General features: G+C 42.5%; 1 protein-coding gene and 1 long non-coding RNA gene across 3 annotated transcripts; one reads left to right on the plus strand and one right to left on the minus strand.

Annotated features, from left to right (window-relative positions):
• Positions 1–40057: 40057 nt before the first annotated feature.
• Positions 40058–102216, minus strand: LOC112267189 (CMP-N-acetylneuraminate-beta-galactosamide-alpha-2,3-sialyltransferase 4). Of its 2 annotated transcripts, XM_024445391.2 has the most exons (12): positions 101916–102216; positions 83133–83181; positions 64178–64249; positions 63196–63268; positions 62747–62839; positions 54239–54336; positions 50568–50631; positions 49974–50069; positions 47630–47819; positions 47115–47252; positions 40631–40783; positions 40058–40505 (listed from the first exon to the last, which is right to left on the minus strand). In XM_024445391.2, the coding sequence occupies exons 3-12, from the start codon at positions 64197–64199 to the stop codon at positions 40416–40418; spliced, it is 1017 nt and encodes a 338-aa protein (XP_024301159.1). In that variant the 5' UTR covers positions 64200–64249; positions 83133–83181; positions 101916–102216; the 3' UTR covers positions 40058–40415. The 2 variants fall into 2 exon arrangements, with proteins under 2 accessions (XP_024301159.1, XP_024301158.1); XM_024445390.2 differs by lacking the exons at positions 64178–64249; positions 83133–83181; positions 101916–102216 and having other exon boundaries at positions 63196–63605.
• A 4861-nt stretch (positions 102217–107077) lies between these two features.
• LOC112267607 lies at positions 107078–108605 on the plus strand. Its single transcript, XR_002956126.2, has 3 exons — positions 107078–108046; positions 108153–108429; positions 108567–108605. It is a non-coding gene; the product is annotated as an uncharacterized LOC112267607 (long non-coding RNA).
• Positions 108606–116088: the final 7483 nt, after the last annotated feature.

A 116088-nucleotide genomic window follows, 5' to 3' on the forward strand; every position in this document is an offset into this window, starting at 1 on the left:
TTCCGATTGAGTAAGAATCCCTGGTAACAGAAATAGCTATACTCACCACCCAGCAGTGTAACACCGTCTCTGAGTCAGCTTCTTCAGTGTATTGGGAGATTGTTTTCCCCTGCCAAGCGATTATGAAGATATCACAGCTATTAACAGTGAACAGACCATCACAAAAGTCACTGACATAATCAAATTTCTGCTTAATCAAATTCCTGCTTGGGTTAAAAGCAAACACTAGGCCAATCAGATCAAGCAACCAGGAATAGTAAACACCCGCATAGAGGATTTTTTGGCACGTTGGAGCTGTCAAATCGGTGAGCAGCTGCTGTTGCAATCATTGTCATGAAGCAACATCCGCCCCACTGGTGTTAGATGTTCAGAACAAGAAAGTGTAGGCTTTATAGAAATAATCACACAAACATAATCAGGATATCTCAAATCAAATCAAATCAAATCAAATTGTATTTGTCACATACACATGGTTAGCAGATGTTAATGCGAGTGTAGCGAAATGCTTGTGCTTCTAGTTCCGACAATGTAGTAATAACCAACAAGTAATCTAACTAACAATTCCAAAACTACTGTCTTATACACAGTGTAAGGGGATAAAGAATATGTACATAAGGATATATGAATGAGTGATGGTACAGAGCAGCATAGGCAAGATACAGTAGCTGATATCGAGTACAGTATATACATATGAGATGAGTATGTAAACAAAGTGGCATAGTTAAAGTGGCTAGTGATACATGTATTACATAAGGATGCAGTCGATGATATAGAGTACAGTATATACGCATGCATATGAGATGAATAATGTAGGGTAAGTAACATTATATAAGGTAGCATTGTTTATATATTTACATAATTTCCCATCAATTCCCATTATTAAAGTGGCTGGAGTTGAGTCAGTGTCATTGTCAGTGTGTTGGCAGCAGCCACTCAATGTTAGTGGTGGCTGTTTAACAGTCTGATGGCCTTGAGATAGAAGCTGTTTTTCAGTCTCTCGGTCCCAGCTTTGATGCACCTGTACTGACCTCGCCTTCTGGATGATAGCGGGGTGAACAGGCAGTGGCTCGGGTGGTTGATGTCCTTGATGATCTTTATGGCCTTCCTGTAACATCGGGTGGTGTAGGTGTCCTGGAGGGCAGGTAGTTTGCCCCCGGTGATGCGTTGTGCAGACCTCACTACCCTCTGGAGAGCCTTACGGTTGAGGGCGGAGCAGTTGCCGTACCAGGCGGTGATACAGCCCGCCAGGATGCTCTCGATTGTGCATCTGTAGAAGTTTGTGAGTGCTTTTGGTGACAAGCCGAATTTCTTTAGCCTCCTGAGGTTGAAGAGGCGCTGCTGCGCCTTCTTCACGATGCTGTCTGTGTGAGTGGACCAATTCAGTTTGTCTGTGATGTGTAAGCCGAGGAACTTAAAACTTGCTACCCTCTCCACTACTGTTCCATCGATGTGGATAGGGGGGGTGTTCCCTCTGCTGTTTCCTGAAGTCCACAATCATCTCCTTTGTTTTGTATCTATCATCCTAATCGAGGTGTAGATTGCATCTCATATTCCAGTGTTCCAGTGTTCGAACTTGTAAACAAGGTTGCATGGTTTAATCTTGGGTCCCATAGATATGCCTGACAGTTCATTGCCAAGGATATTCATGGATTGGGCTTTTTAATCATTCAGAACCTCGAATTTCAAATATCTGCTGGCCTCCAATATGACTTTGAATAACCTGAAATGATGACAAAACAAAGGTTTCATGAAATTATTCATGTGTCTGTGTGTGTTTGTGTGTGTATATTTTTTCCTACATTATCAGGAACAAAAAGTCCTGACCAGTCACCTAATGTCTGGACAAGATTAGAAAACAAGAACATTTTTGAAAAGTCAGGACTTTTTTAAGGATTAGGTTTTGGGTTTGGGGTTGAGGTTAGGGTTAGAAGTTATGTATAGGTTAAGGGGGTTGGGGTTAAGGTTAGAGTTATGGTTATGGTTAGGGTTAGGTTTGGGGTTGGGTTTAGGCAAAATAGGATTTTGTATGAGGAATACATTTTTACTCCCCGAAAAGTGATGAAAATTCATGAGTGACTGTGTGTGCATGTTCGCGTGCGGACGTGTCCCACAAGAATAGTAAACTAACACACATTTGACCAACAAGGTCAAATGGTATTTCTAGGAGGTATTGGGTTAAGATTAGAATTAGTGTTAGTGTTAGAATTAGGTTTAGAGTTAGGGTTAGTTTTACGGTTAGGGTTAAGAGTTAGGGTTAGTTTTACGGTTATGGTTAGGAGCTAAGTTTAGATTTAGGGTTATGGTTAAGGTTAGGTTTTTGGGTTAAGGTTAGTGTTAGGGTTAAGGGAAAATAGGATTTGGAATGGGACTGAATTGAGTGACCCCAAAGGTTATCTATACAAGACTGTGTGTGTGTGTGTGTGTGTGTGTGTGTGTGTGTGTGTGTGTGTGTGTGTGTGTGTGTGTGTGTGTGTGTGTTGTGGACACACACTGTAGAAATAAGGCAAAAGTCTCTTGGACAGTATACCTGGACTAAGGGGCAAGACCGGCTCATTAAGAACATAAGTGCAGCATCCATTAACAAATGGAACCAGAACAGAACATACTGTTTAAGCAAGAGAATTTAACTTAGGGAAAAGAAAGTAGGAGGAATTCACTTGGCATCTGTTCCAAAACAATGGAGTGGGCCGACGCTATCTCTGACCCCACTGAACAACACCCACGCACTACGGAACACACGCACATACTCCACTTTTAGAGATAGCCTGTATCTGCCAATGTATTCATTTCGAATTGGTAGACATATTGTCTTGTTATTTTTCTCTGATCTAAATATCTACAGTCATCTCCATAACCTCCTACAATGAGGCTTGTTATATTTAGACCATAACCAGAGAGAAGAGCATCACTAAGCTTGATATGCTTTAGGTAACTGTCTACTCATAGCAATCCGATCATTCCCTTCCTCCAACCTCCCTCCCAGACCTGGCTGGTGTAAAAGCTGTGTAGATGTCATGTGAATGTGTTTGATCCTCCCAGACCTGGCTAGTGTAAAGGCTGTGTAGATGTCATGTGAATGTGTTTGATCCAACCTCCCCCATAACTGGCTGGCGTAAAGGCTGTGTAGATGTCATGTGAATGTGTTTGATCCAACCTCCCCCATAACTGGCTGGCGTAAAGGCTCTGTAGATGTCATGTGAATGTGTTTGATCCAACCTCCCCCATACCTGGCTGGCGTGAAGGCTGTGTAGATGTCATGTGAATGTGTTTGATCCTCCCAGACCTGGCTGGCGTAAAGGCTGTGTAGATGTCATGTGAATGTTTTGATCCAACCTCCCCCATAACTGGCTGGCGTAAAGGCTGTGTAGATGTCATGTGAATGTGTTTGATCCAACCTCCCCCATAACTGGCTGGCGTAAAGGCTGTGTAGATGTCATGTGAATGTGTTTGATCCAACCTCCCCCATAATTGGCTGGCGTAAAGGCTGTGTAGATGTCATGTGAATGTGTTTGATCCAACCTCCCCATACCTGGCTAGTGTAAAGGCTGTGTAGATGTCATGTGAATGTGTTTGATCCAACCTCCCCCATAACTGGCTGGCGTAAAGGCTGTGTAGATGTCATGTGAATGTGTTTGATCCAACCTCCCCCATAACTGGCTGGCGTAAAGGCTGTGTAGATGTCATGTGAATGTGTTTGATCCAACCTCCCCCATACCTGGCTAGTGTAAAGGCTGTGTAGATGTAATGTGAATGTGTTTGATCCAACCTCCCCCATACCTGGCTGGCGTAAAGGCTGTGTAGATGTCATGTGAATGTGTTTGATCCAACCTCCCCCATAACTGGCTGGCGTAAAGGCTGTGTAGATGTCATGTGAATGTGTTTGATCCAACCTCCCCATAATTGGCTGGCGTAAAGGCTGTGTAGATGTAATGTGAATGTGTTTGATCCAACCTCCCCCATACCTGGCTGGCGTAAAGGCTGTGTAGATGTCATGTGAATGTGTTTGATCCAACCTCCCCCATAACTGGCTAGCGTAAAGGCTGTGTAGATGTCATGTGAATGTGTTTGATCCAACCTCCCCCATAACTGGCTGGCGTAAAGGCTGTGTAGATGTCATGTGAATGTGTTTGATCCAACCTCCCCCATAACTGGCTAGCGTAAAGGCTGTGTAGATGTCATGTGAATGTGTTTGATCCAACCTCCCCCATAACTGGCTGGCGTAAAGGCTGTGTAGATGTCATGTGAATGTGTTTGATCCAACCTCCCAAATACCTGGCTAGTGTAAAGGCTGTGTAGATGTAATGTGCATGTGTTTGATCCAACCTCCCCCATACCTGGCTGGCGTAAAGGCTGTGTAGATGTCATGTGAATGTGTTTGATCCAACCTCCCCCATAACTTGCTGGCGTAAAGGCTGTGTAGATGTCATGTGAATGTGTTTGATTTACCTCTTTGAGCCCCTGGTTTCAATGTTCTCTTCCAAGTGTTGCAGTGCACCACCGGTGGATGTGATTATCGCTCCATCATACAGGCCTGTGACTTCTCCCAGGGGCCACGGAGGCGAGAGAGAGCCTGGGTCTGGCTCTTTGATGTGTCAGGGCGATGGGCTTTGATGGGATGTCACAGCCCCCTTCTCCTAGCAGTGGGAGCCATCTCATACAGGGCTGCCGTGAGGCGCGGGTCACCTGCTGTGCTACATGACCGTACATCCCCAGGAACATGATCATGTATGGAACTACAAGCTCTACAGTGAACCCACAGGTAGGGATATCAGCCACTGGGGTAAAAGGCAATGTGAGATGATATTTTTCATGTGAGGGGGACTTCTTTATCTGTTTCCGTGGGGATTGAATCCTCATGGCAGGGTTGAAATCTTCTTGGGGCTGGTGGTATTTCATTTTCTGACTCAGACTTGAGAATTAGATACATTTTTGCAGAGGGAGGACATTGTATATAAACAGCAAACTTGTCTTGGGCTCTGTGGCTTTTTCAGTACTTCTCTGAGCATGAGCTCAAACTCTGAAAGACAGATCATGAGCTTATTTAGATTAACCTTGAGCCTGGAACATTATTGATGTGGTGGGGAGGTACAGTAGCTAGGCATTATTAACTACACTAGAAAAGATGTGAGGTGCTTATGGGTAGTGAAATGCAGGGGCGCAACTTTGGTTTTAGAAGTGGGGGATGGACATGTTTTTATTTTTTATTATCCAGTTGAGTAAGCACTCCAAACAGCCTACCCGACCGCTCGGGGGTGTCCGCATGGTCCTGAAGCACACCATTGCCCTGTTTTGTATCACATTCCAATGATAAAACTGGGGGGTGCAATTTCAGAATGTGGGGGGGGACATCCCCGTTTCCAGTAAAAATTGTGCCCCTGATGAAATGCGTCCTTTTCTGCTTGGAACACAAATAGTTACATTTTGAATCAAAATGTATGTAGTTTATGTCTGCAGAGTTTGAGTGATGCTTTCGCTGACAGACGGCAATTTTTGTTTGTTAGACAGGAAAGAATAAACGACCGTCTGCTAGTACCTTCTGTCTCTGAGCTTTTCAGTCTCATAACATGTAGTTAAGGAAAAGGGCATCCAGATGGTTATTGGAGAAAAGACTACATCTCCCTAATGATTTGGACATCTTTAGTGAAGGAGCATTCAAATGAGGATGAAGCAAAGCATGTTAAACATGTCCTTATGAACTTGAAGTCGAAGGATTATAACGATGGTAAATAAAACAGGAGCTGCTGCCTTCTTTCCAGTTTGATTTGTGTACATTTATAGAATTACGTTGAATATAATAATAAACTACATTCATCAATCTGACTCTATTATTTTGTGAATAAATGCAACAGGCCTTGTGCGTCTCTCGAGGATCTAGTCAAGGTAGCAATCCTCTCATCACCTCTCAGTATGACTATAATGAACATGTGTCACCGTTTTGCAATTATACAAATAGCTAATCCTGGCGACCAATGTTCTAACATTAATTTACTCAGTCAAGTAGACCAGGAATATCAAAGTGGAACCCAAGCCTACTGTTCTATGTGTAGTATAAACAATATTTACCAATAGACTTACTCAATTCTGAGCATATAGTCAATGCAATTATTATTCTGAACATGGAGGAATGCATTTACTCAATTCAACTAATGGAATTTATTAGTCATGAAATAATTAACACTCAAACAATTACAGTGCACATTAAATACATGATACATTACAGAATACACAGAGTAAATTACTATTAACTAAATAAGACTTGATGTGGTTACACGTGTTTTCAGTTTAATCTCTAAAACAGAAAACGGTGTGAGTCTGATACACACAGGAGCTTGGAAGCAAGTTCTCCAACTATGAGCGAATTCACTGCCCATATAACCAAATTCAAGTAGAAACTCACGCTAAACCAGAATTAACATTTCTTTGCACTTTGCTCATTTAAACAAAAGGCAGAAACAACACACTCAGATTCTAATCGAATCAACTCAATTAAAATGATAGGAGTCCACTCCTGTGTCGATACCTCTTTTGAACTGTCCACCGTCTGACGAACAGAATAACACAGTTTCCCTGTAAGATGCACATATACAGCCATCCATCCAAACAATTTATTGAGTCTTCATGCTATGCTTCCACACCAGCCAGTTGCTAGTCGCGAGTATCACCTTCTCTCATTTTGCCACTACACATTTGGAATGATGTATGTGTTAGGACCCTCTTCTTTTCGTCATAGGAGGCCTCTTGTGATTCAAGAGGGAGTGTTCTGTTCAAAGTGAGAAAAACCTACATCAATGGTGCTGGTAAATCAATAGGCCCAAGCAATGGCTCCAAGTAGAGGCCTCAGTTAGTTGTGTCTTGAAGCTCTATCATCAAAAGATACTTTGTGGTAACAAAGTTCTGAGCTTCTGCAGGGCTTGATTCTGCGCCGAGACAGTTTTCTATACCAATATTAAAACTCTACAATCAGTTGGGATGCAAATGTCTTGTTCAGCGGAATCTGATAAACAGACTTCGAAAGGTAAGCAAATGGTTCTGAGTTACTTAAGATCTGATACAGAAACATCAAAACACCCACCACAGTATACAGTAGGACTGAGTCAGTAGTTGTACCTGTAGTAAGGCCTCTACAGTAGGATAATGTCCACTGTGTCCAAAAATATTCTGATTAGCTATCTGCAAAGAACACTTGAATAACTATTTGACAAAATACCAACTTGGCACAGACGTCAATTCAACGTCTATTCCACATTGGTTCAACATAATTTCATTGAACGGATGTGGAAACGACATTGATTCAATCAGTGTATGCCCAGTGGGTATGCCCTGAGGTACCATTTTCATGGCCAGTTTTAATTGTAAAATAATATGTACTGCCTACTTTGCAATTTGCTACTTATTGGTATTAAATAACTGCAGGGATCAAATGACATGTGACCATACGAGCCACACTCTATTATTTGTTTACTAGTGTTCCCTTACTGTTCTTCTCCTTGACTATGTGTTCCCCATTTCCACCTACACACTAAAACACAGTGTAAAACACAAGAGGTATACTGTCCTCACTCTCACTACTGTCGTGACGCATCTCTGGATGACTAAACAGTTTTTCCTCCTACTGACTTACACTCCACACTACTGCAGGAGTTTAACAGTATTCCTTTTTCTGCTCACCCATACAAAATGACACCTACCGTCTCTCATAAATAGAATATATTTCATTTAAATTACAACATTAAGCTTGATATATTCTGCATAATGCAAAAACCACTCCATAAGTTATTTTATTAAGCGGAATATCTTGTCTACTGTGCTGCTCTATTGGGGCACGTATCCATACAGCTACATTGTCTCTTAACTTTTAGGGTTACGGATATTCTGGACCGGTTCCTGGACTCTGCCAATTACAGGAATAAAATTGGCCCTTTATGTTCAGTGGAGTTTCATACCATTATTACATAGTTACAGGATATCTTGAATTTGGGAAAATTTGATGGGTTAAGTCAGGCCAGGTTAAAGGCTGTTGAAGTTAAAGTTAGTGTGACCAGAGAGGAAAACCTCTAGTGAAAGTTCAGTGATTACTCATCCGATCCCAAATTAAATCCTCAGTGAGTGAACCCTGGCAGACTCATCTGGCTATAAACCTCTAGCTGTACGTTGCATTTGGATTATAAGGGAAGCGCCGGATGACAAGGAACACATTTACAACAACCGGAACCATCATTTTCCTTAGCCACTGAATTTACTGTATGCACGTACTGCATTGACTGCGTACGTATGTGTATTGCCTAGTCCCTTTACACAAATACTCTTGTATAGATAGAAGCATGCTGCAAGGTCCCACTGGATGTCATCCTTCAATCGTCAGCAATAGAATAGTGAATTGTACTTACACATACATAGCTAAGATGGAAGAGAAATTGCTCACACAATTGTCACTGCTCTATACAACTAAACAAAGGAGGTTGTAAGCCTCAGTCTCAACCACACTTTATTTTTCTCTAACGTGAGTTTCTTCTCCATTGCTGTTCATCTCAAAGAGAGAAAGTACAGGCTTGTGACCTTTCCACAGATTCCCCTGACATCCTCCAGCCTGCAGCCATGGTTCTCAGTCACAGCCTCACTGCAGCATACTTAATGCTTCTCACAGGGTCATATGTTAAGTGTCAGAAAACGCCTTGGATTTCATGTCCATAGTTAATGTTTTAGTAGTAATAATGAAACGTTGTACGTGTAAGTGCATTTGTAATTGCACTGTGCACTGTGATTTGTTTGTCTACCCTTCGGCATTGTATTAAGACGACAGTATATTTGGCCTTTTCGATCATGGTAATGAGCACCTTGCTACTGGAAGGCATTTATGTTAATGATAGCTTCCACTGTTCCTTGCCAAGTCCACAGTCTTATTCCCACATCCAATTCACTTTACCTTTAGCTTCCTGTTGTGTTGTGATCCTATTGTTTAGCCTACACGCTCTAGGATCAGACAGCACTGGATGCCTGATTAACATGAAATCGGGTTTGAAAAGTAAGCTCTGTTAACACGTAGTGTCATCTAATTGAAACCCAGGCCTCTCCGGAGACATAAAGCGAGGCACTTGCATTGTGCTCCATGAGGAAGACAGAGGCAGACCCTCTTGGGATGTTTTGGTACTGCACTGTTCTTGCTGTCCTGACTAAACCTAGTATGTATGGAGAGTGTGTGTTCAGTTATGCAACCATATGCAGAGGGACTTAGTTTGGCATTGTTACAGTTGATTCATGTTTTGACAGGATCATTTTCAATGGCTTTCTTTTAAATCTGGATTCATTTATGCAGATGGCTGTATTGACTGCTTGAATTTGTTCAATGCAGTATGCAGTATTTCCAAGTATTTCCTAAGTACTGTACCACACCACACTGGAGGTGAGAACTCATAATAAGTTTATCTGAAAAATGGTGCAACAATCATCTTTAATTAGGCAGTGAATTAATATTTATACCGTGAGGTGGTGGCGTGGGGGAAAGTTTTCTCCATAAAGTTGTTTGTTTTGTTTTGTTATTGGATGCCTATTACACAAGAAAATAACTTACACAAGAAGACTTTTAATGTCAATTCCTTCAAAAGCTGTTTTCAAAGTTTGCACAAAAGATTCAAAAGAACCTCCATTTGAAACCATAGAAGATCCAAGTTGAAACCCAAGTATTTCAACACTGAATGGACTTTGATGTCAATCGTTAGTGACACCTGACAATTCAAACTCCTGCTGTTGTCACTCATAGTGACTCACTTCCAACATTCAGCGCTAGGACATATCATTTTAACCCAAAATGCTATTTTATAATGTTGTGTTATTTACTTTACGCCCACCGTTTTATACTTTTCTTTGGGAAGTGTGTCTTTGAATGTGTAATAATTGTTATCCATTGGCTTTGCGATTTGACTTGGCCAGTGTGGTTCCTTCCTCTGGAGAGTGACTGAGAAGGAATGAGCTTTTAAGGCCTCTTTCCTTACAGTTGGACGGCTCCCTGTATGCTGGCTGGCTGTTCTCTGCTAGTACAGCCTCTCTCTCCTCAGAGACACAACCAAGGTAGAGGAAGGCTGTAGAGTGGAGATGGATGGACATTTGACTCCAAGGAAGATGGCCCAGCTCAAGTCATTTATTAAAGTGTGTATTTTATTTCTAGGGACATTGAAAAGAGCTTGTATTACTCCAAAAAAAGAACATTAAGAAATTATGATTTTTCTATTAGAAATGATTTGCTCCAAACTACTGCTTTTCGTTTGTGCAATTTATCAAGATTGTGAAGATATTACTATTTGACAACCAGGGATATTAACATCACACAATCATTGTATAGTGTGATACCCTACTAATGTGTAGTATATCAATGTATAGTGTGATACCCTACTAATGTGTAGTATATCAATGCTCCAATTCATGTCTGTGTCATTCTTAATCCAAGAATATTCCCAGTGGGGAGCTTCCTGTCATGTGTTATTATATGGGCCAAGGTACAGCGAGCCATCTGCAGCATAACAAAATCCTCATGTCAGGAGATGAGATCATGTGGAAGCCTGGTGACTAGGACACATTGTGCAGCATGTCAGCATGTCATACATCAACTGGCTATGACAGGCAACACCTGTGTTTTTGGATGAGTAGCGTTTAAACACACATTTAGTTACTCTGTGAGATTTCCAGTAGTATTTTTAAGATTCTTTCATTGGTTTCTTCATAAACTGGTGAAGGAGGAGTGGAGGGGACATAAAACACCAAGCTATGTGTATGAAACCACTGCTGACACAGCCATGGTAGGAGATTTACACTGGCTTCTGGCCAGGAGACACCAGCAACTCTCACAGTGGCAAAGTATTACTCCCTTTCCAAGAGTCCCGAGTCCTTGATACAGTCCACCTCACTCTGCTGTGTCAGGGATCCAGTCAATCCATTCCCTCTCACATCCTTCAAGTTATGTGACTGCTGCCTTCTGTTTCACAGACAATTGGTTGCTTGGCTCAGTTTCATCACAGTATCCCCTTGCAAACAGAAGTGCTGTCGACACATCCCCAATACCCACTGTGTCTTGTCCGTTTTCATCATGGCCCAGGAGTCAAATTAAATCAAGTCAAATGTTTTGTCACATTTGTCACATGCGGCGACTACCGTGGAATGCTTACTTTACAAGCCCTTAACCAACAATGCAGTTTAAGAAATAGAGTTAAGAAAATATTTATTAAATATACTACAGTAAAACAATTTAATAAAGAGCAACACAATAAAATAACAATAACGAGGCTATATACGGGGGGTAACAGTACCGAGTCAAAGTATGGGGGTACAGTTTAGTTGAGGTAATTTGTACATGTAGGTAGGGGTAAAGTGACTATGCATAGATAATAAACAGCAAGTAGCAGCAGAGTAAAAACAATGAGTCGGTGGCCATTTTGGACCTAGACTTGGCACTCCGGTACCGCTTGCCATGCTGTAGCAGCGAGAACAGCCTATGACTTGGGTGGCAGGAGTCTTTGACAATTTTTGGGTCATTCCTCTGACACCGCCTAGTATATAGTTCCTGCATGGCAGGAGGCTTGGCCCCAGTAATGTACTGGGCCGTACACACTACACTCTATAGTGCCTTACGGTCGGATGCCAAGCAATTGCCATTCCGGTTCGTGATGCAACCGGTCAAGATGCTCTCGATGGTGCAGCATTAGAACTGTTTGAGGATCTGAGGACCCATGCCAAATCTTTTCTTCTGAGGGGAAAAATTTGTTGTTGTGCCCTCTTCATTACTTTCTTGGTGTGTTTTGACCATGATAGTTTGTTAGTGATGTGGACACCAAGGAACTTGAAACTCTCGACCCGCTCCACTACAGACCCATCGGTGTTAATGGGGGCCTGTTCGGCCCTCCTTTTCCTGTAGTCCATGATCATCTCATTTGTCATGCTCACATTGAGGGAGAGGTTATTGTCCTGGCACCACACTGCCAGGTCTCTGACCTCCATTGTCGTCAGTGATCAGTTCTACTACTATTGTGTCTTCAGGATACTTAATGAGGGTGTTGGAGTTGTGCTTGGCCACTCAATCGTAGGTGAACAGGGAGTACAGGAGGGGACTAAGCACACACCCCTGAGGAGCCCCAATGTTGAGGATCAGCGTGGCATATGTGTTGTTGCCTACCCTTACCACCTGGGGGCGGCCCGTCAGGAAGTCCAGGATCCAGTTACAGGGGGAGGTGTTTAGTCCCAGGGTCCTTAGCTTAGTGATGAGCTTTGTGTGCACTATGGTGTTGAACGCTGAAATGTAGTCAATGAACAGCATTCTCACATAGGTGTTCCTTTTGTCGAGGTGGGAGTGGAGTGAAATTGATATTGCGTCATCTGTGGATCTGTTGGGGCGGTATGTGATTTGGAGTGGGTCTAGGGTTTACGGGATGATGGTGTTGATGTGAGTCATTACCAGCCTTTCAAAGCACTTCATGGCTACCGATGTGAGTGCTACGAGGTGGAAGTAATTTAGGTGTGTTACCTTCTCTTTCTTGGGCACAGGGACTATGGTGGTCTACTTGAAACATGTAGGTCAGGGAGAGGTTGAAAATGTCAGTGAAGACACTTGCCAGTTGGTTTGCACATACTCTGAGTAGACGTCCTAGTAATCCGTCGGCCCCGCGGCCCTGTGAATGTCGACCTGTTTAAAGGTCTTGCTCACATTGGCTACGGAGAGTGTGATCACACAGTCGTCCTGAACAGCTGCCACTCTCATGCATGCTTTATTGTTGCTTGGCTCGAAGCGAGCATAAAAGGCATTTAGCTTGTCTGATAGGCTTGCGTCACTGGGCATCTCGCGGCTGCGTTTCCCTTTTTAGTCTGTAATAGTTTGCAAGCCCTGCCACATCCGACAAGCATCAGAGCCGGTGTAGTAGGATTCTGAACCACTTCAGTGTCCGATTAGATCCACTCCTCCTCACACTTCGCTTCTACAGGCTAGTCAAGGGAGCTACAGTTGAAGTCTTAAGTTTACATACACCTTAGCCAAGTACATTTAAACTCTGTTTTTCACAATTGTTGACATTTAATCTGAGTAAAAATTCCCTGTTTTAGGTCAGTTAGGGTCAGTCGGGCGGCAGGGTAGCCTAGTGGTTAGAGCATTGGACTAGTAACCGAAAGGTTGCAAGTTTGAATCTCCGAGCTGACAAGGTACAAATCTGTCGTTCTGCCCCTGAACAGGCAGTTAACCCACTGTTCCTAGGCCGTCATTGAAAATAAGAATTTGTTCTTAACTGACTTGCCTAGTAAAATAAAAATAAATAAATAAAAGGATCACCACTTTCTTTTAAGAATGTGAAATGTAAGAATAATAGCAGAGAGATTGATTTATGTCAGCTTTTATTTCTTTCATCACATTCCCAGTGGGTCAGAAGTTTACATACACTTAATTAGTATTTGGTAGCATTGCCTTTAAATTGTTTAACTTGGGGCAAATGTTTCGGGTGGCCTTCCACAAGCTTCCCACAATAAGTTGGGTGAATTTTGGCCCATTCCTCTTGACAGAGCTGGTGTAACTGAGCCAGATTAGTAGGCCTCCTTGCTCGCACAACATTTTTCAGTTCTGACCACAAACTTTCTATGGGATTGAGGTCAGGGCTTTGTGATGACCACTCCAATACCTTGACTTTGTTGTCCTTGAGCCATTTTGCCACCAATTTGGAAGTATGCTTGGGGTCATTGTCCATTTGGAAGACCCATTTGTGACCAAGCTTTAACTTCCTGAATGATATCTTGAGATGTTGCTTCAATATATACACATAATTTTCCTGCCTCATGAGCCATCTATTTTGTGAAGTGCACCAGACCCTCCTGCAGCAAAGCACCCACACAACATGATGCTGCCACCCCCGTGCTTCACGGTTGGGATGGTGTTCTTCGGCTTGCAAGCCTCCCCCTTTTTCCTCCAAACATAACGATGGTCATTATGGCCAAACAGTTCTATTTTTGTTTCATCAGACCAGAGGACATTTCTCCAAAAAGTATGATTTTTTCCCCCATGTGCAGTTGCAAACCATAGTCTGGCTTTTTCATGACGGTTTTGGAGCAGTGGCTTCTTCCTGCCTGAGCGGCCTTCCGGTTTATGTCGATATAGGACTCGTTTTACTGTGGATGTAGATACTTTTGTACATGTTTCCTCCAGCATCTTCACAAGGTCCTTTGCTGTTGTTCTGGGATTGATTTGCACTTTTCGCACCAAGTACGGTCATCTCTAGGAGACACAACATGTCTCCTTCCTGAGCGGTATGACAGCTGAGTGGTCCCATGGTGTTTATACTTGCGTACTACGTATTATTGTTTGTACAGATGAATATGGTACCTTCCGGCGTTTGGAAATTGCTCCCAAGGATGAACCAGACTTGTGGAGGTCTACAATTCTTTCAAGAGGTCTTGGCTGATTCATTTTGATTTTTCCATGATGTCAAGCGAAGAGGTACTGAGTTTGAAGGTAGGCCTTGAAATACATCCACTGGTACACCTCCACTTGACTCGAATTATGTCAATTAGCCTATCAGAAGCTTCTAAAGCCATGACATAATTTTCTGGAATTTTACAAGCTGTTTAATGGCACAATCAACTTAGTGTATGTAAACTTCTGACCCACTGGAAATGTGATACAGTGAATTATAAGTGAAATAGTCTTGCACAAATTAAATGTCCTAATCAACTTGCCAAAATTATAGTTTGTTAACAAGAAATGTGTGGAGTGGTTGAAAAACGAGTTTTAATGACTCCAACCTTAGCGTATTTAAACTTCCAACTTCAACTGTAAGTCCCTATGACAATATCAATATCTGAACCTGAGCCCATTGGTTCTCTTTGTTTTACACTTGAAAATGAGTAGGTGGCTCTAAACACTATAGCTTAAATTTGCTTCCACAAAGAGAATCCATCAGAATCTTAACGTTTGTGTTATCTACGTCCGGATAGCCCACAATTTTGGGTCTTGTGCCGACACCTACCATCTCTGGACAATAAACAATGACTCTAGATTGGTAGGTAAATTAACTTTATTAGATTGAGCGTTTGTGATTGCTGGGTTCAACCATCTCATTTGCTGCTGTGGTTGGTATCATTGATTGGGTGTGATCGGGGTCTAATATACCTACTAAATGTGTTCCTGTGGTGGAGTTTTGATAGGTTATGATATATTCCATATGTTCAATATGAAAAATGAAGTAATGTAGTATTGTCGTAAACAATTATCAGATTTACTGCATTGTTGTACCTCAACATTACAGTTAATGTTCTAATTTGGCCTCATCTCGGGCTATATTCCTCCATGCTGCAGCAGAGAGGCTCATCTGTGGCCTCTTCCATCCACAGGGAGTCAGTCTAATAGCTCAGTCTCCACTTTCATTCCATCCCTAATCTTCAATGTTTAATCTTTTAATGGCTGCTCATGGCCTTCTTTCCTCCATTTCTTCCTTCCCTCCCTTTTCTTTGTCTCCCACGCTACAGAGCTTTCCCATCATCCCTTGTGGTGGCTCCAGAGAACAGCTGTCAGTCACCTGTGGAGACGGTATAATGAGCTCCTACAGAACAAGACTGGGCCTCAAAATGGTGCCGCTGTTAAATGTCCCTCCCAGTCGCAGTCAGCTTCCTTTGAAATCTGCATACTAGGAGAAGCTGAAATATTAAAGTGGGGGGTAAGACTGAATCAGTTGCAATGAACATAGTTGGAATCAATGTGGAATGAAGATTCAAATTAATTCCCAGTTTTTGCTTTACCATCCTTCACTGCCAAGATGAGCTTGGTCAGGTCCAAGTAGCAAAGAATTGGCTGCCGGATATCCTGCTGATCCATGGCTTCATACAGCATTTTTTTTTTTACAGAACAGAGACTGTTGCATTGCTGCCAGAGATGTAAAAAAATAAATTCTGGTAGGATGAGGACACCACTCGGACACATATTGTCAGTCTGTGAGAGGGAAGTGCCAAATGAAAGCTAGGAGCTGAGTCACCACAGAGGGTTGTTTGATGGTTCGTGCCAACATGTCCATTACCACAGGGATGTGTCCTGGTCTTAACTCCTGTACTTATGTCTTGCTATATCATGTTATGGTTTCTAAAGACCACCATGCTAATGGGGAAGACGATACAGAAATCAAATGTCACTACAGGATATAAATCAATTGGTGGAACATTTTAACATTTTGTTTGTGAGACAGATATTTACTAGAGCTGTCTAAATGTCAAAGTGGGGTTGTGTGCTTTTCTTTCCAGTAACTGGCATTCTGGCCCCACAGGCCTCAATGCGATCCAGAGGCTATTCAATCTTGTGTGTGTGTGTGTGTGTGTGTGTCCGTGCGCATGTGTGTGTGTCCCCACGTGCATGCGCGCATGTGTGTGTGAGAGACCATGCTAACTGGGACAGCAGCCAAGGGAGAGTTGCTCTCCAGCTGCTCCTCCCTGCCTGCCTCTGTACCCCAGGGTCATCTCTCTCCTCTGGGACGTCACCACACAGAACACTTCCAGCTCCCTTAGTGTCACAATGTGGCTGAAGGGAAGAGACAGAGTGGTGGGGGTTAGAAGAGGCTAAATGAGCTCCTGACAGACTAGCCTGGTGCTTGTCACAGTCTTATTGAGAATCCAGCCCTCAGGCTCCTTTTTCTCAGAATACAGTTATAACACTCTTGCTTGAATCATTCCTGTCAATATATTTAAACCTACAAGTGACACTTCAATTAGTTGTTTGTAGACACATACAACTCTGTAAGGCCAGCTAACCAGATGCAGGAATACAAGGGACATTTTTTTGTATGATTTCTTTGTCAAATCAAATCAAATTGTATTTGTCACATACAACCTTACAGTGAAACGATTACTTACTTTGACAATTTTTAGGGCCTTCCTCTGACACCGCCTGGTATAGAGGTCCTGGATGGCAGGAAGCTTGGGCCCAGGGATGTACTGGGCCGTACACACTACACTCTGTAGTGCCTTGAGGTCGGAGGCCGAGCAATTGCCATACAATCAAATGTAATCAATCAATCAACCAAATGTATTTATAAAGCCTTTTTTTACATCAGCCGATGTCACAAAGTGCTGTACAGAAACCCTGCCTAAAACCCCAAACAGCAAGCAATGCAGATGTACAGTGTCTAGGAAAAACTCCCTAGAAAGGCCAGAACCTAGGAGGAAATCTAGAGAGGAACCAGAATCTGAGGAGTGGCCAGTTCTCTTCTGGCTGTGCCAGGTGGAGATTATAACAGAACATGGCCAAGATGTTCAAACGTTCATAGATGACCAGCAGGGTCAGATAATAATAATCACAGTGGTTGTAGAGGGTGCAACAGGAGTAAGTGCAACCTCAGTGCAACCTCAGGAGTAAATGTCAGTTGGCTTTTCATAGCCGATCATTCAGAGACAGCAGGTGCGGTGGAGAGAGAGTCAAAATAGCATGTCCGGGACAAGGTAGCACGTCCAATGAACAGGTCTGGGTTCCATAGCCGCAGGCAGAAGAGTTGAAACTTGAGCAGCTGCATGACCAAGTGGACTGGGGACAGCAAGGAGTCATCAGGCCAGGTAGACCTGAGGCATGGTCCTAGGGCTCAGGTCCTCCGAGAGAAGAGAGAGAGAAAGAGAGAGAATTAGAGGGAGCACACTTAAATTCACACAGGACAAAGGATAAGACATGAGAAATACTCCAGATATAACAAACTGACCCTAGCCCCACGACACAAACTATTGCAGCATAAATGCAGGAGGCTGGGATAGGAGAGATCGGGGAGACACTGTGGCCGTGTCCGACGATACCCCCGGACAGGGCCCAACAGGCAGGATATAACCCCACCCACTTTGCCAAGGCACAGCCCTCACACCACTAGAGGGATATCTTCAACCACCAACCTACTACCCTGAGACAAGGCCGAGTACAGCCCACGAAGACCTCGCCCACAGCACGAACCAGAGGGGATGGCCAACCCGGACAGGAAGATCACATCAGTGACTCAACTCACTCAAGTGATGCACCCCTCCTAGGGACGGCATGGAAGAGCACCCGTAAGCCAGTGACTCAGCCCCCATTATAGGGTTAGACCAGGCAGTGATGCAATCAGTCAGGATGCTCTCGATGGTGCCCTCTTCATGACTGTCTTGGTGTGCTTGGACCATGTTAGTTTGTTGGTGATGTGGACGTATACAGCTCATTGAGTGCGGTCTTAGTGCCAGCATTGGATTGTGTTGGTAAAGAGACAGCTATGAAGAATATAGATGAGAACTCCTCTTGGTAGATAGTATGGTCTACAGCTTATCATGAGATACTCTACCTCAGGTGAGCAAAACCTCGAGACTTCCTTAGATATTGTGCACCAGCTGTTGTTTGAAAATATACATAGACCGCCACCCTTGTCTAACCAGAGGCTGCTGTTCTATCCTGCCAATACAGTGTACAACCTGCCAGCTGTATGTTATTCATGTCGTCGTTCAGCCACGACTTGGTGAAACATAAGATATTACAGTTTTTTTGTGAGATCACTTTAAAAGTGCAATGTTTGCCAAACCTGTCCAACAATGTTCAGTCAAGCACAACCGCTCAGAAATGATCAGAGTCAAAGGGAAAGCTTTTATTCGTGTCATAATTAGATCAAGGAATTCCCCCTGGAGTTCTGGGAACATTGTGTGACAGTTCCTTTGGGACAAACATTATTGGAACACTCAAAAGAAAATGGACTATTTGAGGTTACTTAATTACTTGCTGCTATTCGCTTCCTGTGAAGCATAAGGCTGCAACTAGCTCCATGACTGCAAGATGGCATGAGCTTAGCATTGTGTCTAACCATGTAATGGGAACCAAAACTAGTTTACTGGTAGACACCCAGAACATTATTTATTGTTTGCAGGCCTTTGACAATGGTTGCAGGGGACATAAACATTACACTGGGATCCTTTGAACTCTGGTGGCCAGGAGTGTTTATTTTTGTGGCCACTAAGATGTAGAGCTGTGCTGGCTCAAGGTAATATTCAATTTGGTGCTCAGAGATAAGGCTCAGATAAATAGATCCTGCTGGTCCGACTCTGCAGCACACAGTCCCCCATAAAAGTGCGAAGCAGACAGTCTTCACTGGAGCCCATTGCAGCCACAAAGCAGCTTTAGCATGAGGTCAGCTTATCAAGGTCCCCCTCATTTGCTGATCGAAGCACTTTTCCCCCAGAAATCTATTCAGGTCTGTCAGATATGGTCTTGTTTTGAAAGAATAAGTCAGAAGAAAATGTATTACTTGTTCAAACCCAGAGTCTGCTCTTTCGCTTTCTCTTTTGCATTTATTTCTTTTGCTGCCTACTGTTCCTCGACTCTCCCTCAATCATGATTGGCAAAAATCTGTTTTTCTTAAAGCCTCTTAATATAATAATATTTAGTTAATGGCTCTCACTGAGATTATAGCACTGACTGAGGTCTCTCATCCAATATCAGACACCCACTGCAGTTTTTTAAAAACCTTTATTTAACTAGGAAAGTCAGTTAAGAACAAATTCTTATTTACAATGATGGAATAGTGGGTTACAATGATGGCACAGTGGGTTAACTGCCCAGTAGTTCTCAAGTGCCCAGTGCCCGGTTAGGGAGGAGTTAAATACAAGGAAGACAGCCAGTCAGTGGGGCCATACATGGTTGAGCTCCACTGATTCTAATGACATCATCATATATCACTGTCATTTAAGGGCTCTTTGAAAAGAAGGCTTGGATCACCTACAATTCAGTTCCACACTGCAGATGTGAAGTCATTCTGTACATGTTTTCAATCAGTTCACTATCTTCAGTGGCATAGATAGACACATACATTTTAATGTTGTGAAATACTTCTCATACACATGAAATGAGTAAAAGTGCATGCAACGGTTGTGATAAATAATCATAGTACTATTTACAGTAAACAAGTACTGACAAACCTACTGTACATGTCCTCAACATTATTTCAGAACACCATGGGATCCATTTTCCTGTCCAAGAGCTGGAATTCATATTATCAGGGAAGAGAAAACACTGCTTTGAGGGTTATGAAACAGTCTACTTACCACTGTATTTTTACATTGTTTTGTATGATTATTATTCAAGCCTTTCTGTATCGGGCAGACGGAGAGAGACGAAGATGACCTCTTCATCGCGTGGGTGGGTGTTACCACATCAAGAGCCGGTCGACAAGAGCATGGAGTTTTACATTGCTCAAATCATTTCAATTGCATTATACATTTTTTTCAGATTTAGGAAAAAGTGACATTGCAATATTATGCAAGCATATTCATAACTGCATATTTCCTTTGGTAGCTAAATTATTTTTGATAGATATTTTTGAGCAACTAGCTTTGCAATGCAACATTTCTATTGTGGTTGTATTCTTGTCTTTCAGCAAATGTCAAAGGCTGGTGCTGTCAATGATTAAGTTCACTGTCATATGCTCTGGGTTTACAGTAAACACTACGTGTTGAGTGAAATGCTACCATTTATCACCAAACACACTTATTTCTAGGACAAAATGTGCACGCCACATGACGCCATAAATGGACAGCATACATAAGGGAGTGTGTGTATTTTCTGCTGGTCTCACCAATTTATATTTCCAATAACAAGGCGCACATTTCATGATGCTGCACAAAATGTCATTTGGAGATCAGAATTGACAGATCTTCAAATGCTAACAAATGAAATGTGGTTTCTTATCATTTTACTTTACACAAAAACCTATGCTAAATCTAAACAGCGATGCAAAAGATATTCACCAGACCTGAATAAGACAAAACAGTCAAAAAATACAAAGTAAAGAGTTTACACAGAAAGTGTGTCTGGGATGTTGTGGGGCAGGCAAGGCATGCAGAGCAGGCCTGCAGGTAGGCAGGTGGGCAGTGGGAGAGGCTTGGCGAAGCCCCCATGTGACAATCCATTTGTTCCCAAATTTTTCCCAGATATGCCACTATGCAAATCTTATGCTATTAGTAACCGTAACATCTAATCCATATTGCTTTATATATACTGTATATGTTAATGTTCTCTGACATGTGCTCTGGGTTTGCCTATAAGAAAATGAACAGACATTTAGCCCTATTCCTCAACCCCAATATCTATATACCTCAGCCCACTTATCAACACACCTAAACCCAATTACCCACACACCCCAGCACTGTTACCCCCTATTCCCTGACCCTAACACCCATGCCAATACCCTAATATTGATACAATCAAGTACCAATACACCTATATCCTAGTTCTAAATGCACTATTTGTTATTCATAGACCACAGTTCCTTTGCCAGTACACTTCATCCCTGTTACTTGCTCATGTCAGACCTGTTACCCACTTTCCTTAGTCCTGTATTCCCCAAGTCACCAACAGTAACCTATATCCAGCTATTCGCTGCACAATCTAACCCTGTTATTTGCATATCTTAGTCCTATGACCACTGACCTGTATACACTAATTATTTCACAGATACATTTATAGTACAGTGCCATAACAAATATGCCCCAGACCCATCAGCTTTTTTCCTACCACAAACTTGTTGCCAGAAAGAATATGAATGGGCAATAGATCCATCCAAACCCATTACCTGTATGAGTCTTGTGTATCCCTACACCACATTACTCATATAAACCAGGTACATCCATGGGCATACTCATATAAAACAGGTCTACCCCAGTGCCCAAGCCTCAACATGTATACAAACGAAGTCTATACTTCAGACCCAATATTCCTACAGAACAGGTCAACACCAGTACTTCAGCTCCAATGTACATACCTACAAAGTCTGCACCTGTGCTTGAACCCAATTAGTTAACTAAGCCAGGTCTAAATGTGCCGAGGCCTGAAAACGTATAAACTGTAAACCAGGTCTACCCCTGCACCTCAGCTCCAGTACTCCTAAAAACCAGGTCTACCCCTGCACCTCAGCTCCAGTACTCCTAAACAACTGTTCTACGCCTGCACCTCAGCTCAAGTACTCTTAAAAAACAGTTCTACACCTGCACCTCAGCTCCAGTACTCCTAAAAAATAGTTCTACACCTGCACCTCAGCTCCAGTACTCCTAAAAAATAGTTCTACACCTGCACCTCAGCTCCAGTACTCCTAAAAATAGTTCTACACCTGCACCTCAGCTCCAGTACTCCTAAAAATAGTTCTACACCTGCACCTCAGCTCCAGTACTCCTAAAAATAGTTATACGCCTGCACCTCAGCTCCAGTACTCTTAAAAAAACAGTTCTATGCCTGCACCTCAGCTCCAGTACTCCTAAAAAACAGTTCTACGCCTGCACCTCAGCTCCAGTACTCTAAAAAACAGTTCTACGCCTGCACCTCAGCTCCAGTACTCCTAAAAATAGTTCTACACCTGCACCTCAGCTCCAGTACTCCTAAAAATAGTTCTACACCTGCACCTCAGCTCCAGTACTCCTAAAAATAGTTCTACACCTGCACCTCAGCTCCAGTACTCCTAAAAATAGTTCTACACCTGCACCTCAGCTCCAGTACTCCTAAAAATAGTTCTACACCTGCACCTCAGCTCCAGTAAAAAAAGTTATACGCCTGCACCTCAGCTCCAGTACTCCTAAAAACAGTTATACGCCTGCACCTCAGCTCCAGTACTCCTAAAAATAGTTCTACACCTGCACCTCAGCTCCAGTACTCCTAAAAATAGTTCTACACCTGCACCTCAGCTCCAGTACTCCTAAAAAATAGTTCTACGCCTGCACCTCAGCTCCAGTACTCCTAAAAATAGTTCTACACCTGCACCTCAGCTCCAGTACTCCTAAAAATCGTTCTACACCTGCACCTCAGCTCCAGTACTCCTAAAAAATAGTTATACGCCTGCACCTCAGCTCCAGTACTCCTAAAAAACAGTTATACGCCTGCACCTCAGCTCCAGTACTCCTAAAAATAGTTATACGCCTGCACCTCAGCTCCAGTACTCTTAAAAAAACAGTTCTATGCCTGCACCTCAGCTCCAGTACTCCTAAAAAACAGTTCTACGCCTGCACCTCAGCTCCAGTACTCCTAAAAAACAGGTCTACACCTTTGACTGACTCCCAATACTAATATAAAGCAGATCTACACCTGCATATCTCAGCCCAAATATCCATACAAACCAGGTATCAGGCAATCCCCTCAACAATACTCTGATAAACCAGGTCTACTCTTTTGACTATTCAGCAAAACTCATTAAACCAGGCCTACCATTGTGCAAGAGACACTAAACAAACCTATTGACATTCAAAATATTTTAAGTAATTATATTAATTCAGTTTATGCGTCTACACATGCACAATTCCCCCTGAAATAACTAAATATGACATCACTTATTTAAACATATATAAAGGTTAATGCATAAATGGTAAAATAACAAGTATAGCCATAACCCAATTCAAATTCAATATACAGTAAAAATGTATAATCTGCTATGATTAAATAAATACAGTTGAAGTGGGAAGTTTACATGCACTTAGGTTGGAGTCATTAAAACTTGGTTTTCCACCACTCCACACATTTCTTGTTAACAAACTATCGTTTTGGCAAGTCGGTTAGGACATCTACTTTGTGCATGACACAAGTCATTTTTCTGACAATTGTTTACAGACAGTGGGTCAGAAGTTTACATACACTAAGGTGACTATGCCTTTAAACAGCTTGTATAATTCCAGAAAATGATGTCATGGCTTTAGAAGCTTCTGATAGGCTAATTGACATCATTTGAGTCAATTGGATTTGTACCTTGTGGATGTATTTCAAGGCCTACCTTCAAACTCACTGCCCCTTTGCTTGACATCATGGGAAAATCAAAGGAAATCAGCCAAGACCTGCACAAGTCTGGTTCATCCTTGGGATACATTTCCAAACGCCTGAAGATACCACGTTCATCTGTACAAACAATAGTACGCAACTATAAACACCATGCGACCACGCAGCCATCATACCGCTCAGGAAGGATACGCGTTCTGTCTCCTAGAGATTAACGTACTTTGGTGCGAAAAGTGCAAATCAATCCCAGAACAACAGCAAAGGACCTTGTGAAGATGCTGGAGGAAACAGGTACAAAAGTATCTATATCCACAGTAAAAACGAAGCCTATATCAACAAAAACCTGAAAGGCCGCTCAGCAAGGAAGAAGCCACTGCTCCAAAACCGCCATGAAAAAGCCAGACTACGGATTGCAACTGCACATGAGGACAAAGATCGTACTTTTTTGAGAAATATCCTCTGGTCTGATGAAACAAAAATAGAACTTATTTGGCCATAATGACCATTGTTATGTTTAGAGGAAAAAGGGGGAGGCTTGCAAGTCGAAGAACACCATCCCAACCATGAGGGATGGGTGTGGCAGCATCATGTTGTGTGGGTGCTTTGCTGCAGGAGGGACTGGTGCACTTCACAAAATAGATGGCATCATGAGGCAGGAAAATGGATGTGGATATATTGAAGCAACATCTCAAGACATCAGTCAGGAAGTTAAAGCTTGGTCGCAAATGGATCTTCCAAATGGACAATGACACCAAGCATACTTCCAAAGTTGTGGCAAAATGGCTTTAAGGACAACAAAGTCAAGGTATTGGAGGGGTCATCACAAAGCCCTGACCTCAATCCTATAGAAAATTTGTGGGCAGAACTGAAAAAGCATGTGCGGGCAAGGAGGCATACAAACATGACTCAGTTACACCAGCTCTGTCAGGAGGAATGGGCCAAAATTCACCCAACTTATTGGGGGAGCTTGTGGAAGGCTACCCGAAACGTTTAACACAAGTTAAACAATTTAAAGGCAATGCTACCAAATACTAATTGAGTGTATGTAAACTTCTGACCCACTGGGAATGTGATGAAAGAAATAAAAGCTGAAATAAATAATAAGTTAGAGCCACTGTATTTTCCCATTGGTCACAAATGTGAACGCTAAGATATTTTTGTATGCCACGAGCATAATGGATTCAATGTATTGAAATTGAAGGCACATATGTAAACTTAACACTTTAAACATATTTATAAATGAAATATATTCAAATGTCAACAATGTATTTGTTTTTTAAGCTGTAGAAGTACACCTTGGAAATGTATGTTTGAGAAATCCTATGACACTTCTTTGAATCATACTAGTCACCTTAATAATGCATAATATATTACTTCTTTGTTGATAAGTACAACTTGATGTTTTTTTGTGAGAGAGGGGATTAAATGGGTTAAGCCCTGTTCATACTGGCAGTTTGAAGTGACATAAATAAATACAAATTATTTGATTTGAATCTGTTATTTATCCTATTTCAAATCACATTTCAAATCACATACGTAGGTAGTTTGAAATCAGATACAAATATGATTCCTGGCAACGTGACTTGTGTCTGAACAGTTTAATCAGATTTTTTTGCCCTCGAGTGGGTTTTTGAATGTTATTTGACATATCATATTAGATAGATACTCTGTTGACAGTTTGACAAAAACATATGGTATAGCTAACTAGCTTGTTAATTGTTTACAAACAAATTAGTGAATGTTCTAGAAAAGTTGGATCATCTTATCCTTTGAGGCTGTCATAGCGATCTTACACTATGATTTCGAACACTCAAAGCAACTGGGAAACTTCCATGGCAGGCATTGTTGTCACATTAGCTTGCTACATAACTTCTGAGTGATAGGAAGCATGAGCACCACCACCAATCAGCCTCCACAACTGCACTCACACCCGACATTACCACGACAACTAGCTTAGCCATGTCAGCAACAGTCTGAACACACACAAAACTGATTTGAGCATATTAAGGCCTCCAGTGTGAATAAAACTTGAATGTCACACTTGTTTACCTGTCCCTAGTCAGTCAGATGGAACACTACAGTGGCGTTGTTTATAGAAGCATGGTGCCACGCAGACAGTCTTGTGACACTTTGTCCTAGCTTTAGCTGCTGGGGGACAGTAGGAGAGGATGACATACAGATACAACTGAAAAATCAAGTCAAATGTTATTGGTGACATACACATGGTTAGCAGATGTTAATGCGAGTGTAGCGAAATGCTTGTGCTTCTAGTTCCGACAGTAATATCTAGCAAGTTATCTCACAAATCCACAACGACTACCTCATGCACACAAATGTAAAGGTATGAATAAGAATATGTACATATGAATAAATATATAGATGAGCGATGGCCGTGCGGCATAGGCAAGAGCAGTAGATGGCATAGAATACAGTATATACAGACGAGATGAGTAAGGTAGGATATGTAAACATTATTAAGGTCGCATTATTTAAAGTGAGTGGTGATACCATTATTAAATCCATTTATTAAATGTATTAAAGTGGCCAGAGATTTGAGTCTGTATGTTGGCAGCAGCCACTCTATGTTAGTGATGGCTGTTTAACAGTCTGATGGCCTTGAGATAGAAGCTGTTTTTCAGTCTCTCAGACCCACATTTGATGCACCTGTACTGTACCTTGCCTTCTGGATGGTAGCGGGGTGAACAGGCAGTGGCTCGGGTGGTTGATGTCCTTGAAGATCTTTTTGGCCTTCTTGTGACATCGGATGGTGTAGGTGTTCTGGAGGGCAGATAGTTTGCCCCTGGTGATGCATTGTGCAGACCTCACTACCCTCAGGAGAGCCTTACGGTTGTAGGCGGACCATTTGCCATACCAGGCGGTGATACAGCCCAACAGGATGCTCTCGATTGTGCATCTGTAAAACTTTGTGAGTGTTTTAGGTGACAAGCCAAATTTCTTCATCCTCCTGAGGTTGAAGAGGCACTGTTGCGCCTTCTTCATCATGCTGTCTGTGTGGTTGGACCATTTCAGTTTGTCCGTGATGTGTACGCCGAGGAACTTAAAACTTTCCACCTTCTCCACTACTGTCCCGTCGATGTGGATGGGGGGATGCTCCCTCTGCTGTTTCCTGAAGTCCACGATCATCTCCTTTGTTTTATTGATGTTGAGTGAGAGGTTATTTTCCTGACACAACACTCAGAGGGCCTTCACCTCCTCCCTGTAAGCCGTCTCGTTGTTGTTGATAATCAAGCCTACCACTGTAGTGTCGTCTGCAAACTTGATGACTGAGTTGGAGGTGTGCATGGCCACAAAGTCATGGGTGAACAGGTATTACAGGAGAGTGCTGAGAACGCACCCTTGTGGGGCCCCAGTGCTGAGGATCAGCGGGGTGGAGATGTTGTTTCCTAACCTCAGACCCAGGGTCTCTTCGGAGGGTAATATGGTGTTAAATGTTTCTGTAGTCAATGAACAGCATTATTACATAGGTATTCCTCTTGTCCGGATGGGATAGGGCAGTGTGCAGTGCGATGGTGATTGTGTCGTCTGTGAACCTATTGGGGTGGTAAACAAATTGGAGTGGGTCTAGGGTATCAGGTAGGGTGGAGGTGATATGACCCTTGACTAGTCTCTCAAAGCACTTCATGATGACAGAAGTGAGTGCCACGGAGCGAAAGTACTTTAGTTCAGTTACCTTAGCTTTCTTGGGAACAGGAACAATGGTGGCCATCTTGAAGCATGTGAGCACAGCAGACTGGGATAGGGATTGATTGAATATGTCTGTAAACATACCAGCCAGCTGGTGTGTTTACCATGCTCTGAGGACGTGGCTAGGGATGTCGTCTGGGCTGGCAGCCTTACGAGCGTTAACACGTTAAAATGTTTCTCACCGTGAAGGAGAGCTCACAGGCTTTGTTAGCGGACCGTGTCAGTGGCACTCTATTGTCCTCAAAGCGAGCAAATAAGTTGTTTGTTTTGTCTAAGAGCAAGACATCGATGTCCGCGACGGGGCTGGTTTTCTTTTTGTAATCCGTGATTGACTGTAGACCCTGCCACATACGTTTTGTGTTTGAGCCGTTGAACTGCGCCTCCACTTTGTCTCTATACTGACGCTTTGCTTGTTTGATTGCCTTGCGCAGGGAATAGCTACACTGTTTGTATTCGGACAGTCACACTGACAGCAGGCACAAGGACTGACAGACAGAGCGGTGCCTGGCAGAAATCCCACCCACATGCCACACAAAATGGCCAGAGAGAGTCTCAGTGAATGAGGCGAGACCAACATCCTGAGGGTACTGCAGGGGTAAACAACCGAGAGCTGCAATCTGATCTGCAATCAGACCCTGGATCAATCAGTCATATCTCTCTCACACACACACACACACACACACACACACACACACACACACACACACACACACACACACACACACACACACACACACACACACACACACACACACACACACACACACACACACACACACACACACACACACACACACACACACACACACACACACACACACACACACACACACACACACACACACACACACACACAATTAGCAGTCAAGGTTTATTATTTACACAGTATACCTGTTACCCCCTGTGATCCTGTCCACCATAGCAGCCAGCCTCTAACTGTAGGGCTGCTCAATAATGCTAACCTTTTTTTTGCCACAACAACAGTTCATGAGAAATTGGCAGCCTATAAGGCTTTAAATTATCCAGGACAACTGATTTTTGTTGGTTGTCAGGGAAATGAATTGCTCCTCTTGGCATAAAACCATGGTAAATTAGGTTAATGTCTCTTGAAGCAATGGTGTTAAAATGTTGGACTATAAACTTTTATGAATAGGATTTCAGCAAATGTAGCTCAACTAATGTAGTTCAACAAGTACGCCAGGCTTTCCTTGAATCAGTGAAAATAACCATTCCACCTGTCCTTGACCGCTGACCTTTTTATCCAAGCTGAAATTGTTCATTACAATTGTGAGCTGTCTTCCTTTCTACCTGAAGCTCTGCAGTAATAGAGAAAATCAAACCTAAAACAGCCAGTCATCACTAAAGAGTGCCCATGCTGTGAACAAACACAGGGGCTCTGCACAGAAGACACAGCCACGCAGGCTCACGGCATGCACACCAAAATAGGCTTTTTCTTTTCACACTTTTTTTCTCCCCGATGTACCCAGTTCCCTACTTACCTTAGCATTGGTGTTTGGGTTTATGTGAGCTGAATCGCCACAGTTCCCCTCACTGTGGGCGAGTGAGTGGTGTGTAAAGCTACATCCTTCTCCAGGTATAATACAACTCTTCTTCCTTGCTTCCAACACAATCCGGAGAGAAGCCTTCCTCTGTGCTCCAGGCTCCAAAACTTCAGCATTGAGTCTCCTTCTCTCACCCGCTTCGGGAGGAGTGAGATATACAATACAAAATACCCAAATTGGCCTCAAGGGGGGGACTTCCGGAGTTATGCGGCAAGTAGCCTAGCAGTTAAGAGCATTGGCCCAGTAACGGAATGGTCGCTGGTTTGAATCCCTGAGCTGCCTAGATGAAAAATCTGTTAAAAATCTGTTAAAATCTGAAAAGGCACTTAACCCTAATTGCTCCTGTAAATTGCTCTGGATGAGTGTCTGCTAAATGACTAAACTGAATGGGAAAGAAACTTAAGAACAGGAGACAGATGAGCTAAAGCAATATACAGTATTATAATAGTGGATATTATGTATGTACAGTATGTACCAGATGGTGAAATTAGATATGAGGTAAGTCTCTAGCTGAAATGGCTCTTATTATTGTCAGGGAACACATATTAAAAGTTTTTTTTAAATCTCAATATCAAATCATTTCTGGGTAACAACGAAGTACCTTTTTTAAATTAAAATGGGAAAAAAATAAACCAAAATAGCTTTTTGAAAAAGAGCCATTTCTAAAGCAAGAATTTTGTTAGGACTGTCTGGGAGTGGTCGGAGTTGGGGGGGAAACAGAAAATTAGCTGTCAATGGCATAAAGGTTTGGAAATCTTGCTTACTGGTCTATTAACTATACTGAACAAAAATATAAATGCAACATGCAACAATTTCAACGATTGTACTGAGTTACAGTTCCTATAAGTAAATCAGTCAATTTAAATGAATTCATTAGGCCCTAATCTATGGGTTTCACGTGACTGGGCAGGGGTGCAGCCATGGATGGGCCTGGGAGAGCCTGGGAGCCAGGCCCACTCACTGAGGAGCCTGACCCAGCCAATCAGAGTGATTTCCCCCCACAAAACGGCTTTATTACAGACAGAAATACTCCTCAGTTTCATCAGCTGTCCGGGTGGCTGGTCTCAGACAATCCCGCAGGTGAAGAAGCCGGATGTGGAGTTCCTGGGCTGGCATGGTTTCACGTGGTCTGAGGTTGTGAGGCCGGTTGGACTTACTGCCAAATTGTCTAATACAGGTATTCCCAAACTGTGGTACGCGCAATGCTGTCGGGGGTACGCCAAATAAGAATGTGATTCACATAAAAAATAAATGTATATCTTTTTTTTTCTTTTTTTTCCTAACATATATTTTCCTTCACATTTTCAAACAGTCCATTTATATTTTCCAATGGGGCTATACATTTGAGTGTTTTTTTCCTTGCCTAGGAAGCCTCGTTTCACTGCCAAAAATAAAATTCAACCATCTAGTGTTCAGTGAAATAACAACACAATGTCAAATACAGGTAGCCTAGTCAAATAAATAACATCCAATCACAGTAACCGTTACTCCGTTGTAGGAATTTCACTAACGGTCCGTATGTAGCCAAACGTAGTTGCTGCTCATGTTGGTATCTGTACTGATGGCACAAAAGCCATAACAGGGAGACATAGTAGAGTGGTAACGCGTGTGAAAGCAGTTGCTCCCGACGCCACTTGGGTACACTGCAGCATCCACCGAGAGGCTCTTGCTGCCAAGGGAATGCCTGACGTTTTGGACACTACAGTGAAAATGGTTAACTTTGTTAATGCAAGAGCACTGAACTCTCATGTATTTTCTGCCCTATGCAATGATATGGGCAGTGACCATGTAACGCTTTTACAATATACAGAAGTGCGCTGGTTATCAAGGGGCAAAGTATTGACATGTTTTTTTGAATTGTAAGACAAGCTTAAAGTTTTCTTTACTGACCATAATATTGTCTGACCGCTTGCATGTTGACTAGTTTCTCACACGACTGGCCTATTTGGGTGATGTTTTTTCTCGCCTGAATGATCTGAATCTAGGATTACAGGGACTCTCAGCAACTGTATTTAATGTGCGGGAAAAAACTGAGGCAATGATTAAAAAGGTGGAGCTCTTCTCTGTCTGCATTAACAAGGACAACACACAGGTCTTTCCGTCATTGCATGAGTTCTTGTGTGCAAATGGAGTCAAGCTTACGGACAATGTCAAATGATACATAGTGAAGCACCTGAGTGAGTTGGGTACACAATTACGCAGGTACCTTCCCGAAACCGATGACACAAACAACTCGATCATTATCCCTTTCATGCCCTGCCTCCAGTCCGCTTACCGATATCTGCAACAAGCTGGTCTGTGAAAATGTAATTTAATCAGCGCTGTTAAGACACTGACGCCCTTTACAACCACGTACCTATGTGAGAGTGGATTCTCGGCCCTCACTAGTATGAAAACTAAATACAGGCACAGACTGTGTGTGGAAAATGATTTAAGACTGAGACTCTCTCCAATACAACCCAACATTGCAGAGTTATGTGCATCCTTTCAGGCACACCCTTCTCATTAACCTGTGGTGAGTTATTCATATTTTCGATTAACAAATCAGGTTTTATATGTAAGATGGTTAAATAAAGAGCAAAATTATTGATTATTATTATTATATGATTATTTGTGCCCTGGTCCTATAAGAGCTCTTTGTCACATCCCACGAACCGGGTTGTGACAAAAACTCACACTCATTCTTATGTTTAATAAATGTATCGTATAGTGTGTATGGCAAGCTTACAACGAGAAAATTATGGTGTTGCTGTGTAAATATCTGAGAAGGCAGGAAAATACATATCAGTTGGATCTATCTGTTTGCACCCATAAATCAATTAGCCAGAGATACACATCTGTGTACTGTTCCCAACACTAATGTCTAGAGCCAGCCAGGTTGGACGGTGTGCACGCATCCTCCTCCAACAGACTGACCTGGTTTCCAGTTGTCTTGTAAACAGCCCACAGTTTCACACTGTCCTGTTCAATTATATAACTCAGTCAGTTGCATAAGAGAACACAGAGAGAGCAGTCCATCCAGCATGACAGGGTGAGCTTCTCTCATCAACACATCAACACCGTGGCAGTTATGTGTATCAGCAATCATCTGTGTCTTTAGTTGTGGCCAGTAGTGTCTCGGACAGAATATAGAGGGGACAGGGTGAACCGCACTATAAGCGTTTAATCAGTCAATCCCCTCAACATATAATGATAGTGTTCTAGGCCCAGTTTTTCCAAAGTTATGTATGTGGATTTTGCCTTTCGGGTTGGATTAAATGCAAAGAAATATAATGAATAGAAAGGATGAATAATTGACTTGAATGGGGACTCTCATTCTAACCATTCTATTTCTTTGCATTTAATTCTATTTCATTCTATTCTATTTCACCTTTATTTAACCAGGTAGGCTAGTTGAGAACAAGTTCTCATTTACAACTGCGACCTGGCCAAGATAAAGCATAGCAGTGTGAACAGACAACACAGAGTTACACATGGAGTAAACAATTAACAAGTCAATAACACAGTAGAAAAAAAAGAGAGTCTATATACATTGTGTGCAAAAGGCATGAGGAGGTAGGCGAATAATTACAATTTTGCAGATTAACACTGGAGTGATAAATGATCAGATGGTCATGTACAGGTAGAGATACTGGTGTGCAAAAGAGCAGAAAAGTAAATAAATATAAATAGTATGGGGATGAGGTAGGTAAAATTGGGTGGGCTATTTACCGATAGACTATGTACAGCTGCAGCGATTGGTTAGCTGCTCAGATAGCAGATGTTTGAAGTTGGTGAGGGAGATAAAAGTCTCCAACTTCAGCGATTTTTGCAATTCGTTCCAGTCACAGGCAGCAGAGAACTGGAACTGGAGCGCGTGCTACGGGTGGGGATCTGGATACATACATAACTTTTGAAAAACTGGGCCCTGGAGACTGAAATTGCGGGGTAAAATGGATAAAGTGAATTTGTTTGAACATGCGGTGTTAAATTGGTTTTAAATTGGATGGAATGGCCATGCTACAGTATCATAATCATAATTGTTACTGTTGATAAGCTGGGTGGTGAGATTACCCTGGCCTCCTCAGCGCCGGAGGAACTCCTAACCAATTGTGTTATTGTGTGTGTTTTTTCACATTATTTGTAACTTGTTTGGTACATAATGTTTCTGCCACCATCTTTTATGACTGAAAAGAGCTTCTGAATATCAGAACAGCGATTATTCACCTCGTACTGGAAGAAGATTTTTTCTTTAACAAGTAAGAGACAAAGGATTTACTTCAGACACCAGACAAGGCCCAAATCCCCAATATTCTCATGAAGAAGAGATGGAGATATAGGGGTCGTAGGTCAGGGTGCCTTGTAAGAATCCGACAGCAAGTGGGTAACCCGTCTCTACCATCAGTCCTATTAGCCAACATGCAATCATTGGATAATAAACTGGATGAGCTCAGATCAACACTATCCTACCAACGGGACATTAAAAACGGTAATATCTTATGTTTCACCGAGTTGTGGCTGAATGACGACATGGATAACATACAGCTGGCTCATTTTCCGTGCATTGGCAAAATAGAACCGCTCTACCCGCAGGCCATGAGACTCCTGAACAGCTAACCAAATGGCTACCTAGACTATTTGCATTGACCCCCCATCTATTTTCTTATTTTTTAAATTTTTATTTAATTATTGTTTACTTCAGTTTATTTAGTGAATACTTTATTAACACTTATATCTTCTTAAAACTGCATTGTTGATTAAGGGCTTGTCAGTAAGATCTACACCGGACCATGTGACAAATAACATAACATTTGATTTGGTTTTTATTTGAATGGAAGGTCTCTTCTCTGGCTGCACCACATGGTTATTGACAGTGTAAACAGATGGGCCAAGGCACAGAGACGCAGAGGACATGCCTTGATCGAGCGGCAATGCATTTCAGGCTCCATTTCAACTGAAATAAAAACCAAATGTTTTAATTTAGCAGTTATGAGCAGCACAGATATGAACCGCAGGAGAACCATTTAAAGCTTGACCTTGTTGTAATTGAGAGCTGAGCTGAACCTCCCTCTATGCATATGACTTCAGAAAGACGTTGAAAGGGGTATTTTTGGTTGAAAAGACGTCTTTCAACCAATTTTGATCACTGGCTTGTCTAATGTACAGTACTGTAGTTGAAAGCACAGTAAATCACTCTGCCTTTGACAATAACCTATAACGTTAGATTGTGATGCACAAAGAGACATATCTGCAGTGTATCTGCAGTGACAGTCTGTGTGTCCCTGAGCAGCATTTGCGCATCATCAGTTCACTCATTACAGCAGAGAGAGAAGCACTTACATGTCTATGATCCAGAAGAAAATAAATGTCCCTGTAATTGTAATCTAATTGTGCATCTCCTGACTAAAGGACATGGGCATGTGTAAGCACTGGAGGACTTACCATTAGGCAAAAGAGGCAATTGCCTCAGGCCTTACATCATCAAGGGGACTCATGAGCCGGGCTCTGTCTTGATCCACTGCATCTGCCAATATCGGCCTTCCACATCTGCGATGAAAGGTGGCCGAGCTACAGCGGTTTTTGTCAGACCAGGAGACATCCCAAAAATTGGTCTACTCAGGAAAATGTCTGTAGTGTCCGAACAGGCTAATATGCCCCCACGATGGAAAGATAAGACTCTCAAGAACAAAATGATGTTCTCCATTTTTCTCTACCCCCACAAGAGTGACGGGATTCTTCTGAAGGTAACCGAGTACCGGCTGAAAAAATGAAGGGAAGGGAATAGGGCATTTCTACAGTATGTAAAATATATACAAGTAATTCCACGATCCCAATGTAAACATTCCCTGTCTTAGGTCAGTTAGGATCACCACTTTATTTTAAGAATGTGGAATGTCAGAATAAAAGTAGAGAATTATTTATTTCAGCTTTAATTTCTTTCATCACATTCCCAGTGAGTCAGAAGTTTACATACACTCAATTAGTATTTGGTAGCATTGCCTTTAAATTGTTTTACTTGGGTCAAACATTTAGGGTAGCCTTCCACAAGCTCCCACAATAAGTTGAGTGAAATTTGGCCCATTCCTCCTGACAGAGCTGGTGTAACTGAGTCAGGGTTGTAGGCCTCCTTGCTCGCATATGCTTTTATATTCTGGCCACAAATTTTCTATAGGATTGAGGTCAGGGCTTTGTGATGACCACTCCAATACCTTGACTTTGTTGTCCTTAAGACATTTTGCCACACCCTTGGAAGTATACTTGGGGTCATTGTCCACTTGGAAGACCCATTTGCGACCAAGCTTTAACTTCACTTCACTTAACTGATGTCTTGAGATGTTGCTTCAATATATCCACATCCATTTCCAAGCTGTTTAAAGGCACAGTCAACATAGTGTATGTAAACTTCTGACCCACTGGAATTGTGATACAGTGAATTATAAGTGAAATAGTCTGTTTAAACAATTGTTGGAAAAATTACTTGTGTCATGCACAAAGTAGATGTCCTAACAGACTTGTCAAAACTATAGTTTGTAAACAAGAAATTTGTGGAGTGTTTGAAAAACGAGTTTTATTGACTCCAACCTAAGTGTATGTAACTTCCGACTTCAACTGTATTCCAGTCAGTGCTAGCAAAACAGTCCTGTACTTTAGCATCTGCTTCATCTGACCACTTTTTTATTGATCTAGTCACTGGTGCTTCTTGCTTTAATGATTAATTATAAGCAGGAATCAGGAGGATAGAATTATGGTCAGATTTGCCAAATGGAGGGAGAGGGAGAGCTTTGTATGCGTCTCTGTGTGTGGCGTAAAGGTGGTCTAGAGTTTGTTACCCTCTGGTTGCACATTTAACATGCTGATAGAAATGTGTTAAAATGGATTTAAGTTTCCCTGCATTAAAGTCCCCGGCTTCTAGGAGCGCCGCCTCTGGGTGAGCGTTTTCTTGTTTGCTTATGGTGGAATACAGCCCATTCAAGGCTGTCTTATTGCCAGCCTCCGTCTGTGGTGGTATGTAAACAAATACAAAAAATACAGATGAAAACTCTAGGTAGATAGTGTGGTCTACAGCTTATCATGAGATACTCTACATCAAGCGAGCAATAGCTTGAGACTTCCTTAAATATCGTGCACCAGCTGTTATTTACAAAAATACATAGTCCGCCACCCCTTGTCTTACCAGACGCCGCTGTTCTATCCTGCCGGTACAGCATATATCCAGCCAGCTGTATGTTGATAATGTCGTCGTTCAGCCATAACTCCATGAAGCATGAGATATTACAGTTTTGAGTGTCCCGTTAGTAGTTTAATTTTCCTCGTAGGTCATAGATTTTATTCTCCATGTTGATATTGATTGTGGCGAGAGTGGCCTGTAGATTGTCGTGGAAATTCAGTACTGAGAGAGACTTTTCTTCAAACAATCATCTTTATTTAATTTCAATTAATTATTGCAATAATGAGGCTGGTCGAGCCCACACCCTTGAGTGTTGGACCAAGTAACCTAACCTTTACACAAATGCAGAGTACTATATATAGCTGACACTAACAATGCTCAGTCATGGTTGGTTCAACACCCCTCATGCAGACCAAGGAGCATCATAAGTCACTCTGGGATCATCCTGTCGTTATCTGCACGAGGTCTGTTCTCTTAACCCCACCCTGGCTTAGTTTCCCAGATGCAAGGATGAATTTGAGACAATGAGGGATTGTTCTACTCCTAAGCTATCTCCCCCAAAAATATATCATATTACTCCAGTGCTAGCCTCTCTACACTGGCTTCCTGTTAAGGAAAGGGCTGATTTCAAGGTTTTACTGCTAACCTACAAAGCATTACATGGGCTTGCTCCTACCTATCTCTCTGATTTGGTCCTGCTGTACATACCTACACGTACGCTACGGTCACAAGACGCAGGCCTCCTTATTGTCCCTAGAATTTCCAAACAAACAGCTCGAGGCAGGGCTTTCTCTTATAGAGCTCAATTTTTATGGAATGGTCTGCCTATCCATGTGAGAAACGCAGACTCGGTCTCAACCTTTAAGTCTTTTTGAAGACTCATCTCTTCAGTAGGTCCTATGATTGAGTGTAGTCTGGCCCAGGAGTGCGAAGGCGAACGGAAAGGCACTGGAGCAAAGAACTGCCCTTGCTGTCTCTGCCTGGCCGGTTCCCCTCTACTGGGATTCTCTGCCTCAAACCCTATTACAGGGGCTGAGTCACTGGTTTACTGCTGCTCTTCCATGTCATCCCTAGGAGGGGTGCGTCACTTGAGTGGGTTGAGTCACTGAAGTGATCTCCTGTCCGTGTTGGCGCCCCCCCTTGGGTTGTGCCGTGGGGGAGATCTTCGTGGGCTATACTCAGCCTCGTTTCAGGATGGTAAGTTGGTGGTGGGAGATATCCCTATAGTGGTGTGGGTCGGTGCTTTGGCAAAGTGGGTGGGGTTATATCCTGACTGTTTGGCCCTGTCCGGGGGTATCGTCGGACGGGGCCACAGTGTATCCCAACCCCTCCGGTCTCAGCCTCCAGTATTTATGCTGCAATAGTTGTGTGTCGGGGGGGGCTAGGTTCTGTTATATCTGGAGTATTTCTCTTGTCTTATCCGGTGTCCTGTGTGAATTCCGTATGTTCTCTCTAAATCTCTCTTTTACTTTTTCTTTCGGAGGACCTGAGCACTAGGACCATGCCTCAGGACTACCTGACCTGATGTCTCCTTGCTGTCCCTAGTCCACCTGGTCGTGCTGCTTCTCCAGTTTCAACTGTTCTGCCTGCGGCTATGGAACCCTGACCTAGCCGCAGGCAGAACAGTTGAAACTGCAGCAGCGCCTCTTCAACCTCAGGAGGATGAAGAAATTTGGCTTGTCACCAAAAGCACTCATAAACTTTTACAGATGCACAATCGAGAGCATCCTGTCGGGCTGTATCACCACCTGGTACGGCAACTGCTCCACCCACAACCGTAAGGCTCTCCAGAGGGTAGTGAGGTCTGCACAACGCATCACTGGGGGCAAACTACCTGCCCTCCAGGACACCTACACCACCCGATGTCACAGGAAGGCCATAAAGACCATCAAGGACAACAACCACCCGAGCCACTGCCTGTTCACCCCGCTATCATCCAGAAGGCGAGGTCAGTACAGGTGCATCAAAGCAGGGACAGAGAGACTGAAAAACAGCTTCTATCTCAAGGCCATCAGACTGTTAAACAGCCACCAGTAACATTGAGTGGCTGCTGCCAACATACTGACTCAACTCCAGCCACTTTAATAATGGAAACATTTATGTAAAAAATGTATCACTTGCCACTTTAAACAATGCCACTTAATATAATGTTTACATGCCCTACATTACTCATCTCATATGTATATACTGTGCTCGATACCATCTACTGCATCTTGCCCATGCCGTTCTGTACCATCACTCATTCATATATCTTTATGTACATATTCTTCATCCCTTGTGTGTACAAGGTAGTTGTTGTGAAATTGTTAGGTTAGATTACTTGTTGATTATTACTGCATTGTCGGAAGTAGAAGCACAAGTATTTCGCTACCCTCGCATTAACATCTGCTAACCATGTGTATGTGACAAATAAAATTTGATTTGACCTGTTCACTGGACGTACTACCTGTCCCAGACCTGCTGTTTGATCTGAATGATCGGCTATGAAAAGCCAAATGACATTTACGCTTGTGGTGTTGACCTGTTGCTCCTTCTACAACCACTGTGATTATTATTTGACCCTGCTGGTCATCTATGAACATTTGAACATCTTGGCCATGTTCTGTTATAATCTCCCCCTGGCATAGCCAGAAGAGGACTGGCCACCCCTCATAGCCTGGTTCCTCTCTAGATTTCTTCCTAGGTTCTGGCCTTTCTAGGGAGTTTTTCCTAGCCACCGTGCTTCTACACCTGCATTGCTTGCTGTTTGGGTTTTAGGCAGGCTTTCTGTACAGCACTTTGTGACATCGGCTGATGTAAGATGGGCTTTATAAATACATTTGATTGATTAATTTGTTGCTAGCAAAATTATTCAGTCATTCTGATTAAAGAGCATCTCACTGTCTCCTCGTGCTCCACGAGGAGACAGTGAGATGCTTTAGTACAAGTACTGCACGGTAAGACCGGCTGCTAGTGCTGTTGTTGGAACTGCCCCAAGCTTCAGCTTCTATCTCTGAAGTGGCTGTTTTTTGGGGGCCGTGAAATGAGAAGCTACCTACTGTATCCTTGACCACCTTTATGGAGTGCCTTTACGCTATCTAGTGGCCAAAAGCTGACACAGCACCTCAGCTGCAAATATACTTCATTTAGGTAAGACAGGTCAAATATCGCTTTTCCCATAAACCAAATAACAATAAGCTAAGCCACATATGCCGAGTGTGCAAAACATTTAGAACACCATCCTATAGTGAGTAGCAGCCCTTTTGCCCTCAGAACAGCCTTAATTCATCAGGGCATGGACTCTACAAGGTGTCGAAAGTGTTCCACAGGGATGCTGGCCTATGTGGACTCCAATGCTGGATGTCCACAAGTTGGCTGGATGTCCTTTGGGTGATGGACCATTCTTGATACACACGGGAAACTATGAAAATCCCAGCAGCGTTGCAGTTCTTGACACAAACCCTTGCGCCTGGCACCTACTACCATACCCTGTTCAAAGGCACGTAAATCTTTTGTCTTGCTGATTCATCTTCTGAATGGTACACGTACACAATCCATGACTCAATTATCTCAAGGCTTAAACATCCTTCTTTACCCTGTCTCCTCCCCTTCATCTACACTGAAGTGGATTTAACAATTATTGCTTTACGTGTGTATCAAGAATGGTGAAATAAATAAAGGTTAAATAAAAAATATATAACAAGTGAAATCAATAAGGGATCATAACGTGGATTCACCTGGTCAGTCTGTCATGGAAAGAGCAGGTGTCCATAATGTGTTATACACTCAGTGTATGTCTCATAACAGACTAAACTATTCCCAACTAAAAAAACAACATCAATAAATGAAAACATTTGGGGAAATGTTTGACCATGCCACAGTCTTCGCTAAGAAATAGTAAACTGAACAGAGTGATATTTTCATTTAGATTTAATAAAAATGTATTACATACAATAAAATATCCAGTGGTACCATTTCGAAGACAATATATATTTTTAAGTTAATTAAAATCAGAACTCAGGAAAAAAAGACATTATTTTGTTATTTTTAATGTTTGGACTGTATGGACAATATTGTCAGCAGAGTCCACAACTGCCATCTGTGAGTAGCCTAGTCCATAAAACACCCACTAGCCTCTACCATCTAGGCATGTGTAGATCTGAAGAAATATGTATATGTATTAGCAGTGCAGTGAAAATTCCTTGCAGATTTTGATGAAGTTCCTAGGTCAGGGACAGGGGGTGTTTCTGGACCGTGCCCGTGCGTGTGTGTGTCAGGAGTGAGGGTGTAAGTACAGGATAGCCCCCGAATCCTCTAGTTTTTTTAAGGCTTCTGCTTCGTGGGTAAGGTCATGGTAGGAATCCTGGAACAGAACGAAAGCAGAGCCTAAACATAACATCACAGTGCACTGAAAAATCTACTAGCATGGCATATAACACTGAGTGTTGATCTGTCACAGGAGTTGAGTAAAATCCCATGCACACTCACCTTCATGGATTTCATAGTGTCATATCCATAGTAGTGTATAGGGTGCTTCTGGTTTTTGGATGCTGGATATCCAAACCCAGCTATGTGGACCACATCACAGTAGTTGAGTGCCACGAACACGGCAAGGATCCCTGTAGTGGGGTGTACCGGTTTCTGTAGGAGTGAGAACCAAAACCAATGAGACCTACAGTATATTATAAACTGCGTGGTTCCAGCCCTGAATGCTGATTGGCTGACAGCCGTGGTATATCAGACCATATACCACATGTATGATAAAACATTTAATTTTACTCCTCTAATTAAGTAGGTAACTAGTTTATAATAGCAATAAGGCACCTTGGGAGTTTGTGGTATATGGCCAACTTCGCGATGCTGTCATGCCTAAGAACAGTCCTTAGCCATGGTATATTAGCCATATACCACACCCCCTCGTGCCTTTTTGCTTAAGTAATATACATGTAGTATTATGTTTGACACAGTAGGGGGCATCCGAGACCAGTAAAAACTCCCATAGTCCTGCATTTCTAGTACATTAGTTGGCAGGACAAGTAAATTACAGAGCAGTGTACCCTTTTCTTAATGTGTACTTAGACAAAGCGAGATGGTACTAGGATTTTTGACTTTTTGTCTCCAGTACAATGTGAGGGGTGTCCCTGGTTTGATTCCGTTCATGGACACACATCCCTAGGTAGCTCCTCTTTTCAGTTCGCTGCAGCTAGCGACTGGAACGAGCTGCAAAAAAACGCTCAAACTGGATGTTTTATCTCCATCTCTTCATGCAAAGACTCAGTCATGGAAACTCTTGCTGACAGTTGTGGCTGCTTCGCGTGATGTATTGTTGTCTCTACCCTCTTGCCCTTTGTGCTGTTGTCTTTGCCCAATAATGTTTGTACCATGTTCGTGCTGCTACCATGTTGTTCTTCTGCTATGTTGTGTTGCAACCATGTTGTTGTCAAGTGTTGCTATACCATACTGTGTTTTCATGTGTTGCTGCCTTGCTATGTTGTTGTCTTAGGTATCTCTTTATGTAGTGTTGTGGTGTCTCTCTTGTCGTGATGTGTGTTTTGTCCTATATTTTTTATTTTATTTTGTATTTTTAATCCCAGCCCCCGTCCCCACAGGAGGCCTTTGCCTTCTGGTAGGCTGTCATTGTAAATAAGAATTTGTTCTTAACTGACTTGCCTAGTTAAATGAAGGTTAAATAAAACTGCTGTGTGTAAATAATGATTACCAATGTTCACAGAGGCAGCAGAGGGAAATTGTTTCTACATGAGAGCTGTGAGGGGGATTAAAATCCCCTTTTCCAAAGAGTAGGTTAAATTGAGCCTTTTTTTACATTCAGCATCACTCCCATCAAGGGAAATATAGTATACTTTCTAACAAAGATATCTACATATATTTCAGAATGTTGTGTATCCCTGGAAATAATCATAATTCATGTAAACATTACAGACCCACTCCAATTTGCTTACCGCCCAAATAGGTCCACAGACGATGCAATCTCAACCACACTGCACACTGCCCTAACCCATCTGGACAAGAGGAATACCTATGTGAGAATGCTGTTCATCGACTGCAGCTCAACATTTAACACCATAGTACCCTCCAAGCTCATCATCAAGCACGAGACCCTGGGTCTCGACCCCGCCCTGTGCAACTGGGTACTGGACTTCCTGACGGGCCGCCCCCAGGTGGTGAGGGTAGGTAACAACATCTCCACCCCGCTGATCCTCAACACTGGGGCCCCACAAGGGTGCGTTCTGAGCCCTCTCCTGTACTCCCTGTTCACCCACGACTGCGTGGCCACGCACGCCTCCAACTCAATCATCAAGTTTGCGGACGACAACAGTGGTAGGCTTGATTACCAACAACGACGAGACGGCCTACAGGGAGGAGGTGAGGGCCCTCGGAGTGTGGTGTCAGGAAAATAAGCTCACACTCAACGTCAACAAAACTAAGGAGATGATTGTGGACTTCAGGAAACAGCAGAGGGAACACCCCCCTATCCACATCGATGGAACAGTAGTGGAGAGGGTAGTAAGTTTTAAGTTCCTCGGCGTACACATCACAGACAAACTGAATTGGTCCACCCACACAGACAGCATCGTGAAGAAGGCGCAGCAGCACCTCTTCAACCTCAGGAGGCTGAAGAAATTTGGCTTGTCACCAAAAGCACTCACAAACTTCTACAGATGCACAATAGAGAGCTTCCTGTCGGGCTGTATCACCGCCTGGTACGGCAACTGCTCCGCCCACAACCATAAGTCTCTCCAGAGGGTAGTGAGGTCTGCACAACGCATCACCGGGGGCAAACTACCTGCCCTCCAGGACACCTACACCACCCGATGTCACAGGAAGGCCATAAACATCATCAAGGACAACAACCACCCGAGCCACTGCCTGTTCGCCCCGCTATCATCCAGAAGGCGAGGTCAGTACAGGTGCATCAAAGCTGGGACCGAGAGACTGAAAAACAGCTTCTATCTCAAGGCCATCAGACTGTTAAACAGCCACCACTAACATTGAGTGGCTGCTGCCAACACACTGTCAATGACACTGACTCAACTCCAGCCACTTTAATAATGGGAATTGATGGGATTGATGTAAAATATATCACTAGCCACTTTAAACAATGCTACTTAATATAATGTTTACATACCCTACATTATTTATCTCATATGTATACGTATATACTGTACTCTATATCATCTACTGCATCTTTATGTAATACATGTATCACTAGCCACTTTAAACTATGCCACTTTGTTTACATACTCATCTCATATGTACATACTGTACTCGATACCATCTACTGCATCTTGCCTATGGCGCTCTGTACCATCACTCATTCATATATCTTTATGTACATATTCTTTATCCCTTTACACTTATGTGTATGAGGTAGTTGTTTTGGAATTGTTAGCTAGATTACTCGTTGGTTATTACTGCATTGTCGGAACTAGAAGCACAAGCATTACGCTACACTCGCATTAACATCTGCTAACCATGTGTATGTGACAAATAAAATTTGATTTGATTTGTTTTGAAAAGAAAAGTTATCTCTTGGCACAATTTATAACTGGTATGGGGTTAATCCACCTACAAATGTCTGTACCGAATTAAATAATTACCACTTCCTTTCTAAAACCATGTCTACCTTTATTTCCAAAACGCTTTTTGTCTTTTAATCATTATAAGCATCTTTTAACACAGGCTTAAGACCTAACAAACAGTTTCTATTTAAAAAGAAAAACACATAGGCCAGGCCCTGTTGTTACCTCATGACTACCGACCTGTAGCACACCTGGAGCCATGAAGGGCTTTGAAAGGCTGCTCATGGCTCACAACACCATTATCCCAGAAACCCTAGACCCACTCCAATTTGCATACTGCACCAACAGAGCCACAGATGGTACTATCTTTATTGCACTCCACACTGCCCTTTCACACCTCAACCAAAGCAACACCTATGTGAGAATGCTATTCATTGACTACAGCTCAGCGTTCAACACCATAGTGCCCTCAAAGCTAATCACTAAGCGAAGGAGGTCAGAGACCTGACCGTGTGGTGCAAAGACAACAACCTCTCCCTCAACGTGAACCAGACAAAGGAGATGAGTGTGGAATACAGGAAAAGGAGGACCGAGCACGCCCCCTTCTCATCGACAGGGCTGCAGGGGAGCAGGTTGAGAGCTTTGTTCCTTTGGCGTCCACATCACCAGCAAACTAACATGGTCCAAGCACACCAAGACAGTCATGAAGAGGGCACGACAAAACCTATTCCCCCTTAGGAGACAGAAAAGATTTGGCATGAGTCCTCAGATTCTCAAACGGTTCTACAGCTGCACCATCGAGAGCATCCTGACTGGTTGCATCACTGCTTGGTATGGCAACTGCTCGGCCTCTGACCGCAAGGCACTACAATGGGTAGTGCGTACGGCCCAGTACATCACTGGGGCCAAGCTTCCTGCCATCCAGGATCTCTATACCAGGCGGTGTCAGAGGAAGGCCCTAAAAATTGCCAAAGACTCTAGCCACCCTAGTCATAGACTGTTCTCTTTGCTACCACAAGGCAAGCCGTACCGGAGCGCCAAGTCTAGGCTCAAGAGGCTTCTAAACAGCTTCTACCCCCAAGCTATAAGACTTCTGAACATCTAATCAAATTACTATTTGCATTGCCCCCCCTCTTTTACGCAGTTGCTACTCTCTGTTATTATCTATACATAGTCACTTTAATAAACTCTACCTACATGTACATATTACCTCAATTACCTCAACTATCCTGTGCCCCCGCATATTGACTCTGTACCGGTACCCCCTGTATATAGCCTCGCTATTGTTATTTTACTGCTGCTCTCTAAATTATTTGTTATTTTATGTATACTTTTTTTAGGCATTTTTCTTCAAACTGCATTGTTGTTAAGGGCTTGTAAGTAAGCATTTCACTATAAGTAAGCATTTCACTATTTCACTATGTATGTTGTATTCGGCGCATTTGACAAATAGCATTTGATTTGATTCCAGAGATAATGCCTTTAAGAACAATCTTAAAAGTATCTACTTTGGTTTAGATACAAGCATCGTGAAACCTCTAACACAATAAATCCATTTAAAAATCTGTTTTTTGGACCTAAGTTGTTTACCACTTTTTCCATGTGGTTTCTTCCTTCACAGACTGAAATGATGGGGTGACTTAACTTGTCCCTTTGGCTCAACTTACCCGACTCTCCCTTATCTGTTCCATCTAATCATTAACCTTGGTTTACTCATCTACCCACCATTTCCAAGGAAGCTTCTTGTTCAGGCACATTATTCCTGCCTACTGCTTTCTCAATTCCTTCCAATAAAACCCTACTGAGGTGCTGTGGGTCTGCAGTATAAATCAGCCAAATAAAATACAAATAAAACAACAATACATAAAACCTTCAAAATGGCCAATACTGAGTGCAGGAGCCTTTCCAAGGTAAATGTGAGTGAGTGAGTGAGTGAGTGAGTGAGTGAGTGAGTGAGTCAGTGAGTGAGTCAGTCAGTGAATCCTGCAGGGCTTTACAAGCATGCTGTCTGACCTGGACAGCCATTACTCGTGCCCTAAGGAGAGAGAAACTGGAGAAACCAAGTTCTCAAACCTATGCTTCTCCTCTCTTCATCACACTGTACAGGACATTCCTCCAAACCTGGTTCCTAATGCACTTAGCATAAGTGCCTTTTCTTCCTGAGCCTGGCTCTGCTAAATCTGACATTCTGTGTGCATTAGTCTCATGTGGTCGGTCACCGAGCGCTCCAACTTCGGTAGTGCCTCGCATAGTTTGGACATTGGCCCATGGAGCCTTGGTGAGGTGAATATTGTCACTGCTGTTCGCCAAGCAGACCAGATTGGTGGGAGTCGGACCTTTGTTTTGGAAGGGGGTGGCGGTGGGGGCTGTCTGACCGACAGGGGCATTATTTAGCCCTCTAGCTCTCCTCAGCTCAGTCAGCCTCTGTATTGTAACCAGGGGGACTGCCTGCTGCTGCTGCCTTCTCACAGGGCATGTGGATGACTGCCAACACGGCAGCCACAGGGAGGGGGTGAGAGTTTGGCATTGGGGATGTGGGGCTGCGGTCGGGCCCGTGACCCAGGAAAGTGACAGGGGAGAGGGGAATGAGGGCAAAGGGGCCAGGATCGAGTGCTCGGCATGGTTGCTGTTCCTGTTCTCGCTCAAAGTAAACAGCCTACGCCCTCCAGCCAGACACCCAGCCAGCCAGGAGACAGCCAGCCAAGGTTGAGCTCATCTTGCCTGTAGGGCCACGCAGATGGAGGAGTGCTATGCTCGGGCTGCCCCGCTGATCGCCTGCAGGACCCCTTCTTTCCCACTGTTCCCTCGGCACAGACACCAGCCAGTTGTGTTTGCATTTCAGCAGTCCGAGTGCACAGCCTCAGTCTCTGCCACAGGGGCTCACTGGGGGAACAAATTAAACCAAACTTAACCTGGCTTTGTTCCATCTCAAAGACATCTCCACCATGCACTGAACAAGCCCTCTTGGCAGATGGACCTCTTGGCCAATGAAAACACAATTCCACATTAGTTATAGCTCAAATCAATGTATCATGTATTTCAAAACCCAGAATTCCTCAGCCAAACAGAGAATTGTACTCCCAATTTGTGAACAGAAAACAGCTCAATGGCTTACTATTCAAATGTCATCCATCACAATATTCTATTCCGCAATCATTTTTCTTCATTCCATTAGTTGTGTTGTTCCATTCTCCATATGTTCTACTGTTATTTTGTGGAATTCCCTGCAGTATCGTTTTCTTCTTGCTCATCCATTTCTGGGTAATCAGTAGAGCGTTTGGGACTGACCTCCTTTCCAAACTGCAGCTGGTAGAAATGTATACAGACAGCACAACAGACAGCACAGAACACTGGCCACTTCACATGGATTTATTTTCTGCCCATTACCTGGTTCCCAACGTGGCTAGGAGTAAACAGAGCTGATCCCTTACCTGTTTGCTCTTTGGTTGAAGTGGGATTTGTAGCAGACTGCTGGCCGTCCCATGAAGAAAGTGAGGGTCCAGCACCCGGATGCGACTGGTCCTGCCCAGCCAGATCTGTGGAGGGGGCTTCCAGAAACCTTTCCTCACCTGACACACACACACACACACACACACACACACACACACACGGAGGAAAAGGTGTGTTGATTAGTGAGTGCACACACACAGAGCCCGTGTCTACACAATTGAGGCCCTGTTTAAGTCTCATTCTTCTCAGTTTCTCAGGGCGACCTACTCCTAAATGAAGGAGTAATGACCCTGTCCCTAATCATGCTAATAGCGACCATAGCAGCCTGAGCTAAACCAGAGAGTGGAGGTGTTTGGGCTGCTGAGACTACAGTTGGATTTTCAAGTATGTTTGGCAAGGCTGCCATTGATAATGTACATTTTGTCACTGCGTGGATGGATTGCAAGTACCAGGGAAGCAGCTAAAATGGAGGTGTGTGTGCGCACACATCCAGTACCCTCTTCTCGTCGTACAGGATCTCTTTGAGCCAGCGGAGGTCCTGCTGTTTGAAAGGCACTAGGACCATAAGGGTGTCGGGGTCGTTGTGCATGCTGGGGTTGTAGGAGGCCGACTCAGGGTAGAAGAGACGCATAGTGGTCTTGTTCCCCACGTCATCCTCATAACCTCTGACAGGGGCATCATTCAGCCTGCACATGGAACACAGAGAAAGATAAACCTTAGCCATTCATTCTATAAAAATAAAACAGAGTAAAAACACCAGCACACCATTCCTGAAGTGTAAATAGCAACACTCCAACCACAAAGGGTTTTCTTAGTGAGACTTCCTATTTATCTTATTTTCCCATGATGTTACTTGTACCCTGCACCTATGTAAGTTTGTTGGATTGTGTTTATTGCATTTGAATAAAAAAGCAAACAAGTAACAGTGCTACACTGGACAAAAATAACATGGAGGAGTTCATTCTACGCTTGCCACCAGTCACAGTTCCAGTATCCTTGCGTGCCAGGAATGCCATCGCTGGTGAAATTGACTACAGTTCAAGTAACCTTCATATTCTGAGTGTTCGCATGATAAGTTGAAAGCTGTTCTACCCTGCCTCTTATGTAACAGAATGCACTCCACTATTTCACCACCATGTATCAAAACAGGTGAAAACCCCTGTCTAGTTTATAGTTTTTAGGATTGTACACTTTAATGCAAGATTGCTCTAATTGTGTCTGCCATTGTAAGATTTTTCCAGCCTAATGCAAGCGTCGGAAACATCAGGCTTGGTAGGAGGACAGAGCACCAAATGTCAATGAACTCTATTTCCTCAGCCTATGAGATTAGATTCAGAGAATCGGAGAAGTAAGAGCTGAGCAGAACAGAACAAAGCAGAACAGACCAGAGTGCATTGTGCCTGGATATGACCAGGCAAAATTGCCTGGGCTGTTGGTAAGAGGCTTATAAAAAAAAAACTAAAAATGTATGTGTTCCTTCCAAGGCTATAAATCTGATTTGAAGAGGGCGCTGGGGTGTTTTTCTGCATGGTCGACCAAATCCCCCTTTTAAGCGCCTGAGTTAACCCAACAGTTGACTGATTGCATAGAGAAAGGCATTAAAGCAAGGTCACCAATCTGAGCTGGCCATTATAGTACAGCATTATGCTTCCATGGGCAAAACAAATTAGAATACCCCTCTTTAGAGGACAACGCATCATAGAAAATCTGGATTGCGGGAATTGCTATGGAAAAGGCCATTGTGGGACTGGTTAAATGCTATTGTGGCTATAGACTGTACCCTGAGCCATATTTCGATATCAAATGCAGGCCTGCCAACCCTGTCCATCTTTTTAGAGTACTAGACGGGCGCGAAAAATTGGAGATTCAACTCGCAAATCTAGTGCAAAGGCATTTTAGAAGCAATGCCTCTATAGCTAATACCAGACACTCATTCATTATTCCTCGTGTAGTCTTCTAAACTCACGACTCCATGTAATGCCAAGATGTTTATATTTCTTTTGATTATACTTTTGTAATACTTTGTGACGTGGATCATAATTACAGTTACAGTCTATCAGATTGCGTGATCCTCGTAATGTTACGTGGAAAATAGAACTGTTGGGACGCAGAATTAAATGTATATCACACTCGCACAAATGCGACCAGTTATTTTTCGTATTTGCATTTAATTTCTTTCACTAGCAAATGCGAGTGAACTGCTGGCACTTTAGAGCCCACTGAATGTTCATCCTATGTTCGCTAACGTTAGCTTGAAACAATTAGTGTTGACCTTTCCACAACACACGGAGTCGAAAAGGGATTTGTCCATGTGTTCACGTACAGCTGACAGTCGGCAAACTCAGCATCACAACAAACAGGTGGTGCAGACACAGGGTAGCTACGTCCAATAATGATGTATTCATCTCCATGTCTGTTGACACAAACTCTGTACATGTTTGTGTGTTGCAGCTCGATAATTGGGATGTTAGATATACTCTGTGGATTCATTTTTTAAATAAAATGTAAAAATAATAATAATCAGGCCCTATTCATTTCTGCTTACTTTTAACTCGGATCTCGTACCTGCGTACATGGACAGAGAATTGTGTAGCTGGTACGTAAAATGCGTGCATGTTGGCAGGTCTGCAAATGATATGGCTCTTGACTGTACTGTCTGCAATATAATGCACTCTATGTACTGATATTGATTAGGAACACCATTAATTGTCCAGGAACATCATTGGATAAAACAGAAATGAGGAGTCCTGGGAATAGTTCAACAGAAGAGGAGGGAGGATGGACTTAATGAAGATTTTTGTGGTAGAAAACAGGATGGAACCATTAGGCTTAATACTTACCGGATCACCACATCATACTCGTTGATGACGCCCCCCAAGGAGCTGTTTTTAATGGCAAACCCATTTCCTATGACTGCACATGTTCTGCAGTCTAGACTGAGGAAATACATCAAAATAAATTAAGTTCAGTATAATTCACTGCTTCCTATTATTACAATCCATTTGCTTTAGTGTTGCCTGTATTATCATTTTAGAGTTCAAGACCACTTTCAGAGGGGTGACTGTAACTGCACACTACAGTAGAACCACTGGACATTTTCCAACACTGCCATTGTAATAGTGACTGGTCACACTGCTTGGTTTGACAATTGGCATTCTTTCTTGAAATTAAGTAAGGCAGCTTCCTTGTCCACCCATTATACACACACCACAGGGATGATTTGAGTCATTATGTTAGCACAGCATTTACACTACAATACATTGTGGAGAGTTATGGGAAAAAAAGACCCTTGTGTAAATTGCTCTCAGATGCATATCACCCATCGGTGGTTCTTTGTGATCTTAACAATTATTGTAAGAAATAAAGTGGTTAAAACGGCACACCAGAGGTTAAAAACCTTGCTAATATGGCTAAGAAACACTCATCACACTTACCGATCAATGCTGGCCGGCATTTTGTAATTGGCAATAATGGCTAACACTCTCAGCAGCAGTAACTCTGGAAAGGAGAGAGGGATTAATAAAGGTGTGATCACTCAGACTGATAAAAACATTTATTTAAAATGTTTAAGAACACATTCTTATTTACAATGACAGCCTACCCCAGCCAAACCTGGGCCAATTATGCACCGCCCTATTGGACTCCAAATCACGGCCGGATGTGATACAGCCTGGATTTGAACCAGGGACTGTAGTGACACCTCTTGCACTGAGATGCAGTGTCTTAGACCGCTGTGCCACTCAGGAGCCCAGATGCTGAGGACAGTTTGTTTTCACATAGAGAAGTTCATATTGAGAGGGCCAATGACTCAATACTGTTTCCAGCTAACTCGTCATAAACTCAATAAATGTCACACACGTTTTCTGGCAAGTGGACATTGACTCCATAATGCTTCTCAATAAAATCTTATGATTTGAGTCATTATGTTATCAGCTGTCACAAAGTGCTAAACAGATACCCAGCCTAAAACCCCAAAGAGTACGTCTTACTTTATAGCAGGGGAAAAGTGGTGACTTTTACAGCAGTATATGCAAACGGCTGCTCATTCAAAAAGTAACTAGACCAAACAAAACAGGAAGGGACTCAAGTCAACTCTTGGTGAACTGACAGCGTGTAGAGCTTGGCTGAGAATGAAATGTACTGTATATGTATTTAGATGTCATTTTTCTTTTTCAGAGGAGCGTTACATGTACAAAAACAATAAAATGCATACAAATATAACCCTGACCCATTCCCCCCCCCCTAAGGCCCTATCCACCCACCCGCATCCTCCCTCCCCACCTAGAAACTACACTTCCCACCCTGCCTAACGGAGATTGTTCATTACAGAGTCAAGTATATTTTTCCAGGCCTCAATTGTTCCTTCACTAGCACCATTCATTCTCGCTGTCGATAATCCTAATGCAATAACTTCCAATAGTAACTGTATCCATTGGTTAAATGGGAGAGAGTGAGGTGGTTGCCATCATAGAGACAAAACATTTTTTTTTGCAGCATTGCTTCCTGCCAGCAGAAATCTTCTCTGATTGAGAGATTCAAGGGGCTATCATTGTTAAGTAACAAAATAAATGGAAAGCATTGAAAAGTTACATTTCTGCACTTCAAAATGTATTTTGTAACTTTTCCCCAGAAACATTTAACTGCAGAGGGTCATGTAAAAATCTTCCAAGCGTGACATAGTTCCCAATCGTTCTTCATTGTGACGTCATGCTGTAAAATTGATCCCAGCTTGAAAATATTGCCAGTTGAATAATTACACGCGCATCTCTTTATGTGGATGGCTGAGCTAGTCTTTTTATGCGAATGGCTGAGCTTGTCTCTTTATGCGGCTGGCTGAGCTCGTCTCTTTATGCGGATGGCTGAGCTCTTCTCTTTATGCGGATGGCTGAGCTCGTCTCTTTATGCGGATGGCTGAGCTCATCTCTTTATGCGAATGGCTGAGCTCATCTCTTTATGCGGATGGCTGAGCTCATCTCTTTATGCGAATGGCTGAGCTCATCTCTTTATGCGGATGGCTGAGCTCATCTCTTTATGCGGATGGCTGAGCTCATCTCTTTATGCGGATGGCTGAGCTCATCTCTTTATGCGGATGGCTGAGCTCTTCTCTTTATGCGGATGGCTGAGCTCTTCTTTTTATGCGGATGGCTGAGCTCGTCTCTTTATGCGGATGGCTGAGCTCATCTCTTTATGCGAATGGCTGAGCTCATCTCTTTATGCGGATGGCTGAGCTCATCTCTTTATGCGGATGGCTGAGCTCATCTCTTTATGCGGATGGCTGAGCTCATCTCTTTATGCGGATGGCTGAGCTCATCTCTTTATGCGGATGGCTGAGCTCATCTCTTTATGCGGATGGCTGAGCTCATCTCTTTATGCGGATGGCTGAGCTCATCTCTTTATGCGGATGGCTGAGCTCATCTCTTTATGTAGATGGCGAAGCTCATGCAGATGTTTCTCTCACACCATCCCTTGACCTCAAAAAACTGTTCTGTGGTCACACACATTTGCTTCACACATCTGTCAATCAATGGTTACCAGGAGTATTGACTCGGACCAATCAGAAGTTTGTTGAGGCATGAGGTCAGCATATAAATACCTGGACTCGCACATCAAAGTGCTGATGGATGGTGTAAGGAGAGATTTTTTGTGATTGCAAAGACTTGGGTGCTACGTTTTCGATTGACAGTGCATACATTTGTTTTTTAGTTGAGTTTGAGTTTATTCATTCTTACTCACAGATCAAACTGAAGAAATGCAGAATTTACATTACTAATAATTGCAAAACACTCATTTTGATTCATAATTACATTGTTTTTCAATTTTGCACCAAATAGAAAGTGTGAGCAATAATAAGACCAAAGCATAGTTTACATTGTCTTAAGGGATAAATCAATGAAGACCACCTCTTCCAGGGCCATAGGAGACACCATATTTCTCTATACTCAGCCGGTGGGGCAGAAGAATCATGTCTAAACCAATTTAGGATGGGGTGAAACGCTAGCGCCTGGAAATACAATTTAAAGTTTGGTACAAATAGTCCTCATACGTCTTTCCTTGCAATATACATTTTACAACCGCACAATGAATTGTATCCTAATAGCGGGATACAAAGAATAATTCAACTACAGAAATTTAGCCGTGGCAATATATTCATTTTTACGGTTAAAGCAATTGGGATATAATTCCATCTATTGAGGTCAGATTTAATTGATTTGAGCGTTCTGTTGAAGTTTCTGGCAATGGTTTTATATAAAGAAGGAAATATACCTTCTCCCAAATATTTCAAATGGTAAACGACCTGGATTCCATAAATAGAGATAGAGTCCTCCATCGGGTCTTGAGAGGCAGCAGCGCTGATTTGGTTAGACTAGTTTTATAACTTGAGATGAAGCTGAATTTATCTTCAATGCGTTTGGGAGCGATTGAGATACATTGTCTACATATAGTAAAGTATTGTCTGCATCTAATGAGATTAAGTGAACTGTAGATTTGCGAGAAATTTGTGTTAATTCCTACGATTGACGAATTGCCTGGGCCAGACGTTCCACGGATAATAAGATTTGCAATGTCAAAATTGGATCGCCTCGTCTGCTACTTCTAGTGATTCTGAATGGAACAAATGAGATATTGCCTATTATTACTATGGCTGAGGGATTGACATGTAGTATTTTAATAATATTCATGTAATTGGAGACAATTCCTATATGTTCCAAGACAGAGCAGAGATATGACCATTCTAGACTATCAAAAGCTATTTCTGCATCAAGAGGTAATGCAGCCCAAGGAGCTGTTGTTTCTGATGAAGCATCGAAGATATGTAATAGTCAATGGAGGTTATCCAAGGATAAACACTTTTTAACAAACCCGATTTGGTCCATGTGGATCAATTTGGGTAAGTAAGACAACATTTTGGAAAAAAACATTTAATATCGGTGTTTATCAAAGATAGGGAGCGATAGTGAGAACCTGGGTGGTATCAATACCTTTTTTAAATAAAAGTGTAATTAGAATTAAATATATTTTCATAAACATGTTCCATTAAAGTCTTTGTGCTTTGTGGGAAAGAGAGGAAAACAAAGAAATGACACAATGAAATGAGAGAACATACCACTTCCTTTAATACCGTAGGGCAACGCTAATGTGGACTGATGTTGTCGCCAGAAGAAATCATCCAGTTTGAAGAAGAGCTCTGTTTGTCTGCTAATGCTGTATTAGGAACAGTGGAGAAAATAATTCACATTACAACCTGGAAATATGCAAGGATATAGTGTACAGTTCCTACTAAATATTCCATACTGCCAATGGTATGGGGATATAAAGTACACACTGCTGACCTGGCAGTTTTAGTTTCAGTCATTAAAATGGAAATTAATTTAGCCATAATTCCTTCTCATAGTTCAGTCTAATCAACCCCCATGTCTATCAGGCAGACAAATTGTACGTATTATAAGCAAAGCCGATTTCAATAAAAATGTTCCCAACTCAACAAGTAATATGTTAACATGATGTCATTCAGCAAGCATGCCCCTCTATAAAATCAACTGTTGGCATTTTTACTGCCAAGAAGAAGAAGAAAACAAACAATGATGTACATTGCATTCGGAAAGCATTCAGATCCCTTCACTATTTCCATTTTACTTTAGAGTCTTATTCTAAAAGAGATTAAATATTTTTTTAAATCCTTTTTATCAAAAATAAAAACTGAAATATGACATTTACGTAATTATTCAGATCATGTCCAATCAATTGAATTTAACACAGGTGAACTCCAATCAAGTTGTAGATACATCTCAAGGATGATCATTGGAACAGGATGCACCTGAACTCAATTTTGAGTCTCATAGCAAAGGGTCTGAATACTTACAGTGGGGCAAAAAAGTATTTAGTCAGCCACCAATTGTGCAAGTTCTCCCACTTAAAAAGATGAGAGGCCTGTAATTTTCATCATAGGTACACTTCAACTATGACAGACAAAATAAGAAAGAAAATCCAGAAAATCACATTGTAGGATTTATGAATTTATTTGCAAATTATGGTGGAAAATAAGCATTTGGTCACCTACAAACAAGCAAGATTTCTGGCTCTCACAGACCTGTAACTTCTTCTTTAAGAGGCTCCTCTGTCCTCCACTCGTTACCTGTATTAATGGCACCTATTTGAACTTATCAGTATAAAAGACACCTGTCCACAACCTTAAACAGTCGCACTCCAAACTCCACTATGGCCAAGACCAAAGAGCTGTCAAAGGACACCAGAAACAAAATTGTAGACCTGCACCAGGCTGGGAAGACTGAATCTGCAATAGGTAAGCCGCTTGGTTTGAAGAAATCAACTGTGGGAGCAATTATTATGAAATGGAAGACATACAAGACCACTGATAATCTCCCTCGATCTGGGGCTCCACGCAAGATCTCACCCCGTGGGGTCAAAATGATCACAACAACGGTGAGCAAAAATCCCAGAACCACACGGGGGGACCTAGTGAATGACCTGCAGAGAGCTGGGACCAAAGTAACAAAACCTACCATCAGTAACACACTACGCCGCCAGGGACTCAAATCCTGCAGTGCCAGATGTGTCCCTCTGCTTAAGCCAGTACATGTCCAGGCCCGTCTGAAGTTTGCTAGATAGCATTTGGATGATCCAGAAGAAGATTGGGAGAATGTCATATGGTCAGATGAAACCAAAATATAACTTTTTGGTAAAAACTCAACTCGCTGTGTTTGGAGGACAAAGAATACTGAGTTGCATCCAAAGAACACCATACTTACTGTGAAGCATGGGGGTGGAAACATCATGCTTTGGGGCTGTTTTTCTGCAAAGGGACCAGGACGACTGATCCGTGTAAAGGAAAGAATGAATGGGGCCATGTATCATGAGATTTTGAGTGAAAACCTCTTTCCATCAGCAAGGGCATTGAAGATGAAATGTGGCTGGGTCTTTCAGCATGACAATGATCCCAAACACACCGCCCGGGCAACGAAGTAGTGGCTTCGTAAAGAAGCATTTCAAGGTCCTGGAGTGGCCTAGCCAGTCTCCAGATCTCAACCCCATAGAAAATCTTTGGAGGGAGTTGAAAGTCCGTGTTGCCCAGCAACAGCCCCAAAACATCAATGCTCTAGAGGAGATCTGCATGGAGGAATGGGCCAAAATACCAGCAACAGTGTGTGAAAACCTTGTAAAGACTTACAGAAAACGTTTGACCTCTGTCATTGCCAACAAAGGGTATATAACAAAGTATTGAGATAAACGTTTGTTATTGACCAAATACTTATTTTCCACCATAATTTGCAAATAAATTCATAAAAAATCCTACAATGTGATTTTCTGGATTTTTTCCCCTTCATTTTGTCTGTCATAGTTGAAGTGTACCTATGATGAAAATTACAGGCCTCTCATCTTTTAAGTGGGAGAACCTGCACAATTGGTGGCTGACTAAATACTTTTTTGCCCCACTGTATGTAAATAAGGTATCTGTTTTCTATTTGTAATACATTTAAAATATATATTTAAAAAACTGGTTTTGCTTTGTTATTATTGGGTATTGTTTGTAGATTGATGAGGAAAATTTTGTATTTAATCTATTTTAGAATAAGGCTGTAACGTAACAAAATGTGGAAAAGGGAAAGGGGTCTGAATACTTTCCGAATGCACTGTACCAGGCAGGGTTTTTACAGTGCTGATAGTCACTGTTTATTATATTTGCATAGTCACTTTACCCCTACCTACATGTACAAATTACCATGATTTCGAAGGAATTGTCAGTAGATCTGGGCAAGGGTACCAAAACATTTCTGCAGCAGTGAAGGTTCCCATCATTCTTAAATGGAAGAAGTTTGGAACCACCAAGACTCTTCCTAGAGCTGGCCGCCAGGCCAAACTGAACAATCTTGGTGTGTTTGGACCATAAGAGTTTGTTGGTGATGTGGACACCAAGGAACTTGAAACTCTCGACCTGCTCCACTTCAGCCCCGTCAATGTGAATGGGGGCGTGTTCGGCCCTCATTTTCCTGTAGCTCCTTTGTCTTGCTGACGTTGAGGTTGAGGTTGTCGGTAATCAGACCTACCACCGTTGTTGTCGTCAGCAAACTTAATGATGGTGTTGGAATCTTGCTTGGCCGCACAGTCATGAGTGAACAGGGAGTACAGAAGGGGACTAAGCACGCACCCCTGAAGGCACCTGTGTTGAGGATCAGCGTGGCAGATGTGTTATTGCCTACCCTTACCACCTGGGGATGGCGCGACAGGAAGTCCAGGATCCAGTTGCAGAGAGAGGTGTTTGGTCCCAGGGTCCGTAACTTAGTGATGAGCTTTGTGTGCACTATGGTGTTGAACGCTGAGCTGTAGTCAATGAACAGCATTCTCACATAGGTGTTCCTTTTGTCCAGGTGGGAAAGGGCAGTGTGGAGGGCGATTGAGATTGCATCATCTGTGGATCTGTTGGGGATATATGCAAATTGGAGAGGGTCTAGGGTTTCCGGGATGATGATGTCGATGTGAGCCATGACCAGCCTTTCAAAGCACTTCATGAATACAGACGTGAGTGCTACAGGGAGGTAGTCATTTAGGCAGGTTACCGTTGCTTTCTTGGGCACAGGGACTATGGTGGTCTGCTTGAAACATGTTGGTACTACAGACTCGGTCAGGGAGAGGTTAAAAACACCTGCACACCCATCCAGCATCACTACTCTGGACGGTTCTGACTTACAATATGTGGACAACTACAAATACCTAGGTGTCTGGTTAGACTCTAAACTCTCCTTCCAAACTCACATTAAGCATCTCCAATCCAAAATGAAATCTAGAATCAGCTTCCTATTGCGCAACAAATCATCCTTCACTCATGCTGCCAAACATACCCTTGTAAAACTGACTATCCTACCGATCCCTGACTTCGGCGATGTCATTTACAAAATAGCCTCCAACACTCTACCTTGCAAATTGGATGCAGTCCGTTTTGTTACCAAAGCCCCATATACTACCCACCACTGCGACCTGTATGCTCTCGTTGGCTGGCTCTCGTTGGCTGGCCCTCGCTTCATATTTGTTGCCAAACACACTGGCTCCAGGTCATCTTTAAGTCTTTGCTAGGTAAAGCCCCGCCTTATCTAAGCTCACTGGTCACCATAGCAGCACCCACCCGTAGCACGCGCTCCAGCAGGTATATTTCACTGGTCACCCCCAAAGTCAATTCCTCCTTTGGCCGCCTTTCCTTCCAGTTCTCTGCTGCCAATGACTGGAATGAACTGCAAAAATCAATGAACCTGGAGACTCATATCTCCCTCACTAACTTTAAGCACCAGCTGTCAGAGCAGCTCACAGATCACTGCACCTGTACATAGCCCATCCAACTACCTCATCCCCATACTGTTATTTATTTTGCTCCTTTGCACCCCAGTATCTCTACTTGCACACTCATCTACTGCACATCTATCACTCCAGTGATAAATTGCTAAATTGTAATTATTATGGCCTATTTATTTCCTTTACCTCCCTTATCCTACCTCATTTGCACACACTGTATATAGACATTTTCTATTGTATTATTGACTGTATTTTTGTTTATTCGATGTGTAACTCTGTTGTTTGTGTCGCAGTGCTTTGCTTTATCTTGGCCAGGTCGCAGTTGTAAATGAGAACTTGTTTTCAACTAGCCTACCTGCTTAAATAAAGGTTAAATATATATATATATATATATATATATATATATATTTTTTTAAAGGTCAGTGAAGATACTTGACAGTTCGTTCGTGCATGCTCTGAGTACACTGCCTGGTAATCCATCTGGCCCAGCGGCCTTGTGAATGTTGACCTGTTTAAAGGTCATACTCACTGCGGCTATAGAGAGCATGATCACACAGTCATTCGAGAACAGCTGATGCTCTCATGCATGCTTCAGTGTTGCTTTCCTCGAAGCGAGCATAAAAAGGTATTTAGCCCGTTTTGTAGGCTCGCTTCACTAGGCAGCTCGCGACTGGGTTCCCCTTTGTAGTGTGTAATAGTTTGTAAGCCCTGCAACATCCACGAGCGTCAGAGCCGGTGTAGTAGGATTCATTCTTAGTCCTGTATTGACGCTTTGCCTGTTTGAAGCTTTGTCTGAGGGCATAGCGGGATATCTTAGAAGCGTCCGGATTAGTGTCCCGCTCCTTGAAATCGTCAGCTCTAGCCTTTAGCTCATTGTGGATGTTGCCTATAATCCATGTCTTCTGGTTGGGATATGTACGTCCGGTCACTGTGGGGACGACGTCGTGGATGCACTTATTGATGAAGCCGGTGACTGAGGTGGTATACTCCTCAATGCCATTGGATGAATCCCGGAACATATTCCAGTCTGTGCAAGCAAAACAGTCCTGTAGCGTAGCATCTGCGTCTTCTGACCACTTCCATATTGAGTGAGTCACTGGTACTTCCTGCTTTATTTTTTTTTAAACTTGTAAGCAGGAATCAGGAGGATAGAATTATGGTCAGATTTGCGAAATGGAGGGTGAGGGAGAGCTTTGTAGGCGTGTCTGCTTGTGGAGTAAAGGTGGTCTACAAAATGGTAGAAATGAGGTAAAAACAGATTTAAGTTTACCTGCATTAAAGTCCCCGGCCACTAGCAGCACCGCTTCTGGATGAGTATTTTCTTGTTTGCTTATGGCCGTATACAGCTCATTGAGTGTGGTCTTAGTGCCAGCATCGGTTTGTGGTGGTAAATAGACAACCATGAAAAATATAGATGAAAGCTCTTGGTAGATAGTGTGGTCTACAGCTTATCATGAGATACTCTACCTCGGGTGAGCAATACCTCGAGACTTCCTTAATATTAGACATCGCGCACCAGCTGTTATTGACAAATAGACACCACCCCTCGTCTTACTGGACGTAGCGGTTCTGTCCTGCCGATGCACGGAAAACCCAGTCAACTGTATATTATCCATGTCGCCGTTCAGCCACGACTCTGTGAAACATAAGATATTACAGTTTTTAATGTCCCGTTGGTAGGATAGTGTTGATCGGAGCTCATCCAGTTTATTATCCAGTCATTGCACGTTGGCCAATAGAACAGATGGGAGAGGCGGGTTACCCACTCGTCGAAATATTCTCCCAAGGCACCCGGATCTGCGCCCCCTGTATCTCCATCTTTTCTTCATGTGAATGATGGGGATTTGGGCTGGTCTGTGAGCAACAGTATATCCTTCGAGTCAGACTCATTAAAGAAAAAATATTAGTCCAGTTCGAGGTAATTAATCGCTGTTCTGATATCCAGAAGCTCTTTCCGGTCATAAAATATGGTAGCAGCAACATTATGTCTAAACTAAGTTACAAACTATGGAAAAACAAAACACACAAAATAGCACAATTGGTTAGGAGCCCGTAAAACAGCAGCCATCCCCTGCAGCGCCATTATCTAAGTCTCATAGCAAAGGGTCGGAATACTTTTGTAAAAATGGAATATCTGTTTGTTTATTTTTTTATACACTTTTCTAAAAAAAACTTTTTCACTTTGTCATTGCGGGGTATTGTTTGTAGATTGAAAAAAAACATTCATTTTAGAATAAAGCTGTAAAGTAACAAAAATGTGGAAAAGGTAATGGGGTCTGAATACTTACTGAATGTACTGTACAGTACTGAGACTCCAAGGAAAGGGGTGAGACAAACATCACAAGCACACTAGTAAAATGTATTACTCTATTACTGTCTCCTGGTGTTTGTTCTCTGGTTGGAATTTAACATGGAGGATTATGCTTTGGATATCCGCTGTTTACGAGTAAGTAACAGTTAGTCATTGAGATATATTACCATGGTGTGCCAGTTGTAGTTGTCAGTGAAAGACTAAGGGACAACTTGGGGGCTTCCAATTAAGAGTGACATTGTTATTGCCTAGGAGGTGTCATGACGTTGGCCTCTTTGGGTATAGCAAGCCCCATCCCCCTCTCCCTGCCTCCCCCTTTCCTCCTTCAACTATGTTGCTGTGGTCAGAGAGATGTCGTAAATTCCTGAGGATCTCCTCAAGGACACACAGTATAGAGAGAGTCAATTTTCATAGAGGACAAAGGAAATCCTTCCACCTCACAGAACCTGAGGTACAAACAAATTTCATGTTCCGGAGAAAGTATAAAAGATCAGTGAAGAATCCAGCTACGAACTGGTCCGTTTGTCACAATTTGGGGAAGCTCATGGGAGACGGTGTGGCCACATTACCATAACACTGTTAATATAATAGCCTCAGATATGAGATTTACATCTAATTGTTGTATAAGATGAATGAGTGAATATGATACTGTTTGTATAATTGTGTAATATGATTTTGGACTGTTTAATGAAGAAAAATACAATTCCCTTTTGATTTGAACTAAATCAGAGGTCCGCCCCTGAGCCCAGTTAGGGTCAGGCCTCCTGGGACAGCCCTTTTTCGGCCCTTCCGAATAAAACCCCCACTCGGGTGGGGAGACAAAGGTTAGGGGAGACAAAGGTTGTAGACCATTGCTGAATCTTTTAACCATACCACGTGGTTAAACTCTTAGACTATCGATACCGACAGAATAAGAACAAGTCTTTGATATTAATTACTAGTCTGCAGCTAGGAATTCGGTATCATTGAACGCAAAGAACGACAACCGCCGACACATCCATTCTATAACAAATGTCACTCTGAACTATCCCCCCTAACCAAACCGAGAGAGAGAGGGAGAGAGACAGACAATTCTACAAAAGAAACAAACTTTTCACCAGCGATCAAGACGACACACTGAGCGTAAATATATATATTGATTGCAATTGTTCCCGAATGAGTGAGCGTTCATGTGCAAAGGATTAGCATTTCAATTGTTATAATTATCACTCTGTAGTGACTTCTTAGTCTTCAGTTAATGATAGTAAAGACACGACAGAGGCCTCCCAGTGTCTGATACTGTAATTAAGCATCTGTTTTGCATGTGAAAAATGACCTGACCTTCTCAACACATGAATCAAAATCAGTTGGTAAACAGTATTGATCTTGAGAAAATGGAGCATTGCTAATCTCTATATTTTGCAGGTCATGTCTGAGGGGAGCTGAGAGGAGGCCAACTGAACTCTATGGTCTAGTGGTCAGAGAAAGAAATGGCTGACCCCAAGGTTGCCGGATGGAGCATATCACTGTTGAACGCTTGAGCAGTGCACAGAAATAGAACAGCTCCAGTACATACTGATAATAGCACAGAGTAAAAATAAATAGAGGACCATTCAAGTGTCCTGGACAAAGGTACTCAGCAAGCTAGAGAAATACATTTGTCCATTGTCCTCCTGAAAAAAAAACGTTTAATTGTGTGAATCGAAAGCTCCTTTAAAAAAACAGACTTGACCTTAGGGGTCTGTTTTCATTGACGATCCATCAGCAGTTTCAACTTAAACAATTGTTCCAGAAAATGTACTTTACTGAGTCAATTTGTAGAAAATTATTTCCTTTCATAATACAATTGTTCCTACTTACAAAAAATGATTACATTTACTGGTGACCGGGTGAAAACAGCCCCCAAATGTCAAAAGAAGCTGGCACCTTGCATTCCAGTAAAAGCATTGGCAGAAATTAGTTAAGACTTAAACCCATCACCCCCACCCTCCTCGTTTTAAAGACAGACACTCCATTACTCACTTAAAATTGAGGCTCTCCCACTTCTTCTGCTTTAGCCAGCCGCCACACAGTGACTTGCTAGGAGTCAAAAGAGACTTGCTGGTGCCTCCATAACTGAAAGAAAAGCACACAAATCACCACAGTTGGGACAAAAACTGCTGACTGTTTAAACACTCACCGTGCCCAGTGACTTTAGTTTAAAAAATGTAAAGGGTGGGTATCTATTGAAGGCCTAAATTGACTGCCGTTTACCCACTTAAAGCTGTGGGTAGACAAGATGTTGGCTAGGTGAATGGAGTGGGCTGTCAACATGTTGTGATTCAGCAGCGGGCCTTATTTCAAGGTTTCCTTTTCCTTCAGTAAAGCATAGATGAGCATCTACGTGATTGCTCTGCCTGCTGCTCCAGAGAGGGAGCTTCCAGGCAGTAGACCAGGGCTGAGGCCTGAGGGCCGAGCAGGAGAAGCCTTACCTCTGAAGGAAGACGTGGGAGCAGTAGTAGGAGACTAAGAACAGTACAACAGCGAACAGTCTAAAGCACCATCCTGGAGAGGGAGAGAACAACCACATGTAATAGATTAGAAACTAACATAATGCTTTTCTTGTATAGCCTGTGGTCAAATCCTAGTCTATGATATTTCAAATTGCTGCTAATTATGGCATGAGATTGCATGAGATCCAATCTGCAGGCAAGCAGGCAGGCACGACTGCAGGCAGATCTTCACATCCACTGGAGTGGAACGGAGGAGTGCTATTACTTGAGCAGTAAATAAATAAAAAACAAAGCAGCCCCTAGAACTTTCAGTTCCCACATCAAACAACTCTGCCGAACAAAAGTCTCCTCTACCTCCACACTAGCAACATGTCAATGACCACAAACATTCTCTCGTCTGGTAGATAAACACTCCCCCAGCCCAGACAGTGGTCTACATGTACAGGGGCTTAGGAGGGAGGGAGGGCAGTCCTCCAGCTCATAGACATACTCCCCACACATTTGTTCCAGGAATACAAATGGCTACTTATACGGTAAAGGCAAACATGTAGTGCCAAACTAAACATGGTCTCCATCGAGCTGAATCTGCTTTCTGGTACTGCCATTAACGGAGTCAGAGAAACCTTGGACTGGCTTTTCATTTTCAACACAGCAGCTAGGCAAACTGAAATGAGCTGGTATGTGAGAGCTAACATAAGGATGTCATTGTGTAACACTACATCTACCAAAAGCTTGAGTGAACTGAAAGAATGAAACTGTACTAGGCTAGATTTGTACAAATACTGTAAACCTTCTATAAAAAGAAAAGTAAAGAAAACAGTAGAAAACAAAACTATCCCATGTTTTTCATTTCAAGAACAACAACCACAAATGAAGACAGGAGTTAAATGTCTGATTAAAGTATTGTATGTGCAGGGGTGTATTGACAACAACTCCTGTAAGGAAGCAGCGGGGAGCTTACTTTTAGCAGTCTTTAGGGACATCTTCACATGCTCCTTCGCCCTCTCATCTCGGTACTGCGCATGATGTTACCCTGAGGGGGAAGGTGAAGGAAGAACTGCATATTAGCACCTCTAACATCAGGCTCAATCGGACAGGAGTGGCACCAGCAAATTAAATTAACCATATGCCTTAAACGGCACAATAAATGACATCTTTCTCCACCAGGATGATAAAATGAGAAACTGGGATTGAAATGAAACACCAAGACAATACGTAGATTACACAGTCACTTCAGGGGACTCTGGAGCACTGACTGATGGTAATAATTGCAGTGTTTCTCTGGCTTTGTGCTCATTGTGAAAAAAGTGGAATTGGCTGTCTCCAGTGACTATGCACCAGACAGTGTGGGAAAGAGCCATAGAGATTAGAGGTCGACCGATTAATCGGAATGGCTGATTAATTAGGGACGATTTCAAGTTTTCATAACAATCGGAAATCTGTATTTTTGGGCATCGATTTTGCAGATTTTTTTTTACACCTTTATTTAATCTTTATTTAACTAGGCAAGTCAGTTAAGAACACATTCTTAGTTTCAATGACGGCCTAGGAACGAGGCAGAACAACAGATTTTTACCTTGTCAGCTAGGGGGATCCAATCTTGCAACCTTACAGTTAACTAGTCCAACGCTCTAACCACCTGCCTCACGAGGAGCCTGCCTGTTACACAAATGCAGTAAGCCAAGGTAAGTTGCTAGCTAGCATTAAACTTATCTTATAAAAAACAATCAACGGATGTCGTTGTTCCAATGTGTGCTTAACCATAAACATCAATGTCTTTCTTAAAATCAATACACAAGTATATCATTTTTTTAAATCTCCGCTTATATTTAGCCAATATTGATCAGAGTTACCTTGTCCTATGGATATCTACACAGTTATACAATTGGCAAGGTGGTGTAAGCCTACACGAAACACAGACCTTATTTTAAGTGAATCTAAAAATATCCTATGGAATAAATGAATGAAGGAACCGCTTTTCAGATTTGGTAGGTGTCATGTGAATTATGACTTGCACTTTGGTGGTCAATTCTACCCATGTCCATTATTAAAATAGGATTTCCTGCATATAGAAATTACAGTTTTTGTTTTCAACATTCATCACAGGTAACTTAAACTCTATTTTTATTCAAACAGTTGAGAGTATTTGTCTCCTAAGCAGACTCTTCAGTATCATTGTCACTTCAGAGCTGTGTGTGTGTTTTACAGATGGCAGAGAAAAGCAGAGCACCAGTGTGGGACTATTACATGGAATTGGCACCAGGGAAAGCAAGGTGTCTAATTTGTGATAAAGATGTAAGCATGGGGTCAGCAACGGCTAAATCAAAAAATACCACCAACCTGTGGAATCACCTTAAGAACACCCATCCAAAAGCCCATATGTATTATATTAAGGTAAAATAAAAGTGTCCATTCAGTATTGTTGCAATTGTCATTATTACAAAAATGTGTGTATATATATATATATAAAACTTTCGGATTAAAAATCGGCCGATAAATCGGTATCGGCCTTTTTTGACCTCCAATAATCGGTATCGGCATTGAAAAATCATAATCGGTCGACCTCTAATAGAGATAGCAAGAGAGAGGCATAGAGAGCGAGAGAAGGAACATAAAATTTGACATACCAATGAAAAATACTTTAATCAGTTATAGAACCCATTGCCCTTTATGGCTGTGAGGTCTGGGGTCCGCTCACAATCCAAGAATTCACAAAATGGGACAAACAGCAAATTGAGACTCTGCATGCAGAATTCTGCTAAAATATCCTCGGTGTACAATACCAAATAATGCATCCAGAGCAGAATTGGACCGATACCCGCTAATTATCAAAATCCAGAAAAGAGACGTTCAATTCTACAACCACCTAAAAGGACGCGATTCCCAAACCTTCCGTAACAAAGCCATCACCTACAGAGCGATGAGAGTCCCCTAGTATTCACAAACAGAAAATAAAGTACATATTTACCTGATCTATTTGATATTAATGGTTAACAATTGATATTTAAATAATAGTCAGACATTTCTATCCTTCTAGTGTCTGTGTTTTTATAGTCTCCACTCATTCAGCTAATCTGGGCGTATGGTCACTAGAGATTGAGCTGAGAGATTGAGCTTGAGCTGACAAATTAGTTAAAGACTGCATTACATAGACAATAATGTGTTTTACTAGAGATAGCTTATGAGTAGAACCATCCCTCATTGTCTCAAAATCATCCTTGCAACTGGGAAACTAAGCCAGGGTTGGGTTAAGACAACAACCCCATGCAGATAACAACAGGATGAACCCAAAGTGGCTTATGATGCCCCAATCTGCATGGGAAGCCTGGAAACAACCATGACTAATTATTCTTAGTGTCAGCTATATAAAGAACTCTGCATTTGTGTAAAGGTTAAGCTGCTCGGCCCAACTTGACTAGTCTCATTATAGCAATAATCTATATTAAATAAAGATGATTGTTTGAAGATATTACTGTCTCTCTCAGTTATAATTTCCACGACAGACCCCACAGAGCCCCAGGACAGAAACACAATTAGACCCAACCAAATGATGAGAAAACAAAAAGATAATTACTTAACACATTGGAAAGAATTAACAAAAAAACTCAGCAAACTAGAATGTTATTTTACTCTAAACCAAGAGTTCACAGTGGCAGAATACCTGACCACTGTGACTGACCCAAAATTAAGGAAAGTTTTGACTATGTACAGACTCTGTGACCATAGCCTTGCTATTGAGAAAGGCCACCGTAGGCAGACCTGGCTCTTTAAGAGAAGACTGTGCATACTGCCCACAAAATGAGGTGGAAACGGAGCTGCACTTCCTAACATCCTGCCAAATGCATGACCCTATTAGAGACACATATTTCACGCAACACGCAAAATAAGTCCAGTCCAATTAATCCCCCAAATGTTTTAGAAACCTCCACTGGGAGTCCATTGAGCCCTGGTGCATGGCCGGGGGACATCTGGGTTACGGACAGAGGAATGTCCATTTCATCCCACTGTGCCAGAGAGAGCATAGGGAGTTCTGCAAACAAAATCTGAGCACACATAGGATCACACAGTTCTGCCCTATACAACTCAGTATAAATCTCCACAGCCCGCTCCCGCATCTCCCCACCACAGAGGTCACCTGCCCATCAGACAGCCGTAGATAATGCATACCCTTTGCTTCACCGCTCTGTCTTTCCAAACAAAAGAAGAAGAAGCTGGGAGTGTCCATCTCTTACAAGTGCTTCCTTTGCTTTAACCTGGAAAAAACTGCCCAGGTCCCTACGTAATTCAGCTAAATTAGCCTGGAGGACTCCATTGCCTTGCCCCACCATCTCTACCTCCATCTCACTAATACAACGCTCGAGTTCCCCCAATACTCTCCTAGCCTCTGGAGGATGAGAGAGCTGTTTACTGTTGACAGAAAAGCCGAATTTGGACTTTCCCCACATCCCACAATTGATTCAGAGACTTATACTCCTCTCTTTGCTGCCCCCACCTTTCCCAAAAATATCTGGAAACCTAAGCAAAAAATGTGAACCTTGTAAGAGCTTTACATTAAACTTCCAATAAAATGCATGCCGAGGCCCTGATGAAATAGACAGCTGAGCCATGGTTATGTTGTGAGCCGAAAAACCCACCGGGAGAATGGTAGCATCTAACAGCCTATTGCTCTGATTCCTGGACATGTAAAATCGATCATGTCAGGCTGCACTCACTCTAGCCCCAAAGACCTTCACCCATGTATACTGTCTTGTGTCAGGATATCTAGTTTTCCAAACATCCACAAGGTCGAACTGATTAATGATGTCCCTTAACACTCCCACTGAATGAGGCTCCCCATTTCTGTATTTCGTAAAAACCATTGTACAGTTCCAGTTCCCGCCGACCACCAGCGTCTCCTCAGGCGCTACCTGTGAGAGTTCCTGTCTAAGACACCCAAATAGAAGCCCCCCTGTGTTAGACGCATACACATTTATAAAGGCAAAATCCATGTTGTTAATTTCTGCTTTTACTACAAGCAACCTACCCCTACACAACTCATTTGAGGAGCAAATTTTTACAGATAGACCTGGTACAAAAAAGACTTCCAACCCTGCATTAAAATATGTCCCATGGCTCAACACACTTGCCCCTTTCCACCTGAGCCCCCAATCGACTTCATTCACCACATTACTATGCGTCTCATAAAGAAACAACACATGTACTTGTACTTTGTTTTACATATTCACCCAACACACTCCTCTTTCCTGCATCTCTGGCGCCATTTATATTAAGCGATCCAACCCAAAGAGCCTCCATTAGAAGTGGGAGAAAAGCCAGCAAAGAAAGAGTCCAATAAAATGCTCAAAAAGCCCAAGTGTCAGAAAAAAAACTATTCATTTAAACAGCGTCTGAAGGTAGACTTTTACGCACGGTTGTGACCCACTTACTCAACTTAAACCGTTTCCTGGGTGAGAGGACACCATGCCCCTCATTTTTCATAGCATGTTGTACTGATCTTACAAACTCTCATATCGAGAAAAAAAGCCTCAAGATGAACATTTTTCCCCTTAGTCTCATTCAGGAACCTTGTCAGTTCCCTCACTGAGCATTTTGACCCCTCTGCTTGACTGGCTGTCAGCTCCGGACCCATTGAAGAGGAGTCTGACAACAAAAACTTCTCATCATCCTCTTCCTCAGACTCACCTTCCTCATTGCCATCTCCCATCCTGACCACCTGCCCTTCCTCTCTGGTAGGGGGCCTCCCACCAAGCACCAGGCAAAGGTTCCATGGTGCCTTTGACCACCCCAGCCGTCTCCCCTCCCACCTCCTTTCATCTCCCCATTTTCCCTCTCCCGCTTGACACCCTCCTCCTCCCCCCTAGTCTCTTACACTGCCCCACTATGCTCTCCTCATCCACTAGCATAACCTGACTAGACCCGCCTCATCTACACCACCATCTATAACCTGACTAGACCCAGCCTAATCTACACCACCATCCCTGACCTAGACCCAGCCTCATCTACACTACCATCCATAACATGACTTGGCCCAGCCTCTGCTGCCTGCATCTCATTGCCCCACCTGCACGTTGACCTCGAAAAATCGGCACCAACACATTCCTTGCAAATATTTCGCTAGCATTGAGCCTACCCACCAAATCCACTATTTTCATGAACACAACCACAGTGTTGTTCCTTCATGTATAAGTTCAGCTCCTACCTGCTCACCGATGGCGAGCAGGACCTCTTCCGTCTTACTTCCGTTCTCTGGAACACACCTGACGTGCGTCTCCTCCACGCTAGGCAGTGAAGCCATCGCGGACACCACACCTTCCAAGCCCCAGGAAACTAAAAGTCTGTCCTCATCCTCCTTAACTTTGAAAAAAACAGTGGGTACCGATAAACGAACAGTGTGTTAACCCTCCACCATAGAAAATAAAAATGAAAAGAAAGCATCAATAAGAAAAACGCAGCTCAACTACACACGGCTTCTCAACTACCAAACACTACCAGCATACACTGCAAGAGAGAGAGAGAAGCATAGATATATATGTATATATTAGAGGTCAGAAATCAGTATTTTTAGACATCGATTTCGCAGTTTTTTTTTTACACCTTTATTTAATCTTTATTTAACTAGGCAAGTCAGTTAAGAACACATGCGGCGTATCGGCCGGGCTAGAGTGGGCATCGAGCCAAGTGCCATGAAGCCGGCTCTACGCAGCTGGTCTCCAGTGTGTCTCCTTGGGCCGGCTTACAAGGCACCAGCCTTGCGCACGGTGTCCCCGGTTCGCCTGCATAGCCCAGTGTGGGCTATTCCACCTCACCGCACTGGCAGGGCGACCGGGACCATTCAACCGGGTAAGGTTGGGCAGGCTCGGTGCTCAAGAGCTCCAGTGCGCCTGCACGGTCCGGTCTATCCGTCACCACCTCCATGCACCAGCCCTCCGGTGGCAGCCCCCCGCACCAGGCTGTCTCTCCGGCTCATCCTTACAGGTGCTCCCGCCTGTCCAGCGCTGCCGGAGCCTTCCTCCTCTCCAGCGCTGCCGGAGTCTCCCGCCTGTCCGGCGCCCCTCTGCCCAGAGCTGCCGGAGCCCCTCTGCCCAGAGCTGCCGGAGCCCCTCTGCCCAGAGCGGCCGGAGCCCCTCTGCCCAGAGCTGCCGGAGCCCCTCTGCCCAGAGCTGCCGGAGCCCCTCTGCCCAGAGCTGCCGGAGCCCCTCTGCCCAGAGCTGCCGGAGCCCCTCTGCCCAGAGCAGGCGGAGCCCCTCTGCCCAGAGCAGGCGGAGCCCCTCTGCCCAGAGCAGCCGGAGCCCCTCTGCCCCGAGCAGCCGCCCCTCTGTCCCGAGCAGCCGCCCCTCTGTCCCGAGCTGCCGCCCCTCTGTCCCGAGCTGCCGCCCCTCTGTCCCGAGCTGCCCCGCAGTCCAGTGGGGTCATTAAGTAGGGTCGCCGTGGCTAGGAGGCCACGGAAGGGGACAAGGTGGGGGACTAAGACTACGGTGAAGTGGGGGCCACGTCCAGCACCAGAGCCGCCACCGCGGACAGATGCCCACCCAGACCCTCCCCAATAGGTTCAGGTTTTGCGGCCGGAGTCCGCACCTTGGGGGTACTGTCACACCCTGACCATAGTTTGCTTTGTATGTTTCTATGTTTTGGTTGGTCAGGGTGTAATCTGAGTGGGCATTCTATGTTGGATGTCTTGTTTGTCTATTTCTATGTCTGGCCTGATATGGTTCTCAATCAGAGGCAGGTGTTAGTCATTGTCCCTGATTGGGAACCATATTTAGGTAGCCTGGGTTTCACTGTGTGTTTGTGGGTGATTGTTCCTGTCTCTGTTTTGCACCAGATAGGACTGTTTTAGGTTTTCTCACGTTTGTTGTTTTTGTTAGTTTATTCATGTATAGTGTCTTTATAAATTAAACATGAATAACCACCACGCTGCATTTTGGTCCGCCTCTACTTCACCCCAAGAGAACCGTTACACAGTTATAGAACCCATTGCCCTTTATGGTTGTGAGGTCTGGGGTCCACTCACCAACCAAGAATTCAAAACATGGGACAAACACCAAATTGAGAATCTGCATGCAGAATTCTGCAAAACATCCTCTGTGTACAACTTAAAACACCAAATAATGCAGGCAGAGCAGAATTAGGCCGATACCCTCTAATTATCAAAATCCAGAAAAGAGCAGTTAAATTCTACAACCACCTAAAAGGCAGCGATTCCCAAACCTTCCACAACAAAGCCATCACCTACAGAGAGATGAACCTGGAGAAGAGTCCCCTAAGCAAGCTGGTCCTGGGGCTCTGTTCAAACACAAACACACCCCACAGAGCCCCAGGACAGAAACATAATTAGACCCAACCAAATTATGAGAAAACAAAAAGATAATTACTTGACACATTGGAAAGAATTAACAAAAAAAACAGCTTTGACTCTGTATAGACTTAGTGAGCATAGCCTTGCTATTGAGAAAGGCCGCCGTAGGCAGACCTGGCTCTCAAGAGAAGACAGGCTATGTGCACACTGCCCACAAAATGATGTGGAAACTGAGCTTCACTTCCTAACCTCCTGCCCAATGTATGACTATATTAGAGACACATATTTCCCTCAGATCCAAAGAATTCGAAAACAAACCCGATTTTCATAAACTCCCATATCTACTGGGTGAAATACCACAGTGTTCCATCACAGCAGCAAGATTTGTGACCTGTTGCCACAAGAAAAGGTTAACCAGTGAAGAACAAACACCAATGTAAATACAACCCATATTTATGCTTATTTATTTTCCCTTTTGTACTTTAACCATTTGTACATCACTACAACACTGTATATATACATAAAATGACATTTCTAATGTCTTCATTCTTTTGGAACTTCTGTGAGTGGAATATTTACTGTTCAATTTTATTGTTTATTTCACTTTTGTATATTATCTACCTCACTTGCTTTGGCAATGTTAACATATGTTTCCCATGCCAATAAAGCCCCTTGAATTGAATTGTGCGAGAGAGGGGCATAGAGAGAGAGAGAGAGAGAGAGAGAGAGAGGCATAGAGAGAGGCATATAGAGAGAGAGATAGAGAGTGAGAAAGAGGGAGAAAGAGGGGGGCATATAGAGAGAGGCTAAGAGAGAGAGAGAGAGAGGGGGGGCATAAAGAGGGAGGCTGAGAGAGAGAGGCTGAGAGAGAGAGAGAAAGAGAGAGGGGGGGACAGAGAGAGAGAGAGAGATAGAGAGAGATTCATAAAGAGAGAGGCATAGATAGGGAGAGGTAAGGTACTAATCACATTTGGCTAAAACTTAACAAAAGATACAATCTACTGTGACAATGTATTCATATGTGCATCTTATGCTCCTCCTTCAGATTCATCATATTATGATGATCAGTTTTTTGACAATCTCCATACAAAAATCATTCTATTTTCAGGCAGAGGGTAAAGTGCTTATTTATGGAGATTTCAATGCAAGAACAGGTTCTGAGCCTGAATACACTGATGCAGGAGGTAACCACCATATATTTGGACACTCCTTCTTGTACAATAGCCATATTATAAATAATAGAAACAGTCCTGACCAAATACTGAACAAAAACAGTTCTTATTTACAACTGCGACCTGGCCAAGACAAAGAAAAGCAATGCAAGACAAACAACAGCACAGAGTTAAACATGGAATAAACAAACATACAGTCAATAACACATTAGAAAAAAAGTCTATATACAGTCTGTGCCAATGAGGTAAGACAATGGGGGTAAAGGCAATAAATAGGCCACAGTGGCGAAATAATTACAATTTAGCAATTAAACACTGGAGTGATAGATGTGCAAGTTGAGATACTGGGGTGTAAAGGAGCAAAATAAATAACAGTATGGGGATGAGATAGTTGGATGGGCTATTTACAGATTAGCTATGTACAGGTGCAGTGATCTGTGAGCTGCTCTGACAGCTGATGCTTAAAGCTAGTGAGGGAGATATGAGTCTCCAGCTTCAGTGATTTTTGCAATTCATTCCAGTCATTGGCAGCAGAGAACTGGAAGGAAAGGCGGCCAAACGGAGGAATTGGCTTTTAAAGAATAACCAGGCATCTTCTACTGACGGAATGAGGTCAATATCCTTCCAAGATACCCAAGCCAGGATGATTAGAAAGGCCTGCTCGCTGAAGTGTTTTAGGGAGCGTTTGACAGTGATGAGGGGTGGTCGATTGACCTCAGACCCATTACGGACGCAAGCAATGAGGCAATGATCGCTGAGACCCTGGTTGAAGACAGCAGAGGTATATTAGGAGGGCAAGGTTGGTTAGTATGACATCTATGAGGGTGCCTGTGTTTACGGATTTGGAGTTTTACCTGGTAGGTTCATTGATAATTTGTGTGAGATTGAGGGCATCAAGCTGAGATTGTAGGATGCTCGGGGTATTAAGCATGTCCCAGTTTAGGTCACCTAACAGCACGAGCTCTGAAGACAGATGGGGGTCAATTAATTCACATATGGTGTCCAGGGCACAGCTGGGGGCAGAAGGTGGTCTATAGCAAGCGGCAACGGTGAGAGACTTGTTTCTGGAAAGGTGGATTTTTAAAAGTAGAAGCTCAAATTGTTTGGGCACAGACCTGGATTGTAAGACAAAACTCTGCAGAGTATCTCTGCAGTAGATTGCAACTCTTTGCTTGCCTTATTGACTTTTAAAAAGCATTTGATTCTATTTGGCAAGAAGGGTTATTCTACAAATTTCTCCAAAGTGGGCTTTGGTGGTAAGGTGTATGACTTAATAAAATGTATATAGACAGAAAACAAGTGTGCAATAAAAATCAAAAACCAAAGAACAGAATTATTTTCGCAAAATCGAAGTGTGAGACCTTGGCTGCAGTTTGAGTCCAAATCTTTTCAACATTTATATCAATGAATTAGCAGACATGTCGGACCATTCTCCAGCCCCAGGACTCACACTATTTGACACAGAGGTAAAATACCTCCTATATGCTGATGATTTGGTACTTCTTTCACCAACCAAAGAAGGTCTTCAACTGAACCTTAACATTCTACAGCAGTATTGCCATAACTGGGCCCTGGCAGTAAATTTCAAAAAAACTAAAATCATGATTTCACCCCCCCAAAAAACAGATGTCAGAAACACAAATATAAATTCACCCTGAACAACACCATAATTGAACACACTAAAAATGACACATACCTTGGTCTGACCATATCGGCATCGGGAAACTTTAATATGGCAGTGAAGGCACTCAAAGAAAAAGCCAGCAGAGCATTGTATGCAATAAAAATGAAATTATTCAATATCAACATCCCAATTAGAATTTGGACCAAAATATTTGACAGTGTAATGCTACACTGGGGCATAGCTTTTTACGGAAGTGAAGTTTGGGGGCCACTCAATAAACTGGACTTATATGTGGGAAAAACATCCAATTGAAGCCCTATATGCAGAATTCTGTCGGAGAAATCTACAAGTCCAGAGAAATACACTAACTAATGCATGACGGGCAGAATTGGGCCGCTTCCCAGTGGTAATGAAAATACAGAAAAGTTCATTAAAATCAACTGGTGTTGGACATAACAAACCAAGCTGACACCAGCACTGCTTCAAAAGAAAGAATTCCAATAAACAAAAACATGAACCAATCAAAGGATTCATATTTACAACATTGGAAAAACGAAACAAAATCCCAAAGCCGACTAAATTGCTATCTGGCCCTAAACAGAGAATATGAATTGGCTGATTATCTCTACTCTGTTAGAGATATAAAGCCGAGACAGATCCTTACCAAGTAAGTGAGTGACCACCGATTGATTGGCAATAGAAACCGGCAGACATAAAAAAGACATGGTTACCCAAAGAGGAGTGTGTATGTGGTCACTGCACGACAGGGGAGGTAGTAACAGAGAGGCAGTTTCTCCTTTACTAAATATTCCTCACCAAGTGATTCATTATTCACAGAAATTACTACATTTATTCCAAATTTTAACTTATTAAACCCAGAGGAAAAACTAAAAATACTCATAGGGAAGGAGCAATGGCTCCTCTTGCAGCCAAATATGTATTTGTCTGCCATAGCCTGAGGGATACTGGATAATAACATCTGCATAGTTTTCACAGATCCCTCTGGAACTTTCATTGCGCACACCTGGCCCTTATTCCCACTAATTGTATTTGTATATATATGCCCTTTCACCATGGTCTGGTCAATTATTGTTACAATGTCCGTTGGTGCGTGTGAGTACGTGTGCTGTGTGTTTTGGGCTTTCGTGCCATTGTGGATTGCGTAGATGATTACGGATATCGTCCCGTGTGTTAATCATTGTGCGCGTGTGTTATTTATTCGAAGTACTCCTCACTCTTTTGTTTGGGTATCACCATGTGTTTTTGTATAGTGTTTGTTTGGTCTTTGTCCCCGTGCCTTTACACGGTACGCCGTAATTTGGGTACAATAAAAAAACTATTATGCATTCCTGTGCCTGTCTCCCGAATCTCTTCATACCAGCATGACAATAGTATACAGTAACTTCCTTATTATTACTATTATTGCTATTACTATTATTGATGTTGTTGTGATTATCATTCCAAATAGTAGGGGTGATGGTAGTGATAGCAGTTTAGTGATGGTGGTGGTAGTAGTAGTAGTAGTAGTAGTAATAACGATGATGTTGGTGGTAGTAATGATGAAGATGATAATGGTGGTGGTAGTAATGATGATGATGGTGAAGATGACAGTTAGTTAGAGTTTAATTTTCCATGTTTAGCTTTTCATATTTATTACATTTCTACTACTTACTGTTACCATTTAATTGTTGTGTTTTTTTGTATTATTATTTACTACCATTGTATATTATTATTTGTTATGCTTTATAATTGTTTTACAATGTATTTTGTATACATTGTTGCTTTGGCAATATTGACACAATATTTTTTATGCCAATAAAGCAGCTTGAATTTGAGAGAGAGAGAGAGGCATAGATAGAGGCATAGAGACAGAGAGACAGAGGCGTGTAGAGAGAGAGGCGCATAGAGAGAGAGGCGCATAGAGAGAGAGGCGCATACAGTGGCTTGCGAAAGTATTCACCCCCCTATTTTGTGGCCTTACAACCTGGAATTAAAATACATTTTTGGGGGTTTGTATCATTTGATTTATACAAAGTGCCTGCCACTTTGAAGATGCAAAATATGTTTTTATTGTGAAACAAACAAGAAATAAGACACTTTTTTTTAAAACTTGAGCGTGCATAACTATTCACCCCCCCCAAAGCCAATACTTTGAAGAGCCACCTTTTGCAGAAATTACAGCTGCAAGACTATTTGGGTATGTCTCTATAAGCTTGGCACATCTAGCCACTTGGATTTTGCCCATTCTTCAAGGCAAAACTGCTCCAGCTCCTTCAAGTTGGATTGGTTCTGCTGGTGTACAGCAATCTTTAAGTCATACCACAGATTCTCAATTGGATTGAGGTCTGTGCTTTGACTAGGCCATTCCAAGACATTTGAATGTTTCCCCTTAAACCATTGGAGTATTGCTTTAGCAGTATGCTTAGGGTCATTGTCCTGCTGGAAGGTGAACCTCAAACAGGTTTCCCTCAAGAATTTCCCTGTATTTAGCGCCATCCAAAATTCCTTCAATTCTGACCAGTTTCCCAGTCCCTGCCGATGAAAAACATACCCACAACATGATGCTGCCACTACCATGCTTCACTGTGGGGATGTGTTCTCGGGGTGATGAGAGGTGTTGGGTTTGCGCCATGCATAGTGTTTTTCTTGATGGCCAAAAAGCTCCATTTTAGTCTCATCTAACCAGAGTACCTTCTTCCATATGTTTGGGGAGTCTCCCACATGCCCTTTGGCAAACACCAAATGTGTTTGCTTATTGTTTTATTTAAGCACTGGCTTTTTTCTGGCCATTTTTCCATAAAGCCCAGCTCCGTGGAGTGTAAGGCTTAAAGTGGTCCTATGGAAAGATACTACAATCTTCGCTGTGGAGCTTTGCAGCTCATTCAGAGTTATCTTTGGTCTCTTTGTTGCCTCTCTAATTCCCTCAATTGCCTGTTCTGTGAGTTTTGGTGGGCGACCAACTCTTGACAGGTTTGTTGTGGTGCCACATTCGTTCCATATTTTTATAATGGATTTAATGGTGCTCCGTGGGATGTTCAAAGTTTAGAATATTTTTATGACCCAACCCTGATCTGTACATCTTCACAACTTTTTCCCTGACCTGTTGGAGAGCTCCTTGGTCTTCATGGTGCCGCTTGCTTGGTGGTGCCCCTTGCTTAGTGGTGCTGCAGACTCTGGGGCCTTTCAGAACAGGTGTATATATACACTGAGATCATGTGACAAATCATGTGACACTTAAATAAAGTTCACCTGTGTGCAATCTAACTAATTATGTGACTGCTGAAGGTAATTGGTTGCACCAGATCTTTTTTAGGGGCTTCATAGCAAAGGGGGTGAATGCATATGCACCTACCACTTTTCCGTTTTTTATTTTTTAGAATTTTTTGAAATAAGTATTATTTTTTTCATTTCACTTCACCTATTTTGACTATTTTGTGTATGTCCATTACATGGAATTCAAATAAAATACAGCTTTTAATTATAGGTTGTAATGCAACAACATAGGAAAAATGCCAAGGGGGGTGAATACTTTTGCAAGGCACTGTAGAGAGAGGCACATAGAGAGAGGCGCATAGATAGAGAGATGAATAGAGAGAGTGAGGCATAGAGAGAGAGAGATGGGTCAGATCAGTAAGAGGATGAACGGGAGAGATGACACTTCATCACCATCTAGGGACATTTTCAATCCCACACCGTCACATACAGCTCACCACAATCTGCTACTTTAAATTTTGCTTTGGAGTGGCCGAGTATAAATTACGGATTAGATGAGATTATAGGTCACTGATGTCAATCTCAGACAGACAGACAGACAGACATCTTCCACGGACTCCCCGTCTCTGGACAAAATCTGACCACAACCCCCCAATGTCATTGTCCAGAATCATGACGGTTTGCCCAGCCTGACAGGCCGTTCATTTTGACTACAAAATAAACACTTCACTCAACTACAGATGTTTTTACATTTGGAACAAAACATTGAAAACTAAATATATCCATGTAAACTGCTAGTTTCTATTTAGCAACAACAGTTAAATTGACACCAGGTCTATCATGCATGCCCAGCCTGGCAGAGTGTGGTGGATCAAAGACCACATTATCTTTTAAAACCACCACAGGTTCTGGTTGTGGATTCAACCCACCAGCAAAACAATCTGTGCTGTCACAGCATTAGCACTGATAAGCTATTCCTTTGGGGAGACGGTCTCTCCTTCAGTTCACCTTAATAGACTGGAGCTGTTTTGAAAATAGGATGGGTGGGGTAGGATTAGTATGTGTGGTCACTGTGTGATTGATTGCGCTAGCGAAACCCCAGTCCTAGACAGGTTTAACTAGGTAGGCCAGTTGAGAACAAGTTCTCATTTACAACTGCGACCTGGCCAAGATAAAGCAAAGCAGTGCATAAAAAATAACACAGAGTGACACATAAACAAACATACAGTCAATAACATGAACAAAAAAAAAGATTTTTCTATGTACAGTGTGTGCAAATGTAGAAGAGTAGGGAAGTAGGTAATAAATAGGCCCTAGAGGCAAAAACAATTACAATTTAGCATTAATACTGGAGTGATAGATGTGCCTAAGGTTAAGGTCCACCCATGCTGCCCTGTTCTGAGCCAATTGTAATCCCTCTTTGTGGCACCTGACCACACGACTGAACAGCAGTTCAGGTGCGACAGAACTAGGGCCTGTAGGACCTGCCTTCTCAATAGTGTTGTTAAGGCATAGTAGCGCTTTATTAAAGACAGACTTCTTCCCATCTTAGCTACTGTTGTATCAGTATGTTCCGACCATGACAGTTTACAATAGGGTTACTACAAGCAGTTTAGTCACCTCAACTTGCTCAATTTCCACATTATTCATTTCAAGATTTAGTTGAGGTTTAGGGTTTAGTGAATGATTTGTCCAAAATAGAATACTTTTAGTTTTTAAAATATTTAGGACTAACTTATTCCTTTCCACCCATTCTGAAACTAACTGTAGCTCTTTCTTAAGTGTTGCAGTCATTTCAGTTGCTGTAGTAGCTGACGTGTACAGTGTCAAGTCATCCGCATACATGGACACACTGGTTTACTGTCTCTGCTACCGCACGGCAAGCGGTACCGGAGCGCCAACTCTTGGACCAAAAGCCTCCTTAACAGCTTCTACCCTCAAGCCATAAGACTGCCCACCTGGACTATTTACATTGACACCCCCCCCTTTGATTTTACACTGCTGCTACTCGCTGTTTATTATCTATGCATAGTCACTTAACAAATTCTCTCGACTAACCTGTACCCCCACTCATTGACTCTGTACCGGTACCCCCTGTAAATAGCCTCGTTATTGTTATGTACATTTCCTGTAAATATTTTAGTAATGTTATTTATTGAACTGCATTGTTGGTTAAGGTCTTGTAAGTAAGCATTTCAAGGTAAGGTCTACCTGCTCTATTCGGCGCTTGTGACAAATAAAATGTGATTGGACTAGTAAAGATTGAAAAAAGTAAGGGGCCTAGACAGCTGCCCAGGGGAATTCCTGATTCTACCTGGATTATGTTACAGAGGCTCCCATTAATGAACCCCCTTTGTTTTCTGTTAGACAGGTAACTCTTTATCCACAATATAGCAGGGGGTGTAAATCCCTTACACAAGTTTTTCCAGCAACAGACTGATCGATAATGTAAAAAGCTGCTCCGAAGTCTAACAAAACATATTATCATCAATTTCTCTCAGCCAATCAGTCATTTGTGTAGGTGCTGAGCTTGTTGAATTCCCTTACCTATAAGGGTGCTGAAAGTCTGTTGTCAATTTGTTTACCGGAAAATAGCATTGTATCTGGTCAAACATATTTTTTGCCAAAAGTTTAGTAAGGGTTGGTAACAGGCGGATTGGTCGGCTTTTTGAGCCAGCAAAAGGGGCTATACTATTCTTGGGCAGCAGAATGACTTTTGCTTCCCTCCAGGCCTGAGGGCACACACTTTCTAGTAGGCTTAAATTGTCCTTTGTACAACCTGTTACATAACGGGGGGACACAAGCTTGTAATGGCAGGGTAGTGGGTTCGATTGTAGTGGGTTCGATTCCTGGCACCACCAATACGCAAAATGTATGCACGAATGACTAAGTCGATTTGTATAAAACATATGTATATATAAAGTGCTTTCTTAATAAAGTACTCAGACCTGTCAGGATTTGGCCAGGATTGTTCCGGTTTTGGCCACTAGATGCCCCCATTGTGCTTTTTTGACCCTTTTGTTTTCCCTTGTTTCCAGTTATTTGCACCTGTGCCTCGTTTCCCTTGAATGTATTTAAACCCTTAGTTTTCCTCAGTTCTTTGCTCTGTGTTTGAATGTTAGCACCCAGCCCCAGCGAAGCTGTGAACATTTGTTACTCCAGTTGGACTCGTAGTACTCTGTTTTTGTTCTCGTTTATTTATTATCTTTTGAGGCTTTTTCCCTGCTGTACCTACCACCTTGTGGTAGGTACAGCTTTTGACTTAGAGGATTACCTTTTTCTCTTGGAATTACTTTTGACGTTGTGGATATATATATTTTTGCCTGAAGAACCTTGCTTTTTACTTTATTAAAACACTGTCTCAAGAACTGCTGTGTCTGCCTCATCTTCTGGGTTCTGCCGACTATTAGTGGCTTAGTTTGCTAAGTGACTGTTTCTCACACCTGAGACCAGAGTTCGTAACCGGGTCCTGACAAGACCTCTTCACTTTTTCCATATTTTGTTCCATTACAGCCTTATTCTAAAAAGGATTAAATAGTTTTTTCCCCCTCATCAATCTACACACAATACCCCATAATGACAAAGCAATAACAGGTTTTTAGAAATAGAAACTGAAATATTTGTATTATTTATTTAACCAGGAAGGGCTCATTGATTTAAAAATCTCTTTTTCAAGAGCGTCCTGGCCAAGATAGGCAGCATCAAGTCATTACAAAAATTACAGACAAACAACATGAAAAACTACAAGTAATCACCATAGAATTCACGAGTATAACCAAATCAAAAACAGCAAATTAAAAACATTGACAGGTCAGGGAATCAGTCGCAAGATCATTCATCAGAGATTTAAAAATACCAATCGGGACAAGTTCCAAGACGATGGCACAGAGTACATAAAAGCCCTTTTACCAAATTCAGTTCGGACATTTGGAACAGTTGGCAGGATAAAGTCAATTTCTGAACAATAAAAATGCCAAAATAAAAATCTAGTAAACCCAAAATGGCTTTGTAAATAAAAGTATACCAGTGACTGAGCCTACGAGTGACTAGAGAAGGCCAGGTTTTGCAGTTTAAAATACATCTCAAAGTGCCATGGTAAAGGGTGTCAATTGATCTCAAACAATGAGCGGAAGCATTCATATATAAAATATCCCTATAGTCTAGTAAAGGCATAAATGTAGCCGATACTAGCCTCCTTCAGGCTTCAAAAGAAAAACAGGCCTTATTCCTAAAATAAAATCACAATTTCAGCTTCAATTTTTTTGTAAGTTGTTGAATATGCAATTTAAAAAAGAGAGGCCATCATCAATTAAAATTCCAAGATATTTATATGAGGTTACAAACTCAATCTCCTTGCCCTGACAGGTAGTAATAGGTGAAAAGTTCAGAGGTCTATTTCTTGCTTTAGAAAACACCATTAGTTTAGTCAGTATTGAGGATAAGCTTCAATTGACACAAGGTATGTTGAACAGTATAAAAAGCAGTTAGCAAGTTCTGGAAAGCTTTTGTAAGAGACAAGGCACAACAGTAAATAACAGTATCTTCAGCATAAAAATGAAATTGTGCATTTTGGACATTTTTGTCTAAATAATTTATATAAATAGTGAATAAGAGGCAAAGAGAGGCATATTACATTCAAATAAGTATTCAGACCCTTTACTCAGTACTGTGTTGAAACACCTTTGGCAGTGATTACAGTATCGAGTCTTCTTTGGTTTGTCGATACAAGCATGGCACACCTGTATTTGGGGAGTTTCTCCCATTCTTCTCTGCAGATCCTGTCAAGCTGTCAGGTCGGATGGGGAGCGTTGCTGCAGAACTATTTTCAGGTCTCCCCAGAGATGTTCGATCGGGTTCATGTCTGGGCTCTGGCTGGGCCACTCCAGGACATTCAGAGACTTGTCCTGAAGCCAATCCTGTGATGTCTTGGCTGTGTGCTTAGGGTCATTGTTCTCTTGGAAGGTGAACCTTTGCCCCAGTCTGAGATCCTGAGCACTCTGGAGCAGGTTTTCATAAAAGATATCTGTAATTTTCTCTGTTCATCTTTGCCTCGATTCTGACGAGCCAAAGAGTTCAATCTGGGTTTCATCAGACCAGAAAATCATGTTTCTCATGGTCTGAGAGTCTTTAGGTGCCTTTTGGCAAACTCCAAGCGGCCTGTCATATGCCTCTACTAGCCGCCAGTGTTTATGCGCCCTGTATTTGGCGTGACCGTTTTGTGCCAGAGAAATAAATCTGCAAATCACTGAACCCTCTGCTCCCGACTCCTACGCACCACTCCTAGTAACCCGTGACAGGTGTACTCTAATCAAGTTGTAGAAATATCAAGGATGATCAATGGAAACAGGTTGCACCTTTACTTATGTAAATAAGGTATGTTTTTTATTTGTCATACATTTGCAAACATTTCTAAAAACGTGTTTTCGCTCATTATTAGGTATTGTGTGTAGATTGCTAAAGATTTATTTATTTTTAATCCATTTTAGAATAAGTCTGTAACGTAATAAGATGTGGGAAAAGTCAGGGGTCTGAATACTTTCTCGAAGGCACTGTATATTACTAAGCAGTCTTATAAGCAATCAAAGCTCTGTCGATAACCTAAATCCCATACCTTTCTCCATGTCCTTTAAAGGGTGGATATGTTGACTCTGGGTTCCTCCCTGTAAAACAAAGGAGATGATTAAGACAATGGAGAACAATATAAAGTGGTAACTGATGTGGTGATCAAATGTATGACTATAAGAAGATAATATCCTTAATAGTGGTTTATACAATGAAGACAACCAGTATTAGAAACTGTCAAACTGAGTGCACGACTGGTGGAAACCAGTAAGAAAGGACGCTTGCTTTATCTCCATGCTAAGAACATTATCATTCCTCAACTTTAAGTGCAGAATGCCGTGATCTCATCATTTAACCTACTATCATTAATTTGTATTTCTAAACAGGATTCTGACTCACAAATCATGAATAGGCAAACTGAACATCAAACCATAGCCAAATTGAATAATTTCCCAAGTGGTTTAAAATGAACCCCAATTGACTTTTAATTCCAATGCTAACTCTTCCACCCTTTAGTCAAGCATTGTGTGAAGAACTTTTAGCACTGTCTTTCAGTTGTAACCAAAATGCCAACATCAGGAGGGTATAAACGCTCCATCCCTAACCAACGGTGCCATATGCTACCTGACAACTCTTGCCTCTATGAGCCCCAATGCTCTTTTCCATGACGCAGTGTGTGAGAGGACTTCTTTGAGGGAGCTCTAACCAGCTCCACATGCCTGCTCTGAGCAGGAGGCATAGGTCCTCGGAGGCAGCACAATGACTGTCTGTGTGGCATGTGGGGAGCAGCCTGGGAGAAGAGGGCCAAGTGCTGGGTAGGATACAGTGGGGCTGGCAGAGGCCCAAGTCCTCAGGCCCCTTAGCGTACGTGGAGGGGATCCGATCTAGGTCTGTCTGAGGCACCACACAGCTACAGCTGATTTTTTTACGACTTCACTGTAAATGCTCCTCTACCTGTGGATGGGAGCTAGGCTGTTTGGCCAGGCTGTTTGGCCAGGCTGAGGCGCAAACAGCAGAGATAAAGATGTCAATAGTCTCCCTATAAGGAGTCATACAACCTGAAATGATAGATCAATACTATTGGATTTGAGATTACGTCTTTAACTGAGAAAAATTCCTTTCATGGGAAAAATAACTGCAACATTTTGAGATGAGCATTATACTGTAAGTCTACTTAAGTTTCAATGTCACATGCACAAGTACAGTGAAAACAATGCAGTAATCAATAACAATGTAATACTAAAAATAACAAGGTAGAACAAAAACACAAGACATAAAAATAAGAAAAACACAATAAAGTAAGTAAGCAAGCAAGCATACTATACACAGGGTCAGTCAATTCCAGGTCCATATTAACAATGTGCAGGGATACTGGGTCGATAGAGGTAGATATGTATAGAGGTAAAGTGACAGGGATAGTGGAGTAAGAGAGGTAGATATGTATGGGGATAAGGTGACAGGGATACTGGGTCGATAGAGGTAGATATGTAGAGGTAAAGTGACTAGGCATCAGGATATATGATAAACAGAATAGCAGCAAACTATATGAGAGTGTTAGTGTGTGTGTGTGTAGAGTAGAGTAGAGTAGTATAAATGTACAGTTTCTGCATATGTGTGTGTGAGCAAATTATGGCATGAGTGTTTGTATGTGTGTTGGAATATCAGTGTGAGTTAGGGCTGGGCGATATATATCGTGTGACGATAGAGTATAATATGAAACAATATATGTTTTTCTATAGTTTATTTCTTTGTGTCGCAAATCACACTCTTTACGGCAATATTTTTCGTCAATTGGACGACGATTTGCGTTCTTCCACACAGCTATTTGCAACACAAACAAACATGAAAGAGAATGAACGTGACACAGAACACGGAGCTCGTACCTAAAAGAGCGGCAACTTCGGTCGCATGGACGTGGTTCGAGTATGAAAAGTCTGACACGGACCAGAAAACCATCCACTGCAAAATATGCCGCAGGCCGGTCCTGACAAGCTCAAACACCACTAACCTCTTAACACCTACGCAAGAATCATGTGAAACAGTAAGGAGAGAGTCTACGGATGAGACTCAAGAAAGTACAGTTGAGTGCTCAAAACAAACCTGACTCAGACGTTGCAAGAGGCTTTTGCCCGCGGCACAGCATATGGCAAAGAATCACGAAGATGGAAGGAGATAACAGCTACCGTTACAACTTACATCTGCAAAGACAAGGCCCCAATTTACACAGTCGAGAAACGGGGGTTTCATGAGTTGGTGCTAACACTCGACCCAAGGTACCAAATGCAAATTGATATGTGACACCTATTAACGGCAAAATAACATGCAAAACAGACAAGCACCCATATATATATATATATATATATATATATATATATATATAAAATTTAGTCAGCCACCAATTGTGCAAGTTCTCTCACTTAAAAAGATGAGAGGCCTGTAATTTTCATCATAGGTAGTACACTTCAACTATGACAGACAACATGAGAAAAGTAAATCCAGAAAATCACATTGTAGGATTTTTAATGAATTTATTTGCAAATTATGGTGGAAAAATCAGTATTTGGTCAATAACAAAAGTTTATCTAAATACTTTGTTATATACCCTTTGTTGGCAATGACAGATGTCAAACGTTTTCTGTAAGTCTTCACAAGGTTTTCACCCACTGTTGCTGGTATTTTGGCCCATTCCTCCATGCAGATCTGCTCTAGAGCAGTGATGTTTTGGGGCTGTTGCTGGGCAACACGGACTTTCAACTCCCTCCAAAGATTTTCTATGGGGTTGAGATCTGGAGACTGGCTAGGCCACTCCAGGACCTTGAAATGCTTCTTACGAAGCCACTCCTTCGTTGCCCGGGCGGTGTGTTTGGGATCATTGTCATGCTGAAAAGACCCAGCCACATTTCATCTTCAATGCCCTTGCTGATGGAAGGAGGTTTTCACTCAAAATCTCACGATACATGGCCCCATTCATTCTTTCCTTTACACGGATCAGTCGTCCTGGTCCCTTTGCAGAAAAACAGCCCCAAAGAAATGATGTTTCCACCCCCATGCTTCACAGTAGGTATGGTGTTCTTTGGATGCAACTCAGCATTCTATTTCCTCCAAACACGACGAGTTGAGTTTTTTCCAAAAAGTTCTATTTTGGTTTCATCTGACCATATGACATTCTCCCAATCTTCTTCTGGATCATCCAAATGCTCTCTAGCAAACTTCAGACGGGCCTGGACATGTACTGGCTTAAGCAGGGGACACATCTGGCACTGCAGGATTTGAGTCCCTGGTGGCGTAGTGTGTTGCTGATGGTAGGCTTTGTTACTTTGGTTTCCAGCTCTCTGCAGGTCATTCACTAGGTCCCCCCGTGTGGTTCTGGGATTTTTGCTCACCGTTCTTGTGATCATTTTGACCCCACGGGGTGAGATCTTGCGTGGAGCCCCAGATCGAGGGAGATTATCAGTGGTCTTGTATGTCTTCCATTTCCTAATAATTGCTCCCACAGTTGATTTCTTCAAACCAAGCTGCTTACCTATTGCAGATTCAGTCTTCCCAGCCTGGTGCAGGTCTACAATTTTGTTTCTGGTGTCCTTTGACAGCTCTTTGGTCTTGGCCATAGTGGAGTTTGGAGTGTGACTGTTTGAGGTTGTGGACAGGTGTCTTTTATACTGATAACAAGTTCAAACAGGTGCCATTAATACAGGTAACGAGTGGAGGACAGAGGAGCCTCTTAAAGAAGAAGTTACAGGTATGTGGGAGCCAGAAATCTTGCTTGTTTGTAGGTAACCAAATACTTATTTTCCACCATAATTTGCAAATAAATTCATTAAAAATGCTACAATGTTATTTTCTGGATTTTTTCCCCTAATTTTGTCTATCATAGTTGAAGTGTACCTATTATGCAAATTACAGGCCGCTCTCATCTTTTTAAGTGGGAGAACTTGCACAATTGGTGGCTGACTAAATACTTTTTTGCCCCACTGTATATATAGATATATTTTCGGCGTATATTTATTTTGATTGCCACTATAGCTGAAGTGTTTTCTATTTACCTTTTTAGATTTTATACATTCATATTTTATATTTTGTTACATGCTTAATTGAACATTTGTACAGGTTCTATATAAAATAAATAATCAAATACGAGTAAGTACCTTTTTATTTGAGTATAATTAAAAATGTTATAAGAAATAGCCTTTACATGGTCATTTTATTCATTGAATTTACAGAAATTGTGCAATATCGTGATATGCATCGTTATCGGGATATGAAATCACCTATATCGGGATATGATATTTTGGCCATATCGCCCAGCCCTTGTGTGAGAAGGGGGTAGGGCCTGTGAGTGTGCATAGGGAAAGTGCAAAAATAAATATAAAATACCAAGGTCAACTCCAATAGTCTGTGTGGCCTTTTTGTTAGCTATTTAGCAGTCTTATGGCTTGGGGATAGAAGCTGGTTACAACGCTTTACATTAAGGTATAGCCTACTTTATGAATGATTTAAAAATGGTTTATAAGTAGTTGGGCTGTTTATTATTAGTTGATATATTGTTTATCAATAATAATAATCTTTAATAAACCGTTATAACACCTTAGTTGAAATTGTGTGATTGTCATTTTTCTGCTTGCTAATAGTCTAAGCATTACCATTAGGCCTCCTTATTGTAGTATCTTGCTAATACTAGCAAGAAGCCTACAGACCTTGATCCTTCAGCCAATATGAAAATATACTGAAGGAACATTACCATCTAATCCAAAAATTACTGGCCATCTGATTTCTCTCAATCCGGAATAAAACAAAGCCATGTGTGCATGTATTCAGCTCACACAACTCAATCCATAAAACAAAACAATGTAACATATGCAGCCATGCCAGGCAACTTTAGAAAATAGCCTAACAATAATGTTGTGACTGAGCTTTTATGGGGTGAAAAAAAAAACGTTCAAGTATGCATTAGGTTAGGTAAGGTCTGAACAGGGTGCTTAGTGTCTGAAAAACACTAACTGAACAGCTCTTATAAGGAACAAGAAGGAACACTACTTGGCAAGAGACACCAGACTTAGCCTAATCACCGCGTGCCACATGACCACCCTGTATGCTACATTGAGATGACAATAAACGATGGGTCACGAACACAACCAGAGGGCCTCAGAGGAGAGTGAAAAAGGAGGGAATGCAGGAACACAAAGAACAGCCTTTCCTTTAAACATTATGCCTAACATAATGGAGGACGCTTGGAGAGTGATGCCATCATGTTCCTGAGTTAGGCTAACAACAGATGACTCCCTGACTCAGAAGATAAAGTTTCAGCAGGATTGAATATTTTCTGTCCAGTTCCCTGGGCTCAGTGGTGTGGCATTTTGTCACTGTTTAAACTTCGCATCACATTAAAAAAGACAAACCCATGTAGTCTACTGTACAGAGCAAGCCTGCATCCCTAGGATAAGTATCAGTCTAGTCTGACTGTCAGCGATTGGGTGCAGAGATATAGCGGAGTCAGGTGCAGGACAGGTTTTGAGCAACAACTGAGTTTACTCAAAAAAAGTCAAGCAATATACCAAATAGAAAAATACATACACACTAGCACAATCAACAACCACTAAAGACACCAACAATCACGGACAGAACATAAATGTATGCCAGTGGGTTAAATAAGGAACATGATATGGGAATTGAAACCAAGTGTGTGTAATACAGACAAAACAAAAATGAAACATGGATCGGTGGTGACTAGAAAGCCGGTGACGTCGACCGCCAAACACCACCCGAACAAGGAGAGGGGCCGACTTCGGCGGAAGTCGTGACACTGACACTGGTGATGAACAGTACAGTGCTTACTTTTCATGTGTTATTACAATATTATAACAAACCTTCCATTTGTAAAGTAAATATAGTCTGCACAAACATGATGCACCGATGTTGTGACAAACCACATGGGTTAACCATTTCCCATATCTGTTTGTTGTAGTGATGCACCGATATGATATTTTTGGCGGACACCGAAATCCAATTGTAATTGTAGATAAGAATTTGTTCTTAATTGACTTCCCTAGTTAAATAAAGGTTACACACACGCACAACAAAAAGTTATTTTGTTAGCATTTACATATGTCCCCATAACCAGTAAAACATCATCAAAACCTATTTCTTTCACTTACTTGCTGTGCTGTTTCACTGTTCATTTGTTCAGCCGTTTCAAACCTAACCAGGATTTCTATGGAACGCCGTTTGGGTCTTTGCGTGTCAAAAAAACACTATTTGTAGTTTCAAATAAGCTTGTCTCATCTGTATTATTCGTAGCCGTCTATTTACCGCCACAAAACGAAGCTGGCACTAAGACCAGTCTCAACCAACTCTATAAGGCCATAAGCAAAAAAGAAAATGCTCACCCAGAAGCGACGCTCCTAGTGTCCGGGGTTTTTAATGCAGGCAAACTTAAATCAGTTTTACCACATTTTTACCAGCATGTCACATGTGCAACCAGGGGGGGATCCTAGACCACCTTTACTCCACACACAGAGTTGCATACAAAGCTCTCCCCATCCCTCCATTTGGCAAATCTGACCACAATTCTATCCTCCTGATTCCTGCTTACAAGAAAAAAACTAAAGCAGGAAGTACCAGTGACTCGCTCAATACGGAAGTGGTCACATGAAGCGGATGTTACACTTCATCCCCACAGCGACTGTACGTACATATCCCAACCAGAGGCCATGGATTACAGGCAACATCCGCATCGAGCTAAAGGCTAGAGCTGCTGCTTCAAGGAGAGGGAGACTAATCTGGCCGCTTATAAGAAATCCCGCTATGCCCTCAGACGAACCATCAAACAAGTAAAGTATCAATACAGGATTAAGATTGAATCCTACTCCCCCGGCTCTGACGCTTGTCGGATGTGGCAGGGCTTGAAAACTATTACGGACTACAAAGAGATACCGAGACGCGAGCCTACCAGAAAAGCTAAATGCCTTTTATGCTCGCTCGGAGGCAAGCAACACTAAAGCATGCTGTTCTGGATGACTGTGTGAAGACGCTCTCTGTAGCCGATATTAACAAAACCTTTAAACAGATCAACATTCATAAAGCCGCTAGGCCAGACGGACTACCAGGACATGTACTCAAAGCATGCGCGGACCAACTGTCAAGTGTCTTCACTGACATTTTCAACCTCTCCTTGACTGAGTCTGTAATACCTACATGTTACAAGCAAACCACCATAGTCCTTGTGCCCAAGGAAGCAAAGGTAACCTGCCTAAATTATTACCGCCCTGTGGCATGTACGTCGGTAGCCATGAAGTGCTTTGAAAGGCTGGTCATTACTCACATCAACAGCATCCTCCCGGACACCCTAGACCCACTCCAATTCAAATACCGCCCCAACAGATCCACCGATGACGCAATCTCAATCGCACTCCACACCGCCCTTTCTCACTTGGACAAAAGGAACACCTATGTGAGAATGCTGTTCATCAACTACAGCTCAGCGTTCAACACCATAATGCCCACAAAGCTCATCACGAAGCTAAGGACTCTGGGACTAAACACCTCCCCCTGCAAATGGATCCTGGTCTTCCTGACGGGCTGCTCCCAGGTGGTAAGAGTAGGCAACAACACATCTGCCACGCTGATCCTTAACTTCTTATGGGCAGGTGGGACGGTAGCATCCCACCTGGCCAACATCTGGTGAAATTGCAGAGTGCGAAATTCAAATTACAGAAATATAAATATTTAACATTCATGAAAATACAAGTATTATACATCAAAATAAAGCTTAACTTCTTGTTAATCCAGTCACTGTCAGATTTCAAAAAGGCTTTAAAGTGAAAGCACACCATGCGATTATCTGTGGACAGCGCCCCGCATACAAAACCATGAAAAACATATTTCAACCAGGCAGGTGCGACACAAAAGTCAGAAATAGCGATATAATAAATGCCTTACCTTTGAAGAACTTCTTCTGTTGGCACTCCAAAGGGTCCCAGTTACATCACAAATGGCCCTTTTGTTCGATAAAGTCCTGCTTTATATCCATAAACTCAGTTCAGCTTGCGCGCTTCATTCAATAATCCACCAGTTTCCCTCCATCAAAATGCATACAAAATTAATCCCAAACATTACCAATAAACTTATCCAAACAAGACAAACAACGTTTATAATCAAACCTCAGGTACCCTAATACGTAAATAAATGATACAATTTAAGACGGTATGTTTAAGACGGTATGTTCATTACCAGAGATAAAAAACAAATGTGCTTTCATCCACGCGCATGGAAACACTATAGCCAAAATGGGAGCCACTAAGAAAAACTACAACTTCTAACAAATTTTTCCAAAAACAAGCCTGAAACTCTTTCTAAAGACTGTAGTTCCTAGGGCTTCCACTAGATGTCAACAATCTGGGAGGACTTCGCCACATAATAAACATGAAAGCCATTGGAAACAGTTGTAGGCGGAATCTTTTTTTTTTGGGGGGGTGGGGGGTGGTTTGTCCTCTGGGGTTTCGTCTGCCATTAAATTTCTGTAATACTCAAAAGGCATTATTTTAACAGTTTTGAAACGGTAGAGTGTATTCTATCCAAATCTACCAATTATACGCATATCCTAGTTTCTGGGCCTGAGTAACAGGCAGTTTACTTTGGGCACGCTTTTCATCCAGACACGAAAATACTGCCCCTACCCAAGAGAGGTTAACACTGGGGCCCCTCATGGGTGTGTACTTACTCCCTCCTGTATTCCCTGTTCACCCACGACTGCGTGGCCAAACACGACTCCAACACCATCATTAAGTTTGCTGATGACACAACAGTGGTAGGCCTGATCACCGACAACAATGAGACAGCCTATAGGGTGGAGGTCAGAGAACTGGCAGTGCGGTGCCAGGACAACAACCTCTCCCTCAATGTGAGCAAGACAAAGGAGCTGATTATGGACTACAGGAAAAGGCGGGCCAAACAGGCCCCCATTCTCATCGATGGGGCTGCAGTGGAGCAGGTTGAGAGCTTCAAGTTCCTTGGTGTCCACATCACCAACGAACTGTCATGGTCCAAACACACCAAGACAGTCGTGAAGAGGGCACAACAACACCTTTTCCCCCTCAGGAGACTGAAAGGTTTTGGCATGGGCCCCTAGATTCTCAAAAGGGTCTACAGCTGCACCATCGATAGCATCCTGACCGGTTGCATCGCTGCCTGGTATGGCAACTGCTCGGCATCTGACCATAAGGCGCTACAGAAGGTAGTGCGAACGGCCCAGTACATCCCTGGGGCCAAGATTCCTGCCATTCAGGACCTATATAATAGGCGGTGTCAGAGGTACCCTCCAAGCTCGTCATCAAGCTCGAGACCCTGGGTCTCGACCCCGCCCTGTGGAACTGGGTACTGGACTTCCTGACGGGCCACCCCCAGGTGGTGAGGGTAGGCAACAACATCTCCTCCCCGCTGATCCTCAACACTGGGGCCCCACAAGGGTGCGTTCTGAGCCCTCTCCTGTACTCCCTGTTCACCCACGACTGCGTGGCCACGCACGCCTCCAACTCAATCATCAAGTTTGCGGACGACACAACAGTGGTAGGCTTGATTACCAACAACGACGAGACGGCCTACAGGGAGGAGGTGAGGGCCCTCGGAGTGTGGTGTCAGGAAAATAACCTCACACTCAACGTCAACAAAACTAAGGAGATGATTGTGGACTTCAGGAAACAGCAGAGGGAACACCCCACTATCCACATCGATGGAACAGTAGTGGAGAGGGTAGCAAGTTTTAAGTTCCTCGGCATACACATCACAGACAAACTGAATTGGTCCACTCACACAGACAGCATCGTGAAGAAGGCGCAGCAGCGCCTCTTCAACCTCAGGAGGCTGAAGAAATTCGGCTTGTCACCAAAAGCACTCAAACTTCTACAGATGCACAATCGAGAGCATCCTGGCGGGCTGTATCACCGCCTGGTACAGCAACTGCTCCGCCCTCAACCGTAAGGCTCTCCAGAGGGTAGTGAGGTCTGCACAACGCATCACCGGGGGCAAACTACCTGCCCTCCAGGACACCTACACCACGCGATGTTACAGGAAGGCCATAAAGATCATCAAGGACATCAACCACCCGAGCCACTGCCTGTTCACCCCGCTATCATCCAGAAGGCGAGGTCAGTACAGGTGCATCAAAGCTGGGACCGAGAGACAGAAGCTGTTTTTCAATCTCAAGGCCATCAGACTGTTAAACAGCCACCACTAACATTGAGTGGCTGCTGCCAACACACTGACACTGACTCAACTCCAGCCACTTTAATAATGGGAAATGATGTAAATATATCACTAGCCACTTTAAACAATGCTACCTTATATAATGTTACCCTACATTATTCATCTCATATGCATACGTATATACTGTACTCTATATCGTCGACTGTATCCTTATGTAATACATGTATCACTAGCCACTTTAACTATGCCACTTTGTTTACATACTCATCTCGTATGTATATACTGTACTCGATACCATCTACTGTATCTTGCCTATGCTGCTCTGTACCATCACTCATTCATATATCCTTATGTACATATTCTTTATCCCCTTACACTGTGTATAAGACAGTAGTTTTGGAATTGTTAGTTAGATTACTTGTTGGTTATTACTGCATTGTCGGAACTAGAAGCACAAGCATTTCGCTACACTCGCATTAACATCTGCTAACCATGTGTATGTGACAAATAAAATTTGATTTGATTTGATTCGATTCGATTTGAAAGCCCATAAAATTGTCAGACTCCAGTCATCCAAGTTATAGAATGCTTTCTCTGCTACCGCACTGCAAGCGGTACCGGAGCGCCAAGTCTAGGACCAAAAGGCTCCTCAACAGCTTCTACCCCCAGGCCATTAGACTGCTGAACAATTCATAAAAATTGCCACCGAACAATTTACATTGACACCCTCCCCTCTTGTACACTCCTGCTACTCGCTGTTTGTTTGTTACCTATGCATAGTCACTTTGCGTCCATCTACAAGTACGGATTACCTCAACTAGCCTTTACCCCTGCACACTGACTCAGGAACCGGTGCCCCCTGTAAATAGCCTCGTTATTGTTATTGTGTTACGTTTTATTTTAGCCTACTTGGTAAATATTTTCTTCTTCTTGAACTGCACTGTTGGTTAAGGGCTTGTAAGGGCATTTCACGGTAAAGTCTACACTTGTTGTATTCGGCACGTGACAAATAAAGTTTGATTGACCAATCAGGACCCGAATATGACTGCACGTCACATAACAATTTAATGTGTTCATACATTTTTTACGTAGTTATTACACTATCACTTGTATTTCATATGTCACAACGATGGTTGCTGGTCAGAAACAGAAAAAAGCTAGCTATCTCATGTATGCAAACAATGTTTTTCCCCAAAAATATAGCAAAAACAACATAATCTGTTTCAGTAGCTATAGTTATATAGCTAAATGTCATCTAAAATAACCCTAATTTATAAGACATTCTTATTTGATTAATGCTAGTCGGACCCATCAAGGGGAGCTAGCCTCAATGAGGATTAGCCACAATAGTGAACTTTGCGGTTAGCCTTCAAAATAAAAGTATGGCATAATTCTACTATTTGTATTAATTTGCATCACTGTTAATGACATTTTTATTTTGAAGGAAAACCGCAAATTCCACTATTGTGCCTAATCCTTATTGTGGCTAGCTTCACAACACAAAACCCGGTCCGGTCAAGCCTTACAAGCCAGGTGAGGCTAGCTGGCTGCTTATAACTTTCACTTTGGACAACAGGGTGAAGTAGCTGGCAGGCTATTTATTTTCATGAACTAAAGTTCAATTTCAATAGGCGAACAACAAAGTGGCAACCTAGCTAATATTTAAAGATCCTAAATCATTGCTAAGAATAATGAAAATGACTGCAGTTTCTACTGGACATTGTTTTCAGGCTGGATGTATTGGTGCTAGCTAGGTACCAAGCTAAAGCTAGTTTCCCAAGAAGTTGCAGTCGAACAAATGATGCTTTATTACCAACGTGGTAATGTAAACACATAGTTCGTGGCCGGTGTTTGCAAACTTTGTTGTACAGCTTTGACAGTGCTACTGTATATTTTTTGACACACAAAGACCCAAACGGCATTCCATAGTATGTATGTCGTTAAGCTAATAGCACTGACGCTATTACTGTGTACCTCCGGTAGGGCAACATCTGGAATATAGCGCACTTGGTAGTGTGTACGACCTGTTGGCGAAAGCCAACATCACCCACGACTGAGAATGGTTGATTATCAAGGGCAATGAATTCCATTATTTTGGCTTTAATGGATTTCGCCTTTGAGTTGTCTCGCTGAAATTTTCTTACTCTTTCAAATGACTACTCCACTTGTTGACTGCTCGATCCACACAGCAGACATTGTGGGCTAGGTTAGGAATGCTGCGTTGCACGTGTAGCACAACATTTTACGTGGAGTCATTACATCATTTTCCATACGTTATACATGTATGCACGGTAGCTTGACATTGGTTTTTAACCTCTAGGGGGCTGTATTTTCACATCCGGATGAAAAGTGTGCCCAAAGTAAACTGCCTGCTACTCAGGTCCAGAAGCTAGGATATGCATATTATTAGTATATCTGGATAGAAAACACTCTAACGTTTCTAACACTGTTTGAATAATGTCTGTGAGTATAACAAAACTTATTTGGCAGACGAAACTCCGAGGACAAACCATTCAGGAAATTATTTTGTTTGAGGTGACAGTGTTTTCAATAGGTTTTCTATGTGGATCTAGATTTCTAAGGCACTTGCTTGCAGTTCCTATCACTTCCACTGGATGTCAACAGTCTTTAGAAATTGGTTGATGTTTTTCCTTTGTGTAATGAAGAAGTAGCCATTTCCTATCTGGGTGGATAGCCATGTGTTCTGTTGTGGTTGGGGTGCGCGACCTGAAAGCTAACTCCACTTTGTTTTTATCCGCTATTGAACGCAGTTTATCCTGTCTAAAATCCCGTCTAAAATTGTATCGATTGCTTACGTTAAAAAAATACTTAAAATTAGATTAGGAAAGTTGTTTGAAATGTTTGGACCAAGATTACAGGTCATTTATTAGATAATGTGTAGTCATGTCAGGCGAGTTGGAACCGGTGTTTTTGTGAATCAAACACACCAAATAAATGGACATTTGAGATATAACGACGGAATTTATCGAACAAAAGGACCATTTGTGATGTTTATGGGACATATTGGAGTGCCAACAGAAGAAGCTCTTCAAAGGTAAGGCATGAATTATATTGTTATTTCTGGCGAGATGAAATATGATTGTCTGTGTTTGTTTGATGGGGTTCTGTCCTCAGATAATAGCATGATTTGCTTTCGCCGTAAAGCCTTTTTGAAATCTGACATGGTGGCTGGATCAACAAGAAGTAAAGCTTTAAATTTGTGTATTGCACTTGTGATTGTATGAAAGTTAAATATTTCTAATAATTTAATTTGAATTTGGCGCTCTGCCATTTCACCGGATGTTATCAAATCGATCCCGTTAACGGGATTTGATCCCTAAGAAGTTTTAACATTGGCGTTAAACTAGACATCGGGCCGATACCGATGTTGGCATTTTTAGCTAATATTGACCGATTCCGATATGTTCACCGATATATCGTGCATCCCTAGTTTGTTGGTTCTAAAATGTTATTGATATCTATAAATAGTTCAAAACTTGGCTATCTTATCATGGCTGTAGATTGAGGAAACTATAGATAATGAGAAAGGCCTATGCCTATTGTCATGTTCTGACCTTTAGGAAATCCCTTCCAGAAACACCCACCAACCAAGGACCAAGCGGCGTGGTAAAAGACAGCGACGACAGCAGCAACAACAGCGGCCAGCGTCACAGGACTCCTGGACATGGGAGGAGATATTGAACGGAGAGGGACCCTGGGCAAAGGCTGGGGAATATCGCCGCCCCAAAGCAGAGCTGGAGGCAGCAAAAGCTGAGCGGCGGCGATATGAGGAGGCAGCATGGCAGAGCGACAGGTACGAGAGGCAGCCCCCCCGCAAAAAAAAAAAAATTGGGCCAGGGTATCCTGCGCCGGCTCTGCGTGCTGTGTCTCCGGGGCGCTGGGAAGGTGCAGTGCGTCCTATGCCTGCGCTCATCTCGTGCCGGGCACATGTGGGAGTGGAGCCTAAGGGAGAGGTGCGCGTAGTAGGCACTAGATCTCCCGTGCTTACCCACAGCCCGGTTCAACCTGTGCCTGCACTCGAGGGTCCGGGCTAGAGTAGTGATCCAGCCTGGGGGAGTGGTGCCAAGGCTGCGCACCAGAGCTCCAGTGCTCCCCCACAGCCCGATCCTTCAGGTGCCTCCTCCTAACACCAAGCCTCCTGGAGGTCTACCCAGCCTGGTAGGTCCTGTGGCAGCCCCACGCACCAGGGTGTCTCTCTGTCTCCTCCCTACAGGTGGTCCCGCCTGTCCGGCGCTGCCGGAGCCCCTCAGCCCAGAGGTGCCGGAGCCCCTCAGCCCAGAGGCGCCGGAGCCCCTCTGTCCCGAGCTGCCCCTCTGTCCCGAGCTGCCCCTCTGTCCAGAGCTGCCCCTCTGTCCAGAGCTGCCCCTCTGTCCAGAGCTGCCCCTCTGTCCAGAGCTGCCCCTCTGTCCAGAGCTGCCCCTCTGTCCAGAGCTGCCCCTCTGTCCAGAGCTGCCCCTCTGTCCAGTAGGGTCATTTAGAAGGGTTGCCATGGTTAGGAAGCCACGGAGGCGGACAATGAGGCGGACTAAGACGATGGTGAAGTGGGGTCCGCGTCCCGCGCCAGAACCGCCACCGCCCACCCAGACCCTCCCCTATAGGTTAAGGTTTTGCGGCCGGAGTCCGCACCTTTGGCGGGGGGGGGGTACTGTCACGTTCTGACATTTATTTCCTTTGTTTTGTATTTATTTAGTATGGTCAGGGCGTGAGTTGGGTGGGCAGTCTGTTTGTTTTTCTATGATTTGGGGATTTGTATGTTTCGGCCTAGTATGGTTCTCAATCAGAGACAGGTGTCATTAGTTGTCTCTGATTGAGAATCATACTTAGGTAGCCTGGGTTGCACTGTTTGTTTGTGGGTGATTGTCTATGCTAGTTGCTTGTGTCAGCACAGGTCTCATTTATAGCTTCACGGTCGTTATTGGTTTATTGTTTTTGTATTCAGTGTTCAGTACTTTCTTTAATTAAATATTCACCATGAACACATACCACGCCGCATTTTGGTCCTCTGATCCTTCTCACCTCTCCTCTTCAGATGAAGAGGAGGAAGACCGTGACACCTATGAGATAACACATTAATCAATGTTTCCACTGTTGCCAAGAAACCATTGTGATTGCCAGTCTATTAAGACAATTGGCATCGGTACGGTATTGTATTCCGTTCTTTGATAACACCGCACCTTTACCAGGCTACCAGCCATCCTACACCAGATTAGTAGTATGGTGAATGAAGTGGGCATGGATCAGTGGTGTGGCCAAAAATTAATTGGTGGGTGGGCTTGTATAAATTTGGGTAGCCCCCCCCCCCAAAAAATACATGTATTTTTTGTTTGTGAACGCAACTAACTTTGTGGCTGAGAGAAAAATTGTTAATTAAAGCTAAAATACAGATGTGTTGACTGTGATAAAGACAGTGGATTATGAGCTGTCTTGTTTGCTAAATGAACAAATGAAATAGGCAGTGGTATGGTGCATATAGCCACAGAAGCACAGTGACATACTGTATGCCTCAATGCGGTCATATTCGTGGCTTATTGGGGATGTGACTTTTAGTTTGTTATTTTTGGCCACCCATCCTGTGAGAGTGAATGTCATTCCAGTTAATCTGTTACATTTAATCAAATCTGACTAACCCAGTTCACTGCTTGCTATGAATTATATCTGATTGTATTTTTACCTAAACATGCAAACACTAATAATGTCCTGTTTGGAATACTGACAAGTAAAGGCCATACAATTTTTTGTTGTTGATCAATTGGGCCTGGCTCCCCAGTGGGTGGGCCTGGCATGGATTATATTATCAGTCAACTCTCCAATGCAACCTTTGTTCATTGATTTAGGCCATGTTTACACAGTTAGCCACTAACTGAGCAAAATATCAGAATTTGGTTGCCTGTGTAATAAATGCAGCCGTAGTGTACTGTCCAGAGGACTGATGTGATGTGAGTTGTTTAATCCAGCTGTGAGGATCAGAATGGCAGATAGCCAGGTGGGCAAAGGGCAACTCATCCAATAAAGACATCCCACCGACGCTTAAGAAAACAACACAAGACCCTCGGGTTGCTGGGTGTCTCTCAATGTTAATCTGAGAAAACAAAATCTATTAAAGTTAACATTGGTCATCTCATCATACACAAACTATGCTACTCTTTTTTTTTTTTTTAAATGAGTCATACCTTTTAGAGTTTGACCGATTAATCGGAATGGCCGATTAATTAGGGACGATTTCAAGTTTTCATAACAATCGGAAATCGGTATTTTTGGACACCGATTTGGCCGTTTTTTGTGTGTTTTTTTTTACACCTTTATTTAACTAGGCAAGTGAGTTAAGAACACATTCTTATTTTCAATGACGGCCTAGGAACGGTGGGTTAACTGCCTCGTTCAGGGGCAGAATGACAGATTTTCACCTTGTCAGCTCGGGGGATCCAATCTTGCAACCTTAAAGTGAACTAGTCCAATGCTATAACCACCTGCCTCTCGTTGCACTCCACAAGGAGACTGCCTGTTACGCGAATGCAGTAAGCCAAGGTAAGTTGCTGGCTAGCATTAAACTTATCTTATAAAAAACAATCAATCAATCATAATCACTAGTTAACTACACATGGTTGATGATATTACTAGTTTATCTAGCATGTCCTGCGTTGCATATAATCTGACTGAGCATAAAAGCATACAAGTATCTGACTTAGCGGTGGTAGGCAGTAGCAGGCTCGTAAGCATTAATTCAAACAGCACTTTCGTGCGTTTTGCCAGCAGCTCTTCGTTGTGCGTCAAGCATTGCGCTGTTTATGACTTCAAACCTATCAACTCCCGAGATGAGGCTGGTGTAACCGATGTGAAATGGCTAGCTGGTTAGTGGGGTGTGCGCTAATAGCGTTTCAAACGTCACTCGCTCTGAGACTTGGACTGGTTGTTCCCCTTGCTCTGCATGGGTAACGCTGCTTCGAGGGTGGCTGTTGTTGATGTGTTCCTGGTTCGAGCCCAGGGAGGAGCGAGGAGAGGGACGGAAGCTATACTGTTACACTGGCAATACTAAAGTGCCTATAAGAACATCCAATAGTCAAAGGTTAATGAAATACAAATGGTATAGAGAGAAATAGTACTATAATTCCTATAATAACTACAACCTAAAACTTCTTACCCGGGAATATTGAAGACTCGTGTTAAAAGGAACCACCAGCTTTCATATGTTCTCATGTTGTGAGCAAGGAACTTAGACGTTAGCTTTCTTACATGGCACATATTACACTTTTACTTTATTCTCCAACACTTTGTTTTTGCATTATTTAAACCAAATTGAACATGTTTCATTATTTATTTGAGGCTAAATTGATTTTATTGATGTATTATATTAAGTTAAAATAAGTGTTTATTCAGTATTGTTGTAATTGTCATTATTACAAATAAATAAAATACAACTGTAAAAGAAAATTGTCCGATTGATCGGTATCGGCTTTTTTGGGCCCTCCATAATCGGTATCGGTGTTGAAAAATCATAATCGGTCGACCTCTAATACCTTTCAATACTAGGACCAGTGGGCTGACCTACAAGAAACTGAACATTCCCTGTGTGTGTTGCTGTATAAGACTATAGGCCTATAAATTGATCTGTTTTTTATAATGCTTAGGCCTAATCCGAGAATGCTGGGAACATTAATAGAAAAGAGTAGAAGACTGTCAGCACCCTTTAAAGAATTAAAGTTACATAATTACTATATATATATATATATATATATATATATTTTTTTTTTTTTTTTTATATATATATATATATATATTTTTTTTTTTTTCCCCTGTTATGTGGAGCTTCACCTGTTTGCTATCTTGTTTCAAACCGAATATAACACAATGGACATTGCATGTTGTCAACGTGCATGACAGTTTGCGGACAGTCATAACGGCCACGGCCAACATCATTGCTCTCCATTTCAGGGGCCAGAATTCATTTCAGCAGGGGGAAACTCCGGACATGTACCTGCTGACAGACAGACAGCATGTGGGGAATCAACACAGAATAGACACTCTCAAGAATCTGTTAACACACTGCTTAGGGAGATTATAGGAAGGTGAAGATGAAAGGATAACATCTCCCACCTCACCGCATTTTCAATGTTCCAGAACCATTCAACTTCCACAACCATTCTGCAAACTTTCCTAGAACAATTGTGAACCCATCAAACAGCCTTGTTGCACTTGTTTTTCACTTTTAATTTTTGGAGAAAAAAAATCCAAAAAATTATTTGTTTTCATAATTTATTAAAAAAGATGACCAAATTGTGCGTGCCTGTTTCTGCCTCAATTGATGTGATGTAACTTGCCAACCAACAAGCAGCATCAAATTGACAAATGTATTATTAGCTAAAGTATCAATCCTATGCTAAACAAATCCATTCGCAAACAGATGTCAAAGTATTTGAATGTTTTCATAAAAGTATACAATGAGAACTTTTAAAGAAATAATACATTTTAAAATAAACAGATTTTAGTTGCCTCTATGCGATTGCTGGGCATGGAGCCGCTATTTTCTGAATGATTCAAATTAGCCAGCTAGCCCAGTATTTGGCAGCTGTGGTTGCGAGAAAGAAAAGCTTGAAAAAGCTCATGTAAATTCACTTACCAGCAATGTAGTTAACACATTTGGCAATCCGAAGCACAAAAAGAATATCATAGGCAAGTAAACTAACGTTAGTATCGTTAAACGCTGTCTTTGAGATGCAAGAAATAGGCGTTTTTATGCACCGAGTGGGAGGCGCCGTGGTATCCCTTTCATTGATTAGTCCTACACGACTTGAAAACATATGGCCACATACCACATTTGAGAAGTAAATACACTTTCCATAGCAAAATAATAATTGGTTGGCAATAATCTACCTGGCTGCCATCTCCGCAGGCAGTTTGCACGGTCCATTGGAACGTAAAATCAGTACAACGCGTACCCTTTTTCAAAATATGTATTTTGGACGCATGCGCAGCTTATGCAGTTCTTGAGCTATTGACCATCAGAAAAGAATCCATCAATTGATTGATTGAATGCTGATATGCATGCTATTTGTATTTAAATAAGTTCTGAAGTTAAGTAAAACTAAATGTGCTTTTTCTGTGAACTACAAACAGTTTCACACATTCTCAAGTCATCATATTTTATAATAGCCTATTTATTCATATTTATTCAACAACAACAAAATATATTTTAGTGTGAAGAGAAAATCGCTGTTGCCAATACTATTACTGGTAACACCCACAGTTGACAGCATAAGATTAGTTTTGACTGGACAATGAACTTTGTATTGCTGACAGACTATAAATGTTGAAAGCCAATAATAAAATGGTGAGCAAATGTTTTCTTATTCTTTTCCAAGGGTAGTTCCAGGGCACAGTAAAAAACAGACAGGACTTCCGGTCTCTGTTTGGTTGTAACTGCGTGGGAGAAGTCCATTTGAAGTGCCAGTAATCTACATCTTGCAGTCTCTTCTGTATGTGTCTTTGGGTGCTTGGCTGTGAATCATCCATTGAAAAGGGAAGAACGTCATTCTGGACAGTTCTTTACTTGGGTAGACCAGATTCCTGGGGCTGAAAGTATTACGTGTCTCAGAGTAAGAATGCTGATTTAGGAACAGTTTAGCCTTTTAGACCACAATGAACAAGATTGAATGGACAGGGGCGACCTAATCCTAGAACAGCACTCCTAGTCTGAGACGCTTGATACAAACAGCCCCATGCCCCAGGTTTCAAAGTATCAGAAAGTAGTGGATCATCCTATAACTCATCCATCACCCACACAACTAAAGTCTCCTCCATCAGAGTTCAACTGTTTGCTTTGGCTGTGTGGAGGGAGAGAGCCTGAGTCTAGCACAGTCATTGCAGTTTGAAAAGTTGCTGCTCCACCCCGTATGACCACCATTTAAACCACAGCTCTGAGTGCTTTTCCATGCTGTTGGTGGTCCCGAACAAACCAGCTAGCCATCGTCTGGCCCTAGCTGCTGTGGTTTCTCTGCTTGGTGTGGCATGCTTTAAGTTGTCGACACACATTTTGCATCTTATTTGAGGGGTTTTCCTGCACTTTTTCATGTCCAACTCTTCTCCCATCCTTGATCAGGTTTTACTGCTGCACCCTAAATCAAACCAAACACCTCTCTTGGAAGAAACGCATATCCCAAACCATCCAAATGTAATTTCATTGTATTGCATCTCAGAATATTATTTTCCATTTTAAATTTAAAAAAAATTCAAACTACAGCCTATAAGCATTCCTGACTAAGGTAATAGTAATTAGGTCATATGTACTGTGTGCAACCCCTCACTGTGGTTTACAAAGTTATTGCTATTGCACATTGCCCTAGTATTGACTTAGACCTTATCATATAGATAAAATTAAATTAGCAGGGAAATGGTGGCTTCTGTAGAAGGTGGATATTCATATCTCCCTCTCATTGGCAATACTTGATCCTGGAAATGTTATGAAGCAACAAAAGCTTCTTAGAGCAGCCGTGCCTTTCAGAGATTAATCTCGATTTTCATTCATGACACAAAGTTGTCTTGGCCCCCCAAAAAACACAAAAGGGACCTTTGGAGGAGGGCCTTTTACAGAGAGCTTAATTTCAAATGCCTGTTAATCTGCTTTAATCCATAGCAGAGATCACATCATTAAAATACATTTTGTAGGGGAAACATATTTGTATAACTTTGTATCCTGTCCACATTGATTAATGGTTTAACAAGATGTGTCCCCCCTGCATTTCACACATACAGTATCACAGGTTCAATGGAAGTAATGAATAGATAATACAGATTTTATGAAGATCACAGATGAAAACTGTCCTGTTTGTCAATGTGGTTATTACCAGAACACTACCATTTTTTTCATCCTTCCTAACAGCCTATTCGCTGAATACAACAGGTGTAGACCTTACAGTGAAATGCTTACTTATGAGCCCCTAACCAACAATGCAGTTTAAAAAATGAAAAACAAAAAATTAAGGATAAGAATAAGAAATAAAAGTAACAAGTACTTAAAGAGCAGCAGTAAAATAACAATAGTGAGACTATATACAGGGGGTTACCGGTACAGAGTCAATGTGCTAACCACTGGTTAGTTGAGGTAATATGTACATGTGGGTAGAGTTATTAAAGTGACTATGCATAGATGATAACAACAGAGAGTAACAGCGGTGTAAAAGAGGAAAGAGGGGGAGGGAGGTGGAGGTGGGGCAATGCAAATAGTCTGGGTAGCCATTTGATTAGGTGTTCAGGAGTCTTATGGCTTGGGGGAAGACGATTTTTGGAAGCCTCTTAGACTTAGACTTGGCGCTCCGGTATCGCTTGTGGTGCGGTAGCAGAGAGAACAGTCAATGACTAGGGTGGCTGGAGTCTTTGACAATTCTTAGGGCCTTACTCTGACACCACCTGGTATAGAGGTCCTGGATGGCAGGGAGCTTGGCCCCAGTGATGTACTGGGCCATTCGCACTACCCTCTGTAGTGCCTTGCGGTCAGAGTCCGAGCAGTTTCCATACCAGGCAGTGATGCAACCAGTCAGGATGCTCTCGATGGTGCAGCTGTAGAACCTTTTGAGGATCTGAGGACCCTTGCCAAATCTTTTCAGTCTCCTGAGGGGGAATAGGTTTTGTCACGCCCTCTTCACGACTGTCTTGGTGTGCTTGGACCATGTTAGTTTGTTGGTGATGTGGACACCAAGGAACTTGAAGCTCTCAAACTGCTCCACTGCAGCCTCGTCGATGAGAATGGGGGCGTGCTTGGTCCTCTTTTTCCTGTAGTCCACAATCATCTCCTTTTTCTCCTTTGTCTTATTCAAAAGTAATTTGAAATATCCACCTCCAAAATAAGCTTAGCTAAACTCACTTAAATTCTAAATCAATCTGCCTCCGAACCCTAATTACAACACTGCAGGGAAGTCAGCAGAAACCCTGGCAAATAATTTTCTCTGGCCAAGGAAAATGATGATGGTACTTGGGAATAGAAATGAATATGTAATGCTATAATACAAATTGATCAAGTATGATGCTTCATGTTGTGTGTTGTGTCTGCTGATGTGTTGTGTAGTTGGTATTGTGACATTTCAGTCTGCTGATTCTTCTTCTCCAAAAACTAAGACTATCTCTTATAAACATTCCTTAATTGTAAAACATTCTCCAGTGATGAAATGTGGCAGACGTATACCACCTAGTGGTAGATACTAAGAACAAGTGTTGTTATTTCCTTTCCAGTTCAGGTTGAAATTTAAATGTTTGATTTAACCTTTATTTAACTAGGCAAGTCAGTTAAGAACAAATTCTTATTTACAATGATGCCATTAAAGGGTAACTGCAACCATTTTAACATGTACCCTTATTTTCACTCTTTCTGTCATTGTAGTTGATCCCCCCCCCAAACTGTTTTTTTATATATATTTTGTTTTGTTAGAGAGAAAATGTGTTATCACATTTCCTGAGTCATCACTTGCCATGGACTACAAAGCATTATGACAAAAAAGCCTCTCTATGGCCAGGGCGTGACAGTCTTTGACAATTTTGGGGGCATTCCTCTGACACCAATTATGCCAACTGAGTACTGGTCCTTTCACATAATAACTGTTTATCAAAACAGACAAGTTTGATCTTGTATAAATATCAAGTTTGTGAATAGATTTTATTGTTGTCAAGTTGATCAACTATACAGTATATGTGGTTTAGGAAAAAAGTATTTCAATTTACCATACATGCTTTTGACATCATTCTCCAGACTATTGCAATTTTGTACCTGTTTTGTCCTTCACATTTGATTAATTAATTAATTTTAATAGATGTGCTGTTCTAAGCACTTAACAGAAAGTTGATCACATAAAACATGAACACTAAAAATTAAATTAAAAAAATTTAAACAACCTTTGTAACTACAAAAAATGTCATAACTTGCAAATATAAGAGCAAAAGTTTCCCTGATACTCTCAGCAGAAAAAGAGGAGGCTGAATCTAGCAGCTGCAGCTCAGTTTGTCTAAATGTCTTGGTTCCCACAATGCACAATTTCTCTCATTAAATTGTAATGTAGATCTGTTTAATTAATTAATTAATACCTATTGTAGGTAAGTTGAACAAGAAGACATGTCAGTATATACGAGACAAACAAACCACATTCAGAAGAATCTCACTAGAACAGAAGAATAGGCACTCAATGAATTAATGAAAGATTCATCTTTGGTTATAAAACCTGAAGACAAGGGCGGTGCTGTGGTTGTTTTAGACTATGAAAAATATAAAGAAGAAATTCAGAGACAACTCAGTAATGAACGTTTCTATAGAAAACGGAGTGTTGATCCCACACAGGTGTTCAAAAGGGACATATGCTCTAATCTGGAGCCCTATTAAACAACCTGATCTCAAAACCTGAATATGAATATCTTTGCTGCAAATGTGACATAAGGTCCATGCTTGTACATTTTACCGAATATTACACAAACCTAAAACACAACAAGGCAACTATCCAGGCAGACCAGTGGTTGCAGGTCACATTAGATGTCGAGAGTCTATATACCAGCATTCCCCATGTGGGGGGCTGGCAGCACTAGTACACTATTTGGGAGACAGAGATACTAATGAATATCCACCAACATACTTCTTTCTAGAGCTGGCTGAATATGTTTTGACGTATAACTATTTTAGGTGTGATGATGAATACTTCCTCCAAACGAATGGAACATCGATGGGCTCCACATTCGCTCCAACACCCTTCGATGTGTGGAACGGATGTGGGTGGGGCTAGGTCTACATAACGGTGCAATTTTTCTTTTTTTAAATCAAGAAATTCACAAAAGCTCTGACGAAGGCAGTGAGACTGATATGTAAACTTATTAAACATCAGTGATACTATCAAGAGCTGTGAGGGAACTATGTACGCAACCGGATAGAAGTCACGCAGTAATCCTTTATATGATTTTGTGGCTGTGGGAATTATTATTGTCTGAGCTAGAATCAAATCATGTTGCGAACTATGTAAGCAACCGGAAAGAGTAATCCTTTGTATGACTTTGTGGCTGTGACGACTACCATATTTGGCTCGCTGACAAACAAACGCCAGTACTTGAACTGCGTAGCAGCATATCAGAGTAATCCACGCAGAAATGGAACCGAAATCACAGAAAATATAGTAGACGTTGTGGTGGCAGCTGTAGAGAGGTATTTGGGTATACGCGATTTGTGTTCAGAGGAGTTACAGGGTGTGTTGAGTGGTGGTGACCCATGTTAAAATTATTCCAATTGTAGCCTGTTTCCTTGCGTAGGCTAACGTTGCTTGGTTGTACATCCTCAATTCTGGAACTGCAAATGTAACGTTATTATTCTTATATGGGTTAGAATGAAATGTCCGCAACAGGAAGAGAGTCATGCAGTAACCCTTTTAGCCACAACTTCCTAAGAAAAGCTGTGGCCTACATGTGATGTACAGCTGTTTACAGTTTTTTTTTTACAATTGCTTACACACTAAAGTGGTACTTGAGGCACACTCAGTGAAACCAAGTCATGTGCCTAATCTTCAGACCAAGTCTGCAAAACTGCAAGCACTTTATCTGCTTTACATTCAGTTTGCAATTGTAAAGCACTTTTTGCAAAACATTCAAATCAGAGCTTGGGGGGGCAAGGACGAGGAGAACAATCACAAATGAGATATGGGCTGTTTTGGTTGAGTTTCAGGGAGGCTAGGCAGAGGGTCCAGCCTAACTTGAGCCGCTACACTGCAGCAAGTGTCGTTCGGAGAACAGGTAAGTAAACCTACCCTCTATACCATGCTACTGTACTTACAGCACTACAGTTACCATTTCATACTGAAATAAACCTTGCACCCTTTCCATTCACATGTTATTGCAGAATTGCTAGACAACCCTTCAATGGTGGAAGAAACTGGCTGTTCACTGCAGAGCAGGACCAACACAGTGAATATGGTCATTTTAAACAACCGCATACGTTAATGACAACTGCAACCCCACATCATCACTGACAACACAACATTCAGTAACATAGTGTGAGTTTATCCGCACTTGGCCGTCTCCTGAAACGCCATCAGATTTGTATGAAGCAGCTCTACAGAGTACCATTTGAGCGAAATTCTGACAGTGTGAAACAACTGCGCTATGAGTACGTACAAGTAAGCTATATTATCCTGTCATTGGTACTATATTCCAGTGTATTGTGCTACATATTGACTGCTCTATGTCTATTCATACTGTCATGCAATAATGTCTTGTCTGTTTCTGTCACGGTGATCCTCCTCTTCATCTGAAGAGGAGAGGCGAGAAGGATCGGAGGACCAAAATGCGGCGTGGTAGGTGTTCATCATTAATTTTAATAAAGAAAACACTAAAAGACTATACAAAAACAATAAACGAAATAACAACCGTGACGCTATAAATGAGACCTGTGCTGAAACAAGCAACTAGCATAGACAAACAAACAGTGCACCCAGGCTACCTAAGTATGATTCTCAATCAGAGACAACTAATGACACCTGCCTCTGATTGAGAACCATACTAGGCCGAAACATAGAAATCCCCAAATCATAGAAAATCAAACATAGACTGCCCACCCCAACTCACGCCCTGACCATACTAAATAATGAATACAAAACAAAGGAAATAAAGGTCAGAACGTGACAGTTTCAGAGTTATGGAACTAGATGCTGTTGCAGAGCATCATGATTTCGTCTACGTTGATGAGGTCGGCTTTAACATAGCCAAAACAAGATGCAGGGGAAGAAACCTCATAGGACACCGCGCCATCGTCAATGTCCCTGGACAGTGTGGTGGCAACATCAGAATGGGTGCAGCCATTAGTCAGAACGGTGTCCTTCATCATCATGCCACTCTTGGTCCTTAAAATACTGCCCACATTATCACCTTCCTTGACACCCTGCATAATATCCTCATTCCCAATGACCAGAGGAATGGGCCAGAGCAGTCCAGGTTTGTTGCCATCTGGGCAACGTAAGATTCCACCGTGCTGCTCTAGTCTGCAATTGGTTCATTGACCATCCGCAAGTTTTGATGCTCAACCTGCCACCATATTCTTCATTTCTAAACCCAATTGAAGACTTATTTTCGGCATGGTGTTGGAAGGTATATAATCGCATATCCCTTCTCCAGGGTGATGGAGGAGGCCTGTGGTGACATGAGGGAGCATGCCAGGGCTGGATACACCACTTCAGATGCTACTTTCCCCACTGTTTAGCCAGAGAGAACAGCTCTTGTGATGTTGAGGAGGTGCTGTGGCCAGACTCAAATAGGAGACAAGATGCACCCAAACTGTTTTTTCTTTAAAAACTCAACAAAAAAGAAACGTCCTCTCACTGTCAACTGCGTTTAATTTCAACAAACTTAACATGTGTAAATATTTGTATGAACATAAGATTCAACAACTGAGACATAAACTGAACAAGTTCCACAGACATGTGACTAACAGCAATTGAATAATGTGTCCCTGAACAAAGGGGGGTTCAAAATCAAAAGTAAGAGTTAGTATCTGGTGTGGCCACCAGCTGCATTAAGTACTGCAGTGCATCTCCTCCTCATGGACTGCACCATATTTGCCAGTTCTTGCTGTGATATGTTACCCCACTCTTCCACCAAGGCACCTGCAAGTTCCCGGACATTTCTGGGGGGAATGGCCCTAGTCCTCATCCTCCGATCCAACTGGTCCCAGACCTGCTCAATGGGATTGAGATCCAGGCTCTTCGCTGACCATGGCAGAACACTGACATTCCTGTCTTGCAGGAAATCACGCACAGAACGAGAAGTATGGCTGGTGGCATTGTCATGCTGGAGAGCCATGTCAGGATGAGCCTACGGGAAGGGTACCACATGAGGAAGGAGGATTTCTGCCTTGTAACGCACAGTGTTGAGATTGCCTGCAATGAAAACAATGTCATTCCGATGATCCTGTGACACACCGTCCCAGACCATGACGGACCCTCCACCTCCAAATCGATCCCGCTCCAGAGTACAGGCCTCTGTGTAACGCTCATTCCTTCGACGATAAACGCGAATCCGACCATCACCCCTGTTGAGACAAATCTATGTCTTATCAGTGAAGAGTACTTTTTGCCAGTCCTGTCTGGTCCAGCAACGGTGGGTTTGTGCCCATAGGCGACGTTGTTGCCGGTGATGTCTGGTGCGGACCTGCCTTACAACAGGCCTACAAGCCCTCAGTCCAGCCTCTCTCAGCCTATTGTGGACAGTCTAAGCACTGATGGAGAGATTGTGCGTTCCTAGTGTAACTCGGGCAGTTGTTGTTGCCATTCTGTACCTGTCCCGCAGGTGTGATGTTCAGATGTACCAATCCTGTGCAGGTGTTGTTACAAGTGGTCTGCCACTGCGAGGACGATCAGCTGTCTGTCCTGTCTTACTGTAGCGCTGCCTTAGGCGTCTCGCAGTACTGACATTGCAATTTATTGCCCTGGCCACATCTGCCGTCCTCATGCCTCCTTGCAGCATGCCTAAGGCACGTTCACGCAGATGAGCAGGGACCCTGGGCATCTTTCTTTTGGTGTTTTTCAGAGTCAGTAGAAAGTCCTCTTTAGTGTCCAAAGTTTTCATAACTGTGACCTTAATTGCCTACCGTCTGGAAGCTGTTAGTGTCTTAATGACCGTTCCACAGGTGCATGTTCATTAATTGTTTATGGTTCATTGAACAAGCATGGGAAACAGTGTTTAAACCCTTTACAATGAAGATCAGTGAAGTTATTTGGCTTTTTACCAATTCTCTTTGAAAGACAGGGTCCTGAAGAGTTTAGTAACAAGCCTACTTGTTTATATTCTACTGTATTTGTTTTGTCTTACTGTTCATCCTGAAATCTGGATGAAAATACAATGTTATGAGAAAGAAATGCATTTAATATCCCCCCCCCTTGTATTTCTGTTTATTGTGTAAATATATACTAAATATGCATATATACTGTATATATTTGTGCACATACATGTACGTGTGAGTGCTATGACAAACTGCCCTGGACTCCACTGAAAATGCAAAAGACAAGATAGTAGTGTTTTACATTGCTCACGCCTGTGTGTAGTTGGTGTGTGTAAGAGCTAATCATTTGATGGTTTGTTTGTAGAGTTTGATGCTAAGAACATAATTTGAGGAGTTCAAATAGTTTTGAATTAAGTGTGGTTTTGCAAGAGATGTGTGTTGTTTTGCCATTTTGTGTAGTCTAGAGAAAAGGAGCCATAGTTTCAGAAATCATGCGCAAGCAATTGTCAAACTGTAATGCTGTGTCATGTGTATAGGCTACTGTATTTACAAAACAGTGTACGTTTCCGTGTGTGATTGGTAAAATAACTCTAAAATGGCCTAAGCATTTAACAAATGACTGACATTTGTCATCAGAAAGATGGATTTAGCACTTTGTCCAAGAGGAGGACAAACATAAGCTTTTCTTTTGGGGCAAAGAAAAAGAGAGTGGATGAGCGCTCTTTGATTAGGGCTAAGCCTACATATCAGTATTGGAGTTGAGTTGATGCCATTACAGCAATTCTAGTACCAGAAGACCACCTGATCTGCAACAAGTTGTTTTGCAATGTACAGAGTTCGCTCAGAGACGTAAAAGGAAGCAAGGCACCCCACTGTTTTTTTTGTTTTTGTTTGTTTTTTGCCTTAGGGAGTGTATTTTCTGGCTTTCCATGTCACCATGAATCTCAGTTTTTTTATGTCACCGGGTAGAACTTTTTAACTTTATTTTTTTCTACAAAACATACAGATGTTTTCACATTATGTTGACAGTGATATTGTGCAGGAGATAATGAAAATAAGATTGAAAAGTGATGAAGTAGCCCTTTAAGAAGATAAATTGTAGGAATAGGCAGGGTTTATGACTTTGGCTGTGGGAACTAGTGACGACTACCATCTTTGGCTCACTGACAAACGAGCCAATAGTTGAACTGCGCAGCTGCAGATCAGAGAAGGGGGAGGGAGGTTGTACAGAACTAGGTAGATATAGCACCTTAAATGTTTGTTTGTGAACCGCCAAGATATCATAGAAGAAGAAGTAGAACTCCACTGCCAAAATGGAACTTAAATCACAGAAAATAGATGTGGTGCTGGCCACTACAGAGAAGTATTTGAATGTACGAGATTTGATTTCAGAAGAGTTACAGGGTGTGTTGAGTGGTGGTGTCCTGTTCTTCCAGACCATTGGCATGGTGCAGGAGCAGATAAGGTCAAGGTAGTGGGTTTTTAATGAGCTGGAGGTGGATATTGCAATTTTAGGTGTTCCAGTGGAGGACACAAAACCACTGCTGGTGGTGGTTGAGGTTGTGTAGTAGGGGCTGAGGGAAGGGCCGGTTCCTCAGGACACTTAGAGAGTTTACCACCCATGATTTCTAATTGGTTTCTTAGTCCTGTATTGTTACACCAAATTACTTACGTTTTTCTTGTTATCTCTGTTTTTTGTATTGTTACTTGATAAAATAACCATAGCAGCACGCGCTCCAGCAGGTATATCTCACTGGTCACCCCCAAAGCCAATTCCTCCTTTGGTCGTCTTTCCTTCCAGTTCTCTGCTGCCCATGACTGGAACGAATTGCAAAAATCTCTGAAGCTGGAGACTCACATCTCCCTCACTAGCTTTAAGCACCTGCTGTCAGAGCATTTTACAGATCACTGCACCTGTACTTAGTCTATCTGTAAACAGCCCCATACTGGTATGTATTTATTTATTTATTTTGCTCCTTTGCACCCCAGTATCTCTACCTGCACATTCATCTTCTGCCGATCTACCATTCCAGTGTTTAATTGCTATATTGTAATTACTTCGCCACCATGGCCTATTTATTTCCTTAACTTACCTCATTTGCACTCACTGTATATAGACTTTTTGTCTTCTTTTGTTCTACTGTATTATTGACTGTATGTTTTGTTTATTCCATGTGTAACTCCGTGTTGTTGTATGTGTCGAATTGCTACACTTTATCTTGGCCAGGTCGCAGTTGCAAATGAGAACTTGTTCTCAACTAGCCTACCTGGTTAAATAAAGGTGAAAAATAAAAATAAAATAAAAATCTCTAGTAACCCATTATACACACATTTATCACTTAATCCAACTACGTCTCTCAACAGACACAATTCTACCTGACCACTTCTCGATCACATCCTCTCTATACTCAACCAGTCCTAATCCAAACCAAACAATTACAGTCAAATTTCTGACTAATCTGAAAACAAGGCTCCATAAATTTTATCAGCATGTCGAATGCATGACCCGGGCTGGCAAAACCCTGGATCATTGTTATTCTAACTTCCGTGATGCATATAAAGCCCTCCCACGCCCTCATTTTGGAAAATCTGACCACGACTCCATTTTGTTGCTCCCAGCCTATAGACAGAAACTAAAACAGGAAACGCCTGTGCTCAGGTCTGTTCAACTCTGGTCCGACCAATCGGATTCCACACTTCAAGATTGCTTCGATCACGTGGACTGGGATATGTTCCGCATAGCGTCGGACAATAACGTTGATGAATACGTTGATTCAGTGAGCAAATTTATTAGCAAGTGCATCAGTGATGTTGTACCTACAGCGTCTATTAAAACATTCCCCAACCAGAAACCGTGGTTTGATGGCAGCATTCGCGTAAAACTGAAAGCGAACCACTGCCTTTAATCAGGGCAAGGTGACCGGAAACATGACCGAATACAAACAGTGTAGCTATTCCCTCCGCAAGGCAATCAAACAAGCTAAGCGTCAGTATAGAGACAAAGTAGAGTCGCAATTCAACGGCTCAGAAACGAGAGGTATGTGGCAGGGTCTACAGTCAATCACGGACTACAAAAGGAATACCAGCCTCGTCGCGGACCACCATGTCTTGCTTCACTGCAGCCAACTTGAGTAAACAATTTAAACATGTTAACCCTCGCAAGGCTGCAGGCCCAGACGGCATCCCCAGCCGTGTGCTCAGAGCATGCAAAGACCAGCTGGCTGGTGTGTTTACGAACATATTCAATCAATCCTTATCCCCGTCTGCTGTTCCCACATGCTTTAAGAGGGCCACCATTGATTCCTGTTCCCAAGAAAGCGAATGTAACTGAGCTAAATGACTATCGCCCCATAGCACTCACTTCCCTCATCATGAAGTGCTATGAGAGACTAGTCAAGGACCATATCACCTCCACCCTACCTGACACCCTAGACCCACTCCAATTTGCTTACCGCCCCAATAGGTCCACAGACGCCGCAATCACACTGCTCTAACCCATCTGGACAAGAGGAATACCTATGTAAGAATGCTGTTCATCCACTACAGCTCAGCATTTAACACCATAGTACCCTCCAAACTCGTCATTAAGCTCGAGACCCTGGGTCTCGACCCCGCCCTGTGCAACTAGGTCCTGGACTTCTTGACGGGCCGCCCCCAGGTGGTGAGGGTAGGAAACAACATCTCCACCCCGCTGATCCTCAACACTGGGGCCCCACAAGGGTGCGTTCTCAGCCCTCTCCTGAACTCCCTGTTCACCCATGACTGCGTGACCATGCACGCCTTCAACTCAATCATCAAGTTTGCAGACGACACAACAGTGGTAGGCTTGATTACCAACAATGACGAGATGGCCTACAGGGACGAGGTGAGGGCCCTCAGAGTGTGGTGTCAGGAAAATAACCTCACACTCAACGTCAACAAAACAAAGGGGATGATCGTGGACTTCAGGAAACAGCAGAGGGACCACCCCCCCTATCCACATCGACGGGACAGTAGTGGAGAAGGTGGAAAGTTTTAAGTACCTCGGCGTACACATCACGGACAAACTGAAATGGTCCACCCACACAGACAGCATGGTGAAGAAGGCGCAGCAGCGCCTCTTTAACCTCGGGAGCCTGAAGAAATTTGGCTTGTCACCAAAACCACTCACAAACTTTTACAGATACACAATCGAGAGCATCCTGTCGGGCTGTATCACCACCTGGTACGGCAACTGCTCCGCCCACAACCGTAAGGCTCTCCTGAGGGTAGTGAGGTCTGCACAACGCATCACCGGGGGCAAACTACCTGCCCTCCAGGACACTTACACCACCCGATGTCACAGGAAGGCCAAAAAGATCATCAAGGACAACAACTACCCAAGCCAATGCCTGTTCAACCCGCAATCATCCGGAAGGCGAGATCAGTACAGGTTCATCAAAGCGGGGACCGAGAGACTGAAAAACAGCTTTTATCTCAAGGCCATCAGACTGTTAAACAGCCATCACAAACATTGATGTAATAAATGTATCACTAGCCACTTTAAACAATGCCACTTTATATAATGCTTACATACCCTACATTACTCATCTCATATGTATATAATGTACTCTATACCATCTACTGCATCTTGGCTATGCCGTTCGGCCATCGCTCATTCATATATTTTTATGTACATATTCGTATTCATTCCTTTACACTTGTGTGTATAAGGTAGTTGTGAAATTGTTATGTTAGATTACTTAGATATTACTGCATGGTCGGTACTAGAAGCACAAGCATTTCGCTACACTCGCATTAACATCTGCTAACCATGTGTATGTGACAAATAACATTGGATTTGATTTACATTTACCAACTTCATTAAACATGCTCAATCCTTTAGTTCACTTCCTCTCATGTGGAAATCAGTAATATATATATATAGTGGTTGTATTTACAGTGGGGCAAAAAATTATTCAGTCAGCCACCAATTGTGCAAGTTCTCCCACTTAAAAAGATGAGATAGGCCTGTAATTTTCATCATAGGTACACTTCAACTATGACAGACAAAATGAGGGGAAAAAAATCCAGAAAATCACAT

The sequence above is a fragment of the Oncorhynchus tshawytscha genome, linkage group LG14 (assembly GCF_018296145.1).
Source record: "Oncorhynchus tshawytscha isolate Ot180627B linkage group LG14, Otsh_v2.0, whole genome shotgun sequence".
NCBI classification, from domain to species: domain Eukaryota; kingdom Metazoa; phylum Chordata; class Actinopteri; order Salmoniformes; family Salmonidae; genus Oncorhynchus; species Oncorhynchus tshawytscha.

Bases quoted from the DNA above. Each gene is read 5' to 3' on its own strand.
- LOC112267189 (XM_024445390.2), bottom strand. From the start codon at position 63,293: ATGTGGTTGTTCTCTCCCTCTCCAGGATGGTGCTTTAGACTGTTCGCT. The intron at 47,820-49,973 runs GTAAGTATTAAG...TTCCATGTGCAG, and splicing joins GAGTATGATGTGGTGATCCG to GCTGAATGATGCCCCTGTCA. The intron at 40,506-40,630 runs GTGAGTGTGCAT...GTTCTGTTCCAG, and splicing joins ACACTATGAAATCCATGAAG to GATTCCTACCATGACCTTAC.